This window comes from Carassius gibelio, chromosome A14, assembly GCF_023724105.1.
Source record: "Carassius gibelio isolate Cgi1373 ecotype wild population from Czech Republic chromosome A14, carGib1.2-hapl.c, whole genome shotgun sequence".
Classification (NCBI taxonomy): domain Eukaryota; kingdom Metazoa; phylum Chordata; class Actinopteri; order Cypriniformes; family Cyprinidae; genus Carassius; species Carassius gibelio.
The window spans coordinates 19,190,398-19,334,576 of record NC_068384.1 but is presented as its reverse complement, the minus strand read 5'-3'; the positions used below and the strand labels follow the sequence as shown (position 1 = coordinate 19,334,576).

At 38.4% G+C, this 144,179-nt stretch overlaps 11 protein-coding genes, 3 long non-coding RNA genes and 1 pseudogene across 18 annotated transcripts; 13 read left to right on the top strand and 2 right to left on the bottom strand.

The window, feature by feature from the left end:
- Nucleotides 1-32,454: 32,454 nt before the first annotated feature.
- LOC128026993 (protocadherin beta-15-like) lies at nucleotides 32,455-51,036 on the top strand. Its single transcript, XM_052614316.1, has 4 exons — nucleotides 32,455-35,295; nucleotides 38,836-38,894; nucleotides 39,302-39,420; nucleotides 48,956-51,036. Exons 1-4 carry the CDS (start codon nucleotides 32,785-32,787, stop codon nucleotides 49,285-49,287), a joined length of 3,021 nt encoding a protein of 1,006 aa, XP_052470276.1. The 5' UTR covers nucleotides 32,455-32,784; the 3' UTR covers nucleotides 49,288-51,036.
- Nucleotides 40,851-43,432, top strand: LOC128026994 (uncharacterized). Its single transcript, XR_008186580.1, has 5 exons — nucleotides 40,851-40,949; nucleotides 41,949-42,064; nucleotides 42,214-42,298; nucleotides 42,804-42,931; nucleotides 43,052-43,432. It is a non-coding gene; the product is annotated as an uncharacterized LOC128026994 (long non-coding RNA).
- LOC128026995 (uncharacterized) lies at nucleotides 45,219-48,114 on the bottom strand. Its single transcript, XR_008186581.1, has 3 exons — nucleotides 47,862-48,114; nucleotides 46,913-47,012; nucleotides 45,219-46,199 (listed from the first exon to the last, which is right to left on the bottom strand). It is a non-coding gene; the product is annotated as an uncharacterized LOC128026995 (long non-coding RNA).
- A 10,108-nt stretch (nucleotides 51,037-61,144) lies between the features above and the next one.
- LOC128027764 (uncharacterized) lies at nucleotides 61,145-70,715 on the bottom strand. The gene is made up of 3 exons (XR_008186797.1): nucleotides 70,593-70,715; nucleotides 67,414-67,620; nucleotides 61,145-61,293 (listed from the first exon to the last, which is right to left on the bottom strand). It is a non-coding gene; the product is annotated as an uncharacterized LOC128027764 (long non-coding RNA).
- Nucleotides 63,298-78,329, top strand: LOC128027762 (protocadherin alpha-C2). Of its 3 annotated transcripts, XM_052615618.1 has the most exons (3): nucleotides 69,241-71,611; nucleotides 74,364-74,399; nucleotides 75,731-78,329. In XM_052615618.1, exons 1-2 carry the CDS (start codon nucleotides 69,251-69,253, stop codon nucleotides 74,373-74,375), a joined length of 2,373 nt encoding a protein of 790 aa, XP_052471578.1. In that variant the 5' UTR covers nucleotides 69,241-69,250; the 3' UTR covers nucleotides 74,376-74,399; nucleotides 75,731-78,329. The 3 variants fall into 3 exon arrangements, with proteins under 3 accessions (XP_052471580.1, XP_052471581.1, XP_052471578.1); XM_052615620.1 differs by lacking the exons at nucleotides 69,241-71,611; nucleotides 74,364-74,399 and adding an exon at nucleotides 63,298-65,668; XM_052615621.1 differs by lacking the exons at nucleotides 69,241-71,611; nucleotides 74,364-74,399 and adding an exon at nucleotides 66,272-68,639.
- Nucleotides 78,330-79,952: 1,623 nt separating this feature from the next.
- LOC128027095 (protocadherin gamma-A11-like) lies at nucleotides 79,953-107,697 on the top strand (annotated as a pseudogene).
- Nucleotides 86,253-104,436, top strand: LOC128027757 (protocadherin alpha-7-like). The gene is made up of 2 exons (XM_052615612.1): nucleotides 86,253-88,128; nucleotides 103,782-104,436. Exons 1-2 carry the CDS (start codon nucleotides 86,361-86,363, stop codon nucleotides 104,396-104,398), a joined length of 2,385 nt encoding a protein of 794 aa, XP_052471572.1. The 5' UTR covers nucleotides 86,253-86,360; the 3' UTR covers nucleotides 104,399-104,436.
- Nucleotides 89,663-92,571, top strand: LOC128027763 (protocadherin gamma-C3-like). The gene has a single exon (XM_052615622.1). The coding sequence runs from the start codon at nucleotides 89,937-89,939 to the stop codon at nucleotides 92,274-92,276; it is 2,340 nt and encodes a 779-aa protein (XP_052471582.1). The 5' UTR covers nucleotides 89,663-89,936; the 3' UTR covers nucleotides 92,277-92,571.
- Nucleotides 95,761-98,289, top strand: LOC128027067 (protocadherin alpha-2-like). Its single transcript, XM_052614383.1, has one exon. The coding sequence runs from the start codon at nucleotides 95,920-95,922 to the stop codon at nucleotides 98,287-98,289; it is 2,370 nt and encodes a 789-aa protein (XP_052470343.1). The 5' UTR covers nucleotides 95,761-95,919.
- On the top strand, nucleotides 98,700-101,390 carry LOC128027066 (protocadherin alpha-8-like). Its single transcript, XM_052614382.1, has one exon. The coding sequence runs from the start codon at nucleotides 98,922-98,924 to the stop codon at nucleotides 101,388-101,390; it is 2,469 nt and encodes an 822-aa protein (XP_052470342.1). The 5' UTR covers nucleotides 98,700-98,921.
- A 539-nt stretch (nucleotides 107,698-108,236) lies between the features above and the next one.
- Nucleotides 108,237-110,755, top strand: LOC128027761 (protocadherin alpha-6-like). The gene has a single exon (XM_052615617.1). It carries the CDS (start codon nucleotides 108,380-108,382, stop codon nucleotides 110,753-110,755), a length of 2,376 nt encoding a protein of 791 aa, XP_052471577.1. The 5' UTR covers nucleotides 108,237-108,379.
- Nucleotides 110,756-111,617: 862 nt separating this feature from the next.
- On the top strand, nucleotides 111,618-135,888 carry LOC128027759 (protocadherin gamma-A11-like). 3 transcript variants are annotated; one of them, XM_052615615.1, is made up of 2 exons: nucleotides 111,618-113,618; nucleotides 134,630-135,853. In XM_052615615.1, exons 1-2 carry the CDS (start codon nucleotides 111,854-111,856, stop codon nucleotides 135,232-135,234), a joined length of 2,370 nt encoding a protein of 789 aa, XP_052471575.1. In that variant the 5' UTR covers nucleotides 111,618-111,853; the 3' UTR covers nucleotides 135,235-135,853. The 3 variants fall into 3 exon arrangements, with proteins under 3 accessions (XP_052471575.1, XP_052471576.1, XP_052471574.1); XM_052615616.1 differs by lacking the exon at nucleotides 111,618-113,618 and adding an exon at nucleotides 114,690-116,609 and having other exon boundaries at nucleotides 134,630-135,888; XM_052615614.1 differs by lacking the exon at nucleotides 111,618-113,618 and adding an exon at nucleotides 125,423-127,535 and having other exon boundaries at nucleotides 134,630-135,842.
- LOC128027755 (protocadherin alpha-10-like) lies at nucleotides 117,523-120,238 on the top strand. Its single transcript, XM_052615610.1, has one exon. It carries the CDS (start codon nucleotides 117,702-117,704, stop codon nucleotides 120,171-120,173), a length of 2,472 nt encoding a protein of 823 aa, XP_052471570.1. The 5' UTR covers nucleotides 117,523-117,701; the 3' UTR covers nucleotides 120,174-120,238.
- On the top strand, nucleotides 121,755-124,862 carry LOC128027756 (protocadherin beta-15-like). Its single transcript, XM_052615611.1, has one exon. It carries the CDS (start codon nucleotides 122,111-122,113, stop codon nucleotides 124,514-124,516), a length of 2,406 nt encoding a protein of 801 aa, XP_052471571.1. The 5' UTR covers nucleotides 121,755-122,110; the 3' UTR covers nucleotides 124,517-124,862.
- On the top strand, nucleotides 128,585-131,257 carry LOC128027758 (protocadherin gamma-C3-like). The gene has a single exon (XM_052615613.1). It carries the CDS (start codon nucleotides 128,798-128,800, stop codon nucleotides 131,171-131,173), a length of 2,376 nt encoding a protein of 791 aa, XP_052471573.1. The 5' UTR covers nucleotides 128,585-128,797; the 3' UTR covers nucleotides 131,174-131,257.
- Nucleotides 135,889-144,179: the final 8,291 nt, after the last annotated feature.

The window sequence follows — 144,179 nt, the reverse complement described above, 5'->3', positions numbered from 1 at the left end:
CTGAGTCCGACGCCATGAAGGATTATATCAAGGAGGAGCTCCAGAAGGGATTCATTAGACAATCCACATCTCCTGCTTCATCCGGGTTCTTCTTTGTGAAGAAGAAGGATGGTGGTCTCCGTCCCTGCATCGATTACCGTGGACTAAACGAGATGACGATGAAATTCAGATACCCACTTCCGTTGGTTCCTTCAGCCCTCGAACAACTTCGCACCACCCAATACTACACCAAACTGGACCTGAGGTGCGCCTACAATCTAATTCACATTAGAGAGGGGGATGAATGGAAGACCGCCTTCTCCACCACCACTGGACACTATGAGTATCTTGTGATGCCGTTCGGACTGGTCAATAGTCAATCTGTGTTTCAGTCATTCATTAATGAGGTCTTCCGAGATATGCTGAACATATCTGTGATCGTATACATCGATGATATCCTGATCTACTCCAACACACTTCCTGAACATATACAACACGTCAGAGCAGTTCTTCAACGCCTCATTCAATACCAGTTATATGCCAAGGCTGAGAAGTGCGAATTCCATACGACCTCCACCTCATTCCTAGGATACATAATCAGTCCCGGAGGGGTAGCCATGGACGAGAAGAAGGTCAACGCCGTGCTTAACTGGCCTAAACCCACAACCTTCAAGGAATTGCAACGTTTTCTGGGATTTGCTAACTTCTATAGGAGATTCATTAGGAACTTCAGTACTGTTGTCGCTCCACTTACCTCACTGGTCAAAAAAGGAACTCACCGATTACAAAGGTCAGAATCCACCGACAAAGCATTCCAAACCCTGAAGCAACGATTCAGTAACGCGCCCATCCTCTGTCACCCTGACCCCTCATTACCTTTCATTGTCGAGGTGGATGCCTCTAACACAGGTATCGGCGCTATCTTGTTGCAACGCCCAGAACCTACCGCTAAACACTATACCTGTGCCTTCTATTCCAGGAAACTCAACCCGGCAGAGCACAACTACAGTGTCGGGCATCGGGAACTCCTTGCCATGAAGGCAGCCTTCGAGGAGTGGAGGCACTGGCTAGAGGGAGCCACTCATCCGTTTACCGTACTAAGAGATCACGAGAACCTGGAGTACTCACGCACTGCCAAACGCCTTAATCCCCGTCAAGCTAGATGGTCACTGTTCTTCACCAGATTCGACTTCTCAGTAACTTACCGACCCGGCTCCAAGAACACCAAGGCGGGTGCTCTTTCACGTCAGTTCGAGGAGGAGAACATTCCACCTGATACAGAACCCATCCTACCGTTTCATGTGGTGGTTGCTCCCATTCAGTGGGATATCATGACGCTGCTCCAACAACACAGGGAGCAGAACGAGAACCCAATGGCCTGTCCAGCAGAATCTTCGTCCCTGAACATCTTCCTGACCAGGTCATCAGTCATGTTCACTGCCATCCATCATCCGGTCACCCAGGTCTCACCGCCACCATCAACCAACTGGAGAACCGCTTCTGGTGGGAATCACTGCACAAGGACACAACTAAATACATAAAGCAATACAATAACTGTAGTATTAACAAGGCATCCAAACAAGCTCCCGCTGGTCTCCTGCAACCACTACCCATTCCACAACGACCCTGGTCTCACATTGCCATTGACTTTATTACGGACCAGCTCACAGGGTTATACCACCATGCTCACCATCATAAACTGCTTCTCTAAGGCCTGTAGATTCATTACATTACCCAAACTACCTACCGCTCTCCAAACGGCAGAGCATCTATGCAACTGGGTCTTCCGATTGTATGGCCTACCTGAGGACATTGTGTCAGATCGGGGACCTCAATTCACCTCTCAATTATGGTCAGCCTTCTTCAAAGCCCTGAATGTCAATGTCAGCCTCACCTCTGGATATCATCCCCAAGCTAACGGACAGATAGAGAGACTCAACCAAGAGCTGAACCACTTCCTCAGAGCCTATTGCAACCAGAATCAGGACGATTGGGCTCGATACTTACTATGAGCAGAATACGCACAGAACTCCCTTATTAAACCATCTACTGGTCTGACTCCCTTTAAATGTGTACTGGGGTTCCAACCACCAATGTTCCCCTGGTCAGGGGATCCAACGGACGAACCAGCGGTAAACGACTGGATGGCACGCAGTGAGGAGGTTTGGAATCGGGCCCATGTTCACCTGCAACACGTTGTTAGGAGGCAGAAGGAGCAAGTGGACCGCAGAAGGCGCCCAGGTCACAATTACCAGCCAGGCCAATGGGTGTGGCTATCAACACGGGATCTCCGTCTCCGGCTCCAGTGCCGCAAGTTGAGTCCAAGGTACGTGGATCCATTCCAAATCACTAGACAGATAACTCCAGTTTCATTCCGGTTGGCACTTCCTAACACATATCATATTTCTCCTACCTTTCATGTATCCCTGCTCAAGCCCGCTGTTGGTCCCAGAGACAAGGGAGAGGGGAGGTCCTGTGCACAGGCCCCTCAACCCATCATCATAGAGGGCGAGGAGGCTTACCAAGTCCAGGAATTACTCGATTCCAGACGTCAGGGAAGAATTCTACAGTATCTGGTCGACTGGGAGGGGTACGGTCCAGAGCAACGCTCTTGGGTAAACTCTGAGGATATTCTAGACCCCAATCTCATAGATGAGTTCCATCGCTCTCCTCCTGAAAGACCGGCCCCTCGACCCCGTGGTAGACCCCGACGTTGTGTGCCTCCCCGGGCCAGGAGTCGCTCGCAGGGGGGGAGGGCTCTGTCACGGAGACGAACCCCGTGATTCCCTCTGCTGGCCAGCAGGGCACCCTCATCTGAATACTGACACACACGCATCCATTCATTCACTTATACTGCAACACTACATTTCCCATAACCACCGTCCTTGGACTCTGATCACCTGCACAGGTGCCAATCATCAAGACTGTGCATATAAGCTGGACTTCCACAGTAGTTCAAACGCGAAGTCTTGATTCTCTGTGTCTGTCATTTCTGAGCGTCATTACCCGTGTTTGATTTCCTGTTGCTGATCCTGTTTGATATCCTTTACGTACCTTTGCTGCCTACCTACCAACCCCTTGCTTGTTACTCGATTTTGATTCTCTGTTCTTCCCACGTTGTTGATATTGCTGGTTCTGACCATTGCCTGTACCACTACGAGTCTTTGCAATAAAGCCTGCATTATGGATCCCATGTCGAGTTCTGGTTCGTTACAAAAAAAAAAAAAAAAAAAAAAAAAATATATATATATATATATATAATTTTATTATTATTTTTTATTCATTTATTTTTCTTTTTAGAAAAGAAGGCTTAATATATTGGGCCTTTTGCTGCCCAAGTAAATGTATTTAGATATTTGGAAAAGGCAAAAATATTGAGGAAGATTTTTTTTGTTCAGTGTATAAAATGAATGCAGTAGATGAAGAAAAAATATTTCAGTTCATATTGAGATATGTAACTTTTCATTGGAGAATTTGGCAAATCTGAGCATAGTTTGAGAAATTATTGAAATCTCCTCTAAAACTCTATAGGAGACGCAGGTGAGATTACTGGACTATTTCCTTTGGAGAAACATCTAAGAAGCATGTAAATTCATTGCTGTTTAGGAGCAACTATTGAGGTATTAAAGAGAACCCATTTGTGATCAAATGCATGATGCAGATGTATGTGTGTTGTCAGATGGTTCAGCTCTTTAACAGTCTTTTCATCTCTACACATGTCAGTTTTCAAAGCTGTATATTTTTTATGACCAAAATTTTCCTGCTTGGATGACCAAAAAAGTGGGAAAATCTTTTCACACCCAACACACACATACACATGCACACAAAGTTGATTTTGAGAGGACTCCATGCTGCTGGTTTGGCTGTTCTGTGCTGTGAGAGCAGATGAGACTGATAGAATATCTGATGTCTGATGAAAACTGTGCTCTTTTTCTGTGTGTCAGTGCCAGTATAGTCACAGTAAGTTTAGCTGTACATTGGAGAAAATGCAGATTTGTGTGACTGTGCTGATATTTTGCTGCACATTAAATGCTCTTTAAGTCAACATGACATCAAAAGTCGACTGTGCTTGCTTTCTTAATGGAAAAGTTCACTCAAAAATTTACATTTTCTGAAAATGTACTAACCCTCCAAGATGAAGATGACTTTGTTTCTTCACAGGAGATTTGGAGAAATGAGGCATTGCATCACTTTCTCATCTATAGATCCTCTGCAGTGATTGGGTGCCATCAGATTGAGAGTACAAACAGCTGATTAAAACATCACAATAATCCACAAGTAATCCACACCACTACAGTCCATCAATTACCATCGTGTGAAGTGAAAAACTGACTTTGCTAGAAACAAATCATTAAGACATTTTTAGCCCATTATGCAGCCTGGTCTCATTGTTTATGCATAAGCATTAGTACATAATGTTTACACAAAACGTACATTTTTGCACATTTTGATTGATGCTGAAACATACAATTTGGGCGTATTACAACATTTAAAATGTAAAATTGCTAAATACTTCCAGCTAAAAAATGTAGAATCTAAGACTGAATGCTGCATTACTGATTGAGCAACGTGCACGGCAATCCTCACAATGTCTCATTCCCAGTCTCAGGGAACGAAGGTTAAGACAGTAACCAGAGATGGTCCCTATCTAGTGTTTACTCTAAACTGCGAGAATCGCAGTGGAAATTATATAAAGTCCCCTCTTGAAGACGGTGAAGATCAGGCCAAACCCAGGCTAAGACTACACCAAGCATCGGGTAGAGCAACACACAATTTCCAACCAATATTGATGCCACTAAGGAAGCTCGTAGCTGATAGTCGGAGCTAGACCAAAGAGCGTACTTTGCTCAGGTATGCTGAATTTGCAAATTTAGCTAAAATGAACAAAGCGACTGCACTGAACACAGTGCAGAACAGCAATGTAACGAAATGCACATAGACCTGTACATCGTCAACAGCTATATGCGGTTGTAGGGTGACCATATTTTAGTTTTCCAAAAAGAGGACAGTGACAGTGAGTGGGAGGGGGCTGGGGTGTTGTTGGTTGGTGGTTAAAGTAGTGCCCAAAGTAGCGCAATTACCAAAATATGCCATTTTCATACCTAAAATACAAAATGTAGTGTCTTTTAATGCTTGTTGATCATAAGCACAGATAAAAAGTTTCCTACAAGAGGCCCCTTAAAACATTAATCGGGATGAAGAAAACCATTCCTCGCAGGGATGTAATAGAAAAAAAGCACACAATGAATGGCGAATGAAGAAAGCAAAAGCCGAAACCTGGACATTTTGGGCAATTTAGAAATCCTGGCTGGACATATGCATATACTGTATAAAACGCTGCATAGTTCTGCACAGTGTGAACAGCACCTGAATGTAACAAACTGTGCTCAATTCAAGTAGAGCAATATTACAAAGCACATAATAAATCTAGCAAATTATGTCAAAAGGGTTTTATAAGTAATTATAACTGGTTATAATTATGAATATTTAGATCAGATCTTAGAATAAACTGTAGCAGAATAAATATAACAATGATTGAATCTGTTTGTCCACCGACAGTATAATCATTTATCAATTCTAAGAAAATTTTATTTTCCTGTACTTCATACAGTACTAGCATTAACTTAGCATGTAGCAATATCAACATTCAGTGACTCCGGATTGTGAGCAGCACACAGAGGCAATAAATTGTGAATATAAGGGATTTAATAAATTAAACTACAGCTAACATAAACTTGAAGATAAAAACTGCCGGAAAGTCAGACTCCAGAATGATGAGTCTTGGAGAGTGTGTCTCAAAGGGTTTGAGCCATTATTGGTTTGGGTTTGGGACATTTAAGAGTCTACCAGTCACACCCAACTGGCAGATTGACCAATGTAGAGGTGTGAATTCTGAGCGGGAGTGGTTCCTTTGGCTCATGCAACCCCTTATTTAAATGGTTTATGGTGGTCTGGAGGATTTGTCCAATATTAAGTCAAAGTATGGTAAAAAGAGCATGGTGCAAATTATGGTGACATAATATACACCATTAATCCAGGAATAATTCCTTCCCCCTGGAATCTCTTTGAAGATCTGGTTCAAAGTGATAATGCTCTTTGAACCAGAGGTGGATGTTAGACATTAATCTGTAATTGCATCTGTAATTTAGTTATAATAAGAGATGAGGGAGAGTTTACGGTGCCTAAAACCTGATCGAACATCTTGATTGCATTCAAATGCTACATAAAAATGTACATAGTCCTGCACAGTGTCAGCAGCACACACAGTAACAAACCATGATCAATGCATGACTGCGCCGCTCTGATGGAGAGTAGATGACAAACTGCCTATAAAAGGAGACTCACAGCCTGCTTGAAAAGGGCTCTGGAGCACGCCAACATGGCGATTTGTGTAGAAAACCACAGACATGTTGTTGGTGTGAATCAGCACGTCAACCCAGTAGGGCTAAGGACACCACCTTCAGTTGTCAGTGGTTTATGTTCCACCTGCTCTGAGACTCTAACCACTTGTGTGAAGTCGGCATGCCCTCGCACACTGATCCCCAGCCTGAAGTTGACGCATGTAGCAAATTAGCTCAAAAGAAAAAGTTTATAAATAATTACAATTAATTCTAATTAATGACAATTATTTACCTCAGCTTCCAGTAGTAACTGTACCAGAATTAATATTACAATCAACTGATCTGTTTGTCCAGCGAACATTCAGTATTCATATCAACTTTAAGAAAATATATTTTTGTGGGCACAGAAAATAACTTCTTACAGTAATACATTAGTGCATATAGCTATAGATCGATATACAAGCGGTGACAGAGCCATAAACTCATAAACTCAACACTAACACATAACTAATCTAGGCAAACAAACAAACATACAAATCATTTATTCATGGGGAGGTTGGAAGTGTATGACCATTAGAGATACCAGAGAATGCACTTATGGAAAATGAGTCAGTTAACCACCTGAGTAAAACCATCATTATTCGAAACCTCTGTTTCGTTACGTTAAATGTACAATACTTGCATTGCCTTGGCCTTTAAAGAGTGTCTGGATGCAATCTCAGATTAAAGTCTTGATGGTTTGGAGGTTCGGTGTAGGATTTTGCGATCACATACTTCCAGGTTTTAAGCATGATGAACTCCAAAAAGATGTTATTCAGACTCTGTGGTAGTCAGGAGAGTTTTCTCCCGGATGAAAAGTGAAGAGGAGCTAAGAAAGACATCAGCTGAGATCTGATGACCGTTTGTGAATGTAAAGCCTGGCGCAGACTTAAGGGTTTCAGAAGAGGTCTAGCTCACATCCTCATCTTTTCAGAAGGGGTTTGTGATTGTTTGTTAATCTAATCAATAATTGATTTGTTAAATCTAATGAACAGTTGTGTGTCTGATTGATTCAAATGCTACAGGCATCTGTCATGACCACAGGGCGTGCTGTCACTAGTCCAATGGGAGCCCTCCTGAGCACTGACACAGCTGTGTGTGACCTCGATGTGCATAAGTCCCATGGTCCATGCTCTCCACAGGACATAGCGGCCGGATGTGCAGAAGACACAGGTGGCAAACTGATGATGCCAACACCTTACGTCCCTAGAAGCCTCTGGAATTCCTTCAAGGGAACAGACCAGCATTGAAGTGGCATTGAGCTGAAGAGATGGTCTCCTCGCGCTCACAAAAGAGGCAAGCTCGCATCTCCATCCAGTCGAAATGCGCTAAGATATAATAATAATAATAATAATTCTTTACATTTATATAGCGCTTTTCTAGACACTCAAAGCGCTTACATATGTTATAGACTGACTCGCGGGTGGGGGGCTCATAGAGGATAACACTAGGAAGCCATAACAGGCACAGGCAGCAGCTCTGTACTCCTATGAGGCAGGCCAAATAATGCCATATTAATAGGATGAGAAAGAAACAGCTCTTTTTGTGGGAGCACTTAACTCTATAAACAAGCCTCGATGACTCTGTTCGAATATCACATCCCTAGAGAAAACATAATGCCATTTTATGACAACTGAATACAATATAATAAAATGTTAATGCAGAAACTTCATTATTCATAAGGATTCATTTGTAAGTGTGTAAAGTTGGACTTTATTTTGTGTTTTGGTTTGTGTGTGGCAGTCATCTGTGAGGGGCTGTCACGCTGTTTTAATTTTGTGTTTGTTCATTTTATTTTTTTAGTCTTTAAATGTTCAGCAGTTCCCACCTCCTTCATCCCCTATCTACGAACTGTGTTACATTGGTGCCGAAACCCTGGAGATCCCTGGAGATACCTCGCTGTGGTGCCATCGAGTGTGGCGGCCCAGTCTGCTGTCATGCCCGCTTGAGGCGGTGGGCTGGAGTGAGTTGCCAGGGGGAGGACAAACTCATTGTCATCCGCCTGGGATGTTGAGGGATGACTGCCATCTGGGAGGGAGCTGAGGTGTCACGGCTGTTCACCTGAGGCTGGAGCCTGCTGCCATCCACCATGATGGGAAGGAGCAGGGATCCCAGAGGCCTACTGCCGGCTGCCTGAACCTGGAGGAGTCGTTGCCATCCAGCGGACAGTTGAGGAGTGTTGGGCCATCCACCAAGGGCTATACAGTGCCGCTACCAGGCATCGCGAAAAGGTTTAGCCAGCTGGTGGAGGTCTGAGCGCCAGTGTGTCTGGGAACTGGAACATGATCATTTTTCTTCTGTCCCCTCTCTTGACTCTGTCTCTCATCATCCTTCAGTCTCCTTTTCTCTCACTTTATCTGTCTGTCCTTACACCCAGGGATGCCACAGCCACCATGATTGGCTCCCCCAGAGCGAGGGGACAGTAGAGCGCAGTCTAGGGAGTACCCCCGGCCTGCGAGGGGCAATGTGGGTATTTGACGAGTTGGGCAGGGCTGAGAGCCATGGGAATGGAGTGAAGCCAGTTGAGTAAGTAATAATGTACGACACCTGCAAGACAAGAGGTAGTCACCTGAAATGGTCTTCCAACAGTCTTGAAGGAGTTCCCCGAGAGATGCTTAGCACTTGTTGGCCTTTTTGCCTTCTGTCTGCGGTCCAGCTCACCCCTAAACCATCTGGATTGGGTTCAGGTCCGGTGACTGTGGAGGCCAGGTCATCTGACGCAGCACCCCATCACTCTCCTTCTTGGTCAAATAGCCCTTGATGCCTTCAGTGTGACTCTACAATTTTCATAGTCATGAAAATAAAGAAAACTCTTTGAATGAGAAGGTGTGTCCAAACTTTTGGTCTGTACTGTATATATGCTATTTTTTTTACTTATTTATTTTTTTCAACTAATGTCACTAAAGCCTCCTTAAAAGTGTGCCAGTGGTTTTTTAGAAGGAAGGGAGTCCTTCACGGTCTGCTGCAGATCTGCATTCAGCTTTGACTTCATATTGGTATGAAACACACTTTACACAATCCAAATATTTCCTGGTGCTCAAATTCGAGTCCTGTCCTAAATTTCTTCTGTTTGAAAATTCTGTTTACCTCAGAAATATGTCACATTACAGAAGCAAAATGGACTATGAACAGAGTTTCATGTTGACTTAGAGCCCCAATTACATGTCCAACATGTTCAGGTTTATTCTTTGCCTTTTATTTTTAGTCTTACACACACACACACACACACACACACACTGTGCTTTTTGGGGTGCAGCTGTGATGGTGATGTCATTCCTTACTGCTACTTTGCTGATTGGTTGTCTTTATTGGAAGCAGGTTGCTTTGATTTGCACATATTATACTGACACTTGATGTTATGATTGGACTTGTTAAGGCTTTCTTTCTTTCTTTCTTTCTTTCTTTCTTTCTTTCTTTCTTTCTTTCTTTCTTTCTTTCTTTCTTTCTTTCAGTCCAAAAACCACCTGCTGCTTTCTCTGTCCCTGCTGACCAGTTTGAAGCATGTTCCATAGTTAAACGCGAGCACATACGACTAGTACTCCATTCCATAACCCTTCTCTTTCATGGGTTTGTGTATTCCTTCACTCTTGGCTTGTCATTTGTCTTTCCAGTCTTTGAAGACAGCACAGGCTGCTAATAAAAGACAGGTCTCCACCACAACAAAGGGCTCTGTGCCCAGACTGAATAAACTATTTACCCCTCCCTCTCTTTCTCATTTTTTCTCCCCTTCTTTTTTATTCTCCGCCCTTGGTTTTTTTTTCTTCTTTTTTTTTTCTATCTCGGCTTCAGAAGAAATATGTGCACTTGCTATGTTTTTTCCATGTGATCACAGAATGCTCTGGAATAGATTAGTGGAGGAGAAGAAGGCAGAGAATGAGAGAGAGAGAGAGAGAGAGAGAGAGAATAATGAGGGTGCAGGTAACCCAGGTAACGTCTGTCTCCAGGGGATCAGGTGATGTAGGAGGCGGAGTTATACGTGCAAACAAACATAAACTACAAGTAAGCATGTTAACGGTGATGACTAAGCAAGTTCATAACCAGCTCAGTGTTAAGCTCAGCTAAAACTAAAACTATTTAAAGCTGTTTTTGGTAATTGAAATCAAATAAATATAGATATAAATATTAAAATGATAAATGAATACAGTAAATTTTAACTTAATTAGAACTAGAACAAATTAAATAAATATTAATAAATAATATAGATATAAAAAACTGTTATAAAATACAAAAGCACAACAAAATTACTAAAACTTTAACTACTATTAGAGTTAAAACGAAATAAAATCTCTTTCAAAATATGATAAAAAAAAAAGTTAGTATTTAAATTATACTAAAATAAAACTGCTTAGTGTTAAACAGGCTGTTTTTTTGTTTTTGTTTGTTTTTTCAAGAATTGATACCCTGTGACCACTTATAATTCATTTTCAGTGAGAGCTGGTGATGAAACATCTGGATATTGCAACAGAATATGAGTGTCTATAAATGAACAACAGCACAGCCACTCTGTGACCCCCAACGATTTAATCTATAAGGATTACCTTCAGTACAAGTCAGTTTAGATGATCTGCCAATAAAGGGAAATTTGTCATCGTATGAGTTCTGTAACAATTAAGTCTTCAAAACAAACTCAGATGAAAGATCAACAACAACATGACAAATCATCTTAAGACAAATTAGGTAAACCTGTGTGCTCCTCTGTGCCTCTCTCTCTCTCTCTCTCTCTCTCTCTCTCTCTCTCTCTCTCTCTCTCGCTGGCAGGGTTGATACCACAGACATGCAGCTAAAAGTAAATAAAAGGCTGTTTTTTTTTTGGTTCTTTTTCCTGGAGAAGAATAACAGAGAGAAGTGTGTGTGTGTGTGTGTGTGTGTGTGTGTGTGTGTGTGTGTGTGTAAACCACAGTCTTATTGAAGCTATTAGGCTGCTTAGGAGTGGATCAAAACCAATGCACACATAGACGCACATTTTTTCCCCTTCTAATTCCCTCTTTTCTGTGGTGGTGTGTGTGTCATGGTGACAGGTGTTCCTGTCTGCAGCTTTTTTTGGGGGGGGACCAATCTGTCCATCTCACCTGCAGATGTCTCTGATCTTCCAAATAAAGAAGTAGAGGGAATGCGGTTTGGCTGTACCAGGTGCTCAGATTCAGTTGCAAATACAATCAAGTGCAATGAAGTCCAGTTGAACCTCTTTCAAAGGAATAGATTACCCAAAAATGAAAACAAGTGGATTAATAGCACATGAGGGTGAGAAATAGAGGGATGAGGGATATAATTTTTTTACATGACAGCAAAGGAATCATCTAGCAGAGCGTTCACGCTGCTCTTTTGCACATTCTGAAATTAGTTGGTGACTAAGGCTGTCAAACTTCAAAATAAACTTGTAAAAAACCATAATGAAAATACCAAAACTAGTTAATCAGACTATTGCAGATTTTCCCAAGTGTTCTGAAGTCATATGATAGCTTTGTTTAACAAAAAGTCCAATTTCTTTTTTATTTCATTAATTTTCTTTTAATTGAAATTAATTATTTATATATAAACTAATTGTTTTAAATTATTGTTATTATTATTATTATTATTATTATTATTAAATTTTCCGTAATAAAAAAAAATGTACTTATTGTGTTCATATTGTATTGTAAAACACTTTTGCTGCTATTGAGGTGGGATAGAGGTAAGGTTAGGGAGAGGGTTGGAGGTATGGGTTAGTTTAAGGGTGGGTTAAGGTGTAAAGAATGGGTCAACAGTGTAATTAATTATAAATGTAATTACAGAAATTAAATACAGATGTAATTACATGTAGGTTTTTATTAAATATAAGTACAGTGTAAAAACTTGTATGTACAGAATAAGTACATTGTACTAAATTATTAATTAAAATGTAAGTACATAGTAGTTAAGGCCACTTAATATAAAGTGGGTCCAATTTTCCTTTTTTTAATATGTTGTATTACTTTCAATTTACAGTTTAATTTGTTTGTATTTATTTTTTGCAAGTTTTATGTTTTTTAAATAGTTCTAAATATTTTTCACTTATTCCAGTTTTAGAGTAAAGTTAAAGTAGTAGAGTAAAAACAAATCGTTTCAGTTTTCTAATTTAGTTTAACCTTTTCAATCTACCGTTTGTTTATTAATTCATTTGTTGATTTGTTTAAATGAACAAAAATGTACTAGTTTAATTTTACATTTAACAACACTGAATGGGAAAAGAGCAGCCTGAGCATTCTGCTTACCTCTTTTGTGTTTTATATACTGTAAGTTACACAAGGGTAAGAACATGATTGTAAAATTGAATTGATGAAAAAAATGATACTTAAAGCGTTAAACACTGTGGCGATGTACTGTGCTGATGTGGATGTGGTCTGACAGCGCTGTGTTTTTGGTGTTTCAGTAAAGCAAGCAGTTAATGGCAACATAGGCCGCCACAGCAAAGCATCCCAGCACACACATACTTACCCAGGAAATGCTTCGGTCGGCCACAGAGTAATTGTGACTGTCCTGGCCAATTTCTGCCAAACAGGAGGCAGACACACACACCACAGAGCTGCACTTGTCTCTCTCTGGCTGATGGTTCGCCACCACAGTCTGAGAGAGAGAAATCTAGCAGCCTGAAGTGATTCTTAATGCCATAACTGCCCAAAATTGTAACAGTAAAGCTTAAAAGCATCAATGCAATTTTCTGCCTTCAGCTGAGGCTTATGGAAAAGAAGAAACTACAAGGTGTGTGAGTTTGAGAAAAGCCTAGCTTTCTCTTTTTCCCTGCACACCTGCTCTTTTCTTCTGCATCATGTCTGATGTAATTTTGGAATTTGAGACACACATGCTTAAAGCGGAAAATGATACACACAGAAAGATTCAAAATGAATACACATATTGTTACATTTTGTGTTAAGAACTGTGAGATATAAATCAAACATTTATAAACTCAGAATTGTGAGAAAATGTTTTCATTTTATTTTTGTGGAAATGGGCAATAAATCTACCAACAGATATATATATATATATATATATATATATATATATTTTTTTTTTTTTTTCTCTTTGAATTAAGTTTATTTTCAGACCGCATTGACAGATATTTGTATCTTATTTATTTTATTTTATTTTTTGCATGAACTCACTTAAATTTATTAATATAAATAATTGTCTTTTAATAAAACAAGATAATATAATATTTCAAGTAATTTTGCTACTTAAGTAAATGTATCTTTTTTTAAGAATGTTTATATATTTGTACTGGAAAACAAGACAAAAATACAGATTAAGAAAATCATTTGCCGTGTACAAAGATCGCTGCTAACTGTAGAACTGAATATGTTAAAAAGTTCAAAACATTCTTGAGGTCTTTTAAATCATATGATAAGATTACTGAGTTCTTTTTATTAAGAGAAGCATCTGAGAAGCTTCATATCTCTTCCCTCTAATGTCCTCTTTCTCTCTTTTCGCTCTTTGTCTTCACCTTTCACCTTCTTTTCTCCTTCACATTCCCTCATTGCTACATTCTGCAGTTTCTCATTATTCTTTCTGTTGGTCACTAATATTTATTTGCCTCCCTCGATTTCTCCCTTTTCATTTTCATCACCCTCCTCTCTTTCTGTTGTGTTTATCTCTTTCTTCATCACATCAGCTCTCCACACTTCATCCAACCTGTTCCAAGTAATACACAATATATATCGTTCTCTGAATAACAGGTCATACAGTATTCACAGCTAATGTATTCAAAGTTAATGTGAAAAAAAAAAAACTAGGATTTTCATGAAAACATTATTTTCATTGCATCAAAACTTTGATTGCTTGCTTGCTTGATTGATTGTCCTTCCACTAGATCTAATGATGCCACAAGTGTAACACTAGATCACTCAATCATAAGGCCGGACTGGAAAAATCTGTTTTGTTCTGGTTCTGAGCTGTGTTGATCCAGATACAGTTTCTCAGATTGTCTGAGTTTCTCAAAGCTGAGTCAGCTGCTCATGTGTGTGTAGTTATGTGCATGTTTTGGTAAAAATGATGTTTTCCTGGACTCTGTCGGTCTGTTGCGCAAGTGAGTGTGTGCGCATGTTTGACTGCTGGCTCACTGTGTGTTAAAGGTTTCTGAACTCATTAATGAATTGCTGTAACTAAACAATCCTCTCTCTCTGTCTCGCACTCTTTGTAAAACGCTTATCTGATGGTAAATCAGAACCGGCTCTTCAGTTAAACAGTAGTTTTGTAAATCTGGTCAAGTGGTTGTAAACAAATCTGGTATCTATTTGTATTTGTGTGATTTGTGTGATCTGCCTAACCAGCTTTATTTGCACATAACCAAACAATGGCTCTAGTATTGTGACAGTTGAATTACACGTACACTTGAAGAATATCAAAGCCAAGTGTCCTACAGGATATCTTCTATTCACTAAGTAAAAATTTTGATGTCTTTAAAATCACATATTATTTGTAGTGGTTGCGTGAATAGAATTGCCAACATTTCCAATACATGCATGCAAGATGGAGCGCAACAGAGAAGTAACACCAAAACATTCTGTATTAGTAATAGTTTCTGCCAAAACTTTAGATTGCAAACTTCAGATTGCATCTTTCTGTACCTTTAATGACACTTGATGTGATTTGTTGTTGTGTGATGTAATGATATTTCTATATTCTGAAGTGTGTGTTAGGTATCCAGCTCATTGTTGAGGACATTGTCCATCCATCCATCCTTCATTTCCTCTCTACATCACACCTCTTCTCCCTCTCTCATGTTCTCTTTCTTGTTCTGCTATCACTCTCCATTTAATCTAAGTCCAGACATGCCCAACTGCAGCCTTTTAGAATTTTCTTTTCTTGTTGCTTGTTTTTTCCTCTCTAAATTTTTCTCTGCTTGTTGTGTAAATGAGATGTAGGTCTTTTTTTCTCCCTCTCTGGGTGTAATAGAGGAGTGAATACCGAATAGATTCACATTTTCCTACCATGTGTTTAATACCAGTGAAACGCCTGTGTGCCCATGGCAGAGTGAGTGGCTGTGCCAGCGAACCAGGGTGTGTGCTGCATATTTGTGTGGTGTGCTTTTGATCGTCGCTGCTGGATATGTGTGTTAGATCATGTGTTGATCAGTGCATGTGTGTTTGCTCACTAGTTAACCTGTACCATGTGGTTGTCATGCCTGTATGTCATGTTTTGCATCTTTTGATTCAATACGTCCATGCATGTGTGGGTTGTGTGTGGTTAGTCATGGGAACTTTACCTCTGCTCACGGAGGCCCAGATGTGGTTCGTGGCACTATGAAACCTGATGCCCCCCCCCCCCCCCCTCAAAACACACACACACACACACACACACACACTTTCTCTCCCCCACCCATTGCGCTTACAACTGCATTAAGACACATGTGGAAACAATTCAACCAATGCCCTGAGCCGACTGGCTCACACACACACACACACACACACACACATAGACATATACATCACATATCAATCACATACACATACACTCATTGCATACACATAACAGACGTATGCAGTACCTGCACATGTGCCACACACATACACATAAACATACATCTGACACACGTAAGCCTCCACATTTCATTGCAAATGCGCACATAAATATATGAATACAAGATACACACACACAGTTTAATCATGCTGTTTTGGACACAAACCACTGAATCGCCTTATAAATCAATAAACACGCTTAACCAAATGAGAAAACATCTCTTTCTTTAACTATGGCCGCAGGTAGTGTGCGTGTGTGAATGTTCAGAGGCTTGAGTCATCTCTCAGTAGACTTCTGTAAGTGAGCACCTCGGTGCCCCACAGGGCTCTGTTTTAGGCCCCTTGTTTTTGTTTTTGCACCTGGTTACAGAGAACTCAAAGTGAATTAACAATCTGCTGATTTGGCCGGGCACTAATTTATGGGTAAGCTAATGTCTTTTGTAATGTTTCTGAGCAGCTGGCTTAGAAAATATCTGGACCTTTATGTATTAATCCAGAACAGCCATGCAGCAAAACACACCTACAACCAGAAAGAGGGAGAAACACCGGTTTGGATGAACCATTAGGTATCCGATTTCTTGATCAATTTCAGGTATTGTTGCATTCTGAAATGTGTCAGTTGCATGTTGTGCAATTCGTAGTATGCATTGCATTCTCAGCATCAGACATGCTATTGCTGGCATTAACCTTAAAGGGGTCATATGATGCTAGTTCAAGTTTTGCTTTCTCTTTGGAGTATTACAAGCTCTTGATGCATAAACAATATCTGTAAAGATGCAAAGACTAAAGTCTCAATCCCAACGAGATATTCTTTATTAAAGTTTATAAAAAGACTCGTCCATGTTCTCCTAAAATGCCTCGTTTAAACACTCCCCCACAAGTCTACATCACGATGTGGGAAAATTTGCTTAACTCTAACCAAATGTTCACACAAAGGCAGAACATTTGATTCTCGCTGTTGCTGCCGGCACCATGTTGTGGTGACACTGTTTCATTGTAAAAGGAAAAATACTTTGTTTGGTCTTCCAAAAGAGGACACAACTAGAAATCAGTGGTTAAGTTGTATTTACAACACATCCTTGCTGAATAAAAGTATAAATTGTTAAAAAAAAAGAGAGAGACATCTTTCTGTATGTACAATTGTGATACATTGGCCAAGCATTCATGACCGTGTATGCATACTTGCTTAAGGTATGTTATTCATCTTACAGAGAGACTGCGTTAGGGAAGGGCTGTTTTGATATAGCCAAAAGTGCAGAAACAAGCCAATTTGTAATTTAATATTTCAGTTCTTCAACATCTGGAGCTGCATTTAAAAATGTCAAATGGAGGTATGACGGGGATATGACGGGAGAAAGACAAAAATACCCACTCCTCTCTTCAGAACATATGCTTTAATTTCTGGTCTGAAACACATACCCATCAGTCCTGGAAAATGAGGCAATGCATTATACAAACAAAAATGCTGCACACGCTTATGATGTGTTCATTAGCAGGTGGGTTATTCTAGTCTCATTGCAGTCACACTGCATGCAAACACGTGTGTTGTTAATCCATGAGTGATGTAGGGCATAAACACACAAACACACACACACTTGGCAGTCATGTGTAGGTGATCTGGGTGTCATTACTGTTTGGCATCTCATCAGCACCGATGATGACATTCAGATGGATGTTGTGTGCTTGTGTGCTTGCACTTGTGTTGCTGCATTTGTGTGAACTTGTGGTGTGTGTGCTAGTTTGAATTGTCCAAATGTTCTCTGTAACTGTTGGATCAAGCAGGATTTGCCTCTCTATCACTGGATGGATTATCAAAGCCTCTTTCATATTTTTGTCTTGTTTTCCAGTACAAATATCAAAAAATCCTTAAATCGAGATACATTCAGAAGGAAATGAACTAATACAAATTTGTTGAAAATGTACTCACCTTCAGGCCATCCAAGATATAAATGAGTTTGTTTCTTCATTAGAAAAGATTTGGAGAAATGGATGAATTGGTGCCGTCAGAATAAGAGTCCAAACAGCTGATAAAAACATCTAATCCACAAGTAATCCACATGTCTCCAGTCCATCAGTTAACAACTCGTGAAGCAAAAAACAGAGTGTTCGTAAGAAGCAAATAGTTAAAACATTTTAACCTTTAAACCATCACTTTTGGTCAAAACACCAAATCATAATACGTAATAATGCTTCCTCTACAGTGAAAAAGTCCATCCTCTGTTGTCTACTCACATCTCACCACATATTTGTTTAGATAGTTTGGGTTGTTTTCACTTGTAAATGGTGCTTAATCTGCATATTTCTCTCCTGATTCAGACTGGATTATGGACTTTTTAGCAGAAGCGATAGTTTGAAGTTAAAGATTTCTAAATGATGAATTTGTTTGTTACAAACACTCAGCTTTTCGCTGTTATTGTGTAGATTACTTGTTGATTATTGTGATGTTTTTATTAGCTATACGGTCTCTCATTCTGATGGCACCCATTCACCGCAGACAATCCAAATTTTCAGAAAACAAAACTTAACATCTTAAGTCACTTGTATTCTTCTCAAGTAAATGTATCTCGATTTAAGACTGTTTAGATATTTGTAGTGAAAAACTTTTTGCAGTGCTTAATTTATCCCAGTACTGCCACCTGCACCGTTGCTTGCAAATAGACTCATGCATGCGTGTCAGGTTCTAAGTGTATTGATTCACTCTGTCTTCTGTCACCAACTAAGAGCAGCTGTGTTTGAATTGGTACATGAGAAGACACATGCGTTTACAGTGTGTGTATGTGTGCATGCATTGTGTAAACCTCTCGTCGCTTTGTGTCGGTGCATGTGTGTGTGTCCATATCTTCGATTCCCACTAGATTCTCCTTCTGCCTAGAGCTGGAGAGAAATCAAACCTTTTGTTTGTAATTATAGTGACTTTGAAAAGAAAGAATAAAAAAAGAGCGAACGAAGAGAGGGAAAAAAAGTACTTAAGCAAGTCTGTGACATATTAGCCATTTTTTACCGTAATTGTTTTTCGACCACTCTTCGCCTTTGTTCGCACACACACACACACACACACACACACACACACACACACACACACACACACACACACACACACATATGCGTGCTGACAGGCATGGAGGGAATGTTCTCATGTAGATGAGGTCTTACGGAGTGTCGCAGTGCATCCAGTATGCGATGTGACTACTTATTGATGAGTGTTTGTATTGGAGGAGTTCTGCTCAAGTTTCTGGGAAGGCCTGATTTCTGAGCTTCATCCTCCCTGGGGTAAAAGTGGATCGGTGGGTACTGTGCTTCAAGAAATTTAGCCTTTATTTAGGCATGCTCAAATCACCCATTGAGGTGGATAGGTCAGAGGTCAAGCTAAGGGTTTGGGGTCACTCTTAAGGTTAAGAGAGCAAATGTAGAGGGGGGATGAGTTAAGGGGACATTAAAGGGGTAGTTCAACCAGAAATGCAAATTGGGTCATAATTTAATCACCCTTATGTTGCTTGAAATCTTAGCTGCTCTTTTAGAACTGGGGTTGTTGAGCTTCAAAAAGTTTAAAAAGCATCATAAAAGTATCATAAAGGTGTACATGATTTTCAAGTACACTATTATTCAAAACCTTTTTATTCTGCAAGGATGCATTAACTTGATCATAAGTGACAGATAAGAACTATGTACTATGTTACTAAATATTTATATTTAAAAAAAAATGTGTTCTTTTAATCAAAGAAAATAAAAATAATTTCCCAAACAATATGAAGCAACACAAACTGTTTTTTTCGTCACTGATAATAATAAGAAATGATTCTTGGGCATACAAGAATAATTTCTGAAGGATCACCTGACACTGAAGAGATGATTAATTGATGGAGACATTCACATATTTGCATCACAGGAATAAATAGCATTTTAAAGTATTATTTTAGATTGTAATAATACTTGTAATAAATACTGATTTCGCTGTGTGTGTGTGTGCTCTTGTTTTTGTGACATATCAGGACACAACTCTTTATAATGACATGGGTATGACCCAAGGTCAGGGTGACTTAAGAGGACATAACCCATGTCCCCATTTTTCAAAACGCTTATAAATCATACAAGAATGAGTTTATTTTTTTTTTTTTGAGAAAGTAAAAATGCACAAAGTTTCCTTTGAGGGTTAGGGTTAGGTGTACGGTTGGTGTAGGGCCATAGAATATACAGTTTGTACAATATAAAAACCATTACGCCTATGGGATTAACCCACTTTTCACAAAACAAACATTTTTTAAGCCAGCCTTAGTGAACAGTTTTTAAGCCAGCCTTAGTGAACAGCAAATACTTATTTTAAACTATCCATTTATCTATCTATCTTGTGTATCTTTTGACTTTTTCACAGGCTGTCACTACTTTAATTTTCTTCAGCGGGAAATGTAATTGTATTGCAAGGACCGTGTACAGTTAGCCAAAACTACTGAAGATGACAAAAAGAGACAATAATCATTATGAAGACACTTGAACAGAAATCCAAACAATATGATATTCATGGTTTATTAATGGCTAAAATCAAGGCAGATGGTTCAGTTTATTGAAAGGAAAAACAAACTGTATGATATGGCCTGCTGGACACTGGAAAGTCATTCAATGGTAATTTGTCTGTGTGTGGGTCACTCACCGGCCCTGTATGCGTGTTAGATAAACACACTTCGCCGGAAGCTGCGCTCTTTGTTCAGCATTTTGTTAACATCCATGATGTTGTCAAACTGATTGTCAGATTATGACGTTTTGCACAGCTTTTTTGAAAGTTTCTCTCACTCATCCACTCAAACAGTTTCAAAGTGATCCACTCTGCCAGAGAATGTGACATCATCACATTTTTTTTTAAGGCCGATGACACACTTCATATAAATGTAAGTATTAAAATGTAATCCAGACAATAACACGCATGCATATTTATGTGCATGCTGTCCAGCACACAACAGAGGGAGAGAGAGAGAGAGAGAGTGAAAGAGAGAAAGAGAGAGAGAAAAATAGAATTAAAGAGAGAGCATTGCCCAAGAGGGATTGTTTGTGTGGTTTCCACTGGCAACCAGAAGGGAGTGATGGGTAGAGCATGTACTGGTGATACAGAAATCTAATGTTATATGGCTCTGTGTGTGTGTGTGTGTGTGTGTGTGTGTGTGTGTGTGTGTGTGTGTGTGTGTGTGTGTGTGTGTGCACTGCTTTTTGAAGACTGAAGCCTACTAACATGCACACATTAACTACTGGATTGGAAGTGGAGAATGAACCCTGGTCTCTGCCCCCCCTCTCTCTCTCTCTCTTTCTCTCTCTCTCTCTCGCCCTCTCCCCCTTTGTTTCATTCCTCTCTGATGGTTTTACCAGAGTAGTGACTCATTGGGCATTTAGCCATAACATGCGATTTCGAGAGAGAGGGAAGAGGAAAGGTGAAAAAGAGAAGAGTTGGGAAGAATCGGTGGTGAATGCAGCTATAAGATTTGAGTAGAAGATTTCTACTTTTTCTGAAAAGAATGTGATTTATATTGTTTGTACGAGAGACACCGCAGTGGTGTTTTGGGTTGTTGCCAGGGCGTTGCTAAGGTGGATTCTACTGCATGGTATCTTATTGTCTCATGCAAATCGTGTCTTGTTTTCTAGTCTACAAATATCTAAACATTCTTAAATCAAGATACATTTACTTTAGATGCAAAATGAAGTGGATGTATACTTTATACAAGAACAAATATCTACCAGTGGGGTCATACAAATCAACTTAATTCAAAAGGAAAACAAGATTCATTTTCTGAATCCATTGGCATATTCTTGTTTTAAGTAAAAAAGAAATAAATAACTCATATTACATAAATACATGTTTTTTTGTACAAAACTCACTACAATGATTTTGGGTTGTTGCCAGGGCATTTCTAGGGTGTTCATTAGTTGCTAGGGTGGCTGCCACGTGTTTTTTACAGTCTTGTGAATATCTGTAATATAGATGTCATATCTGCTTCCTTCTTCAATGGGATTTTTTCACCTGTTTTATAGTCCAGCAGGTGAAAATGATGAGTCTGATCCCTTAAGACACATGATTTGAGGATTCATTCATGTCTGGAGCACAAATGATGCAGGATGGCGCACAATTCAACTTTTATGCTCCGTGTTAGAGGTTTGTTTAAAGCAAACACTACATATAATTCTCTCTCTGTCTCAGAGTTGGCCTGTGGTTGTTAGTGAGTTTCAGAGAAAACATGATTACGTGTTGAGTTTACTCAGCAGAAAATGACCAGACTGGTCTTCCCCTGGGTCAGTTTGTTTTTCTTTTTCTTTTTTCGTAATTGTTGTCACTCTCTCCAGTAGAAAGCGTCTGTCATCTCTCTCTTTTCTAGGCTGATCACAGACTGACTGCGTCATTTAGACTCAAGGTCTAGATGGAAACATCCACCAGTAACATCTAAACCAGCATCCATCAGCAGCTTAAAACATGATTACTGAGTGTCTAGGGCCGCTCACATTTACAATATGATCCATATGTTCCAAACATACAGATGTTCCAGATGCCCACATTTACATAGATCAACGAAGACATATTGTACACATCCTTTGTTTTTAAATAAAGCTAATTGTAATGACTACAGACCAAGTACTAATCCTAAAATAAAACATTTATGTTTTTAGAAGGAAAAAACATTTATTTAATTGATGAATCATTTTCCGATCGAGTCCAATTTTTCCAAATGTTCCTAAATGCCTGCACATGGGAGATTTTGTCAGATTTTGTTAAATTCTGGCGACTAATTTCCCCCTAAAGTATAGTTAAGTAAAAACACACACTTTGGCCTCATCCTCATCGAACTCCAGCACTTTCATTCCATGTTCTTTATTAATCACCAGCTTTTACTCTCATTAAATCTCTGTGTGAGTCTACAGGTCTGTTCTGTGTGTTATCATCCAAACACACCAGGGATTACACACACGCGCACACACACACACACACACACACGCACACACACACGCACACACACACACACACACACACACACACACACACACAGGCAAGTCAGATAACTTTCCCATCTCTCCTCATCTCCCTTTCTCCCTTCATCACCCCTTGTGCTCATTTTTCATTGGCAAATGTGCTGTGCTGGTTAGGATGATGAGGACGAAGAGGCTGAGGATGCAAATCAACTTCAAGAGAAGAGATCACCAGAGTATGCTGCCTCCTTCAGGGAAACAGCAGTACTACAGGACGCACGTCCTGATTTTGCTGAGTTAGATGTGTTCCTAGGTCAACATATTTTGTTGACCCTGGAACAACATTTTACTCAAAAAATGTATTCTTGACCATATCCCCACACCTCAACCTAACCTTAACCATGAGTAATTCCTAAAATCAGAGGAAATGATAGATGAATGACACTGATGTACAAGCACCAAACAGTGATTATATGCGTAAACTTCACAAAATCTATAAACTTGTTCTTCAAATCTGATTGGTTAATCACAATGTTGTTCCAGGGTCAACAAAGATGTTGTCCCAGGAACATGTCTCACTTTGTAAAATCAGGTTCTGCCACTCCCCCCACCCACAATTCCTGCCAGCCCAAGACTCAAACTCACAACCCTTTGTTTGGGAGTCCAACTCTCTAACCATTAGGCCACGACTTTCCCGAAGCACCAAACAGTGATTTTAAGCATAAACTTCACAAAATCTATAAACTGGTTCTTCAAATCTGATTGGTTAATCACATTGTTGTTCCAGGGACAACAAAGATGTTGTCCCAGGAACATGTCTCACTTGGTAAAATCAGGTTCTGCACTACAGGACTCTGTCAACAGTTATGCTCAGAATGGGATACTGTTCATTTGATTTATGCATTATATGCGCTGTGCATGTGTTTTCTGTATGCATGGAATGCCAGAAAACCCAGTCAGAATAGGCCAGATATGCAGTATACAATTAGAGCACACTACATATAAAAGAAAATAAATAAATAAAAGACCGAAGTGTGTAATTTTGCAGTTTCTCACTTCAGTGTCACTTTAAGTACAATAGTTTGACTTTCTGTAGAGTTTATCGCTGTATCTCAAAACATTATGTTTAAGTTAAGTTTTAGTTTACACTTTACATACAGCAACTTTATTTTTTTTACACAAATTTGAAGTGCAAACTAACTGTATTTGCTTTCCAGATCATACCTGGAAGCCATGCGATTTAATGTTGCATTGGCCAATAAAGTTTCATAGGATGACCAAACATTTTCTTTTTCCCAGACATGTCCTTGCCAGGATTTCTAAATTGTCTAAAATGTCCATGTTTTCGCTTTGTTTTCCTATTGACGTGCTCTTCTTGTCATATTTACATGTATTTGCATCACTTTGACTATTCTCTGTATATCCCACCTTCTGATGTGTTGATTATGTAAAAATTCCTGCAAAGTACTTTTCAATCATTACCTTCCGCATGCACAAAAAACAAAGCCAGAACCAGGCCAGGATATGTCTGGGGGAGAGGGTGGATGGTCACCCTAATGTAGCATTCTACTCTTTATTATTGCATACTGCATGCTGCATGCAAATATTATTTCAAAACATAAAATGCAGTATACAGCATATAGTGTGCAGTATACAGCAAGCACTATATAGTATTCCCTTCTGCACATTGCCAGCATTTCATTACAACACACAAATTGTGCTATACAAGCCTCACTGATGTGCTGTCATGGTTCTTTCTGTTCATAGGAAATCTGGGAATGTTACAATGGACCTCGTGAACTTTGACTAGTATTCAGTGACACTGTTGGACAGCCCTGTGATCTGGTTATGTAACCAGATCTGTGATTGGTTAAGTATGACCCTGAGGGAAATTACAGATCTGTCATTGATATGAGTGGACCCACCCACCCGTTAAGAATTTACTTTGTTCAATACGTGTGTGTGTGTGTGTGTGTGTGTGTGTGTGTGTGTGTCTGTCTATCTGTTCCAACATGTCTATGCCGTTTTTGCGGGAATTTTATAATCTTGTCCTGGAATACATGCTCACATCTGACACCCTTTTTTCTCCTTGCCCTCTTTGACAGCACTAGTATGTTCAGTAGATCACGTTACACTTTCTCCCTATACATTTCCTCATGCCAAACTTCTCTCTCTGCAACCTTTCTGTTTCTTTCTCTGGCCCTTTTTTCTCTCCAGTGGGACTCTTTCTATCCCTTTCTTTTTCTGTCTCTTATGTATACATATTCTCACATGCATACTTGCGTTTTCTCACGAACTCACATTCACTCCTCTCCAGGCCTCTCAGGTTGCTGCCATTTTCCATTTTTGAGTGCTCAGTAATAATAATATTAACGTGTGTGTAAGAGGTGTCGGGGCTGCCAGTCTCTCTTTTAAATATGAGCCCTTTTCACTGGCAACCCAAGACCCCAGACCCGCCGTACGCCCGTTTACACAGCTGAATAACATGTGTAAGAAACTCTCTTCTTCTTTCTCTCTGTCTTTATTCTTCCATCTTACCCTCTCCCAGACAGAAACACCTCACCACACCCACCATTTCCATTTCCATTCTTTTCTTTGTATGTTTGTCATGAATGAATTTACTCTCTCTATCTGTCTGTGTCTTAACCTTGTCTTACTGTCAAATCCTTACTCTCATAAAGAGTATTTCCCCCACTTTGGTTCGGTTCCAAATCCCTGAGCTCTACCTATACATAGGCAGTATTTTATGACATCATAGGTGCACTGCAACAAATTTTGTCTTGTTTTCAAAATATTCTTAATTACAGATATATGTACATGATATGTAGGAAGCAAAATGATATGAGGTCTTGATTTTTGAGGGAAAGGGGGAAAAAAAAAAGCATTAAGTTAAGGTTATGCTTAAAACTTAATATTATTGTACTTATACCAATGGAGTAAGAAACAAATCATTAAAATGTTAATATAGATTTGTATATATATATATATATATATACATATATATATATATATATATATGTTTTTTTTTTTTTTTTGCAGTGTGAAGAAGCATGAACACACAACCTTTAAAAATACCTTATTTCAGTATATGTCTAACTGATGTATTATTAACAAGGTTTTTAGGAGCATGTTAAGATAATCAATTAATCCAGCACAGGCTCAATCCGATTATATGTAAGGACAAACTTGTGAATTTCAATGCATTGCAATGAGCTCAGTGGCAGAAAAATAGTAGGACCCTTTAGGACCCTGGACCACAAAACCAGTCCCAAGTTGCTGGGGTATATTTTAGGCAATAGCCAACAACAACAACAACAAACAAACAAACAAAAACATTGTATGGATCAAAATTATTGATTTTTCTTTTATGCCAAAAACACATAAGGATATTAAGTAAAGATCATTGTCCATGAAGATATTTTTATAAATATCCTACCATAAATATATCAAAACTTATAATTTTACAGCATGCTAAAACTACCTGTGTAGCAGTAGAGAGCAAGACAACTAGATTTTGGAACAGAGTCTTTCTCTTTCCATCTTTGCAATATTTCACAGTCTGCCTCTCTCTTTCTGTCTCTCCCCATTTTTCGTTCACATCTGGTGCAGTAATTACAGGTTATCACCCCACAGGGGGTGTTCGCGCGCACACACACACACACACAGGCCACTTTCTGGTTCATGTACCCGTAGGAAAGAAAAAAATCACAAATGAGATCTCTTTTATATATCAGATGTTTCTTCTAAGCAGAAATTAGATTTAATGGAGACTTTTTCGGCAATCTTCTGCTAACGTTTCTCTTCAGTAAAACTCAAACTGTGCTCTGATTTAACTAGATTCTAAAGTCAGCAATCAAAAATCAGAGATCTCAATGGAAACTCAGATATGATAAACAAATTCTTACTGTATATCTCTATACTGGTACTTTCAACTATAAACTGTGTTTGTTTCTTTTTAAGATAAATGTCTTCTTTCTTTAAGGAAAGAAAATTATGTTTCAAATGTAACATTTTCTTCTTGGTTGTGAGAGTTTCAGTAACTCAAGATGAAGAGCATAAAGTTTGCAACACCAAGATCAGGTTTGGCTCCCTGAGAATACATGAACATTCTTGAATCTTGAATGTAGTGAGAGTCCTTTTGGATACAAGTGTTTATTAATGTTCTTATACAGAGCTCGGGTCTGTGTGGAAACTGTCTTATTCTCAAAGACCTGCCAACCAACTGAGAAAGTCAAACACATCAGCTGTCTGAATACATTATTTAATATAGGTTTGTGGAAAACCAACTACAAACAGGAAACTGAGCATCTGTAATAGCAACCTCCATGTGTGCAAGTGATATTCCGTGGTCTTTGCTGCCCTCTTTTGGATAGTGATGTATATCATTAACAAGTTAAATATAAACTTTCCTGTCTAGCCTTACAAATACAGTATTAGGTGGTGATGCTGTAGTACTATGATATAAAGTTGCCCAGAAAGAATTTGCATATTTAAATACCACATCAAAATGCATGAATGGCTTTGCATATGATAACAAAATAAAAAAAAGTGTTAAATGCTGCACAAGCTTTTCTCTCTTCGCTAAAAGTCTTTAGTGATTTTTACACTGTAGCTACGATGTTTATGTTGTAACATTTACATTTTACAAAAAAATCTATTTAAAACCAATAATAAGAAAGGATGCTGAAGAATGCTTTAGAATTCTAATAATATTTCAGAATGCCTACACTACTTAGAACTGTCCTTTTGTAAAAAAAAATTAAAAAATAAATAAAATAAAAAAAAATCACACATGTCCCGTAGATGGCGCACTAAGACCGTGTAATTCACATTTTACGCGTCCATCTCATTGAAACAGAAGTTTTATTAAAAACTTGCTAGGTTTATATATAATCATTTTAGTTATTACCATTCGTTTTTATGAGTGTTGTTGTTTTATTGTAATAGGTTGACCGTCACTTTCTGTTCACTAAGTGTTGGACTTCCGTGTTTGTGCTTATAGTTAAAGGACCTGTTTAGCGATGAGTATCTCGCGTTGGTTTAGCTCAGTGGTTACTTCTCGCAACTAAAACATTGCTCGTAGCCGTCGGTTCACCGATGGCTGGAGATCGAACCACGGGCGCAGTCCAGCGTTTTGCTGTTTTTGGTGCCGTTAAAATCTTAATCTTCTGTTAATTGACTTCAAATGTGTTTGACCGCACAATTACATGCAGCATGGACTAAAAACTGCTGGTCAGCTTAAACTGCTCTCTCTCGCTAGCTCTCTCTCTACATCGATGCGTCTAAATTAATAATTATTCATTTGCAAGAAGAGTAAAACTAAGAATATAGTTCTCGCTGTGCAGTGTTAGTGTTCATAGGCTTGGTGTCACAGTAATGACACACTGTTGCTGATGTGCGCTGTCTTCCCATTGCAGCTGAATGACACTCAGTGTGATGTGTTCATTGAGGCGTATGATTACAGATAAACTTTCATGAATAAACTCGAGAACATTTACTCAAAATAGTCACCCCATGTGTCTATCTCCAGTGTTTCGTCTGTGTTGTAGTGAGTTTCACTGTTCACTGTTCTTGCATTTTCTGTTCTAACTTGTCCGGTGTGTGTGTGTGTGTGTGTGTGTTTAAGTGGTTGTCCAAATGTCTGGATGTATGCAGTAACTAGATTTAAAAAATGTTCAAGTATTTTTAAATGTCAGGTCAGGACAAGGTGACGTTAGCTGTCGTTTTTAAATGTTAAATACAAAACTTATTAATTACGAGCCTATCTGTTGGATCGATATTTTATGTTTCTTATACAATAGTTTAATTCATGAAATAGCAAAGGTGTTACTAGCATCAGAAGTATATGACATGTAGGTTAAGATAAACTCGGTTTTCTGTCGTGATGTTCTCGCGTTGGTTTAGCTCAGTGGTTACTTCCGATTGACTCGAAGATCACCATCTCATGGCTGTCGGGAAACCGGCGACCGGAGATCGAACCACGGGCGCTGTCCAGCGTTTTTATGAGATCTTGCTCTGTTGTCAGTCAATACTTTTTTATAACTTTGCAATAAGGTCACGGTAGGATACTTCAGAGGTGGGCACAAATACATCACAAACTATATTGTTACAATGCTGGCTCATGAAATGTAACAAAATAAAATACAAAATACTGATGTGAAAAATGTATTTAAATAAAATACAAGTAATTAGTATTTTCAAAGTACAAAAATACTCTCACAATAATCTTAATATGTCTTTTTTTATTACTGAAAGGTCAATAACACAAATAGTAGCAATAACACAAATATGAGAAATGTGTAAATTCAAAATAAAAATAAAAAAGCAAAATAAAAAAGCATGGGCATTTCTCTAAATCTCAACAGGGCCTGAAATAGCTCCCTCTGACGTAATTGCATGTATAGCTGAGTTCACATTAATGGTGTGGTAGGCTGCCCTTAATAGCAAAACTTTATTGAAAGGTCAATAACAGAAATAATAGCAGTTGCAATTTACACAGCCATAATTCAAATTACTACACACCAAAGAGTAAGCTCTATTAATAAAACATTTAGCCAGAATGAAATCTATTCACTTTAAATCAATTACTTCTTCATAATTACTACAGGAAAATGCACACCATATTGCTTTACTGAATGTACATTAAATTAATGCCTTTAAGCCTACTACAGTAGGCCTATAGCCTGACCTTTAAAATAGGTTTTGAGAGTGGTAGTATATATTATTCTCCCGGGACCCCTACCTCACTAGGTAATCAGCTCATTAGCTCAGATCAGTGGAGAACTAACGTATTACTAAAGAAAATGTTGGGGATAAGCTAGTACTCCGGGGGAAAAAATAACAGACCAAGAATTTTCATCACAAAATCAAAGTTCCATTTTAATCATAGTATATATGATAAATCATATTAATCATAATATGTGTGGGTTTGTTTTACACACGAGACTCTAACTGCCCTGACCGTGTATGCCTTTTCCATAGTAGATTCACGAATTCACATCTATGCTTAATACAGTAAGGTTATGTGTATTTGGCATGCTGTCTGGGTGGAGGGCTCCGAGCTCGGGATGTGGCTGAACCCAGAGTACTCCCCCCGGTTGTGGTAAGAGTAGATGGATCTTTAGTGAGGAGAATGGGGTGGAGGAAGGATGCTCAAAACTGTCAATGAACAGAGGTAGGTTCTGCTGTTATTTATACCTTGTCATGAGTTGATTACTGATTGGTCTCCACTTGTGTTAATCAGGTTAATGAACTGTGACTGCTCCTCCCGAACTTTGTTATAAAACATCATATTGCGAATTAGAATTATTATTGAAAAACAATAGGATTGATGATTATTTTATATAACATCCTACGTAATATCAATATATTTCATATGTATTACATTTAAACAAGTGTAAAAACTGCAGATGGATGTTATATTGTGAACGCTTGCTTAGCATGGAGCATTCAGTGGAGTTACGTCAGTGGCGCTGGCGCTGTTTCATAATAGGTATGATGTACTTTTATTAATGACAACACAGTACATTGATCTCATAAGGCACAATTATTTTCTCTATAATGCCGTTCAGTGTGCAATATGTGTGTGTAGACTGTATAATTTTTCACATCACAAAACACTTTACCTTAATGCCGTTTTTAAGAGCAGCGCCACTTCTTCTCCTGTGTTCAAAACTCATTCTCATCTTGGAGGGAGCCCGGTCTACAGGGTGTCACGTGATTTTCGTGCATCTAACCTGGACATTGCCCTTGCCAAAATCGGACCAACAATATGGCAAAATCATTTACTATGGTGATAAGCATATGGTGATTTTTCTTAAGTATTTAAGTATTGAAATTGAAATACTCTAAATACACTCCCTCAAAATATTTTGTTACAAACTACATTTAAATTTTTCCACACCTGCAAAATACAAATTACAAAATACACTAAAGTAATTAAATACGTATTTAAAATACATTTAATTGAAATACTGCCCATGTCTGGGATACTTATATCTTGCGCTTTTAAAATAAGTCTAAATTTTTACTTTTTGATTTATTAAATGTACATAAAAGCAAGACTAGAGATATGTTAATTTCTTTAATATGATTGCATTGCGGTTTTTACCTTTAGGCCTATTGCCTATGTTTCCAAACAATCGAATGACATAAATATTATGTTAGTGAAAGCTGTCCTATTTTTAATTTTAAAAGCTATCAAATGTATTCAATACAATATATTTATATAATAATGTATCAATTAGGCTAATATTTAATTGTTGCTGAAGAATTTAAAATAGGCTGTTCACTGACTTGTTATGTAAAGTCGATTACTCATTGGTTAGGCTACTTCTGTTTTTTTTTTTTTTTTTCCAAATCTCAGTCTCATGGCCGTCGGGGGACCGTACCTCGGGAACAGTCCAAAGTGTTTTCAATGCAATGAGATATTGCTCTTTTGTCAGTCAATGATTTGTAATCTTTTTTAGGCTGGTTTCGGTATGAATCTTACGACACATCTAATTAATTCCTGGGGTATCCGTAAACGCTGAGTCTCAGTAGGCAATTTATTAACTTTTTGAAAACGTATGCTTATATTTTTAGTTTTTAAGTAAGAAAATCGACTCTTCTATGCCTCTTCGTTGTTGTAATGCCTCAAGATGAACAGCAGGTGGCGCTCAAAGATCATTTATAAAACTCTAAACAACCAAATAGCACAAAGGATGATGATATATTTAATAAAATAGCTTAGCTTGCGTTTAATGATAGTCCCCCCCCCACCCCACACACACCAACGAATGTATTTCTAAAAGTATGTTTTACATATTTTATTGGAGACCTATGCCGCTTTATTTATCAGTAATTTATTTATCATTACACTTGTTATAAAAAGTACACTTTACAAGTACACTTGTCACTCTTTCTGAAGACACGATTCGGATATGTCGCTTCAAAACAATAACTTCCACAATCCATAATCTCAGAAGATCTCTATGTATCTGTTTTGTTGCATATCATAAAGAAAATATGTCAGTAATACCCAGCTGCTGCTTGAACTACAATCTGGTTAAGTATCCTATCCGTGTTCTTTGAGAAATTAAAAAAAGGTCGGGAATCTGTCATCTTAATCAACAAGGATACATTTATTTATTTATTTGCGTAAATAATAAGTAACCCAATCTGCATGACTCCTCTCAAGAGGGTCGCTAGTGTATTAGAATTACATACTTTTCAGAAATGCAAAGTTACATTACCATATCAGAAATAAAGTATTAATTCGTTGATTAACTGTCTCGCTTATGTCAGGATGATTGCGTGCGAATGGTAGTTCGTGAGATAAACGTGACTGTACAGTAATTATGCTCCGTGCTCTCAAGCCGCCGTCCGCCACGCGCGCGCACACACACACACACACACACACACAGAGATGTTTGTTTTTGTGAAAAGTGGGGACATCCCATAGGCGTAATGGTTTTTATACTGTACAAACTGTATATTCTATCGCCATTCACCAACCCTACCCCTAAACCTAACCCTCACAGGAAACTTTGTGCATTTTTACTTTCTCAAAAAAAATCATTCTGTATGATTTATAAGCGTTTTGAAAAATGGGGACATGGCTTATTGTAATACCTGTGTCATTCCCATGTCATTATACAGAGTTGTGTCCTGATATGTCACAAAAACATGCCCACACACACACACACACACATACACACACACCTCCTTCTCTCGTCTCACACACTCCTCAAAGCATCTAACATACTGGAAAATCAAAGCGCTCGCTGCTCCTGCTCACACACTGCCTGCGCTTAGCGCAAAGCGCACAACCCAATAGAGTTTCCCTGTTTTCTGCGAATTTCCACTCTGTTGTAAATCGACACATGCACTTTTTAGATTATTTTTATTCCACTTTGGATAACAATGCAAGCGTGTATTGTGTACCTAAATACTTTCCCAAAAACTGTTTGAATCTTTCACAACTGAACATGAGAATTCTCTGTGAAAGCAGATGAAAATAGCAGATTTTTAGGAAGATGGACCGGAGGCTTCCGAGGAGGCGATGGACGTTGGCAGGGCAGATTGTGTGTCTGCTCCTGTGTGCGTGCGCACTGGACCGGGTTTCGGCGCAGATTCGCTATTCAGTTCCCGAGGAGTTGGAGCACGGGGCTTTCGTTGGAAATATCGCAGAGGACTTGGGCTTGGACGTAGCCAAATTGTCTTCACGGAGATTCCGGATTGTATCCGGGGCTAGAAAACAATATTTAGAAGTGAATTTGGAGAACGGAATTATGTTTGTGAAAGAGAATATCGACCGCGAAGAGCTGTGTGAACAAAGTCCCATTTGTTTCTTACACTTGCAGGTGGTCATTGAGAACCCCTTGGAACTGTACCGGGTAGAAGTGGAGATCTTGGACGTGAATGATAACGCTCCCAGTTTCCCGTGGAGCGAGTTTAATCTGGAGATCACGGAGTCTGCTGCGCCGGGCTCCCGGTTCCCGCTGGAGAGCGCGCAGGATCTGGATGTGGGCTCGAACTCTCTCCGCTCGTACTTACTGAGCGCCAATACACACTTCGTGCTAGACATTCAGACGCGTAACGACGGCAGCAAGTTTGCAGAACTCGTTCTGCAATCGCCGCTGGACCGAGAGCAGCAGAAGACGCACGAGATGGTGCTCACGGCCGTGGACGGTGGCTCCCCGTTGCGCTCGGGCACGGCACAGATCACGGTAACTGTGCTGGACGCGAATGACAACGTGCCGGTGTTCGACCGCTCCGTGTACCGGGTCAGCCTGGTCGAAAACGCGCCTAGAGGCACGCTTGTCCTCAAAATGAACGCCACGGACCTGGATGAAGGCGCAAACGGCGAGATCACCTATTCGTTCAGCGGACATGCGCCTCTGAAGGTGCGCGAGCTTTTCAGCATGGATTCTCACTCGGGTGAGATCCGGGTGAAGGGAATCGTGGACTACGAGAAGGCCAGCGTGTACGAGCTCTACGTGCAGGCGAAAGACAAGGGTCCCTCTGCCATGGCCGTGCATTGTAAAGTGCTGGTCGATATTCTAGACTTGAACGACAATGCGCCCGAGGTCATATTAACCTCTGTGTCAACACCTGTTCAGGAGGACGCGCCACCGGGCACGGTGATAGCTGTGATTAGTGTAATGGACCGGGACTCCGGAGAGAACGGAGCTGTGGATTGCCAGATCCCCGGAAATGTCCCGTTCCAGTTGCACTCCTCCTTTAAAAACTATTACACACTAGTGACCAGCGAGTCTCTCGACAGAGAGTCTGTCTCGGAGTACAACATCACCCTCACGGCGCGAGATCTTGGCTCGCCTCCGCTGTCCACCAGGAAGACGATTCTGGTTCAAGTGTCTGACATTAACGACAACCCGCCGCGCTTCATTCAGCCCTCATACACTCTATATGTGACCGAGAATAACGCCCCGGGGGCTTCCATTTGCTCGGTGACCGCATTCGATGCGGACTCTAATCAGAACGCTTATTTGTCCTACTCCATCCTGGAGGGTCAGATCCAGGGCATGCCGGTGTCCACTTACGTCTCAATCAATTCTGATAACGGCAACATCTACGCGCTGCGGTCTTTTGATTACGAGCAGCTCCGGAACTTTCAGATCCGCGTCCAGGCGCTGGACGCCGGTTTCCCGCCGCTCAGCAGCAACGTGACCGTCAGTGTGTTCGTTTTGGATCAGAATGACAACGCGCCGGTCATCCTGTCCCCACTGTCCAAAAACGGCACTGTTGCTAATGAAATCGTGCCCAGGTTGGTTGACGCTGGGTACCTTGTGGCTAAAATCACGGCGCTTGACGCGGATGCTGGGCAAAACTCTCGCCTGTCATATCAGATGCTGCAGGCGACGGATCCCGGGCTGTTCAGCGTGGCTTTATACACCGGGGAGATCAGAACAGTCCGCCGCTTTGTAGACAAAGATGCCATCAGGCAAAGACTTGTCATACTTGTCAAGGACAACGGGCATCCGCCGCTCTCGGCCACCGTGTCCATAATTCTGTCGGTGGTGGACAGCGTGCCGGAGTCGCTCTCCGACTTCGGTGACCTCTCGTTCAGCCCCCAGCCCCCGTCTAACCTCGCGCTATATTTAATCGTGTCACTAAGCACCATCTCGCTCATCTTCCTCGTGGCCATCATCGTCCTGGCGGCCGTGAAGTGCTACAAAGACCGTGACTCCCTCGGCGGTTACGCGCTCTCCTCGCTCAGTACCGCCTGCTGCAGCTTTGAACCGGAGCCGCCCGCCGAGGTGTTCAAAAAGTCTAATCTCAACCTGCAGATCTCCAAAGTGCCCACGAACTGCGTGGAGGTAAACAGCAATCCTGGAAACCTCTCTCAGACCTACTGCTACAAAGTGTGTTTGACGCCCGAATCTGCAAAGAGCGACGTTATGTTTCTCAAGCCTTGTAGTTCCGGCACACCGAGAAATAACGCACCGAGAGGAGCGGATAACCTGGCGCTGAGCTCACAGAGCCGCTGCTCGTCCGTGAACAACGGAGTGACTACACCGAATGAGGTAAAACTGCATTCATCATCAGTCTTAAATATTAACTTGCTCTTTGAGCTTGATCATTTTATTATATATATATATATATATATATATATATATATATATATATATATATATATATATATATATATATTTATTTATATATATATATATATATATATATATATATATATATATATATATATATATATATATATATATATATATATACATGTTATGTGTGTGCACATAAGTGTGAAATATGTTGGTGAATGAGGTGAATTGGCTATCGAAAACATGCACAAAGAAAAACTGGAGGGCGCTAATTCTTTGACAATAAATATTTAATTCCTCTTGAAGTCAATCAATGACCTTGATTGAGAGTGAACTAGCGTCTCTAGACAGCAGCATCTTCCAGAGAAACCGAGGACAAAGTGCATCTTTTAGCACTCTATCCAGTTCTTCATTTATACTCTCTCTGTCTGTCTATATATTAATCTCTGATAAAATATTTCAAAACCTTAAAGAATATTAAATGTTTTTTTATGCTTCTTTGTTGTTGTGTGTCTATACTTCTTTGTTGTTGGTCAGCTTAAAATATCAACGTGGTCTGTCTCTAACCTTTAACGGGATAAGCTTTTTAGTTCTCCTCTATTGCATTTAGGCACAGCTATTCTTTGTCAACTGTATATCAAGGGCACGCGCACACACATACACAAGCTTATTATCCAGTACACAATGGCGCAGACTGGTTTCTTCCATAATGGGGCTGGGGAAATGAAAGCATTAGGGAGCGAGCTGGAGCCGATGGAGACGTGTCGCGCCTGTAGATTCTGCCACTTTGCCCTCATAGAACGAGAACTGGAGAGAGAGGAAAAACTGTGTGTGTGTGTGTGTGTGTGTGTGTGTGTGTGTCTTGTTAATATCCACTAGGTGGAAACGTCAGGCTGTAAAATGTAAACGTGCTCGCTTCCGTTATTATTGATTTGTCAGGGTGATCTTTTGGAGAGCCAGGTGTGATCTTGCCTTGGGTCAGTGAACTTCTTATAGCTTGTGAAGAATAAACACGTCCATTGAGGGGACTGTAACCTGCAATGTCCATACAATCTGTGGACCTTAGGTCTCATATAGAATATTCATGGAAAAGTCTGTCCTTTTTCATGACACACACACACACGCACACACATATATATAAAACCTAACCAGGCAGGGCCGTGCACAGACCTTTTGAGGGGCATGTGCTGAAACTGAAAAAGGGCACCCCCCCCCCCCCCTTTTTTTATATCAAGATTATTTATTAAGCCTGCATAAAAGGAAGAAATGGTCACATCTTCATGACAAATTCAATAACACAAAATAATAGTCTCAAAAGCTTTAGATTTATTCACGATTAATAACAACCATAATAATAATATTAGATAATTAGATAATATAGATAAACAGGGTTTTAAGGGCTTCTTTAAACCTAATACAACAGCAACCTTCTGTGAGCCATGTATCTGGCAAAAATTTTATACTGTGGTGGACCAGGGATGTTGGTCTCTTGAAGGTCTCTTATTCACTAAACTTTCCCTAAAATAAGCCAGCAATGAAAAAATAAATAAAAATAGTGTGAAAAGTACAGTTGCAGTGAAAAGCATTTCTGAAGGATCACGTGACACTGAAGAGTAGCTACTGATGTAATGATGCTGAAAATTCAGCTTTGATCACAAAAATAAATTACATTTTAAAATATTCAAATAGAAAACAGTTATTTAAAATTGTAAAAATATTACACAATATTACTGATTTTGCTGTATTTTGGATCAAATAAATGAAGACTTGGAATGAATCATGAATTACATTCTGTATGATAAAATATAAAGATTTCATTGATCTTCTCAATTTTTTTTTTTAGTTACTACTACATTACTGTAGTAAAACCATGTTTTACAACATTTTATACAGAGAGTATACAGAGAGTATACCATAACATGATTAGCCTAAATGTTAATAAATTAAGTGTATCAGCAATCATAAATCAAAGAATAAATTTCTTAGAAATATGTTATCTAGGTGCCGAGGATCACTCGTCGCTTTGTGTTAGTTCCAGTATGAAACAGCGGGGGCGCACCTGTTATGATTTTCCGATGGTAAAAACAAATTATATGTTGTTGTATTACTTATCAATATATCATTTTTGACCAGCGAATGTGTGCAAATGTGATTTTTTTTTCTGTCCGTCATTAAAACGGCGACGGCGCCTGCCGCTGCGGGCATCACATTACATTTTCATCTACAGGTTACAAACTAGTTTTTTTAGCTATATAGACGGAGCGCTCAGTTTTTCCTGTGGTAAAATGCATTTGGCCAAATTAGCATTTTATAAAAGATGAAATGCAACTGTATGCACAGGCTGTGTTGGCTATGTATTGGCTATGACTAGATGGCAAATGCTAGCCCTCTCTTTCAGGCGACGTCCCACATGTCTCAGTCAGTGAGTCAGTCAGACATCAAATAAATAAAATATGAGCCTTTATAGACAATGTTTAGTAGTACTTATTCAAACAACAAGATATTTATTTACCCTTCGCAAAACTTTGTTCAGCTCAGCTGGTGTCTACTGTGCGGCTGCTGTGGAACTTCAGTTGATTCAATGAATATAGAGGGGGCGGAGTTATCAGCTTACTGACAGCTTGAGGATCGAATAAGATTTACACAAGCTCGTTTTAAGAACTTTCATTTGGTAAAACAGACAGACAGACGTAAAGGGTGACCAATAGCATTGATAAAAAAAAAAAAAAAAAAAAAAACACCACCAAAAAAAGGGCACTTCGGAGTGTAAGGGCAAAAAGGGCATGTGCTCTGCACAGGTTGAGCCCTACCTGTGCACGTGCCTGTAACCAGGTGTAGAACTCCTGCGTGCTGTCAGAGCTACTTACAGGATTTCTTCTGGGAATATATTAAAGCTGGAAATTATGTATAAATCCACCTGCTGCAGAGGAGAATGCAAACGCACGGGACTTTCCAATATAAAACGAGAAATGAAATGAAATTTGTCGGACAGTTAAATGCGTTTTCAAAATTAGTTTCTTGCCCCCTGCGGTTTTCTTTTGAAGATTAAAATCATATGTCGGTGTTCTAATTTTCTACGCATGGTATTTTGAAGAAAGGTTTAAATAATAAGCTTACATGGCGCTCTCCTTATGAAAGTCTCTAGGCGAATTAATAGAGCGTGGGATTCATGCTTTCTCTCGTTCTTTGTCATGGAATAAATAACACCCCATTCTCCTCCTCCTCCACCCCCGCTGCATCTCTGAGGATGAAAGAGAAGATTGTGACACCAGTCATTGCTCAAGGCACCACTGCTCGGAAAGAAATCACGTGCAATTCACACTTTTGGCCACAAGGAGGCATACAAGATTCCTTTAATGCCTGAGGAATATCTTTCAGATCTGTAGCAATTTTTTATACTTAAGTGTTTCGAACCTACATATGTGTTATAAACAGGTATTTCGTTTAAAATCTGATTTTTAAAAAAAATATATATAATTTTTATAATTATTATTATTGTTCTTTGTGTTGCAGTTGAAACAAGCAAACACTGACTGGGCCCTAAACAAAAATCAAACCTCCTCTCTGAAAAGGTAAAACACAGGTTTACTCGTCTCTGAATGGGAATACACCATCAACTTTGTGTTTTTAGTTAATAGTAACACAATATATTACAAACTGATGTACTACAAAGAAAATCTAAGTGTTTCCATAACTCAAAATATTGCACATGGTGCTAATAGTGCCCTGATCATGTTAAGATTCATATGCATGAATGTAAAAGCTAGAAGTAAAACTCTTACAAAATAACTTTTACATTTTAGAGGGATAAAGTATTAAAACATATGAACTGTATTTTTGAAGATGACGTCAGATGTTCCCAAAATGAAATTTTGTCATTTAGAGCTGGAAGGCAATGATCTCTCATGCATGACATCTGGAGTATCAAAATATCTCATTACATCTCAGATTGGCGTAATGTTTCATAATCTGTTTGCAGTTGTAACTCTATAAACATGGATGGCACACTGATGAGAAAGGCAATGCAGGCTGAACCAGAGAATTATATGGGTCAAATGGCTGCTGGACAATACTGGACCTGGGGAACCCGCTCAAGAGGTACGGCTATACTTGAAATTATGACATATTTATTTCTTATTGTAAGTGAAACATGGTATTCAACAAGGAAAAGGTGTTGGACTTGCTAAAGGCATTGCTTCCCTTAAGGCCTAAAAAAGTAACAACTGGCACATGGCCATATCTCCTTGCCTTATCATGTTGTTAATGTGGTTGTTTTGTGGTTGTCATGTTGAATACATTTTTGAAGCCCAAATGAGTAAAATTTCAGAATTTAAAAAACACAAGTGATATTAAGCCTACAGAAAATTAGCAATTTTCAGTACAAGATGTCAACCCATTCTCACTCCAAAGGCGTCAAAAACCGAAGCATGGTCAAGCGCCCCTAGCGTCACTTTTATGACGCCAAATGTGCCTCTCGGCGTCGACTATCGAAGCACTACGACCTTCATTGCTTTCAGTGGGAAACTTTTGGCGTCAGAATTCGACACGAGGACATGAGATGTTTATCGCTATGAAATCACGTTCAAGAAGTCTCATTCAGCACACATCGCGCGATACTTGCTATCAGTTCCACAGTTTGGGTGAGTAGTCGTATATACGCTCTTTTAATGCCTTTTATCAAATGTATTCTGTCTTCTTTATTAATCAGATTAGTGCCATATGTTTAATCGCTGTATTATATCGGTCATCCGCGGCTGTCTTTGAGTTTCATTGCGTTTAAATAAATGAACACAGCTGCTAATTAGTGTGATTCAACTCTATCTGTCACGTGACGTGCCATAGACCTTCGATTCCGTTTTATATTATTATTAATTTCAGGATCAATGATGTAAGTTGTATTTGTAGTAAAATCATGGTAATCACGACACAATAATAAATGAAATGTGAAGTTAAAACACAGTAAATGGGACATTAGTAACTGTAACTGTAGTTTTACTATGATATATTAATAATCAATACAACAATACAATAATCACCAAACCAGCTATGTTTGTATCACTGTAATGCTAGTGTTTTTATGTGCTTTTATATGACAGATATCACAGTAATCATGTGTTCTGTACCATGCTTTTAATACCTTTTAATGTGAATCCAAAAAAAAAAAAAAATCAAATTAAAAATAAATAATAAAACATGTATTTTTCCATCTTGCAGTTCATTCATATCAGTTTATATATATATATATATATATATATATATATATATATATATATATATATATTTTTTTTTTTTTTTTTAATATATATATATATTTATTTTCATATATATATATATATATATATATTTATTTATTTTCATATATATATATATATATATATATATATATATATATATATATATATATATATATATTTATTTTCATATATATATATATATATATAAATATTTTGCTCACAGATCATTATTAACATTCTGTATATAATTCAATTTTATTTTCTCTCCCCTTTTTTATTATTTATATTTTTAGCTGAAAAGACGTAAAGGCAGTCAGCCCAGTGGTGTTTCTGGAGAGGGATTCCTTCAGAAATGGAGAAGACAGAAAGCTGCGGAGGCAGATATTTGCAGCAGTAAGTCTGTGATAGTTTGTCTCTTTTATCAAAAATTCCTGCTGTTATAATTTGTACAGCATTTGTTGTTTCTTAAACTGTTGCACTGTCCAAATACCCACACTTGCCATCTTTTCACTTGACCACTTGATTACTTATTTGACGTCTTTCCTGTATTTGGCCTAGTGTTCAAGTGAGCATGATAACCACAAGTGTGTGTCAAACTTTTCATGACCTGATGACTGTGTTTCCCAATCCTGATCCTGGAGAACCCCAGCACTGCACGGTTTTGGTGTCTCTCTTATCTGCCTTGGAGTCTTCACTGATGAGCTGATGAGTTGAATCAGGTGTGTTTGATCAGGGAGACATCTCAAATGTGCAGTGTTGGGGTTCTCCAGGACCAGGATTGGGAGCCACTGCCTTATGGGACACTTATGTGTTTAAAGAGATTTTTAATATCTAATTATCAATATTTCACATACTGTACATTGGACAGCTTTCCGTGACCTCTTGTGAGATCTCGGCAAAAAGTCTGACGATTTATTCCAAAACATGATGCATGATGGGATACACTAAGCTTTGTATAGCGCTCCGGAGCAGTATTGGAGAGGTTTAGTGTGTGTTAAGGACGCTGTGCTTTGGCATTATTAAGACCGGGGACAGTCTTGTGCACACACTGTCATGTACACACACTCTCAAGTGGCCAAGACTGCAAGTGTGGGTATCTGGACAGGGTCAAAGTCTTAAAAATGATCCCTAAACACATCACAGTCTTAATAATCCAGTTTAACACTTGTATGATATTGTACAAGCCCCAGGACGGTCTCATCTGACACTATCAAAGAATTCATATGACTATAGCTTGTTATTAATTACTTGCTTTCAATAATGAATTCATTTAACATTTAATTATACAGCATCTTTACAGAGGTGTAATGTACAAGCTGCACGTAATTAATAATATGTCCTTCCTTCTGTCTTACAGGAATTTTTTCAGATAATGCTGTTCTTCTTTTTCAGGTCTAAAATATCGAGCTCAACAGCTATTTTAAGAGCCAACCCTCACAAACCTTCCTAAAACCTAAAAGAGCTATTACTGAGTCTCAGCGAATCTTGCCATGATCAGCTCTTCCCAGGTACATTTGTACATTTGTTTAGAATATTTTTTAATCAACATTTACTCATCAAATGCTCTGGTCTGAATCTTACTTTAAATTAACTTAATTATGTTTAATGAGCAATATTAATTGCACACAGAGTAAGTAGAGATTTTCTTGTTTCACAGAAGAGAAGGAAGACCAAGGAAATGATTTGCTCAGGATGAGAAATGAAAACGGCCATCTTGTGCTCAAACAAACAGAAGTCCACTGGTATGTGTGTGTTGAAGCAATGTTATACAACATTTTATGATGATCTCTCACAGAACTGGTCATGTCAGCCTTGATTTCGTTTTATACTATTACAATTACAGCATGTTAGCAAAGTGTGACTGGACATTTTTAATATTATGTTTTTAAAAACACACCACCTGTTTTAAAAGCAGACAAGTATCATGAAATTGGTTTAGTTGATATAAACACCAATTGACATTATTTCATTGTTTTGTAAATGTTATGTTATAAATTGTGAATTGATAGTGGATTGGTTTGAAGCCAGGCCTTACACTGCACAGACTAAAACACATTTGTGAGAGAAGTCAGGAACTTTGGAGAAAGATTCTAGAGGAAGAAAACACATTTACTGCAACAACAGATGAATTCTAGAGTCTCTGAGAACTGCACATGCTAATGTCTCATGAGCAAGACCTTTGCTTCTGTAACTTTTTCTTAATTCTTGCAGAATGACATATTTATTGCAGTATTTTTATTTGTACAGATGATCTCATCAGCCAAATGAGGGGTTTTGACCAAGTGATGCTCTTGAAAGGAGAGAAAGAAGAGGATGTGGTAAATTCTCTTCAGAGAAAAAGCTTCTCAAAAGGTCTTAAAGCAGCTTGAAGAATGGTAAGTGTACAGTACTACAAGGGTCATAGTTGCTCACCCTGCTAAAACCACACAGAACATAAGCTGCGCTCTCTGTCCATTAAACAACTTCTTCTGCATTGTGTGTTTCACTTTGACCAGGTCTGGGATGTTAGGACTGAGAGATCCTCTGGCTGAGAACAAGCTACACCACATCAGTGCTGGACATCAACCACAAACTGTTTCCAGACACGAGAGAAGAAGAACACGATGGGGAGATGAAACCAGTTTAGATGTGATGATAAGGAATCATTATTTTCTGGAACAGTATCACATGTCTTATATGTATCACATGATCTGTATCACAGTTGACTGAATGGGACTGTGTGACTTTTAAGGACATTTCATCACTCATCTGTGTGAACTGATTTATATATGAGGTTAATGTATTTTTGATGATAATTATTTTCATTGAATCTTATTTGTCTTGATGCTACTTTATCAACTTTATAGTCTATGCTTCAATAAAATGAAAATGGTGAATATTGTGTTCTGAAGATTCTTGGTAAATACATCATTTTACTAGGTAGGCTCATATGTGTTTATTTTAGACTTGGAAAAACGACATATTAATTATTGGGATTATTTTTTTATTTAAGACATGAACATTTTTGATCGGATTAATAACATCTGGGACATCAGTACACCAGAAAGTATTTTTTTATATTTTAGTAACAAATATGCACATTTTTTTGTGAAATACAGGGAGTTACAAGATTAATTATTCTGCATTACAAGATGGTGCCATGGGCTTTATTGTTACAAACACTTAAGGGATAACTGAGAATGTAGCAGGAATGATCAACGTGGATCTTGTACTGCATTAAAACCAAGAGCACACACATTACTGATGTCCAGCACATGAGGAGCAAGAGACAGGGGTGAGAGGACATTTTTACACTGATTTCGGCTAATTAGTTATATATAATGCTAATATATATATATATATATATATATATATATATATATATATATATATATATATATAAATTAATATTCTTAGCACTGCATGAATTTGTCCTTGTGTAATAGTGAAGTATCACAATGTGTATACATTGTCCTTGATTACTGCTTTACAGGTGGGGAATAGATAAAGGCAAGTTGTTGCAGGTTCATCCATTATATTTCTTGCCATTTACTTCAAAAATCAAAGAAATAATCTATTATTTTCATTATTAAATCATTTCTTTCTAATTTTTCCATGTTTCATCAGATGGCCTCACAATGTCCTGTCAAAAGGTATAATAGCCATGATGAATAGAATAGAAAACAGAGGACTGTGAAAACTGTCAGATATAAATGTGACTCAGCTCAGATTGTTGTTCATGATGAGGAGAATACATATATGTAGGTTTTACTGCCCTGCTACCCCCAGGGGCCCAGTAGCACCCCCCGGAAGAGCCCAAAACTGTGCATTTCAAATGGCTGTAAATCAGAGTGCAATTAACATATCAAAGAGAAAATGGGCAGGATTATTACTTATGCTATGCTGATAAAATAATGTTGAGCTCAGTTTTCAGAAATAAGTGGAAAGCTGGCATAAAAGCATTTTAAATATTGCTCACTGTAAAATATCACATTTCAGCCTGCCTCTCAAATATATCACAGATGTTTGCACAATAAACATATTTAGATATCCAGTTTACCTTAAAATAAATAATTTATTTAGTTTCGTTAATAAAAAGTTTTAAACTACATTACCCACAAGCCTCCGTCGTTCTATCTATAGAAAGGCAACACTAGGGGGCTGTTTTTTGTAGTTCATTGAAGTTATGCTTAGGGTTAGGATTAGGATCTCGCTAAAGATGTCATTTTTCTCAAGATAGCAACACTTCATTGTTGACTTAATATATTACTAATGTGATGATAGGAGCAAAACATACTTTTTAACATGATGCGCTGTTTAATATGGGTTAAAAGATAGTCCAACCACAGACTGTCCTGAAAAGTCATAGCCAATGACATCTAAGCTGAGCAGCAGCGTCACACTTCCTTATCCATGTATGACAGATGTCTTTCGTTTTTCGGCTGAAGGGATAGATTCGGTTAACAATAGATTAAGCTTGCTACTTATTAGATTCGGTTTTATTAACGTCTTCACCTTCCTCCATTGTTCAGCTTGACAAAAATTGGGCAATATTGATGTGCACATGCCCAGCAGTCGCAGTTGTATCCAACAGATAGATTCCTCTCATTAAATATAAGACACATTTTTAAGATTTGTATTTTTTATTTTTTTTGACCAAAGACAAATATATTTACTAATCAAATGACGTGCTTCTAAAATTTACATTGTATATTACATTGTGTTTTAAAGTTAAAATTGTTCACATTTGTGTTTCTGTGATTTACCATTCTCTACCATTTGAACCCTAGGAATAAAAACAGAAATTATAAATTAATGAATGAATGAATGAACAAATAAATACATAAAGCATAATAAACATGCATATTTTTGTAAGGATCTTCCATTATTTATTGATATGTCAAACTCATTTAAAGACAACATGCCCAAATTACTACACTGCATCCTCTGTCACCAAGCTCGTTTTTGCCACCATAAAGAATAAAAAGGCAGTTATGTTGTAAACATTAACTATTTTCAGTATGCAAATGAAAATGCTTTTATTAAAAAACAAAACAGTAAATACAGTATGTCTTTCAGAGAACACTGGAAAAAGATCAATTTTATTAAAAAAATTAAATTGACCAAAATGTTATACAACACAATGTAAATGTTTCAAACTCACAAAAAAAACACCATGAAGACATGCATGTCAAGTGTGCAATATCATCTTTAAAACTCTATCAGCACAGCATCAAATAAACACTGATTGTCTGAACAATGGAAGACAGAGAAAGTGTTCAGGAAAACAAACACCTGCTAGCTTTGACATAACATCATGAATTCACTTCATGACTGGAGCTAGGGGATGACTGTGTATGAATATCTCCTTTACTAAAACTTAATTAAAGTCTAAAAAGTTCACTGTATGAAGCTTGAAAAAGAGAACAAAATGCTTTATCAATACGAAAAATACTATTTTTAACTATTGTTTTCATCACTGGTTCTGTAATGTATTCATTATGAGCTTATAAATAAAACAAAGTTACATCTTCTGCAAAAATCTAACCACTGCAAAGTCTAATCACTGATCCAGGGACCATATCTGTGTGTGCGGGGGATAAAGAGTTAACGAGGTGAGTCCTTGTGCGTGATGGAGAACTGCAGTGTTATCCTCAAACAATCCTGTAAAACAGAAATATTACATTACATTCAACTTATACATTACACTGTGTTTTGTTTAGACCATAAAAGCAGCCTCTGTAAAGATGCTGTAAAATTAAATGTTAAATGAATCCATTATTGAAAGCAAGTAATTAATAACAAGCTATAGTCATATGAATTCTTTTGATAGTGTCAGATGAGACCGTCCTGGGGCTTGTACAATATCATACAAGTGTTAAACTGGATTATTAAGACTGTGATGTGTTTAGTACAGTATGTGAAATATTGATAATTAGATATTAAAAATCTCTTTAAACACATAAGTGTCCCATAAGGCAGTGGCTCCCAATCCTGGTCCTGGAGAACCCCAACACTGCACATTTGAGATGTCTCCCTGATCAAACACACCTGATTCAACTCATCAGCTCATCAGTGAAGACTCCAAGGCAGATAAGAGAGACGCCAAAACCGTGCAGTGCTGGGGTTCTCCAGGATCAGGATTGGGAAACACAGTCATCAGGTCATGAAAAGTTTGACACACACTTGTGGTTATCATGCTCACTTGAACACTAGGCCAAATACAGGAAAGACGTCAAATAAGTAATCAAGTGGTCAAGTGAAAAGATGGCAAGTGTGGGTATTTGGACAGTGCAACAGTTTAAGAAACAACAAATGCTGTACAAATTATAACAGCAGGAATTTTTGATAAAAGAGACAAACTATCACAGACTTACTGCTGCAAATATCTGCCTCCGCAGCTTTCTGTCTTCTCCATTTCTGAAGGAATCCCTCTCCAGAAACACCACTGGGCTGACTGCCTTTACGTCTTTTCAGCTAAAAATATAAATAATAAAAAAGGGGAGAGAAAATAAAATTGAATTATATACAGAATGTTAATAATGATCTGTGAGCAATATATATATATATATATATATATATATATATATATATATATATATATATAAATATATATATATAAATAAATATATATATATATATATATAAATAAATATATATATATATATATATATATATATATATATATATATATATATATATATATATATATAAATAAATAAATATATATATATATATATATATATATAAACTGATATGAATGAACTGCAAGATGGAAAAATACATGTTTTATTATTTATTTTTAATTTTTTTGGATTCACATTAAAAGGTATTAAAAGCATGGTACAGAACACATGATTACTGTGATATCTGTCATATAAAAGCACATAAAAACACTAGCATTACAGTGATACAAACATAGCTGGTTTGGTGATTATTGTATTGTTGTATTGATTATTAATATATCATAGTAAAACTACAGTTACAGTTACTAATGTCCCATTTACTGTGTTTTAACTTCACATTTCATTTATTATTGTGTCGTGATTACCATGATTTTACTACAAATACAACTTACATCATTGATCCTGAAATTAATAATAATATAAAACGGAATCGAAGGTCTATGGCACGTCACGTGACAGATAGAGTTGAATCACACTAATTAGCAGCTGTGTTCATTTATTTAAACGCAATGAAACTCAAAGACAGCCGCGGATGACCGATATAATACAGCGATTAAACATATGGCACTAATCTGATTAATAAAGAAGACAGAATACATTTGATAAAAGGCATTAAAAGAGCGTATATACGACTACTCACCCAAACTGTGGAACTGATAGCAAGTATCGCGCGATGTGTGCTGAATGAGACTTCTTGAACGTGATTTCATAGCGATAAACATCTCCTGTCCTCGTGTCGAATTCTGACGCCAAAAGTTTCCCACTGAAAGCAATGAAGGTCGTAGTGCTTCGATAGTCGACGCCGAGAGGCACATTTGGCGTCATAAAAGTGACGCTAGGGGCGCTTGACCATGCTTCGGTTTTTGACGCCTTTGGAGTGAGAATGGGTTGAAGATGTATGTTCAGATTCAAGGTTCAAACTTTGAATGTATTTTATTTCTGTGCAATAGTGAGGAATATTTTACTCTGTCCTCTGTGGGTAAATGAGACATTACTTGAAGAGACTTTCATGATTTGTTTGGCAACATATATTATTCACATTAGTACTTCCAATGTGTAGATGATTAAGATTTGAAAACTGTTTTTCAAAGCAGACCTTTATGCTTACTCAAGCTGAATATATTTGATAAAAAAAATTAAGTAAAAACAGTAATCTTGTGAAATATGATTACAATTTTAAATAACTATTTTCTATTTGAATATATTTGAAAATGTAATTTATTCCAGTGATGATAAAGCTGAATTTTTAGCATCATTACACTTCAGTGTCACATAATCTGTCAGAAATCATTCTAACATGCTGATTTGCTGCTCAAGAAACATTTCAGTGTTGAAAACAGTTGTTCTGGTTCACATGTTTGTGAAAACCATGATACATACCATTCAAAAGTTTCGGGTAAGCATAAAAATAAAAAAAAATCTTAGGCAATTAGGCACATTTGTTTTCAACAGTGATTTAAAATTTCTTGAGCAGCAAATCGGCATATTAGAATAATTTTTGAAGCACCATGTGACACTGATTACTGGAATAATTATGCAAAAAATTCAGCTTTGTGTCACAGGAATAAACAACATTTTGAAATATATTGCAATACAAAATATAGTTATTATAAATTGTAATAACTTTTTATAATATTACTGTTTTTACTGTATTATGATCAAATAAATGCAGCTTTGGTGAGCAGAAAAGACTTATTTTCTCTCTCAAAAGCAAACTTTTTGTAACACTTTCAGAGTATCGGATGCACTCTCCAGCAGGTAGTGTTTCTCAGAGGGCCTGGACTCCTCACTACACACCCCAACACAAACCCACACACCAACCACAGCAGCAGCAGCCCACGGCACAGGTCCGCCCGGACCCTCCGCTCGACTACCAGCACAACGTCTACATCCCTGGCACACCGTCTGGCTTCTGCACCCTGCAGCCTAGATACCGCAGTGAGCTTGACGTTCACAACTCTTTCTCCACCTTCGGAAAGAAACGTAGGTTCATCTCGCCCAGCAGCTATGACCCGTGTGATGACATGGGGACAGAGGTCATCAACAATGACTTATATAATGAATAAAATAAGACAAAAGGACCTATGCTGTGATGATGAACAAAAAAAAGTGACTTATTACCAAAGCATTATTATGTAGTCTCAGCCTCAGATGGACCGACATAGTCCATTCATTGACCATCTGATGCATATTGCACATGCAATGCAACTTCCGTTAATTTATGGAAGAAAATTGTTTTCAAATAATACTAGATATTATTTATTATGATATTATTTTCAATGGTTTTGCCATAGTTTGCCTGGATTGTGCTTCGAATTTTTGAAAGTTATACAGGAGTGGAACTGTATATCCCACTTTGTATTCTGTCTGTGAACTTGTTTACCAGGACAGAAATTGTTCTCACAAAGCCTAAAAACTAACCTCCCCCAATTTCCTGCAACCATTTTGCAGAGATTTTTAGAGTGCAACAGTGCCATTTTCTCAGTGGACTTGTTTCCAGAAATGTTTTTCCCATTCACTTTTTTTCCATAAGGATTAAAAATAAAGAGTCTTCACTAAAATGTTTTAAGCCATAAACCAACCAAGCAGTTATGAATTTTATCACAGCCTTACCGACTTTGATTTTGAAGCCAAAATGTATTTGAAGATTGAACAAAAAGTCAAAGTAACTTGATTGAACTTAATAACTTTAATGAGAATATATAGGGCAATAAGCTCATAAACTGTTTGGAATAAAAATCTAATTAAAAATGATGGAGAAACTATTGATTTAAAGATGTTTAATTTATATTTAAAGATTTGGTAACACTTTCTATGAAGCCCGTATTTATAATACATTATGAGGGTATTCTTTAGGCATTATAATGAATGCATAATGTTTTATAAAAACCTCATAATATGTTGTATCATCTCATGGATATTCATAAGAACAGTTTTAATATATTATAATATTAACTTATTTGTGGTTATAGCTTTTAATGATTTATAACACAATGAACATGTTGCATCAACTTTTACAATGGTAATACTTTTCATAGTTATAATGTATTATAAGTCTCATATCTTGCCATTTTTCTGATGCTACTTTACTTAAAGTGATCAAAGTCCACATATAAGTAGTATTAATAATATTAATAATAAAAAAAAAACTCAAACAGCCATACAATCAGATATCAGATCAGATGAATATGTAAAATGACACATTTGCTTTTGATTATTTGTATTTGTATTGATGGTATCAGTTAGAAAGCTGTTGATAAGTAACTCTGTAACTACATGTCAACTAGTAGTCACTGGAGTATTAGTATATCTGATACTGTAAATATATGATAACACTTTATTTTGGTGGTCAACCAACAGATAAACTGACTATAAGTGTCTTTGCAAGTATGTCAGTTTATTATACCATACTAGATTCGACCATTATTAAGCATATTAATACTCCAATGAGAGTTAGTTGGCATGTAGTGGCACAGTTGTTTATAGTTGATTGATTAAGGGGACCATCAAAATAAAATGTAACCATATAAAACATTGTTTTTTTTTTTTTTGTTGGAGTATGAAACTCACATCAGTTAATTAACATTTGCTCCACAGGAAACACTCAAATACATCTAACCACTCACAAGTTGTAGTAAGATACTGTGCAGATCCTAAATAAACAATGTCAAGATATGGTACAGTCCATTATACTGTAAATGAAGTAGATTTAATATAGTGTTAATTGTGTTATAAATAATCATACTCTTAAACTTATAACCAGAAATATATAAGTATTATGATGTATTATAATTGTTGTTATGATTATTCATGAGTTGATATAACATATTATATATATTTTTTTTTATAATGCATTATGCATTCATTATAATGCCTTAAGAATAACCTTATAATGCATTATAAATTCAGGCTTCATAGAAAGTGTTACCAAAGATTTATCTGCATAATTATGGGTTTTTGATAGTGCTTTCATAATGATTTATTGCGATTAAGCTCATCCAAAATAAGTTTGTTTACATAACGTAAGTGTGTGTACTGTTTATATTTATATGTATATATAAATACACACAAATACATATACATATATATATATATATATATATATATATATATATATATATAAGAATTATTTACACACATACACGCATATACATAATGCATATTTCTTACAGTACATGTATGTGTATATTTATATATACATATCAATATACACAGTACACACATGTATTATGTAAACAATATATGTTTACATACAATAAACTTTTAATCGATTTGACAGATCTAGTTTAACAGTTAAACACAAATACTTTACTTGTCACGTGACCAAAATTTTATGTCACAATGCCGCTATGCTACGTTGGTTCTGTCACCGCTCTGTGCTCACACTCACTCAGACGTGCACTTTTCACTCACATTGAGTGTTTGTGGTACATCATTCAGACCTGCTCGTATTTCATACTGTCTGCTCTGTCATTGAAGCCCATTGTACTTAACTACAGAGGCTCTGTTCCTCAGGAGAGGAGAGTCTGGCTGTTTTCAAAGAACTTGAATTAGTTAAAGGGAGAGGCGAGATCTTATGATCCCATGGAAATTTGCTTGTCCTGTAATATGAGGGACTGAATAAAACTTAATCTGTATTATTATTAGTATTTGTAATTGCATCTGCTTGGTTAGTTTGACCACACCAGGCCTAAATGTCAAAGGTCATTACCACTAGAGCAACAGCGAGAAGCCTGAGATTTAATACAATATTGAATATCATTATTTTTATATTTTCCTACTGTTGTTACGTTGACAATCATTTCAGCCAAAATGTGATTATTACCCCCACCTTTTGCACATGGTGTGAGCATATAAATCAATACAGTGGTCATTATGTGGAAGAATTATGGGTCAGGAGAAGGTGGATACTCACCAAAAGAAAATGATTAATTCAATATGATAACTCATGTAGGAATGACTGGATCCACGTGCATTTAGACACGCATTACTGCCTCATACAAGATAACAGGATGTGAAAATCCATTTGTTCCAAATATGTACATAAAAAAATATGAGAATTAAATTTTTTTTTTTTCTGCAATAAAACGGTGTTGTGATTCATATTTTTATAAGGGATAACTTGAGGGCATGAATCCTACAAGACAATTGCTTACTGGATACTGTGCGATATACACTGTACACTGTTTACTACTTGTAAAAATAGTAAAACTGTATGCAATTTATATCAATAAATGATTCAAATGGTAAGTATTCATTTTCAGCATTATGACATGAACTTTCATGGTAGCGGAATCCAGATATTCTGGAAATATATAGTTTTGCAGTTTAATTCAGTTTTGCAGCTTGAGTAAAATTATAGATGTTAAAAATCACAGGTTACTAAAATAAGCTATTTTCAATATGTCATCTGTGTTCAGTTTCAAGGTCCAAACTTTGAATTTCTTTTATTTCTGTGCAATAGTAGATTAGGAATATATTACTTTTATGTTCAGCCTTTTCGGTTTGTGGGTAAAAGTAGGTCTCTGGTTAACAATACTTGAAGAGACTGTACTGTTTTATTTCTTAAAGCATACAACATAAATTATGCACGGTCAAATCTCAGGTGTGAACACAGGAAATTCCCCATGGTTCAAAAATGACAAATCTCATCCAGGTTTTAGGACTAGAAACGGAACAATTAATTCCCTGGTCTTTACATAGTTGAATTAAAAGGCACAAAGAAAATCACCCAGGCCACTCTCTCATGCACAAGAGTAAACATCGCAAATGCTAACATATGCTAATGAGCTTCATTTTTCCTCCCACCGAGAATAGACTTGGTTCATCAACTAAACAAACACAAAACTCCATCGTCTAAATATCATTTGAATTAAAGATGGGGAAACAGACGAACCCGGAGGGGGATCGGGCTCCCCCTGAAAATGCCACACCTGGACACAATCTCTCTCTCGGGCCTTTCCATTTTAATTTCCCAGAGAAATGAGTTCAGAGTGTCAAAAGATGAGTATCGCCCAGTAGAGAGGGGTAATTAGGTTTGCTGTCTGTCCTTTCAGATTACAAACACTAATGAAGAAACGGTCTCCATGGCGCTAACACACTTCTCTAAATCGAAGTTCATCTCTCTGAGGGCCCGTGGACCGGAGGTGAGGAGATGAGCAATTTAGACATGTGCCTCTCTAGACTACAGATCAGGCATTAGAGGAGCTCCGTTTATGCAGCAAGGAGTCACATTCAAACAATGACATCCTTTTGAGAAGTAGGAATAATCTGTGCCAAGAAAACTTCAAAACTTCACTCATGAATATTAATTAGGTGAGTAGGCAGCAGTCCTAGCTGATTGGCTGAAACATTTACATATATTGTAAATGTTTATTATTATTATTATTATTATTTTTTTTTTTTATTAATGATTATAATTAATTTGTTATGTGTAGTTTAACTTGAATTTTAAATTCCCAGCACTCTGGGAACAGCCTATTCATTCAGAAATTTCTTTCTGTGTCTTACCCTCTCGCTTGAGGGTGTCAATGATGGCCTTCTGGACAGCAGTCAGGTCGGCAGTCTTACCCATGATTGTGGTTTTGAGTAATGAACCAGGCTGGGAGTTTTTAAAAGCCTCAGGAATCTTTTGCAGGTGTTTAGAGTTAATTAGTTGATTCAGATGATTAGGTTAATAGCTCGTTTAGAGAACCTTTTTATGATATGCATGATCTTTTCATGATCTGGTGCGCCAGCTTGTACAAAGGGCGTGAAAGCAGACCTCCTTGGTGGTTGATGTAAAAGACCACCGATGTGTTGTCGGTGCTCACCAACACATGGTGACCCCTTAGGTCTGGGAGGAAGTGCTTCAATGCACGATAAACTGCTAGCATTTCTAGACAATTGATATGCCATGTTAGATGGCAACCACTCCACAGACCACGGGCAGGGTGGCCACTCATGACTGCACCCCAGCCGGTGAGAGATGTGTCCGTCGCTAGTATTACACGGCAACAAGGAGCTCCCAACACTGGGCCCTGTTTCAAGAACCAAGGTTTCTTCCACATGTCTAAGGCACGGAGGCAGCGCCGCGTGACCTTGATAGTGCGAAGTCGATTGCTACTTCGGGGAATTCGGGGAAAATCCCTTGGTCTTGAGCCACCACTGTAGGGGTCTCATGTACAGCAGGCCAAGAGGTATCACATTGGACGCAGCTGCCATCAGACCCAACAATCTCTGAAATAGTTTGACAGCAAGTGACTGGCCTTCTCTGACTCTCTCGACTGAGATGAGGATTGACTCGATACGAGCAGGTGACAATCGTGCCTGCATCGTGGTCGGATCCCATACTACGCCTAGATAGGTGGTTCTCTGAACCGGAGAAAGTACACTCTTCTTGGCGTTCAGTCTCAAACCCAGCTCCCCCATATGTGCGAGAATGACATTTCGATGCCGAGCCGCAGCCTGCTCTGACTGAGCTAAAATCAACCAATCATCGATGTAGTTGAGAATGCGGATGCCCTGCATGCGCAGGGGACCAGTGCCGCGTCTACACATTTTGTGAATGTGCGGAGTGAGAGTGCAAGGCCGAAGGGAAGTACTCGATATTGGTAAGCTTCGCTCCTGAAAGCGAACCTCAGAAACTTCCTGTGTTGTGGAAGGATGGATATGTGGAAGTATGCGTCTTTGAGACCGGCCCCCAGAGGGCGCTGAGGCAAGACGGGCACCGTGAACTGCGGTGTGTACTTCTTAGCTTCAATAACTGCCCTCAGATCTTGTTTGGGCTTAGAAGACCTCGGCCGAGAGTGTCGCTGGGACTCTCGTTCCCGACGCGGAGGAGCACGAGAGGCAACACTCTGTTTTTGGGCCTCGCGATACGAGGAGCTAGGGTGCGGCTGGGGCATCTCCCGCCCAGATGCCCCAAGAGAGCGACGAGGGAGGAACTTATGGAATCGCTTGTTTGCGGGCCTCCTGAAACCTGTCAATGACGGAATTGACTGCGTCACCGAACAGGCCAGTAGGCTGAATCGGGGCGTCCATGAGGCAGACCCTCTTTCATGTCGGACAGGGTCAACCACAAGTGCCTCTCCGCGGCCACCATAGCTGCCATGGACCGCCCAATTGCTCGGGCGGTCTCCTTGGTGGCGCGGAGGGAGAGATCAGCGGTCCTTCTTAGCTCTGAAATATCATGGGACTTGATCTCCTCTCCCTTGTCTAGCTCTTTAAGCAGGTCTGCTTGGTACGCCTGTAACACCGCCATGGTGTGCAGACATGCACCAGCCTGACCTGCAGCCGCATACCCTTTGCTCACCAAAGCCAATGTTGTTCTGAGTTGCTTTGAGGGCAATACCAGGGCCTTCAGAGACGATGCCGCGCAGAGGGACAGATAGCTTGCGAGCGTCTGTTCCACCCTGGGCATCGCGCTATAACCGTGCTCTCCCATCCCCACCACATTTCCATAATAATCAGATGAGGGGATTTAGAGGCGGGCAGAGAATGGCGATCTCTTCATGCAGGTCGGGAAAGAATGGAAGGCCCCGGCTGGGAGGTGGCTGACTCGCGGCGCAGGAAGCGTTCATCGAGTTTGCTTCGCTGCGATTCGGTTGTTTTTTCGGCGGGCCAATCAATGCTCAACTTGGCCACCACGCGAGTGACCACCTCCAAGAACTCCTCATATTGCGGCGAGTGGGGTGGCAAATCCCTGTCGACCGACTCCTAATCAACCTCCTCGGAGGATAGAGGCGGAGCGTCGACCCCTCTCCCTGAGTGAAAGGAACCGCAGAGCGTGCTTCCAACTCTAGGGATTGGGTGCCAGATCTGGTGGAAGTGGAAGGAGATAGGGACTGGCCCGTCTCCATTCCCTCCACCAAATCCACTTCCGAACCCCATGAGTGCAGCCGCCGTTCTGCCTCGGCAGAAGCGGGACTAGCACCACCGGGAACGATGGCGAAGGCCCCCTCCTCGAAGAGGGCCCTCCGGGAACGAAGCATCCGCACCGACATATGCTCACAGTACGGACAGTCGGTCCCCTCGAGAGCCGACTCAGTGTGCTTCGCTCCCAGGCAAACCACGCATAGGCTGTGTGTATCCCCACCAGTTATATATCGCGGGCAGGGAGGAACACACAACCTATAGCGCGATTTGGAATCGCCATCAGAATGCTTTACTTTCGCCTTGCTCTTTGGCATGTCTAGGAACTCTAACTGGACTGACAACAGTAAATAAGACTCACATGACAAACAAGTGACATTCACACACAGAGCGCTTGCTGAAAGACTCGAAGCTGACGCCAGCTGTGCGGCACATGCTTTTATAGCTTCCTGGTCGCTTATTTCACCCCGCCTGTGACGTCACGCTCTTCCATTGGACTGATTACACACAATATTCAGAGTCGCTCACGCTGGGCGCATTCCCCAAAGCGCATTTGACGCAGCTCGAGTTCCGGAAGAGGAACTTGCCGCTGATTTGGGGCTGGATGTTAGTGGACTAGCACAACAAGGGTTAAAACTTGAATTTTCAATAACAACAAATACCTTGATGTTAATAAAATTACTGGCGAGCTATTTATTGTTGAGAAAATGGATAGGGAAAATATGTGTCCTATGAAAACCACGACAACGTGTTTTCTAAAATTAGACTTAATAACTAAAAGCCCATTGCGCATTTTCAACATTGAATTGGGCATCACAGATATTAACCATAATGCTCCTCATTTCCGACGAGATAAAATTGAATTAGATGTCTCATAGTCCGCAACACCTGGAGAAAGATTTTCTTTGCCCAATGATTTTGACCCGGACGTTGGTGCCAATACAGTCAAGATCTATAAATTAAGTGAAAGTGAACATTTTACTGCTGATATACATTCTGGTGGTGATGGTACAAAATATGTCGATTTGGTTCTCATGAAGGCTTTAGACAGGGAAGAGAAGGCTGTTCATAATCTGATACTCACTGCAATTGCGGCGTCCCTGCGTGCTCTGGCACTGCCGATATCATTGTGCGCGTCCAAGATACAAATGACAATGCCCCTCAGTTTGATCAAGCTTTTTATTCTCTGAATATGAGTGAAAATTCTCCAGCGGGCACTGTTGAAGGCCCAAACGCTGATCTTACATACTCATTTACACTTTACACTTCGGAGAAAACGCAAGAGATGTTCTCGTTGAATTCAAAAACTGGCGAAATTGCAATTAAGGGCACCATTGATTATGAAGATATGCAAATATTTGAGATGTTCGTTGAAGCTAAAGACAATGGTCAGGTTCCAAACTCCGGACAATGCAGAGTGACCGTGCATGTTAAGGATATGAACGATAACTATCCCGAGATAAAAATAAAATCTCTTCAGAACACAGTGGATGAAAATGTCCCAGTCGGCTCTGTTATAGCTCTAGTGGGTGTTAGTGACAGAGACACTGGGGATAACGGTAAGATAAATCTGACAATGAACAAGTCCTTACCGTTTCTTTTAAAGAAAACCTCTGACTACCTCTATGAGTTGTTGGTGTCAGAACCGTTAGATCGTGAAATTGTCCCAGAATATGAGATCACGTTGGTTGTGACGGATGAAGGAAGGCCTCCCTTATCTGATAACGAAACTATAAGTGTCCATTTGCTAGATGTCAACGACAATGTCCCTCAGTTCCCACAGACATTCTACACGATACCTGTTATGGAGAATAACGCGCCTGGAGCTTTACTGAGCTCTTTAACAGCTATAGATCCAGATCTCCATGAAAATCAGTATTTAGTCTATTTTATAATAGAGAAGGAAATAGTGAACACCTCCATGTCCATGCTTTTCTCTATTAATCCAGAGAACGGCAATCTTTACGTGCTTAAGACTCTGGTGTTCCTCCGCTCAGCAGTAACGTGACCGTTCACATTATTATCATGGATCAGAACGACAACACGCCGCTTATAGTGTCTCCATGGCAAGCGCATGGCTCGGTGGTGGAGGAAAAATCCCGAGATCCACCGATAAAGGAACTCTGATAGCCAAAGTCATCGCCATAGACTCTGATTCAGTGCACAACTCTCGAATCACGTACCAGTGTGGAAGATTTTTATTGGTCAATATGTAAACTAATCAGGCATAATCAATGTGAATCCAGCAATTTATGTATCAAGTTATTCTACTGTTATAATCATGCATTTGACAGTTTGTAGAGGCCTGCCTGAGAATGGAATGTTCAGAGAGTGCAGGGGTATAGTATATGGTGCATCTGCACACTCTATTTGGACATTAGACAAAATATATGATCAGACCTCGTTGGTGCAGACATTACCAAAATACAGCATATAGTAAAGTTGGACACCCTGTTTTGACATAAGACAAAATATATGATTAGGCCTCCTAGTTTCACTTAAAATAAATTCTACATCCTAAAAGCAAGCTGGAGACAGCCATTAAAGGTAAAAGAGTTAATAAACAGAGCCATATGTATGAAATGTATTGAACATGGGCACGCCTTCAGAAGCACTGTATAAAATAAAGAACCGACACAGAATCGACAGACTGTTCTGCAGAGCTTTCTCGGTTTTATTTTCTCTTGAAAATAAAATCTTTCTTATGGAAACAAAACCATGAGATAGTGTGATTCCTCAGATCCATGGAAGACGAAAATACACTACACCAGTTTCTCCACAACACTGACGCCACATTATTCAGCTTGGATCAATATAACAGAGAGATCCGGACCATGAGAATGTTTAGTTACAGAGACTCGTGCCACCAGCAGCTGGTTGTGTTGTGAACCAAGGACAACGGAGAGCCCGCGCTCTCTGCTACAGTCACCGTCAAACTGTCCACGGTGGAGATCGCCCTTAAAACCTATGCTGACATGACTGAGGTGCCTTTGGGATATGACATCTTCTCTGATTTAAACATGTATCTGGTAATCGGCCTGGGCTCTGTTTCATTTCTTCTACTCATCACTCTATTGGTCACCATCGTGCTGAAGTGTCAGAAAACGAAGCCCAGCAAAGCGGCTCCTCCGTGCAGGAACAGTGTGATCAGCAGCGAGAGGAACTCGACCATCGCGGATTCCACTCTGGTCTCCAACGATGCCTACTGGTACAGTTTATTTCTAGCAGAGACGAGGAAAGGAAAGCTGGTGGTCAGACAGCCTGTGCCAAAGGGAGTGAGATACATCGTGTCCAGTTTACCGAGGAGCACAGAACTGACCGAGACCAGCGACTCAGCTTCATGTACTCTACAGGTAAGATCACATTTTACAGTCTACATCAGGGGTGCCCAAAACTCGGTCCTGGAGGGCTGATGTCCTGCAGAGTTTAGCTCCAACTTGCCTCATCACACCTGACGGGAAGTTGCTAGCAGGCCTAGTAAGAGTTTGATTAGCTGGTTCAGGTGTGTTTGATTATAGGGATGGAGCTGAATTCTGCAGGACACTGGCCCTCCAGGACCGAGGTCGGGCACCCCTGGTCTACATTTTCACATGTATAATAACTTATGAAGCACCAATCTGACGTAAGAATATTTAATTAAAGGTACCATTATTCTTTAGGCTATATGCTAAAATAATAATAATTAAAAAATGTTTAATAATATACATTTTGAGTGTGAGTGCAAATTGTAACCTAACTTGCACAAATTTTAAGGCACCTCAATGTGTGTGCGCCAAGTGGCGCTGTAGTCTCACAAATAGTAGTACATCACTTCTTCCTTTCAACGTCATTATCACAGTTGTCCATTTTTCAATGAACCCTTGTTTTCTGCGTCTCTGGCTTAAGACGAAATATTTCGGTTTACGTCGAGGAAACTTTAAATCTTTTATCGCTTCACTAACAGTTCTTTTTGCATATCATTTTGGAGTCATGTCCAGTGCTTTGTTGCTACACGAACTGCTTTGTCCTTGCACCATAAGCATTTGATCAGACAATGGATTCTGATTTGAAAACCCGGTCATGGAGAAGGTATGTCTCGCTGTTATTACTTGTATCAGTATTTAATCAATCCGCCCTGGCTGTTACTCACTATTCTATTCCAGAGGAGATGGAAGTGGGATCTGTAGTGGCAAATTTAGCCACTGATTTGGGACTTGATGTACAGACTTTGGTTAAACGAAATGTCCGATTAGATGTTATTGCCAACAAGAAATACCTCGCAATAAACAAAGACAGGGGGGAGCTGTACATACTAGAGAAGATTGATCGTGAATATCTGTGTCCTCTTAAAACGACCATGACTTGCTTTCTGAAGCTGGAAGTTACTGTTGAGAATCCTGTGCGAATTTTTTACATAGAACTGGAAATCACAGACATAAACGATAATAATCCTCATTTCAGACGAGACACAATCAATTTAGATATCACTGAATCTACACCTGCGGGTGAGCGATTTTCTGTCAGTAATGCGGTGGATTCAGATGTTGGTTCCAACTCGGTTAAAACGTATTATCTGAGCCAGAAGGAGCACTTTGATATTGAAATTCAGTCTGGGAGGGACGGCTCCAAATTTGCTGATTTAATTTTAAAAAAGCCACTAGATCGTGAAACTCAAGCAGTTCATAATCTGATACTGACAGCAGTGGATGGCGGAGTCCCTCCGCGTTCCGGAACGGCCAGTATCGTCGTTCGTGTGTTGGATGCAAATGACAACGCCCCTAAATTTGATCAGGAGAGCTACACCTTCAGTTTAAATGAAAACTCACCCATAGGCAGCCTGGTTGTTAAATTAAATGCAACAGATCTAGATGAGGGTTCTAATGCCAACCTTGTGTATTCATTTAGTCTGTATACATCGGAGAAGACACAGAAAGCTTTCAGCTTAAATCCTGAAAGTGGTGAAATTAGAGTGAAGGAGATTGTTAATTATGAAGACTTTAAGATTTACAATATGGAGGTTATAGCATCAGATAAAGGAACTAATCCATTATCCGCTCAATGTAAATTATCCATTATAATTACCGACATGAATGACAATCACCCAGAAATTTCAATTAAATCATTTCAGAGTCCAGTTAAAGAGGATGTACCTGTTAATACAGTAATCGCAGTTGTTAGTGTGAGTGATAAAGACTCAGGAGAAAATGGACAGGTAGATGTTCATATTTCTGATGATTTACCTTTTGCGCTCAAAGAATCGTCTGATAATTATTATGAATTATTCGTTTCAGAACCGTTAGACCGTGAAAAGGTTCCTGAATATGACATCACTATTACCGTGACTGACAGGGGCAACCCGCCGTTATCTGATAATGAAACTATAACTTTAGAGCTACTGGACATTAACGACAATGTCCCTCAGTTCCCACAGACATTCTACACGATACCTGTTATGGAGAATAACGCGCCTGGAGCTTTACTGAGCTCTTTAACTGCTTTAGATCCAGATCTCCATGAAAATCAGTATCTAGTCTATTTTATAATAGAGAAGGAAATAGTGAACACCTCCATGTCCATGCTGTTCTCCATTAACCCAGAGAACGGCAATCTTTACGCGCTAAAGACGTTTGACTATGAGATAGAGAAGGAGTTCCTTTTCCACATCGAGGCCAGAGACTCTGGTGTTCCTCCGCTCAGCAGTAACGTGACCGTTCACATTATTATCATGGATCAGAACGACAACACGCCGCTTATAGTGTCTCCATGGCGCGCGCACGGCTCGGTGGTGGAGGAAAAGATCCCGAGATCCACCGATAAAGGAACTCTGATCGCCAAAGTCATCGCCATAGACTCTGATTCAGTGCACAACTCTCGAATCACGTACCAGTTTCTCCACAACACTGACGCCACGTTATTCAGCTTGGATCAATATAACGGAGAGATCCGGACCATGAGAATGTTCAGTTACAGAGACTCGCGCCACCAGCAGCTGGTTGTGATCGCCAAGGACAACGGAGAGCCCGCGCTCTCTGCTACAGTCACCGTCAAACTGTCCACGGTGGAGATCGCCCTTAAAACCTATGCTGACATGACTGAGGTGCCTTTGGGATATGACATCTTCTCCGATTTAAACCTGTATCTGGTGATCGGACTGGGCTCTGTTTCATTTCTTCTACTCATCACTCTATTGGTCACCATCGTGCTGAAGTGTCAGAAAACGAAGCCCAGCAAAGCGGCTCCTCCGTGCAGGAACAGTGTGATCAGCAGCGAGAGGAACTCGACCATCGCGGATTCCACTCTGGTCTCCAACGATGCCTACTGGTACAGTTTATTTCTAGCAGAGACGAGGAAAGGAAAGCTGGTGGTCAGACAGCCTGTGCCAAAGGGAGCGAGATACATCGTGTCCAGTTTACCTAGGAGCACAGGACTGACCGAGACCAGCGACTCAGCTGCATCTACTCTACAGGTAAACACTGTCACAACGTGAAAAATAAATAAAAAAGTTATATATATAATAGTAGTCATATATATTTTTTTTTCAGTGATGTAAAATGCCCATTTAGGTTCAACTTTGCACATGCGTATTTACTTTTATTTTGATAGGACTTGACAATTAATTTTCTGAAAATGTAGATAAGAAGATAATACATATTTTGCATAAGTTTTACGTAATGCAGTGTAGCTACTTATTTTCATAGATAATTCAGCTGCTTTCAAGCTACAAATGTTTCTTAATCAGGGGACTGTTACTGGTATTAATTACCTGTTGCGTAATGCATTTTTATTGGCACACTTTTGAAAATTACCTGACGTGCATTTGCTCTTGTTTGCATATAGTATATGAAAAGCTTCATTATATTTTTTTATATTTTTCCCTCCACTTTTTAGAATTTTTTTGATAAATACCTTATCCAACGTAACACTATTTTAAAATGCTTTTCTAATTATAGTCTTAAGGCTGCACTGCTCGCTCCTGTGCGCACAGAGTCGCTGTCCACCAAGAAAATACGTTTCTAGTCATTCTGCCATCTTCGCATCTTGATCTGTGGGCATTATTGCAGCCTTTCTTTCAAGCAGGACCATTCGCTCTTTCATATAATGGTCCAGTTGTATTTTCTTACATTGCACGAATTATTTTCTTGAACAATATCCACGTTTAGGAACTGTTTGGACCTGCTTTCTGTGTGCACTTTCAGGAAAATCAAAACAATGGAACCGAAAGCACTGCTATGGTTAAGGTACGTCTCGATCTTCGTATTCCTTGCTGCTGTATTTCAGACAGCAGCTGCTGTTACTCACTACACAATTCCCGAAGAAATGGACGAAGGGTCTGTGGTTGCAAATTTGGTGTCTGATTTGGGATTGGATTTGAATAGTCTTAGTAAACGCAAAATAAGGTTGGATGTCGTCGCTAATAAAAAATATCTTGACGTTAACAAAGATACTGGAGAGCTGTACATTTTAGAAAAGATTGACAGAGAATATCTGTGCACATCAAAATCAGCTACAACATGCGTTCTTAAAGTGGATGCCACATTAGAGAATCCTATTCGAATGTTTAATATTGAACTTGAGATAATGGACATAAATGATAATGCGCCACGTTTTCGTCGGGATACGATGCATTTAGATATATCAGAGGCAACGGCAATAGGGGAGAGGTTTTCCCTCACGAATGCTGTAGACCCTGATACAGGTTCAAATTCTGTAAAGACATACTATCTCAGTGAAAACGACCATTTTAGTATTGAGATTCAGACTGGACGAGACGGATCTAAGTTTGCTGACTTAATATTGAAAAAGTCATTAGACAGAGAAAAACAAGCTTTACATGATCTGATACTAACTGCTGTGGATGGCGGAGTCCCCGCGCGCTCTGGCACTGCTAGCATTATTGTGCGCGTTCTGGACACGAATGACAACGCCCCTCAATTCGGCAAAGAAAGTTACACTATAAATCTAACAGAAAACGCACCTATTGGTAGCCTTGTATTGAAATTAAACGCCACAGATACAGATGAAGGAGCTAATTCAGATCTATTTTACTCTTTTAGTCTATATACCTCAGAAAAAACTCAGCAGACATTCAGTCTGAATCCTGACAATGGAGAAATCAGAGTGAAAGAAATTATTAATTACGAGGATTTCAGGATCTACGATATGGAAATTATAGCAACAGACAAAGGGTCTAATAGTCTTTCTGGAAAGTGTAAAGTAAAGATTTTAGTCACAGATATAAATGACAATTATCCAGAAATTTCCATAAAATCATTCTCAAGTCCAGTTAAAGAGGATATACCTGTTAATACAGTAATCGCAGTTGTTAGTGTGAGTGATAAAGACTCAGGAGAAAATGGACAGGTAGATATTCATATTTCTGATGATTTACCTTTTGCGCTCAAAGAATCGTCTGATAATTATTATGAATTATTAGTTTCAGAACCGTTAGACCGTGAAAAGGTTCCAGAATATGACATCACTATTACCGTGACTGACAGGGGCAACCCGCCGTTATCTGATAATGAAACTATAACTTTAGAGCTACTGGACATTAACGACAATGTCCCTCAGTTCCCACAGACATTCTACACGATACCTGTTATGGAGAATAACGCGCCTGGAGCTTTACTGAGCTCTTTAACTGCTTTAGATCCAGATCTCCATGAAAATCAGTATCTAGTCTATTTCATAATAGAGAAGGAAATAGTGAACACCTCCATGTCCATGCTGTTCTCTATTAACCCAGAGAACGGCAATCTTTACGCGCTAAAGACGTTTGACTATGAGATAGAGAAGGAGTTCCTTTTCCACATCGAGGCCAGAGACTCTGGTGTTCCTCCGCTCAGCAGTAACGTGACCGTTCACATTATTATCATGGATCAGAACGACAACACGCCGCTTATAGTGTCTCCATGGCGCGCGCACGGCTCGGTGGTGGAGGAAAAGATCCCGAGATCCACCGATAAAGGAACTCTGATCGCCAAAGTCATCGCCATAGACTCTGATTCAGTGCACAACTCTCGAATCACGTACCAGTTTCTCCACAACACTGACGCCACATTATTCAGCTTGGATCAATATAACGGAGAGATCCGGACCATGAGGATGTTCAGTTACAGAGACTCGCGCCACCAGCAGCTGGTTGTGATCGCCAAGGACAACGGAGAGCCCGCGCTCTCTGCTACAGTCACCGTCAAACTGTCCACGGTGGAGACCGCCCTTAAAACCTATGCTGACATGACTGAGGTGCCTTTGGGATATGACATCTTCTCCGATTTAAACCTGTATCTGGTGATCGGACTGGGCTCTGTTTCATTTCTTCTACTCATCACTCTATTGGTCACCATCGTGCTGAAGTGTCAGAAAACGAAGCCCAGCAAAGCGGCTCCTCCGTGCAGGAACAGTGTGATCAGCAGCGAGAGGAACTCGACCATCGCGGATTCCACTCTGGTCTCCAACGATGCCTACTGGTACAGTTTATTTCTAGCAGAGACGAGGAAAGGAAAGCTGGTGGTCAGACAGCCTGTGCCAAAGGGAGCGAGATACATCGTGTCCAGTTTACCGAGGAGCACAGGACTGACCGAGACCAGCGACTCAGCTGCTTCTACTCTACAGGTAAGAGACGCATTCTTATGACCCTTAATTCAATTTTTGTATCCTTCTTTATTATTATTATTATTATTAGTAGTAGTAGTAGTAGTAGTAATATTAATAATAATATTAATAATATTATTAATAATAATATTTTAAATATTATTATTATTATTATTATTATTTTAGCGTATTTTGGGCATCTGTAATTTCCTTTAACCTTCGTTTGCTGTCTAATAAAAACAACAACAACAACAAAGGAGTTATCTTAAAATAAGCGTTTCTTTGCAGCTAAAAACACAATCATACAGGATATACAAACTTGGCACCACGTGTCGCTGTTCACCAACAAAAACTCATGTTAAGTGGTACATTTTTCAGCCACCATGACGTATGATCAGCAGGAGACGTGCGTTTCATTTCAGTCTCGAGGGAGGTGATCCTGTTGTAGTCAGTGCTGTGTGCAGAATACGATTCAAGTTTGTGTTCAGTTGAGTCTATGACCTGAATAATCAGCCGTTAATTTTTACGACGTCTCGTGATTTAATGGAATTGTAGCTGTCTGTTAAAACAACCAGTCACTATGAAGAGATTCGCTGCTGTGATCGCTGATAATAAGAGGTACGTGTTTCTCTTCCTTCTGTTCCCTGCAATCTTTGGCATTACGTCTGCCGTCACACATTACTCTATTCCTGAAGAAATGGTAGCTGGATCCGTTGTGGCTAATCTAGCCACAGATTTGGGGTTAGATTTAAACACTTTAACCAAACGACGAATACGATTGGATGTCATTAGTAACAGGAAATACTTGGACATAAACAAAGAAACCGGAGATCTTTATATAGCGCAGAAAATAGACCGAGAATATCTGTGCAACATCAAGACATCTTCCTGTTTTTTAAAGATGGATGTGACAGTCGATAACCCAGAGAGAATATTCAATATTGAGCTTGAAATACTGGATATCAATGACAATGCACCGCACTTCAGGAGGGATACAATGCACCTTGATATTTCTGAATCTACCCCAGTTGGCGAACGATTCTCTCTGAATAACGCTGTAGATCCAGACTTTGGCTCAAATTCAATCAAAACATACTATCTAACTGAAAGTGAGCATTTCGATATTGACATACAGTCTGGAAGGGACGGATCCAAATTTACCAATTTAGTCTTAAAAAAGCCACTAGACCGCGAGAAACAGGCAACGCATAATATGATTCTCACTGCTGTAGATGGAGGGGTCCCCGCTCATTCTGGAACTGCAAGCATTATTGTGCGCGTGTTAGATGTGAATGACAACGCCCCAAAATTTTACAAAGACAGTTATACCATTAACCTTACAGAAAACTCCCCGATTGGAAGTCTTGTTTTGAAATTAAACGCATCAGACTTAGACGAGGGTTCAAATTCAGATATAGTTTATGCATTCAGCCTGTATACCTCTGAAAAAACACAACAAACATTTAGTTTAAATCCTGAAAATGGTGAAATTAGAATCAAAGAAATAGTTAGCTATGAGGATTTTAAGATTTATGATATGGAGGTCATTGCTACTGATAAGGGGGCAAATCCCTTATCTGGACATTGTAAATTGACTATATTGATAAATGATATGAACGACAATCATCCTGAAATTTCTATAAAATCGTTCTCAAGTCCAGTTAAAGAGGATATACCTGTTAATACAGTAATCGCAGTTGTTAGTGTGAGTGATAAAGACTCAGGAGAAAATGGACAGGTAGATATTCATATTTCTGATGATTTACCTTTTGCGCTCAAAGAATCGTCTGATAATTATTATGAATTATTAGTTTCAGAACCGTTAGACCGTGAAAAGGTTCCAGAATATGACATCACTATTACCGTGACTGACAGGGGCAACCCGCCGTTATCTGATAATGAAACTATAACTTTAGAGCTACTGGACATTAACGACAATGTCCCTCAGTTCCCACAGACATTCTACACGATACCTGTTATGGAGAATAACGCGCCTGGAGCTTTACTGAGCTCTTTAACTGCTATAGATCCAGATCTCCATGAAAATCAGTATCTAGTCTATTTTATAATAGAGAAGGAAATAGTGAACACCTCCATGTCCATGCTGTTCTCTATTAACCCAGAGAACGGCAATCTTTACGCGCTAAAGACGTTTGACTATGAGATAGAGAAGGAGTTCCTTTTCCACATCGAGGCCAGAGACTCTGGTGTTCCTCCGCTCAGCAGTAACGTGACCGTTCACATTATTATCATGGATCAGAACGACAACACGCCGCTTATAGTGTCTCCATGGCGCGCGCACGGCTCGGTGGTGGAGGAAAAGATCCCGAGATCCACCGATAAAGGAACTCTGATCGCCAAAGTCATCGCCATAGACTCTGATTCAGTGCACAACTCTCGAATCACGTACCAGTTTCTCCACAACACTGACGCCACATTATTCAGCTTGGATCAATATAATGGAGAGATCCGGACCATGAGGATGTTCAGTTACAGAGACTCGCGCCACCAGCAGCTGGTTGTGATCGCCAAGGACAACGGAGAGCCCGCGCTCTCTGCTACAGTCACCGTCAAACTGTCCACGGTGGAGATCGCCCTTAAAACCTATGCTGACATGACTGAGGTGCCTTTGGGATATGACATCTTCTCCGATTTAAACCTGTATCTGGTGATCGGACTGGGCTCTGTTTCATTTCTTTTACTCATCACTCTATTGGTCACCATCGTGCTGAAGTGTCAGAAAACGAAGCCCAGCAAAGCGGCTCCTCCGTGCAGGAACAGTGTGATCAGCAGCGAGAGGAACTCGACCATCGCGGATTCCACTCTGGTCTCCAACGATGCCTACTGGTACAGTTTATTTCTAGCAGAGACGAGGAAAGGAAAGCTGGTGGTCAGACAGCCTGTGCCAAAGGGAGCGAGATACATCGTGTCCAGTTTACCGAGGAGCACAGGACTGACCGAGACCAGCGACTCAGCTGCTTCTACTCTACAGGTGAGACAATCCAAATCAATTATCATACAAAAATGTACATAACGTTTCACCCACAATTTCCTTTCAGATCGTAAGAGAAGAGGTGGCGCGTGCGACCTACCCTAAAAAAGAATACTCAGTTTTTCTCAGGTTGAGAAAATATGAGATTTTTTTCCTCTTATATTTTAATTACTTTCATTTCTTCTCAATTATCTTTTTTTATCATATATTTTTAAACAACTTATGTTTTTGTTCTTTCAACGTTTTTGATGCTCTTCATCTATTAGCACTCGCACATATTTCCATTGCATCGAGCATAAAAAAAAAAAAAACATAAATAGTAAAATAGAAGAAAACCTATTTCAAGCGAGACTTTTCTCTTCTTATTGTTTATGTTCAGACTAAACTCACTGAGCGTCGCTGTTCTCTAAGAAAATGATTTTGGTCACAATCACCATGACATATTTCCTATGGGAGCAAAGCGCACAAAGAAGGCGTCATGACAAGAGCTCCGCTGTTTGCCCCATTCGCTTCTCAACTAATTTCATAATCTCGAGGAACACAGATATCTCAAACATTGCAGGATGGAAGGATACGTGAAGTCACAGTTCTGGAGGTATGTAACAGTCCTCATGTTTATATTCGCTATTTTGGACACGGTGTCCTCTGTTACACATTATTCTATTCCAGAGGAAATGGAGGAAGGCTCTGTTGTTGCTAATCTGGCGTCAGATTTGGGACTGGATGAGAAAACACTGAGCAGACGAAACATGCGTCTCGACATTATATCTAACAAAAAATATCTGGATGTCAATAAAGAGACAGGAGAGCTCTATATATTAGAAAAGATGGATCGAGAATATCTTTGTTCATCTAAAACGGCGACAACATGTTTTATTAAAATGGAAGTGATACTGGAGAACCCTGTGCGCATATTTAACTTTGAAATTGAAATTGAAGACATAAATGATAATGCACCGCAGTTTCGGAGAGATAGCATCCACCTGGATATATCAGAATCTACAGCGGCCGGGGAGAGGTTCTCGCTTAGTAATGCAGTGGATCCTGATATTGGCTCGAATTCGATTAAAACGTATTATTTGAGTGAGAGCGAACATTTTGACATTGAAATCCTGACAGGAAGGGACGGTTCAAAATTTGCTGACTTAATTCTGAAAAAGCCTTTAGACAGAGAAAAACAAGCTTCACATAATCTGATACTAACTGCTGTGGATGGCGGAGTCCCCGCGCGCTCTGGCACTGCTAGCATTATTGTGCGCGTTCTGGACACGAATGACAACGCCCCTCAATTCGATAAAGACAGTTATAATATATATCTAACAGAAAACGCACCTATTGGTAGCCTTGTAATGAAATTAAACGCTACAGATAAAGATGAAGGATCTAATTCAGATATACATTATTCTTACAGTTTGTATACCTCAGAGAAAACACAGCAGACATTCAGTCTGAATCCTGACAATGGAGAAATCCGAATGAAAGAAATGATTAATTATGAGGATTTCAGGATCTACGACATGGAAATTATAGCAACAGATAAAGGAGTTAATAGTCTCTTTGGAAAATGCAAATTAAAAATTTTAATCACAGACATAAATGACAATCATCCCGAAATTTCCATAAAATCATTCTCAAGTCCAGTTAAAGAGGATATACCTGTTAATACAGTAATCGCAGTTGTTAGTGTGAGTGATAAAGACTCAGGTGAAAATGGACAGGTAGATATTCATATTTCTGATGATTTACCTTTTGCGCTCAAAGAATCGTCTGATAATTATTATGAATTATTAGTTTCAGAACCGTTAGACCGTGAAAAGGTTCCAGAATATGACATCACTATAACCGTGACTGACAGGGGCAACCCGCCGTTATCTGATAATGAAACTATAACTTTAGAGCTACTGGACATTAACGACAATGTCCCTCAGTTCCCACAGACATTCTACACGATACCTGTTATGGAGAATAACGCGCCTGGAGCTTTACTGAGCTCTTTAACTGCTTTAGATCCAGATCTCCATGAAAATCAGTATCTAGTCTATTTTATAATAGAGAAGGAAATAGTGAACACCTCCATGTCCATGCTGTTCTCTATTAACCCAGAGAACGGCAATCTTTACGCGCTAAAGACATTTGACTATGAGATAGAGAAGGAGTTCCTTTTCCACATCGAGGCCAGAGACTCTGGTGTTCCTCCGCTCAGCAGTAACGTGACCGTTCACATTATTATCATGGATCAGAACGACAACACGCCGCTTATAGTGTCTCCATGGCGCGCGCACGGCTCGGTGGTGGAGGAAAAGATCCCGAGATCCACCGATAAAGGAACTCTGATCGCCAAAGTCATCGCCATAGACTCTGATTCAGTGCACAACTCTCGAATCACGTACCAGTTTCTCCACAACACTGACGCCACATTATTCAGCTTGGATCAATATAACGGAGAGATCCGGACCATGAGGATGTTCAGTTACAGAGACTCGCGCCACCAGCAGCTGGTTGTGATCGCCAAGGACAACGGAGAGCCCGCGCTCTCTGCTACAGTCACCGTCAAACTGTCCACGGTGGAGATCGCCCTTAAAACCTATGCTGACATGACTGAGGTGCCTTTGGGATATGACATCTTCTCCGATTTAAACCTGTATCTGGTGATCGGACTGGGCTCTGTTTCATTTCTTTTACTCATCACTCTATTGGTCACCATCGTGCTGAAGTGTCAGAAAACGAAGCCCAGCAAAGCGGCTCCTCCGTGCAGGAACAGTGTGATCAGCAGCGAGAGGAACTCGACCATCGCGGATTCCACTCTGGTCTCCAACGATGCCTACTGGTACAGTTTATTTCTAGCAGAGACGAGGAAAGGAAAGCTGGTGGTCAGACAGCCTGTGCCAAAGGGAGCGAGATACATCGTGTCCAGTTTACCGAGGAGCACAGGACTGACCGAGACCAGCGACTCAGCTGCATCTACTCTACAGGTAGGCTTAAACCATCAACAGGTGAACTAATTCTTCAAAGAAGCCAGAAAACAGTATACCGTTTTTGACTTTTCAATCGTAAACTTCTGCGTTTCAAGTTCACATTCTCAGTACATTTTTCAGCTTTTCTGTGAACTTTCTTGTGAAGTTTTGCTGATGTTGAATTGGGAGTGTTTCAGTCATTCTTAGCACATCATCTATTGTACTTTTGGAGTTTGTATATATATACATATTTTCTCTTTGTAAAATTTCTTCTGCACTCAATCCAGTACTTTTCTTTTTATTTACAATCAATTAAAATTCATTGTTTCCTTGCCTTAAAGTTTCACATACACATATTTGTATATTCATATGCATATATTTATGCTTCTATCTGTTCAGACAAAATGACATAAGTAAACATTGCCTTCTTGAAAAAGGTTTTTTTTTTTTTCTGTTTATTCTGATTCTACACTTCTACAGCCCCATATATCTTACCTGTTGTACATACACTCATCTTCCTTCTAACTGAGCTGCTGCGTTGTCATAGACAAAGAGACTGTCTCTGTGTGTGTGCATATGAAATGTACATTTGTGCAAGTGTGTTGTGACATGTTGCTTCTCCCTCAGAGCTGGTTGACATACCTTTCTGACCTGCTATTGCCATTTCAGCTCTAGTTCTGATGTTTACAAATGTTGTGATCAATGTGTGCTTAAATCTCTTTATATTATATGTTCCAAGGTGGTTTTTTTTTTTTTTTTTTTTTTTTTGTTACACACACACACACACACACACAAAAGCAAACTACAGTGGATCCAAGAATATTTGGATCGTTAAATCACACATTAGAAATTGCTACTTCTCTGTAAAATGAATCATGCATCAGTCGTTTAACTAATAAAACCAACCAAGAGATTGTTTTGCTCATATTTTTAAGGAAACTTAAGCATTTTGGAGGCTTGAATTGAAAAACTGATTAAGATTTAAACAAATTAAAATAAAAATAAGGAAAGAAGGCTACCTATTTATTTTAAGAGTATTGGCTCAATTTTGCGGTTTTATTTTGGCAGTGATTGTTAGTTCCTAGCATGCTTTGCATTTGGCTGGACATGGAGAGTAAATATTGAAATTAAGTGCACTCTGTGCGTTTTTCAGTAAAGGGAAACATCCATTAATTAAACATTAATGTTTAATGTTCAGTTATGTTTAAACATCAGTTTTGTTACTATAATTGTTTTACAGTTTTTTTCGATTGCTAAACGACAGTGAGCACATCTGGAGCTACATGTGCAAAACTCTAACTACAGTCTGCACTACCAACAGTCACCTGAGCTAAACAGTTCACATCACCTGCAAAACTCATTCCAAGCAACACAACTCTTAACACATGGCTCAAAACAGGCTCAGTGCAGCCAAACACTACACACAACCCTCACTGAGATAACACACACTGTCACTCAGAACACACTGAGAGGAAAAACACTAGCATCAAACACCAATACAGAAAATACTCACTTTTCATCTGTACGGTTTGAACTATTTCAGTGACTTCATACAAAGTCATATTTTCTTCAAAGAAAAGAGTGACATTCCTTCACATGATTTATTTACATATCAATTCTTTAAGGTAAATTAAAATGAGCAGTTTGCTTCAATAGACTGCAGAAATTTACAGAATTACAGTAATTAGAAAAAAAGGTAGAAACTAAAAGTACATACTGTAATTCGAACAAATAATTTCCTGAAATTGCAATCAGCAATGTTTGAAATCTATTCTGTTTTGAATGTGTGGTTCACAGTTTCGACAGCAGTGTGTTAGCATTTGAACAAAGTGCTGTAAATCCACAGTGTTGTGCAGGTTGTGGTTAAAGTCGTGGGATAAGTGTGTAGAGTTTTGAAAACTGTGTTCAAGCAATGAAAAACAAACTAGAGTTTGGTCCACATGTACTGCTGCTGTGCAGACTGTAGTTAGAGTTTTGCACATGTGAGTCCAGTTGTGCCCACTGTCGTTTAGCAATCGAAAAAAACTGTAAGTGTATCGCTCATACCATTTTTGAGTTTTATTGCATAAATAAACAAAGTATTATTATTTGAAAGTTTTGTTTAAGTATCCAAAAAATTTTGGGTCCACTGTGTTTCTTTGCACTGGCATAAATCACTTGCTGTGACACTTCACAAGCAGCCTATAATTTTTTCTTTTCTTTTTTTTTATTTATTTTCCATAAATGTATTACATATGAATAAATAATGTTTTCTTTACAGAACATTCATATTTGAATTCAAGCACTTGCCATTTTTAAATGTTTTTTCTTTTTTTTTTTTTACTGTGGAATTTCTTTAACTTATGTTTTGTTAGTGAGTGTTACCTGAAGGACAGGTAAGTTATTTGAATGGCAAAATTAGAGAATTTAATTTTTCCTATTATTTTTTTGCAGTCTTTTTTCATCTCTTCTCTCATTCTTAGTGCTTTTGTAGTGAATTGCATTATGTAGTTTGTTTTCCTTCATCTGTTATGCTTTAACATTTCTCACATTGTATCTCAGGTTACCTGGAATCCCCAATAATTCAGACAAGGAGAGGACAACAAAACATTTTCTGGACTTGATTTTTTTAATTCACTTTTACACCATGCTTAGACTGATATAGATAAGTCAAAATTAATGTGGATTGAGTTTTTGTTGACAGAAAAGTGTTCACTGAAATTCATCAAAATTATTGTGCTAAAAGCTACATATTAAAATGTATGTTTCTGTTTTTGTTTCCGTTTTAAAGTACTCAAAATGAACGAGGTCCCTTCTTCCGCTGGAGGTATGCAGCCCTGACTTCACCATTCTCTCGATTTCTGGAGCACCTGATCCCAGGGCCCATTGACCTTTACTGAAATATATATGATTCTGTGTGTTTCTCTTTGTGGTTGGTAATTTTTGTCAGTGGTGTTTGCCTTGTCCTGTTGTAGGAGGAGCCAAGCTTACAATTTATACAAATGAAGTCAAATCAGTTTTCTTCAGTTTAGATGCAGATAAATGCTTCAACAGGTCAACATCATCACTCAGTTTGACATTTCACTTGGTCCTCTGAGCCTTTTAGATGCACAGGCTGCTAGATTGAAACTCTGCAGTATTTCTGAACAAAATGTGTGCATTTTTTCCCCCACTTGTGGAACTCAAAACTGAAACCCACAGTTTTTTTTTTCTTCACTACAAATAATGTTATGCAGCCTCACAAAACCCAACTTTTATAGACGCCTGTGACCAGCAGAAATGCTAATGATAACTCTGATTTTCCATGGTTTGATTGACAGTTGCTGGGGGTGAATATGTTGCTCATATGTTAATGCAAAAAAAGAAATTTCACCCAGAAGTAAAAAATTATAATTTACTCATCCTCATGTCTTTCCAAATTTGGATGATTTTTTTTGTTCTGTGGAAGAATTTTTACGCTCCTTTTTTTCTCTACTGTGAAAGTGACGAGGAATGGAGGATGTTCCCCAAAAAAATATTAAAAACCAACTGATTCTTGTCTTTAAATTTTCTTCACACCATTTGTTTTCATTCACTTTAATATTCTGAAAAAAAGCATCCAGGACATTTTTTTCTTTTTGTGTTCCACTGATGAAAAAGTCTGTTTTGAATTTACAGACGGTTTAGTAAAAGGCAGAATTGCGTTCCTTTAAACACTGATTAGAAAGAGTGTTTTTAGCAAATATGGCTCTAGTGCATGATGTGGGTTTTAATGATATATGTACTGATTGTTCATCTACTAAACTTATGAACTCCTCAGCCTGTTTTTTCGATGGTTTGTCTACTTGTGTGTTTGAATGGAGGGTGAATTGACTGGTGGATTCCAATTTCACATATTGGTTCTGTTGATTTTCTTTTCTTCACAAATGAATCAGAATGATGCAAAACAAATAACAACCACCCAGTTTTCAGCTCACTGCCCTTCCATCACCCCAACCACCCTCACCTGATATCTGAGCATGGTTTTCATTGATCAACCCACCCCTCTGTCACCTGTCAATCAAACCAAGGTTCCGCCTTCTGTTTTGCTTGAAGCCTTTACGTGACAGGCCTTGGTTGCATGAGATGTGTTCAGATTCTGGCCTATCCTTACGTCCAGTTTTTCTTTCTCGTTGACAGGCGTCCACCACCACCAGCAGCAGTTCCAGCTGAGGATCCTCCCAATCGTATTGCCGAAGGAACATCCACCTGTCTCCATCATATTCACCTGCACGATCCTACAGAGATTAAACCAACCCTGGGTGATGCCTACATCTTCATGTCAGCGTTCGGAGAGTTTGCCCTCACTTTGCTTAACAAGCCCATTGTTGATCTGACCAGAGGAATGATGAAGATCTTTTGCCTATGATACTAAGAGACACTCTTACACCTGACCGGTCAGGATTGGACTTGGACTGGAATGGTGAACACACACACACACACACACAAATTAATATCTTCAAACAGCACAGCTCATGTCTTTATTAAATAAACTTTTCTGCAAATCCAGTATGCTTATGTTTGCATGGTTAAATGAGTCAGCCATGTTGAGAGATAGAGTGCAGAGCTTTTGCTAGACTGAATTTGGACACTGAAAGCTTCTCTTTCCACGCAACAGATGTATAAAGCCTTTCTTACATGTTTTCTTGGATCTCAAAGACTTCCATCAGAATAATGCAAATGTTATCCAGTTTATTAAAAAGAGGCATATAGTCTTTGCTCTTCTCTGTAGTGTTGTATTATGTCTATGTTACTGTTTGTGTCTGTATTTTTGAGATTCAGTATGTAAAGTATCGTTAAATCGAAGCACTGATCTGACACAGAAAGAGTGGAGTATTATTGTAGTTCTGTGGTGACTGGTGACATTCGTGAATGCACAAATGCAGACACAGCACAGTAGTTACTAAGAGTTTAGGAGATTCATTAAGTAGCCACTTTCGGGTGCCCAAGATTTCTGTCTCGGATAAAAACCCAGTGACTTCTAGTAAAGACTGTTAAAGAGTGAGTTCCTTCTTTTTGTCCTATATAAAAACTCCACACTATTTCAGAGATAAGGACCATCAGACTTCACTAAATCTTTGAAATAGGGCCAAATGTAAAGAGTACTCAAGGTGGTGGATGACTTTTACTTGCTTGATTTTTACTTTAAAACAAGGAAAGATGAGAACTGCTAATGTTTTCTTATCAACTGCATAATTATCTGATATTATGAAATGTGTTTAATATGAATGGAAATGCTTTAAAAAAAAAGTTAAGCCAAGTGAAAAAAAAAAACTGAAATGAAGTAGCCAAATATATATTTTGTTTCTTCATTTTTTTCTCTGGTGTTGAAACTTTGTATTAATACTAATGCATTAATATAAACTTGCATATTGCTGCTTTTTTTGTTAAAATTTTGTATTTGCTGGCTGTATCAGTTGTGCAATATATGGACATCAATATTTCATTTCAGCGAACAATATGGTATTGTTGTTTTTCTAATAGTTTGCAGGCTTTCTGAAATGTAATTTATTCCTAGCTTCCTGAGTGTATGGCAGTTTTCCAAGGCAGGTCAAGATGTCAGGGTGTCATGGGATCAGTTCAATGACTGGAATTCACAGCATGTGTGTCTTGTCAAAGCAATGCACTATTAAAAAATGCATTTGGCCAATTCTCATTAGATTTTCTGTTGGAGAAACAAATGCTGGATGTTTACGTGTGGTATTTTAAACAGGAAATACTCATTTCAAGGCTCTAAACTAGCTGTCTCAGAGGATTGGCTAATGTTCAGACATGAGCAGTGTTGTAAAATAACATCATTTGAGACAATCAGAAAAAAAAAGAGATACATTGTAGTAGAGAGACAAAATATTAGGGTGTTTTCCTGTGATTGTCAGGTAGGTCGCTCGTCTTTCACTGGCTTAATTCATTTACCCAAGACCCTCATTTTGTGGTATAAAAATGGACTACCTATATACAGCAATGCCCTGTAGACCCATATATTTCTTGTTCATTTCCCCTTCTGTTTGTTAAAATTTAATCCAGTTTTGCAAATTTGTTTTTGTAATTCATTTTCTACCACCATTTGCGCTCTAAAGCAGACAAACTTCCTTCCTAAAGCTGAAAACATCCATGATCTGCCTCGGAGAAACTCACCAGACCCTCTTTGATCATGCTTATCTGCTGATACATTTGTACTGCATATTTACAATAGATAAACCTTTTTTTGAAAATAATGTGCTTTCTGTCATTCTCCGTGTAGAATTACCTAAGATGTGATGGGACAGTGCATTAGTAATATGTTTTTAGCTTTTAAATGACTTCTCAGTATGTGAGTAGCAATCTGTCTGTAGTCCAATTGAACACATGCACTGGAGTGAAAAACTAAAAAACATGTTGTTTGTACAATATACCAGTATGATTAACTTATAATCATGGAAGAAAAAAGACACCATGTTTATAATCATGACTTATCTTACATCTTATCATCAGTGATAGAATCCAAAGTGACCTATTGTGAAAACTTTGCATGTTTTTCATCTGTATGGGGTGGTAGGTGAGTGTCCTTTTGTTTGAGTGGGTAAAGATGAGGTCATCACTGCAGATGATGTAATGCATTGAAGATAGTCAGACAGATCTTTCATTCCAGCCTTTTCATTTAGATGTAACCACACTTGGATTATCATCACAAACTCTTTTTTTTTCCCTGTTAATTCTGACAAATGATAATATAAATAAAATAGAAATAAGAAAGCATTAACTACTGTCTCGGCTTATTGCCTGTGTCTGATTCTGTGATGTGGGTCAGAACAAACAGAAAAAATTAAAATAAAACAACTCTCTCTTTGCTTCTCTTTTCCTCCTGACACAGATTCCTCTCTGCTTGCCTTACAGCACACGCACACACAGAGAGAGTGCAGCACCATTAAAAACTGATGCAGCACACACACAGTTTTCATTTGTCGTACACATTTATCCTCAGCATTTTATCATGATGGTCCACACACACACAAAGTTAGCTGTTGCCAGGCCTTCTCTAAACCACAATTCAGCTAACTGTGTCACCATCAAAACAGCCATGCTTTCTTAAAAAAACTGCAGAGAAAAAGGCCTAGTCTGAGGAATCCAGCTAACTGCTTGTTTCTAGGCAACAAGAGCCTGTCTCTATATCGACCGAGTAAAAGATAGATGTCAGAACGTGGGTTAAAGAGGATAAAATCATTATATATATATATATATATATATATATATATATATATATATATATATATATATATATATATATATATATATATATATATATATAAAAATAATTAATAATAAAAAATACAATGTTGTTACTGAGTTTTCATTCGTGAGTGATTAATTTATTTGGTCTTCCTTATGATCTTCCCAAACCCCTTCCATTCGCCCTTTCCTCAGGAGACCGCGATGTTGAGCACCACAGACAGCGACCCGCCTTTCCAAGGGTCCGTTGCCACGGTAACGGACTGCGGGCAGGGAGGGGGTGCATGATGCTGCAGCCTGCAGCCTGTAATTTGATGCACAGAAGTGAGGCTCAGCTCCTCAGATCCAGGGATCTCGTATAGCTGTGCAGACAAACACACTGTATAATGCAGAAATGTATAATACTTTATGACTGTCTTTTTATGATAGGAGAAATTGTGATGAACATGTGTGATTGATATGTATATTTGATCTCCATTACACAGAGTATGCCCATTACAAAGAGCATGTGATGTGAATCACTTCACTCTGCCCTCTGGTGTCTTTTGTCTGATATGTGGTTTGGGTTTCACAGACCAGTGCAGATATGGGAAAGCTCATACGTAAGCAGCTGAGGTGGGAGGGGGCACAGAACCAAAGAGGCGGGTGGGGCCGAGCTTGTCACGTGATCTGTGTAACTGATCCACAAGGTGTCACTGCTCACCATGCAGTTAGACACTAAAACACTGAATACTTACAAATTCAAGCTCATTTATTATTTTAAAGCATGATAAATCATGATTTAAATGCGGATTTCAATAAAGGAAAAAATTAAAAGTTTTTTTTTTTTATCTAATGAGATGTTTCGTTCTATTTTAGTATTTGGTGTTGTGATGCCTCAATTTTAGAATTGTAAACTTTATAATATTATTTGAAAATAATAATAATAATAATAATAATAACAAATAAAAATAATAATAATAATAATAATCATAATAATAACTATTATTATTATTATTGGTGGTGGTATTTATTAACATCATTAGAAGATGTACTGTGCACTGTGAAGGAAATTATGCAGTTCTGCAAAATCGCTGTGAGTGGCGCTACAATACTAATCATAGCTAACAGTTCTGTTGAGCAGGTTCACTTCGTGCGCTGGCGTGTCAGACATCACTCTGGCTTTGAACAATGAACAACCACGACGATTTTAGATGAGTCTGTTAATGTGTACATTTGGAATAACATACGTGATTTGACCGCATTTGTTTAAAACCATTTCAGTTGTGTTCAGAGGAAACATGGCAAGCAAAAACAAAATAATATGGATGAGCAAGATTAATTATCTGATATGTCTGCTGTTCAATTCCGGAATAAATGCTACCCAGATAAACTATTCCCTTCGTGAAGAATCAAAAACTGGAGTCACTGTGGGGAACATTGCAAAGGACTTAGGGATTGATCCGGCTTTAATGGACAACAGGAATCTACGTATGGTTGCGGGGACAAAGCAAGAGCTCTTTCGGGTAAATCATGAAGACGGCGCTTTGTTTGTGAACCAGAGGATAGACAGAGAAGAGCTGTGCGCTAAAACCAACCCATGTCTTATTCATCTCAAAGCAGTGATAGAAAATCCACTCGAAATGCACCAGATATCAATTGACATTATCGACGTCAATGATAATCCACCTTCTTTTTTGGACGAAAACCATAAATTGGAAATACTTGAATCTGCAATAACAGGGTCACGATTTCAGTTAGAAACTGCTCACGATCCGGATATAGGCTCAAACGACTTGCAATCATATAAACTGAGCCAAAATCTTTATTTTCGTTTAGAAACGGAAGACATGGGAGACGAAGGTAAGATTCCTGTTCTCATTTTACAAAAACCTCTTGATAGAGAGACACTCGCAAGACATTACCTAATATTAACTGCGACGGACGGTGGCAAGCCACAGAAATCTACTTCTGTAAATATTACTATTGTTGTGTCGGACATCAATGATAATGCCCCAGTTTGTGATAAGCAAAAATACACCGTGACAGTAAAAGAAAATGCCCCTGAGGGTACATTTCTGCTGCGCGTTAATGCTTCAGATTCAGATGAAGGACTGAATGGAGAAATCGAATACTCTTTACGGAACAAGTTCAGGAATGGAGCTTCTGAGGTTTTTGATTTGGATAGTTTAACGGGGGAATTAAAGATAAAGGGTGGGCTAAATTTTGAGGAAAGGCAGTTTTATGAATTAAAGATACTGGCCGCGGATAAGGGCACCGTATCTTTGTCTACACAGTGTAATGTGCTTGTAAATGTTGAGGATGTCAACGACAACAGACCTGAGATTGACGTCACTTCATTGTCCAGACACATTTCTGAAGATGCGCCTCCTGGGACTGTCGTAGCTTTGATGGGAGTTACAGACCTGGATTCAGGTATGAACGGAAAGATAGTTTGCTCTCTGTCTAAGGATATTCCCTTTGACCTCAAGCCGTCGCCTGATGGAAACTTTTACTCTTTGGTAACTAAAGAATACATTGACAAAGAATTGAAATCGTCTTATGATATCACTATAACAGCCAATGATTTAGGAACGCCGTCGTTAACATCAACAAGGTCAATTCACGTTGATGTCACTGATGTTAACGACAACAGTCCCACATTTGCTCAAAGACCATATACATTCTATGTGGCTGAAAACAACAAAGCAGGAATTGCCGTTTTCTCATTAAGTGCAATTGATATCGATGAAGGTGAAAACGCTCGTATATCCTATTCAATTGATCGAATGAATTCAGACCAAAGCATGACCTCTTTCCTGAGTATTAATGAGGCGAATGGAACCGTTTATTCACTGAAAAGCTTTGACTTTGAGTCTTTAAAAACATTTCAATTCTATGTTGTGGCCAAAGACTCTGGAGCTCCATCTCTGAGCAGTAACGTGACAGTGAACGTGTTTATTCTGGATCAGAACGACAATGTTCCAGTGATCTTGTATCCAGTCAGCGCTAACGGTTCTGCTGAGGGTGTGGAAGAGATTCCCCGTAATGTGAACGCAGGTCATTTGGTGACTAAAGTCAGAGCATATGACGCAGATATAGGATACAACGGCTGGTTATTATTTTCACTGCAGGAAGTTAGTGACCACAGTCTCTTTAGTTTGGATCGTTATACAGGACAGATAAGGACCCTTCGCTCATTCACAGAAACAGATGAGGCCCAGCATAAACTGATCATTCTGGTCAAAGACAATGGGAACGTTTCACTCTCAGCAACAGTGACTGTGATTGTCAAAGTTGTGGAGCCCAAAGAGGCTTTTGCAGCTTCTGATGTGAAAAACACAGTAAAAGACGGGGAGGAAAACAACATGACATTTTATTTGATCATCACTTTGGGCTCAGTTTCAGTGCTTTTTGTCATCAGCATCATCGTGTTGATTGTAATGCAGTGCTCTAAATCGACAGACTATTCGTCCAAGTATTTACAGGATACAAATTATGACGGGACTCTGTGTCACAGCATCCAGTACAGATCTGGAGACAAACGGTACATGTTAGTTGGACCCAGAATGAGTATCGGCTCTACTATAGTCCCTGGCAGTAATGGAAATACTCTAGTCATACCAGATCGTAGGAGGAGAGATTCTGGAGAGGTAAGATGCATCCTCAATAATATTATTATTTATTTTATTTTATTTTTAAGTTTGCACGAGTGTTTACGCCTTTCAAAGTGCTGTCCTTGGTGCTGAAATTCGAGTCCATGCATTCTCACGAATTGCTTCCCTGGTGATAACGTTTCGTTTCACAGTATAACTTTTTTTTCTTCTCAAGAACATCAACTGCTATTATAACAGTGATGTAAAATTACACAATTTTCATTAGTAAAAGTACGGATACCACACCATATCACTAAATATCACTGAAGTAAAAGTAACCTCTTAAACATTAAAGTAAAAAAGCCTTTAAAAACCTTCTTAACTATCAAAAATAAAACCACATCAGCAGTAAAACCACATTAAGCTGGGTGCAACTACGTTTATCCATTGTTGTGAATATAAAAATAGCTATATTGGACTTTTAGAGTTTTATTTTTTATTTTATTTTTATTGTTTTAAATGTATTTATTTTTATTGAATCTATCAGAATTTTACAACAGTAACTAGATGGTGAAGACAGGGTCCAGAAGGGAAAACATACGTAGCAGAAACCATCCGTCTTTCCCTTCTGGACTGGATCCATTCGTCTCCGGGATCTGGATATCGCAACAGTTGTAAAATGTTAAGAAATTAAATGTAAAACAACAACAACAACAATAAATAACATAAAAATAAAAACGATTGGAAGTGACGTCACTTGTGGAAGCGCAGGTGAATGAAAGTGCAAGTTCATGTATGCAGCCAGACCCTATTGCAAATGTACCAAATAAAAATAGCGAATTTAAATAAAGTGACATTTTAAATTTAGAATCAAACAAATACTAAAGCACTTAATAAAAAATTATCTCAACCAGCCAACCATTAAACATAACGATAATTTTTGCTTTAGTTCAAATCAGAATTTTACATTTACTTGTTACATGTACATTATTTTCCTTCCGTCTACGTTTTTAAATAAAGCGACTCAATCTACAAATGTGAAACGTCACAAGCTTTATGGAGTCAGCTAACTAAAGAAAGTAACATTCACACAGAAGTGTATTTTCTCCAAACCGCAGATTATATAGACAAGTTAAGTCTGTAAAATCTAAAATGTTGCTAACATCTCTTTAACGGTGAAAATCTGGCAACCACAGCTGCCTGTATTTTACCGTAAATGTCACAGATTTTCTTTTTTTATTATTATTATAGTGTAAGTAGATCGTAAAAACGATCGTACGACTGACAAAAGCGTCGTCATTTAAGTAGCACTTAAAAACCGTCGCAGATGCTCTGGAGTAATCTTAAAGCCCAAAATGCATCGTAAGAAGACAAAGTTATGAGGTCACCTGCATGACAAACGACAGATTGCACCTGTAGTTTTATTCAATCGCATACAAGGTTTTGATTGTACTTCTCTTTATTACTCTTTTATTGTTTAAAATAATTTAAAAGGAAATAATTAAAAATAAAAATAAAGAACATTTGTACAAAATTAAAATATACATAAACATATATACAACAGTGCTGATAAAACATGTCTGCAATAAACTGAAATGTATTCACTAGATAAAGTACAAATATTTGTCATCCTTAATCTATACAGTTTATAAATTAACTAAATTTAAACTTACCATATTAACCATAAGTCATTCACTTCAGAAACACTTGGAAAAACTCATAATAATTCTTGTAGTATTTCAGGGTGAGTTAACAAACACATGGCCATCAAAAACTTGTCACAATTAACATGGTTTTATTGTTTTGAGTCAATGAGCTGCTGTTGAAAACTGTTGTTCCTCTTACTGGCCTCTTTAAGAAATTGTCTATTGTCTTTCAAGACATATCTCCAGCTGCACTGACTACAACCACAGACATTCTCAAACTGCTGAGGTGTTGTGGCTGTGGTCTGGACAACTTCAGATGGAGGCTAAGGCCTGAGAGAGTTATTTGGATGACTAGCAGATGGTTGGTGCTGGGAGATGGCAAATCAAACTAATAGCCAGTATTGGGAAAGTTCACTTTCTACATGAACTAGTTCAAAGTTAAATTCACAAATTTTAAAATGAACTAGTTCAGTTCATAGTTCAAACTACAACATTTTGAACTTAGTTCACAGAATGAACTAGTTCATAGTTTTTTTTTTTTTCCATATGTTGCTGCGAGCTATTATTTCCCTAAATTATTGCAACATCCCATATAGAATTACAGACAGCAATTATTTTATCAGTTTTAACAATGAAGCTATGCGTCAGATTTCATCTTCATATCCAATTTTGAATCCTAATCCAAACAGGGTTTACATTAGCATTGAGGGGACAGCATTTCCCCATTGTTGTTTTAATGCTTTGTCTCCCATTCTCACCGACCTTGTCATAAACATCATAAAATTCTTTTAAATGATCATATGCCTTCTTGCTACATGCTTTTTTTTTTTTTTTTTTTTTTGATGACGCGTCACGCATGCGGCGGACGGGGGTGCGACACTGGTGGCTGGTGTTGCCAGATTGGGTGTTTTTCCGCTACATATTAAGACCCGTTTACGGTGTGTTTTAGCAGGGTTTTTGCTCTATAGAAATCTGGCACCCTATTGAACGAAGTTAACCTGAGAGAGCGTGCCGTTCACAGACACCAGAATGAACGACACGAGTAACGTTCATCAGGCATTTATACAGCACGTTCAGTTCACGTTCGCCCAAAATATGAACGAGTTCAGGCACAACACTGCTAATAGCTTCTCTGAGCATTTAATGTTACAATGCTTTGGCCTGAGTTTCTCAAAAGCATCGTAAGCTTAAGTAGATCGTAAAAACTCGTACGACTGATCTTAATATTAAGGTATTTTTTTCCCAAAAAGCATCGTAACACTTGAAAATCTATGAGTGCTGTGGAGTAATAGTAAAGCCAAATGCATCTTAAAGAAGACAGATGTATGCGGTCATCTGCAGGACAATCGGCAGATTACACCTTTAACTGTATTCAAATGCAATGTGACAATAATATAAGGATTTGATCGTACTTTATTGTACACTCTATTTTTTTTATTTATAAATGAAAAACTTAAAAAGGGCAGAAAAAATATAAATACACATCTAAATTAAATGACTGAACAAATAATAATAATAATAATAATAATAATAATAATAACAACAACAACAACAACAACAAATACTGTAGGAAATATTCTTCAAAGACTGGGTTTGCCTGGATTGACTTGCTGAGGTGCAGGAAAACCAGCCATGCATTTGACCCGGAAATAACGTCTCTCTCTCTTTCTCCCCCTGTACATAGAAAGTATATTATGTATTGTTATGTACAGTAATATAATATAATATAATATAATATAATATAATATAATATAATATAATATAATATAATATAATATAATTGTTATTATATTCGAGTTGTCTGGAACGCAGCATTAGGTTAACATTTCATTCTATTAGGTAACAATTCAGCACTTGACAAATGGATAGCGACTCCTAAGTAGCATTTTTTACGAAACGTGCATGAAACAATAACGATCGATCATAAAATGACTCGTAGAGAACGCTCTAAAATCAGTCGTTATGGAGAAACACAGCCCTGGTTAGCTGTATGATGATTTGATTTAAAGCAACTGAAGTCTGGTGCATGCATTGGCAGGTGGATTCTAATGTATCCTAACACTGAATTTCTTGAATTATCGGCTATATTCTCAGTTAGTCTCATGGTGTCAGTATAATACAGGAAAACCTTTTTAAATACTGTCCCTCCTCTTCGAGACGTCACGCTGTTGTTCCTCTCCACAAAAAGGCAATTCTGCTGTTGTTGAAACATAGGATACCTTGTTGTCTGCGTGGATTATGGTGAATTATTAGAAGGAAAAATTTGTATAGCATCTCGGAGATTTTGCTCATGAAGAAATCACAAGAGCAACACTAATTTGTTTTCTGATAAGCGTTTGAATCATGATGGGACACGGAGGACAAAGGAGCAGATGCGAGTGCTGGTGGATTGCTTTGTGTTTCTTTTTTCTGCTGTACTTCGAAGAGCATGTTTCAGCTCAGATAAGATATTCTATTCCGGAGGAGGTGAAAGATGGAACCGTCGTTGGAAATATTGCTAAGGATTTGGGCCTAGATATTGGTGCTTTGGCGGCCAGGCGATTCCGTATTGTATCTGGATCCAATGATGATTTTTTTCAGGTAAATCAAAACGGCGTCTTGCACGTTCATAAGAAAATCGACCGAGAGGCGCTATGTGATAGCCATAGCGCATGCGTCATAAATCTTAAGATTGTTGTAGAAAATCCTCTTGAAATACATTATATTGCAGTGGAGGTGACCGATGTAAATGACAATTCGCCCAGTTTTAGTGAACACGAGAAACGATTGGAGATTTCAGAATCGACTGCTAGAGGGACGCGTTTTCAGCTTAAGGCCGCGCGTGACCCGGATGCCGGGGTAAATTCTGTTCGTTCATACAAATTGACCCAAAATGAACACTTTGATCTAGAAGTCAGAGATCAGGGAGAAGATAAACTGCCATTTTTAGTTTTACAAAAATATCTTGACCGTGAGATCAATGATGAATATAATTTAGTTTTAACAGCTATTGATGGAGGAAATCCACAAAGATCAGGAACTCTAAATGTTACAGTTGTTGTTCTTGATAACAATGACAACAGACCTGTTTTTAGCCAAGATATATATTCAACACATTTAAAAGAAAATATACAAGTTGGAACGCCAGTCGTACAGGTTCAAGCAAGTGATGCAGATCATGGCTCAAATGGAGAGGTTACCTACGCGTTTGGCAGCGACCAGCACCCAAATATATATGAAATATTTAGTTTGGATAAACTTACAGGTGACATTCGTGTGAAAGGCAATGTGGACTTTGAGGAGAAATCCATTTACAAACTTGATGTTCAAGCATCTGATAATGGCCAGCCCCCTATGAAGACAGATTGTAGAGTTGTCATAAAAATTTTAGACACCAACGATAACACACCCGAGATCGATATAACGTCACTGGGGAAAATGGTGTCTGAAGACTCCAAGCCTGGTACTGTAATTTCGCTCATTAGTGTTACCGACAGAGACACTGGTGTTAATGGAAAAGTTGTGTGCGCTCTTTCAGAAAACGTTCCATTTGAATTAAAACCGTCAGTTCAGGAAAACATGTACTCCTTAGTAACTAAAGGGAGCCTGGACCGTGAAACTGTATCACATTATGACATTACAATAACGGCGAGCGACTTGGGTCAGCCTCCACTGTCCTCATATAAAACTCTGAGCGTGCAGGTGTCAGATGTTAATGACAACCCGCCTAAATTTATCCTAAATCCCATCGAATTATATATGATTGAAAACAATTCTGCAGGCGCGCCCATTCTCACTCTGAGTGCTTTTGACAAAGACCTAAATGAAAACTCTGTTATTTCATATCAGATTATTAAAGGGAATGGGACACAAAGTGACATGACATCTTTTCTAAACATTAATTCTGACACAGGCGCAATTTATGCACTTAAAAGTTTTGATTTTGAGACTATCAAAACCTTTCAGTTTTACGCGCTCGCTACAGACTCTGGATCTCCGTCTCTGAGCAGTAACGTGACAGTGAACGTGTTTATTCTGGATCAGAACGACAATGTTCCAGTGATCTTGTATCCAGTCAGCGCTAACGGTTCTGCTGAGGGTGTGGAAGAGATTCCCCGTAATGTGAACGCAGGTCATTTGGTGACTAAAGTCAGAGCCTATGACGCAGATATAGGATACAACGGCTGGTTATTATTTTCACTGCTGGAAGTTAGTGACCACAGTCTCTTTAGTTTGGATCGCTATACAGGACAGATAAGGACCCTTCGCTCATTCACAGAAACAGACGAGGCCCAGCATAAACTGCTCATTCTGGTCAAAGACAATGGGAACGTTTCACTCTCAGCAACAGCGACTGTGATTGTCAAAGTTGTGGAGCCCAAAGAGGCTTTTGCAGCTTCTGATGTGAAAAACACAGTAAAAGAAGAGGAGGAAAACAACATGACATTTTATTTGATCATCACTTTGGGCTCGGTTTCAGTGCTTTTTGTCATCAGCATCATCGTACTGATTTTAATGCAGTGCTCTAAATCGACAGACTATTCGTCCAAGTATTTACAGGAACCAAATTACGACGGGACTCTGTGTCACAGCATCCAGTACAGATCTGGAGACAAACGGTACATGTTAGTTGGACCCAGAATGAGTATCGGCTCTACTATAGTCCCGGGCAGTAATGGAAATACTCTAGTCATACCAGATCGCAGAAGGAGAGATTCTGGAGAGGTAATAACCGTTTTATTTATTTATTTGCACTTGAGATTAACATTTGTCATTTGCATATGACGTTTTTGAAGTGCTCCTCCTTTACCCTTGTTGTCAACTCATGCTTTTTCGGCATTGCTGCTTGCATTGTTTAAAAAATATTGGGCTGATGTCAAGTTAGAGTTGAGAGTCAAAAGCTTTTATTTTGCGGTTTTGCTTGTGGAGCGCGCTTACTACGCTTTCAATCTGATGTCATATAAATGCAATTAGGTGATGTGTTCCTTCATATTCGAGCAAGTCGTTTTTAACCCCCGCCCCCATTTCATTTTAATTGATGTATTTGCCATGTGATCAAATTGTTGATTATTTGATACGACTAAGACCGTTATTTTTTTTTTTTTAAATCATATTAAAAAATAATTTTGTCTGACAAATATCTGCTATTAGAAATATCCGACTCAGCTTTTGGTTGAGACATTAATTAGCAAAACAGAGGGGATGTTGTTTGATTTATAAACTGAGCGAAACCGATTATTTTGAACTTGAGCTTTGCAATGTTTACTGTTAGGCTATATTTTTATTTTAACTCATTGTTATAATTTTATTATGTGTCTGTTTTTGTCTATCGGAAATATGCATATGAGAGGTTCTGTTTTCGGAATAAAAAAAGACAATAGGTGTTTATTTGTTATTCTAACCTGATTTCACGAGAGCGCATTTCAAAGGCAAGATTTTCTGTTTCTATTTGCCGTACTGCAGATAGGTGTGTATTAAATGTACGCAAAAATGAGTATCTATGCACGCTAACACAGTGCGTATCATATACACTCAAACACTGCATATTACATGCACGTCAAAGTCAGTTTCTGCTATAAATAGCACGCAAAACACAAATATTCATTCTATTGATATGCGTTTTCAGGAGACCAGGCTCCTTTTTTCAGCCAGAGCGGTTTTGCTTATCTGTGACATTCTTAACACACCTCATGGTGTCATTGTTGTACAGGGAAAGCAATGCATCTATTCACCCTGACCCCATATCTAGATTGCATTTGGCATTTTGTTCTGCGCAAAGGGAAGATGATTTTTGTTTGAAGACGACTAAAGACAGAACTGCTTAACGGTGAATGCTGCAGCTTTTTTGTGCGTCACCTTTGTTTGTTCGTTCAAGATGAACACATAAGTATAATCTGACCGGGTAGCGGCATTTGCTTCTGGATTTCGCTGTCATTCGCAATGGAAGCTGGAGGACAAAGGCGCAAAGGGGAGTGCTGGAGGACGGTTCTCTGCTTTCTTCTGTGCTTTGGGCAGCAGATTTCAGCTCAGATAAGATACTCTGTTCAAGAGGAGGTAAAAGAGGGATCTGTTGTAGGAAATATCGCCAAAGATTTGGCACTTGATGTCAGTACTTTGATGGACAGACGGTTCCGCATTGTGTCTGGATCGGATGAAGCTCTTTTCGTGGTAAATCAAAACAATGGCGTTTTATATGTACAAAGAAAAATTGACAGAGAGGCGCTGTGTGATAGTATTGGAGCATGCTTGATAAACTTAAAATTAGTGGTGGAAAATCCACTTGAGATCCATTATATTGCCGTTGAGATAATTGATGTAAATGATCATTCCCCAACATTTACAGAAAAAGAAAAGCGATTAGAAATTTCCGAAAACACTCTTCAAGGAACTCGTTTTCAGCTGCAAGCTGCGAGTGACCCTGATAGTGTTGTGAATTCTGTGCGTTTGTACAAATTAAGTCAAAACGAGCATTTTGATATAGAAATAAGGGACAGGGGAGAAGATAAATTGCCTTTTCTGGTTTTACAAAAGCCCCTTGACCGCGAGAAAGACGCTGAGCACAATTTAATTTTAACAGCAATAGATGGCGGCAATCCGCAAAGATCAGGAACATTGAATATAACAATACTTGTTCTCGATGTGAATGACAACCGCCCTGTATTTAGTCAAGATGTTTATTCTACAACACTGCATGAAAATGTGAAAATTGGAACTTTAGTAATGAAAATTCTGGCAAGTGATTTTGATGACGGTCCAAATGGTGAAGTGTCTTACACTTTTGGAGGGGGTAACAACCAGAATATGTTACATATTTTTACCCTGGATAGAATAACAGGAGTAATCCATGTAATAGGAGAGGTCGACTTTGAAAAGACCAATGTTTATAAGTTGGATATACAGGCATCTGATAATGGGCAGCCGCCTCTGACTACAGACTGTAGAGTAATTATAAAAATACAGGACATAAATGATAATGAGCCGACCATAGAGGTGACGTCTCTATCAAAGATCGTGTCTGAAGACTCCAAGCCTGGTACTGTTATCTCGCTCATTAGTGTTACCGACAGAGACACTGGTGTGAACGGGAAAACTGTGTGCGCTCTCTCTGAAAATATTCCATTTGAATTGAAACCATCAGTTCAGGAAAACATGTACTCGTTAGTAACTAAAGGGAACCTGGACCGTGAAACTGTATCACATTATGACATTACAATAACAGCAAGTGACTTGGGTCAGCCTCCACTGTCCTCATATAAAACTCTGAGCGTGCAGGTGTCAGATGTTAATGACAACCCGCCTAAATTTATCCTAAATCCCATCGAATTATATATGATTGAAAACAACTCTGCAGGCGCGCCCATTCTCACTCTGAGTGCTTTTGACAAAGACCTAAATGAAAACTCTGTGATTTCATATCAGATTATTAAAGGGAATGGGACACAAAGTGACATGACATCTTTTCTTAATATTAATTCTGAGACAGGCGTAATACATGCACTTAAAAGTTTTGATTTTGAGACTATCAAAACCTTTCAGTTTTACGCGCTCGCTACAGACTCTGGATCTCCATCTCTGAGCAGTAACGTGACAGTGAACGTGTTTATTCTGGATCAGAACGACAATGTTCCAGTGATCTTGTATCCAGTCAGCGCTAACGGTTCTGCTGAGGGTGTGGAAGAGATTCCCCGTAATGTGAACGCAGGTCATTTGGTGACTAAAGTCAGAGCCTATGACGCAGATATAGGATACAACGGCTGGTTATTATTTTCACTGCAGGAAGTTAGTGACCACAGTCTCTTTAGTTTGGACCGCTATACAGGACAGATAAGGACCCTTCGCTCATTCACAGAAACAGACGAGGCCCAGCATAAACTGATCATTCTGGTCAAAGACAATGGAAACGTTTCACTCTCAGCAACAGCGACTGTGATTGTCAAAGTTGTGGAGCCCAAAGAGGCTTTTGCAGCTTCTGATGTGAAGACCGCGGTAAACGACGAGGATGAATACAACATGGCATTTTATTTGATCATCACTTTGGGCTCAGTTTCAGTGCTTTTTGTCATTAGTATCATCGTGTTGATTGTAATGCAGTGCTCTAAATCGACAGACTATTCGTCGAAGTATTTACAGGATACAAATTACGACGGGACTCTGTGTCACAGCATCCAGTACAGATCTGGAGACAAACGGTACATGTTAGTTGGACCCAGAATGAGTATCGGCTCTACTTCCCAGCAAACATTGGTCCGACGGCGACGTCGTGTGGCCGGCCAAAAATAGTCGCGGTAGGACGGCATAAATCGGTAGAAATATGTAACACAGAACATTTCCTAAAAATGCATTCAGATATGTTTGTACACGTTTATAGTTCTATGGGGTTTCATGTATAATTGTTTCTTTGACTTTTAGATACGTGTAGTTCAAAATTTACCCACGTTGTGAATCGGTTGTGAGAGGACGTCACCTAGTGACGTCATTTACACGTGCGTTACACGTCCATCATGACCCTATGTGAAATCCTTGTGGAATATGTAAAAGCTGTGCTTACACCTTGATTAATACTGCAATATTTAATTAAAGTGCACCAAGTAGTTTTTAAGAGGTTTTAAAGAGGTTGTGAATAGACGTCCGCTGACGTCTTTTACACGTCTCGTCATGGTTTGTGAAAAAATGTCCAAGCAAGACTAGCAGGAAAATATATATATATATATATATATATATATATATATATATATATATATATATATATATATATATACAAAGTAAATATATTCACTTTATCTTGTTTAAAAAAATTATAATCACAAAGAGCCCAGTGTAGTTAAGTGATTGCAAAGCAATGCTGCAATTTAGTCATTATTTCAACCTGTTTTATGTATTTGTTGTTATTATTTTTATTGAATCTATGCATACACATGTAAAACAGATATACCCGGTCACAATTTCGGTCTGAGTTGGATGTAATTGCCAAAACGGTGCTGCCAAGATGTAGACACAAAACATACTGATATATTTCGTGATATTACAAAATCCCGCGATAGATAGATTTATCTCGCGAGATCTCGCTTTCTTCCGGAAGTTCCGGTACATCAAGCAGGCAACCACAGGAGGTGAGGACTCGAAGAGGACTCTTGGAGGGAGATTTGTCGATATAAATTACATAAAATCTACTGTGGGGTAAGTACATTTTGTATTATTTGATTAACGTGCTTGAGTTTTACTTGTTTGACACGAAGGAACCGAGATAAATAATGACCACATTGTCAACTGAAATTCACTGAGTATGGCTAAAATTAGCTAACGTTAGAAGGCTAAAGTTACTTATATTGATGTAATTTTTATTGGTACGCTTTAATTAATTATTCAGGGGACATCACGGCTCTCCTGTCTTATCAGAAATGTCCTGTTCACTTTCTCACAGTTACACTGTGAGTGTTTCTCAAGGGCATCACATTAAATCATAACACCTTTTGTACAATAAAAATAAAATCTAATGCTTGTTGATTACCTTTTTTTCCTAATGTTTCATTCATGATTCATTCATCTTGGTCCAAGGTTTTTTTTTTTTTTTTTTTTTAGCGGTAGACCATAAAGATATTTTGAAATTAAGTGCATGTCATTTATCTCAAATGTTTTATTTTATTTATTTTAAAAAGAAATGTATTCTCTTGCCTCAGATGCTGTGAAGAGGTGGAGACTCTGAATGGGATGCAGCAATGACAGAACACCTGAAGCTTGTTCCGGGAAGAGATGGGGGTGGAGGTTACAAGAAATGAGCCAAACTACTGTAATGTGTTTAAGGGATAGTTCATACAAAAATGAAAATAGTCATAATTTTCTCACCCTCATGTTACGATCATAATAATTTTTCCTACAGTGGCAGTTAATGGATTGTGAGACCTGCTTGGTTACAAACATTTTTCCAAATATCTTTGTGTTTATAAGACAACTGTGTAAGTCAATGACAAGATTAATGAAGAATTGATAAAAAGAAACCATCTTTTAACATTCTAGTAGAAAACATTCTCAGAAATGAAATTTTAATTAATGTTGGTTCTATACCGTTAAAAATCATTTACACCACTTTGATTTCATAAATAGCAATGATTTCAAACATATTTTATGAAGAGGGTCTTATGTTTTATGATTTTCTTGTCACATGACAACAATGACTCCTGCAAGGTGTTTATGCCACATGTTCAAATATTAATAATATTCTTAATATTATATGATTAAAGTATTTAAAAATAAATACAATTAATATTGATTTATATTATATATTAAAAACATTAATAAACCAACACTGCAAATATAAATTTTTAACAATAATAATGCACTTTAAGATTGAGTATTTCAGCACTTTTTATTCAGTGATGGCCCTCATTAAATCATATTTCTGATGAAAAAAATGGTAGGCCTGTAAACTTATTTCAGAAATCCAAAATGGATACAAAGATAACATTGAAAAAAATTTTTTAAATATATTATCATCTTTAAGATTCTTATTTGTCATTGTCCCAGTAAAGCAAACATGAAAACAATAGAACACAGAAAGGTATACAGGTTTGAAACATGAGGGTGAGTAAATGAAAGAATTTTCCCTTTATGTAATTCAGTATTTTGTCATTAGTATTTTAGTTTGGTTAACAGATGCTAAACTGTTCAAAAACAATAAAGTGTGCTAAATCAGAACATGCTTCTTTTTTGCATATGTCCACAAATAATGTGTTATTGTTAGTGATGTACACGTGATTAAGATGTTTTATGAACGTTCATGTCTGACTGGACCAATCTTGAACTTTTGTCAAGATGTTTTAAACCTCAAGACATAATTGATTGCCTTTAACGATGTGACACAGTGGGTGTGTGATTATTTTATATGCAGGCTTATATATACATACACTTAAACTATGCAGCAACGCATTTAAAAATCCAGAAGACAACGACGTCCAGAAATCGACGCATTTAGACGTCCAGGGACGTGCGGAAAAGACGTGCAGTTCACGTCTAGAAGACGTCAAAGACGTCGGTTCAACTTTCATTTTGGAACTATTTTTCAACCATGACGGGACGTCTCGGATGGACGTCTTTTCAACGGTCAAAAGACGTCCAAATGTTTGCTGGGTTTAGTCGCGGGCAGTAATGGAAATACTCTAGTGATACCAGATCGCAGAAGGAGAGATTCTGGAGAGGTAAGAATCATTTATTAAATCTAATTGCAGTCTTGGATTTGGATATATCTGAATGTATTTTATTTTACTGGTTTGCTGCTTCTTTTTTTAGCTTTTGTTGTCTTTTCATTCTTCCATAGCATGGCTGTTTATTGTTATAATGTCTACAGACTTAAAAAAATTTTTTTTTTTTTTTTTTTGCTCATATCATGGAGGATTTCAGAGTTAAATTGAACAAATACAACAAAAGTTTATATATATATATATATATATATATATATATATATATATATATATATATATATATATATTATTCATTGTTAGATTAGAATGTAAAATCTTAAAATTAGATTATTCTCTGAAACTTTTGTGAATAGAGATGGCTTCGTTTCCAAAACAATCCTTTCTACTTTAACTGCCTTGCTGTGACCACTGAGGAAATAATATATTTTGTTGATGTATATGTTTTTGTCAAAAACAAATCCACTCCACATGGTGTCAGTGTTACTCTAGGGTACTGTCCTGTTGAAAGCCCTACCCCATCGTGTGTCATCTTTAATGAGAAACAAAGCACCGTTTTGTGCAGAGAAGCAGAGCAGTGTAGCCGTGCGTTTGAAGAAGTGGCGGCTGATGATTCCATCGTATTTCCTTTTACAATCATGTACCTGAAATCAGAAATACCAAAAGGAAAAGGCAGTGTTTCACGAGGAGAACATCTATAATCTGAAGTTATTTAATTATCTTTATTTGCGATGGATGTCGGAGGACAATGGAGCAGACTGCCATGGCGGTGGATTACTCTTTCTTTGCTGTTGTGCGTCGTGAATCTGGTTAGTGCACAAGTAAAATACAATGTCCCAGAGGAAGTAAAAGAAGGATATGTTGTTGGAAATATTGCAAAGGAATTAAGCCTTGATGTCCGTAATTTGGCACACCGTCGGTTTCGTATTGTTTCTGGACCTGATGACGCGCTTTTCAAGGTAAATCACAACAATGGGGAACTGTATGTCAATAAGAGAATCGACAGGGAGAAGCTGTGCGATGGAAACGCAGTTTGTTCGATAAGTCTGAAATGCGTTATGGAAGACCCTTTAGAGGTGCATTACGTAGAAATTGAAATTACAGATGTAAACGATAATCCACCAATTTTCCCGAGATCTGAGCAGCAATTTGAAATAGCCGAGCATACGCTTCTAGGAACACGTTTCCAGGTACAAACTGCCAGAGATCCTGATCTGGGAATGAATACGGTTCGACACTATAAATTAAGTCAGAATGAGCTGTTTGATATCGACATTCGGGAAAGGCATGACACAAAAATACCATTTTTAGTTTTAAAGAAAGCGCTGGACAGAGAAAGGCAAGGCAAACATGGACTAATTCTGACAGCCATTGATGGTGGAAACCCACCAAAATCGGGGACTCTTATCATCACTGTTATTGTTCTGGATACAAATGACAATCGGCCCGTCTTCAGCCGCGATTCATATACTGCAACAATTCTGGAAAATGTAGCCCCGGGTACTGTCGTAATTAAAATAAACGCAACTGATTTGGATGATGGAATGAACGGTGAAATCGAGTTCTCATTAGGCGAAAATTTAGAAGGAAAAATACACGACCTGTTTACGCTTGACAAGAGCACAGGTGAATTACAAGTTAAAGGGAAAATAGACTTTGAGGAAACTGATGTAATTAAATTAGATGTGCGGGCATCTGATAAAGGCCAGCCTCCTCTGATTGCTGAAGCAGAACTTAGCATTAAAGTCACAGATATTAATGATAACTCCCCTGAAATTGAGATAACGTCCCTTTCTAACGTTGTATCTGAAAATGCGAATCCTGGAACGGCCATAGCCTTAATCAGCGTATCAGACAAGGACTCGGGTGTCAATGGCAGAGTAATCTGTGCATTGCCTGAAAATATGCCATTTGAGCTGAAATCATCATTTAAAGAGAATATTTATTCATTAGTGACAAAGGGGCGTTTAGATAGAGAAGTTACGTCAAGGTATGAAATAACTGTAACAGCCACTGACTTAGGAAAGCCACCTTTGTCGTCTTTTAAAATATTAAATATACAGGTGTCTGATGTAAATGATAACCCACCAGAGTTTGCCCAGAATTCATATGAACTTTATTTATCTGAAAACAATGTCCCTGGTGATTCTATATTCTCTGTTACTGCCTTTGACAGAGATTTAAACGAAAATGCTGCGATAGCATATAACCTAAATCAAGGTGATTTGACATCTTTTCTAAACATCAATTCAGAAACGGGGATTATTTATGCGCTGAAAAGTTTTGATTTCGAAGCAGCTAAAACGTTCCAGTTCCACGTTGTTGCTTCAGACTCTGGATCTCCGTCTCTGAGCAGTAACGTGACAGTGAACGTGTTTATTCTGGATCAGAACGACAATGTTCCAGTGATCTTGTATCCAGTCAGCGCTAACGGTTCTGCTGAGGGTGTGGAAGAGATTCCCCGTAATGTGAACGCAGGTCATTTGGTGACTAAAGTCAGAGCCTATGACGCAGATATAGGATACAACGGCTGGTTATTATTTTCACTGCTGGAAGTTAGTGACCACAGTCTCTTTAGTTTGGATCGTTATACAGGACAGATAAGGACCCTTCGCTCATTCACAGAAACAGACGAGGCCCAGCATAAACTGATCATTCTGGTCAAAGACAATGGAAACGTTTCACTCTCAGCAACAGCGACTGTGATTGTCGAAGTTGTGGAGCCCAAAGAGGCTTTTGCAGCTTCTGATGTGAAAAACACAGTAAAAGAAGAGGAGGAAAACAATGTGACATTTTATTTGATCATCACTTTGGGCTCGGTTTCAGTGCTTTTTGTCATCAGCATCATCGTGTTGATTGTAATGCAGTGCTCTAAATCGACAGACTATTCGTCCAAGTATTTACAGGAACCAAATTACGACGGGACTCTGTGTCACAGCATCCAGTACAGATCTGGAGACAAACGGTACATGTTAGTTGGACCCAGAATGAGTATCGGCTCTACTATAGTCCCGGGCAGTAATGGAAATACTCTAGTGATACCAGATCGAAGGAGGAGAGATTCTGGAGAGGTAAGAATAATTGTTAATTTCCTTTCGTAGGTATTTTAGTGGATTAGATTTGGTATTTATAAATATAAATGTCAATAATTAGTATGACGGTTTGCGCAGTTTTTCACAAAACGGTCTTTATGTTGTTGTTTTTTATATATGATTTATATTTCATTGTATTTTAATCAAGTCCTGGTGTAACACTCTATGTGTTGCATAGTCTATGTGTGCATTTTTTTATATATATTTTTATGTTATTTATTGTTGAGACAAGAGCTGTCTGTTGCAACATGAAACGTGCAAATAATATTTTTGCCGAATTATAAAACGGTCTTCCACCTATTCGAACAATAACACATATTTTAATAAATTTTAAAACTTTTGCAGATTGAAAGATACTGTAAACGGTAACGCTGTAGGTGATTGAAAGGTGCAATGGTCCACTCGGTGTCAGTGTTGCTTTAATTTTTGTTTTCAAGTTCTAAGTCCAGCCCAGGATGATGACGCGTAGGCTTGTATTGTCCTCCTTATCCTGGATACGATCAGAAACGGGAGTTTAAGAATTAGATCTGTTCTCCGTGTGTTTTCAGTTAAATTGTATTGTATTAAGCAGATAAAGTGGACATTGTTGTTTGTAATCGCCGAGGATATATTTCTGGCAGTCTCACAGTAATCGTTCTGTCATGGAAGCCGGAGGACAAAGGCGCAAAGGGGCGTACTGGTGGATTGCTTTGTGCTTCTCCTCGCTTCTGTGTTGTGGACAGCAAGTTTCAGCGCAGATAAGATATTCTATTCCAGAAGAACTGAAAGAAGGATCCGTTGTAGGACATATTGCTAAGGATCTTGGCCTTGATGTCAGCACTTTAATAAACAGGAGATTGCGTATTGTGTCTGGATCAAAGGACGCTCTTTTTGAGGTAAATCAAAACAATGGCGTCTTATATGTTCATAAGAAAATTGACAGAGAGGAGCTGTGTGATGGAAATGGCGCATGCTTTATTAATCTGAAAATGGTGGTCGAAGATCCTTTGGAAGTTCACTATGTTGGAGTGGAGGTAACTGATGTTAATGATAATTCACCCACATTTACAGAAGAGGAGCAGCATTTTGAGATTGCGGAACACACCCCAATAGGGACGCGTTTCCAGATACAGGCAGCACGAGATGCTGATACGACTGTGAATAATGTCCGGTCGTATAAACTGAGTCATAATGAGCATTTCGAAGTTGAGACTAAGGACAGACACGACGAAAAAATACCGCTGTTGGTTTTAAAGAAAGCACTTGACCGTGAAAACGCCGCAGAACATAGATTAATACTAACTGCAATCGATGGTGGAAATCCACCACGGTCAGGAAATCTTAACATAATTGTTACTGTTCTTGATGTTAATGATAACCGTCCTGTGTTCAGTCAAGACTCCTATTCTGTAATGGTAAAAGAAAATGCTGCCATCGGTACGGTTTTGGTAAAACTTAATGCAACTGACTTGGACGAAGGTTTAAATGGTGTTGTTGAATACGCCTTTGGAAGAAACCTGAAGCGTAAAGTGCAAAATCTGTTTAAACTCGATAGTGCAACAGGAGAAATTCAGATTAAAGGTGTGCTGGACTTTGAGGACACAGAAGTTTACAAGTTAGACGTACAGGCATCTGATAAAGGCCAGCCACCCTTAGCAGCAGAATCCGTCGTTATTATTAAAGTGGCAGATATAAATGATAACGCTCCTGAAATAGACATCACGTCTCTTTCCAATATAGTTTCCGAGGATTCTAAACCTGGGACTGTAATTTCATTAATAAGCATCAGTGACAAAGACTCCGGTATAAATGGAAATATTATTCTATCTGTTTCTGATAATATTCCATTTGAGCTGAAACCATCAGTTCAAGAGAATATTTATTCCCTTGTAACTAAAGGAAAATTAGATCGAGAACTTGTGTCTCATTATGACATAACAATAACAGTCGCTGATTTAGGACAACCTCCATTATCTTCTTTTAAATCTTTGAGCGTTCAGGTATCAGATGTTAATGATAACAGTCCTGAATTTTCTCAAGATCCGCTTGAATTGTACTTAGTAGAAAATAACGCACCTGGTGCCTCAGTAATGTCTGTGAGCGCATTCGATAACGATTTAAATGAAAATGCAATGATTACGTATCATATTATTAGAGGGGGCGCTGCACAAAATGATATGGCCTCTTTCTTGAACATTAACTCTGAAACGGGAGTTGTTTACGCCTTAAACCGGTTTGATTTTGAAGTAATAAGAAAGTTTCAGTTCCAAGTTGTTGCAAAGGATTCGGGAACTCCGTCTCTGAGCAGTAATGTGACAGTGAACGTGTTTATTCTGGATCAGAACGACAATGTTCCAGTGATCTTGTATCCAGTCAGCGCTAACGGTTCTGCTGAGGGTGTGGAAGAGATTCCCCGTAATGTGAACGCAGGTCATTTGGTGACTAAAGTCAGAGCCTATGACGCAGATATAGGATACAACGGCTGGTTATTATTTTCACTGCAGGAAGTTAGTGACCACAGTCTCTTTAGTTTGGACCGCTATACAGGACAGATAAGGACCCTTCGCTCATTCACAGAAACAGACGAAGCCCAGCATAAACTGATCATTCTGGTCAAAGACAATGGAAACGTTTCACTCTCAGCAACAGCGACTGTGATTGTCAAAGTTGTGGAGCCCAAAGAGGCTTTTGCAGCTTCTGAAGTGAAGAATGCAGTAAAGGACGAGGAGGAAAACAACATGACATTTTATTTGATCATCACTTTGGGCTCGGTTTCAGTGCTGTTTGTCATCAGCATCATCGTATTGATTGTAATGCAGTGCTCTAAATCGACAGATTATTCGTCCAAGTATTTACAGGAACCAAATTACGACGGGACTCTGTGTCACAGCATCCAGTACAGATCTGGAGACAAACGGTACATGTTAGTTGGACCCAGAATGAGTATCGGCTCTACTATAGTCCCGGGCAGTAATGGAAATACTCTAGTGATACCAGATCGAAGGAGGAGAGATTCTGGAGAGGTAAGAATGACGATATTTTTTTTTTTTTTTTTTTTGTATGGAATTAATAACCCGTACAGCTTCACAGACAGCCGACGACATATGTTTATCGTAAAACTGATGAGCTAACTGCAAGTTAAGAATTTCTGACAATTCTTTTGCTTTACAAAAAAAAATAAAAATAAATAAATACATTGTGCATGCTTTATCAGGTTTGCTGTTGTTCCAAGTAGTGACAGCGTACAAGGAGCTGTCCGCTGCGCTGGTTCTGAAATTAGTTGCGGATTTTTTGTAAATTGTGCGTAGTTTGTTTGTGCTCTCACACACGTCAGCACGAGTTGTTTTGGGTGATATCTATATTCACTTTATAAAATTATGTAGCACTTAGGTAAGTGGGACACTGAATTCTGATTAATAATTCATTTTAATAATTTAATGTGGTTTTTATTGATTTGTATATGTGCTTAATGAAAAACTTTTGATGATTTGTTTTCCTGAAGACCACTCGATGTCACTGTTGCTCCAGTATTCGTGTAGCAGATTAAGTCCTGCCCTTGATGATGATGCGAAACGGGCTTTATTGTTCTTCACATTCGCGAACTGATGAACAGTATGACGGTAACAGACTATGCGAACTGTAATAACAGTGGATTAATTTTATTTCGCACGATGTATCAAGCATTACATTGTGGCATCTAATCATCCAGAATATACGGATCATTGGACTAACGTTGCGGTGAACAGTCGCAATGGAAGCCAAAGGACAAAGGCTTGGATATGAGCGCTGGCGGATTTTTCTGTGTTTCTCTTTGCTTGTGTGCTTTGGACTGCAGGTTTCAGCGCAGATTAGATATTCTCTTCCAGAAGAGATGAAAGTGGGATCTGTCGTCGGAAATTGTGCTAAGGATTTGGGTCTTGATGTCACTACATTGGCGGACAGAAGGTTTCGTATTGTGTCTGGATCTAATGACGGTCTTTTCCAGGTAAATCAGAACAATGGCATCTTGTATGTGGATAAGCACATTGATAGAGAAGAGGTGTGTGATGGAAATAGCGCCTGCTTGATTAATTTGAAAATAGTTGTCGAAAAACCTCTCGAAGTCCGTTATATTGAGGTTGAAATCACAGATGTAAATGATCACTCGCCTTCTTTTCACGATAAAGACTTCTATCTAGAGATTTGGGAAAACACTGTAACTGGAACACGATTCGAACTTCAAACTGCTCGGGATCTGGATGTGGGAGTTAATTCAGTCCGCCATTACCAACTGAGTAAAAATGCGCATTTTGACTTGGAAATTAAAGATAGTGTTTATGGAGATAAAACACCTTTCTTAATATTACAGAAACCATTAGACAGGGAATTCACTGAAATACACAGGTTGCTACTAACTGCAGTAGATGGCGGAAATCCACCTAAATCGGGCACTCTTAATATCACGGTCATTGTTCTCGACGTAAATGATAACCGACCTATATGCAATAGCGATACCTTGACGATAACATTGCGTGAAAATGCAATTGTTGACACTGTAGTGATAATTATGAATGCAAGTGATGCGGATAGTGGTTTAAATGGTGAAGTAGAATATGCATACGGTAGAAACATGAAACCAAAAATACATGAAATATTTCAATTAGATCGCACGACTGGTGAAATACGAGTTAGAGGCTTAATTGACTTTGAAGAAAATGAAATCTACAGTTTGATGATAAGAGCCTCAGACAAGGGTCTTCCTCCTCTGAACACCGATTGTCAGCTCATCATTAAAGTTGAAGATGTAAATGACAATAAACCAGAAATACAAGTAACATCTCTTTCAAATGTAGTTTCGGAGGACGCCAAAATTGGAACTGTTATTTCTCTCATAAGTGTAAGTGACAAAGATTCTGGGATCAATGGAAAAGTTGTGTGTAGTCTATCTGACAGTGTGCCATTTGAGTTAAAACCGTCTGTTCAAGATAACATGTATTCCCTTGAAACAAAAGAACGTTTAGACCGAGAGTTAGTGTCCGAATACAATATAAAAATAACAGCAACAGATTTAGGTGAACCTTCTTTGTCAGCATATAAAACAATGTTTGTACAGGTGTCAGATGTTAATGATAATGTCCCACAATTTTCGTCAAATCCTCTAGAGCTTTATTTAACTGAAAATAACCCTTTAGGTGCTTCTATATTTTCTGTCAGTGCATCAGACAGAGATATTAATGAAAATGCTGCCATAACTTATCATATAATTAGAGATGGTGGTATACAGAACGATATGGCAACTGCTATGAATATAAATTCGGAGACGGGTGTTATTCACGCACTAAAGAGCTTTGACTTTGAAACTGTTAAAAGGTTCCAGTTTCACATACTTGCAACAGACTCTGGAGCTCCATCTCTGAGCAGTAACGTGACAGTGAAGGTGTTTATTCTGGATCAGAACGACAATATTCCAGTGATCTTGTATCCAGTCAGCTCTAACGGTTCTGCTGAGGGTGTGGAAGAGATTTCCCGTAATGTGAACGCAGGTCATTTGGTGACTAAAGTCAGAGCCTATGACGCAGATATAGGATACAACGGCTGGTTATTATTTTCACTGCAGGAAGTTAGTGACCACAGTCTCTTTAGTTTGGACCGCTATACAGGACAGATAAGGACCCTTCGCTCATTCACAGAAACAGACGAAGCCCAGCATAAACTGATCATTCTGGTCAAAGACAATGGAAACGTTTCACTCTCAGCAACAGCGACTGTGATTGTCAAAGTTGTGGAGCCCAAAGAGGCTTTTGCAGCTTCTGATGTGGAAAACGCAGTAAAAGACGAGGAGGAAAACAACGTGACATTTTATTTGATCATCACTTTGGGCTCAGTTTCAGTGCTTTTTGTCATCAGCATCATCGTGTTGATTGTAATGCAGTGCTCTAAATCGACAGACTATTCGTCGAAGTATGTGCAGGAACCAAATTACGACGGGACTCTGTGTCACAGCATCCAGTACAGATCTGGAGACAAACGGTACATGTTAGTTGGACCCAGAATGAGTATCGGCTCTACTTTAGTCCCGGGCAGTAATGGAAATACTCTAGTCATACCAGATCGTAGGAGGAGAGATTCTGGAGAGGTAAGAATGGCAGGTTCATACTAATTACAGCTACTGTTTTGCTGTGCTTTTGTTATACATTATAGTTTTAATTTAGGCAATATGTTATACCTTTACCTAGTCATGATTTCACAGCACTCAATCTTGTTCAGTAAGCAACTTTATTTGACAGCTTTTATTTTCTGTTCGTGACCGCAGATTAAAGGGAGCTGTCCATTTAGTTGGTGCTGAATGTCCTTTTTTTAATTTTATAAAGTCCTAAAAAATGTCAATTGTTGCAAAAAACTGTTGATATACATGTTTTTTTGTTTCAGATGTGTATGTGTTTATTTTATCCTATTTCATTGGCATTCTTTCGAAATCACGCATTTTTGTCTTTGCTATATATGAATACCTTAATTGTATTTATGTCCGTGATCCGTTTAATTTGCTACATTTTTAGTTATAGTGAAAATTTATAATGGTATTTTCGCTTAAGTGACTTTTGTAATGGGTTAGACAGGAGATGTAACACCTTACTGTGCACGATACAGAGTTGTTCAATCCTTTAGAATTATTCATCATTTTTAAGGGATTATTGTTATATAATATATATATATATATATATATATATATATATATATATATATATATATATATATATATATATATATATATATATATATATTAAATTAACTGTATACCGCTCGGTGTCAGTATTGCTCTATGTTATGATGAAGAAATGCCCTGCCTAGATGGTGACATGCGCAGTGCTGCATTGTTCAGGAGCCATTATGAGCCGAAGAAAATTATAGTGCTTAGGGTGGGCTGACGATGGGACCTAAGACATAATTTCCTGATTTCTGGTACTACACGGTTTATCCTGTTGATAACCACGGATAATAGATGTCTAGTTCTTGAATATTTTTTGTTTTAATTGCTCGCCATGGGTAAGGATGGACAAAGGCGCAGATGGGGATACAGCTGTATTGCTTTGTGTTTGTTGATGCATTGTGAACAGCATGTTTCGGCACAGATCAGATATTCTATTCCGGAGGAGGTGAAAGAGGGATCACACGTGGGAAATATTGCTAAAGATCTCGGTCTTGATATCAGTTCGTTAGAGCACAGACGATTCCGTATTGTTTCTGGATCTAAGGACAGCTTTTTCCAGGTAAATCAGAACAATGGCATCTTATACGTTCACAAGAAAATCGACCGAGAGGAGATTTGTGATGGCAATGGCGCATGTTTGCTAAACTTAAAGATTGCAGTTGAAAATCCACTCGAAGTCCACTACGTCGAGGTTGAAATAACAGATGTGAATGATCACTTCCCATCTTTCCCAGAAAAAGACGTTCACGTAGAAGTTGCAGAAAATACTGTAAAAGGCGCTCGCTTTGATCTTCCAACCGCACGAGATTTGGATGTTGGCGTTAATTCTGTTCGGTCCTATCGCCTCGGACAAAATGATAATTTTGAGATAGAGGTAAGAGACAGTGAATACGGAGATAAAAGTCCTTTTCTACTTTTACAAAAACCGTTAGACAGGGAAAGTCAAGAGAAACACATATTAACATTTATTGCCATCGATGGTGGAAATCCACCTAAATCAGGCTCTTTAAATATAACTGTGTCGGTCCTCGATGTTAACGACAACCGCCCAGTATGCAACAGAGACACATACACTATTTCTTTAAAAGAAAACGCCTCTCCCGGTTTTACTGTAACATTTGTTAATGCAACTGACCCTGATGAGGGCGTTAATGGAGAAGTTGAATATACTTACAGTAGAAACGTGCAGCGAAAAGTACATGATATTTTTGATCTGGACAAGGTAACAGGTGAAATACGTGTAAAAGGCAAAATTGATTTTGAAGAGAACGAAATTTATAGCTTAAACATTAAAGCATCAGATAAGGGACGCCCTCCTATGAACACTGACTGCAGAGTTATCGTTAAGATTATTGATGTCAATGATAATGAACCTGAGATTGAAATAACGTCTTTGTCTAATATTGTTTCTGAAGACTCAAAGCCAGGCACAGTCATTTCTCTTATTAGCATAACAGACAAAGATTCAGGAATTAATGGTAAAGTTGTTTGCAGCTTGTCAAAGAATGTACCGTTTGAGCTGAAACCATATGTTCAGCAGAATATGTATTCTCTAGTGACCAAAGAGAGTTTGGATAGGGAGGTTGCATCCCATTATGACATCACAGTAACAGCTACTGATTTAGGCAACCCAGCTCTTTCAGCTTCAAAATCTCTGAGTATAGAGGTGTCCGACGTCAACGATAATACACCACAATTCCCCCACAGCCTTCTTGAGATGTACCTGTTTGAAAATAACCCACCTGGACAGTCCATATTTTCTGTTAGCGCCACTGACGAAGACAAAAATGAAAATGCTCATATTACGCATCATATTGTAAGAGGCGACCAGACACAAAACGACATGACTTCATTCCTTAATATCAATTCTGAAACAGGCGTGATTAGTGCTCTCAGAAGTTTTGACTTTGAATTATTAAAAAAGTTTCAGTTCCACATACTTGCAACAGACTCTGGAACTCCGTCTCTGAGCAGTAACGTGACAGTGAACGTGTTTATTATGGATCAGAACGACAATGTTCCAGTGATTTTGTATCCAGTCAGCTCTAACGGTTCTGCTGAGGGTGTGGAAGAGATTCCTCGTAATGTGAACGCAGGTCATTTGGTGACTAAAGTCAGAGCCTATGACGCAGATATAGGATACAACGGCTGGTTATTATTTTCACTGCTGGAAGTTAGTGACCACAGTCTCTTTAGTTTGGACCGCTATACAGGACAGATAAGGACCCTTCGCTCATTCACAGAAACAGACGAGGCCCAGCATAAACTGATCATTCTGGTCAAAGACAATGGGAACGTTTCACTCTCAGCAACAGCGACTGTGATTGTCAAAGTTGTGGAGCCCAAAGAGGCTTTTGCAGCTTCTGATGTGAAAAACACAGTAAAAGAAGAGGAGGAAAACAACGTGACATTTTATTTAATCATCACTTTGGGCTCGGTTTCAGTGCTTTTTGTCATCAGCATCATCGTGTTGATTGAAATGCAGTGCTCTAAATCGACAGACTATTCGTCCAAGTATTTGCAGGAACCAAATTATGACGGGACTCTGTGTCACAGCATCCAGTACAGATCTGGAGACAAACGGTACATGTTAGTTGGACCCAGAATGAGTATCGGCTCTACTTTAGTCCCGGGCAGTAATGGAAATACTCTAGTGATACCAGATCGAAGGAGGAGAGATTCTGGAGAGGTAAGAATGGCTGATTGATTCTAATTCATCGTCTTGGTTTGTTTTTATTTTTATAAGGTAAAATTATGATTTCTGCACTCAGTTATGTTTTCATAGGGCAAAACCTGTTCAGTAATTTATTCGACCGCTTTGATCGTCTGATCGTATTGTTAGCAACCACAGATCACAGGGAGCTGTTCACTGTTTTGGTGCTGAAATTATATTCCGTTCCTTTGAGGATATGCTTAATTATTTATTAAGGCGCATTTGTTTGTGACGCTTAAAATACTTAAATGACTTATTTTGGATGTCATGAAACATTTTTAAAACAATGTCAGTCCTCAGGATTAATAAAGGTTGTGAAAAAAATCTTTTTTTTTTTTTTTTTTTTTTTTTTAAATCTGAACATATTGTAGGGTTTATACCTTCAGTATTTTTAAAACTTAGTTATGCTTTTAAAAAGTTAAGTATTTTAATCCACTTGGTGGCGTTGTAGCTCCAGTATTTGTCCAGAATATTGAGTCCTGCCCCTGATGATGACGCAAATAGGGCTTTTTTTTTTTTTTTTTTTTTTTTTTTTTTACACACACCGGAAAGGCTCAGGATACATATGCCGTACTGCCGGTACTTAAAGACCGATTTCATATTTGCTCATTTTCTCATGGTTGTGCTTGCCATAAACATCCAACTACGACCTTTAATACTCGAGGATATTTACAACTGATCCTAGAGAAACTGTTTGCTAAATCGTCTAATCGCACGTGATGGATGCCGGAGGACAAAGACGCAGATGGGAGTACTTCTGGATTGCTTTTTTTATTTCTTTTATTCTTGCATTTGGACAGCGAGTTTCAGCTCAGATAAGATATTCAATTCCAGAAGAAGTGAAAGAAGGAACAGCTTTGGGAAATATTGCTAAGGATTTGGGTCTTGAAGTAAGTAGCTTGGTGGACAGGCAGTTTCGAATCGTTTCTGGATCTAAGGAGGAGCTGTTTCAGATAAATCAGGAAAATGGCGTTTTGTACGTCCATAAGAAAATCGACAGAGAGTCTTTGTGTGCTGGCAGCGGTGTTTGCATGGTAAATTTAAAAACCGTTATTGAAAATCCTCTCGAGATACATTATGTGGAGGTAGAAATATCAGATATAAACGATCATTCTCCTAGTTTTCCTGAAAAAGAGCAGCGCCTGAGAATTTATGAAAATACACTGCCTGGTGCTACTTATCAGTTACAGGCAGCCGTTGATCCAGATTCTGGAACGAATTCGGTCCGGACCTATAAGTTAAGTCCTAATGATCATTTTGAAATTCGATTGAGAGAGAGTGATGAGGATAAGGTACCGTTTTTAGTCCTGAAGAAGGCTGTTGATAGGGAGATTACAACTACATACAAGTTACTTTTAACAGCAGTTGACGGAGGGAATCCTCCGAAATCTGGCATTCTTAACATTACTATTACTATTCTAGATATAAATGATAATCATCCTGTTTTTAGCCGAGATACATATTCTGTTACATTAAAGGAGAACTGTATTACTGGCACTGTGGTTATCCGTGTAAATGCAACTGATATGGATGAGGGCACAAACAGCGATATTGAATACAGTTTTGCAACGTTAAATAGCTACGTGAATGAATTTTTTGAACTCGATCAGGTCACAGGTGAAATACGTGTAAAGGGAAAAGTTGATTTTGAAGCTGCAGAAGTTTATAAACTCAATATTCAGGCATCGGATAAGGGATATCCACCTATGTCTGCAAACTGTAGAGTTGTTATTAAGATTATCGATGTGAATGACAACCGGCCAGAAATTGAGATTACGTCACTTTATAAGAACATCCCTGAAGATTCTAAACCTGGAACGGTCATTTCTCTCATCAGTGTGACCGATAAAGACGCAGGGATCAATGGTAAAGTGATTTGTCAGTTAATCAGAAATATTCCCTTTGAACTTAAGCCTTCTTTCAAAGACAATATGTACTCTTTGGTGACAAAAGATCGGTTAGATAGAGAAACGAGTTCACAGTACGACATTACAATAACAGCCTCAGATTTAGGACAGCCGTCTTTGACTGCATCGACCACTATAACCGTTCAGATTTCTGATGTTAATGATAACGCTCCGGAATTTGTAATAAATCCTTTAGACCTCTATATAATGGAAAATAATGCAGCCGGGTCGTCTATCATTTCTGTAAGCGCCTTTGATAGAGACACTGCTGAAAATGCTATGATATCGTATCATATAATTAGAGGTGATGGAACACCGAATGATTTGTCATCTTTTTTAAATATAAATTCCGCCACTGGTGTTGTTTATTCGCTGAAAAGCTTTGACTTTGAAACACTAAAGACTTCCCACTTCCATGTTCTCGCTACGGATTCTGGAACTCCATCTCTGAGCAGTAACGTGACAGTGAACGTGTTTATTCTGGATCAGAACGACAATGTTCCAGTGATCTTGTATCCAGTCAGCTCTAACGGTTCTGCTGAGGGTGTGGAAGAGATTCCCCGTAATGTGAACGCAGGTCATTTGGTGACTAAAGTCAGAGCCTATGATGCAGATATAGGATACAACGGCTGGTTATTATTTTCACTGCTGGAAGTTAGTGACCACAGTCTCTTTAGTTTGGATCGTTATACAGGACAGATAAGGACCCTTCGCTCATTCACAGAAACAGACGAGGCCCAGCATAAACTGCTCATTCTGGTCAAAGACAATGGGAACATTTCACTCTCAGCAACAGCGACTGTGATTGTCAAAGTTGTGGAGCCCAAAGAGGCTTTTGCAGCTTCTGATGTGAAAAACGTAGTAAAAGAGGAGGAGGAAAACAGCGTTACATTTTATTTGATCATCACTTTGGGCTCAGTTTCAGTGCTTTTTGTCATCAGCATCATCGTGTTGATTGTAATGCAGTGCTCTAAATCGACAGACTATTCGTCCAAGTATTTACAGGAACCAAATTACGACGGGACTCTGTGTCACAGCATCCAGTACAGATCTGGAGACAAACGGTACATGTTAGTTGGACCCAGAATGAGTATCGGCTCTACTTTAGTCCCGGGCAGTAATGGAAATACTCTAGTGATACCAGATCGAAGGAGGAGAGATTCTGGAGAGGTAAGAGTAACGGATTAATTGCAATTACAGCTATTGTTTTGCTTTAATATTTGTATACGTTATATGCGTTATGCCTCTATAGTAATGATCTATAGCACAAAAACTTTTTAAATACTTTGTTTGACAGATTTTATCGTCTGATCGTGCATATCCTAAGCGTGCAGGCAGTTGTTCACTGCCTCGGACATTTTTATTCATTTGTTTAATTATTGTTATAATAATAATAATAATAATAATAATATCATTGCTTCTTCTTCTTCTTCTTCTTCTTCTTCTTCTTCTTCTTCTTCTTCTTATTATTATTATTATTATTATTATTATTATTATTATTATTATTATTAAACTGTTTGCTAATCGCACGTGATGGAAGCCGGAGGACAAAGGAGTAGATGGGGGTACTGGATTGCTTTTTTTTTATTTATTTTTTTTTAATTCTTGGATTTGGACAGGAAATTTCAGCTCAGATAAGATATATATATATATATATATATATATATATATATATATCTTGCATTTCTTAATTAAGAAAAAAAATAACACTCTCAATGGTAAAAAAAAAAAATGACTGAAAATATGCAATCATAAAACACATAATTTCTTGATGTTTTTTTTTATTTTTTAGATGCAATCATGCATTTTTGTCTTTGCTTTATAAATATTGTAAATGTATTTATGTCCATGATTCGACTGAACTGCTATTTTCTTTTTCAGCTATGTTGCCATTTAATTGTATAATGGGATTTTCACATTAAGTGACTTTTGTTATAGGTTCGACAGAAGATGGTACAGAGTTGCTAAATCCTCCAGAATTATTAATATTATTTAAGATATTAGTTGTTTGAAATTAACAGCATACCGCTCGGTGTCAGTATTGCTCTATGATGTAATGGAGAGATTACGTCCTGCCTAGATGGTGACATGCGCAGTGCTGCACTGTTCTGTACATTTCAGGAGCCAGTGTGAGCCGAGGAAAATTATAGTGCTTATACGGTGGGCTGACGATGCGATTTAAGACATAATTTCCTGATTTCTTTTACTACACGGTTTATCCTGTTGATAATAACCACGGATAATAGATGTCTAGTTCTTGAATATTTTTTGTTTTAATTGCTCGCCATGGGTAAGGATGGACAAAGGCGCACATGGGGATACAGCTGGATTGCTTTTTGTTTGATGATGCATTGTGAACAGCATGTTTCGGCACAGATCAGATATTCTATTCCGGAGGAGGTGAAAGAGGGATCACACGTGGGAAATATTGCTAAAGACCTCGGTCTTGATATCAGTTCGTTAGAGCACAGACGATTCCGTATTGTTTCTGGATCTAAGGACAGCTTTTTCCAGGTAAATCAGAACAATGGCATCTTATACGTTCACAAGAAAATCGACCGAGAGGAGATTTGTGATGGCAATGGCGCATGTTTGCTAAACTTAAAGATTGCAGTTGAAAATCCACTCGAAGTCCACTACGTCGAGGTTGAAATAACAGATGTGAATGATCACTTCCCATCTTTCCCAGAAAAAGACTTACAGATCAAAATAGCGGAAAACACTTTAAAGGGCACTCGCTTTGGTCTTCCAACCGCAAGAGATTTGGATGTTGGCGTTAATTCTGTTCGGTCCTATCGCCTCGGACAAAATGATCATTTTGAGATAGAGGTGAGAGAGAGTGAAGACGGAGATAAAAGTCCTTTTCTACTTTTACAAAAACCGTTAGACAGGGAAAGTCAAGAGAAACACATATTAACATTTACTGCCATCGATGGTGGAAATCCACCTAAATCAGGCTCTTTAAATATAACTGTGTCGGTCCTCGATGTTAACGACAACCGCCCAGTATGCAACAGAGACACATACACTATTTCTTTAAAAGAAAACGCCTCTCCCGGTTTTACTGTAACATTTGTTAATGCAACTGACCCTGATGAGGGCGTTAATGGAGAAGTTGAATATACTTACAGTAGAAACGTGCAGCGAAAAGTACATGATATTTTTGATCTGGACAAGGTAACAGGTGAAATACGTGTCAAAGGCAAAATCGATTATGAACAAAATGAAATTTTTAGACTGAACATCATGGCATCTGATAAGGGACGCCCTCCAATGGATACAGACTGCAGAGTTGTTATTAAGATTATTGATGTCAATGATAATGAACCTGAGATTGAAATAACGTCGCTATCTAATATTGTTTCTGAAGACTCAAAGCCAGGCACAGTCATTTCTCTTATTAGCATAACAGACAAAGATTCAGGAATTAATGGTAAAGTTGTTTGCAGCTTGTCAAAGAATGTACCGTTTGAGCTGAAACCATATGTTCAGCAGAATATGTATTCTCTAGTGACCAAAGAGAGTTTGGACCGGGAGGTTGCATCCCATTATGACATCACAGTAACAGCTACTGATTTAGGCAACCCAGCTCTTTCAGCTTCAAAATCTCTGAGTATAGAGGTGTCCGACGTCAACGATAATACACCACAATTCCCCCACAGCCTTCTTGAGATGTACCTGTTTGAAAATAACCCACCTGGACAGTCCATATTTTCTGTTAGCGCCACTGACGAAGACAAAAATGAAAATGCTCATATTACGTATCATATTATAAGAGGCGACCAGACACAAAACGACATGACTTCATTCCTTAATATCAATTCTGAAACAGGCGTGATTAGTGCTCTCAGAAGTTTTGACTTTGAATTATTAAAAAAGTTTCAGTTCCACATACTTGCAACAGACTCTGGAACTCCGTCTCTGAGCAGTAACGTGACAGTGAACGTGTTTATTCTGGATCAGAACGACAATGTTCCAGTGATCTTGTATCCAGTCAGCGCTAACGGTTCTGCTGAGGGTGTGGAAGAGATTCCCCGTAATGTGAACGCAGGTCATTTGGTGACTAAAGTCAGAGCCTATGATGCAGATATAGGATACAACGGCTGGTTATTATTTACACTGCTGGAAGTTAGTGACCACAGTCTCTTTAGTTTGGATCGTTATACAGGACAGATAAGGACCCTTCGCTCATTCACAGAAACAGACGAAGCCCAGCATAAACTGCTCATTCTGGTCAAAGACAATGGGAACGTTTCACTCTCAGCAACAGCGACTGTGATTGTCAAAGTTGTGGAGCCCAAAGAGGCTTTTGCAGTTTCTGATGTGAAAAACACAGTAAAAGAAGAGGAGGAAAACAACGTGACATTTTATTTAATCATCACTTTGGGCTCGGTTTCAGTGCTTTTTGTCATCAGCATCATCGTGTTGATTGTAATGCAGTGCTCTAAATCGACAGACTATTCGTCCAAGTATTTACAGGAACCAAATTATGACGGGACTCTGTGTCACAGCATCCAGTACAGATCTGGAGACAAACGGTACATGTTAGTTGGACCCAGAATGAGTATCGGCTCTACTATAGTCCCGGGCAGTAATGGAAATACTCTAGTCATACCAGATCGCAGAAGGAGAGATTCTGGAGAGGTAAGAATGCCCGATTAATTCGAATTACAATCAGCGTGTTGTTTTGGAAATGTAGTACGTTATAGTTGCAAAATAGTATTCTTTTACATTTTGATTCTCGCAGGGAGCTGTCCGTTGCGTTGGTGCTGAAATGATATGCAAATCCTTCAGAATATGCTTCATTGTGCTTACATTTTTTATTTAATTTTTTGTCTTGAAAACATTTTAAAACACCAATGTAAGTTGACAAAAATACTGAATGGATCTAAACTTAAATATACTTCATTTATGATTACGTTTATTGTTTGTGTGTGTGTGTGTGTGTGTGTGTTAAATACTCATGGTGGTGAATTTTAAGCGGTTTTCAAGTGTTTTAAACCACTTGGTGTCGGTGTTGCTCCAGCATTTGTCCAGAATATTGAGTGCTGCCCCTGATGATGACGTAAATAGAGCTGTATTTACATTTTTTTTTCACACACACTGGAAAGGCTCGGCATGCATGAACAATACGCTGCGCTGACGGTACCTAAAAAGACCGAGTTCATTTAGTTATTTTCTCATGTATTTGCTAAGAATATTCTTCTGCGGCCTCTAATATTCGAAGATATATACAATTGATCCTAGAGAAACTGTTTGCTAATCGTCTAATCGCACGTGATGGAAGCCGGAGGACAAAGGAGCAGATGGGGGTACTGGATTGCTTTTTGTATTTTTTCAATTGTTGGATTTGGCCAGCAAATTTCAGCTCAGATAAGATATTCAATTCCAGAAGAAGTGAAAGAAGGAACAGCTTTGGGAAATATTGCTAAGGATTTGGGTCTTGAAGTAAGTAGCTTGGTGGACAGGCAGTTTCGAATCGTTTCTGGATCTAAGGAGGAGCTGTTTCAGATAAATCAGGAACATGGCGTTTTGTACGTCCATAAGAAAATCGACAGAGAGTCTTTGTGTGCTGGCAGCGGTGTTTGCATGGTAAATTTAAAAACCGTTATTGAAAATCCTCTCGAGATACATTATGTGGAGGTAGAAATATCAGATATAAACGATCATTCTCCTAGTTTTCCTGAAAAAGAACAGCGCCTAAGAATTTCTGAAAATACACTGCCTGGTGCCGATTATCAGTTACAGGCAGCCGTTGATCCAGATTCTGGAACGAATTCGGTCCGGACCTATAAGTTAAGTCCTAATGATCATTTTGAAATTCGAGTTAGAGAGAGTGATGAGGATAAGGTACCGTTTTTAGTCCTGAAGAAGGCTGTTGATAGGGAGATTACAACTACATACAAGTTACTTTTAACAGCAGTTGACGGAGGAAATCCTCCGAAATCTGGCATTCTTAACATTACTATTACGATTCTTGATACAAATGATAATCGCCCTGTATTTAGTCGAGATACATATTCTGTAACATTACAAGAGAATTCTGCTGTTGGCACGGTGGTAATTCGAGTAAATGCAACTGATATGGATGAGGGACCAAACAGTGAAATTGAATACAGTTTTGCAGCATTAAATAGCAAAGTGCATGAAGTTTTTGAGCTCGATCAGGTCACAGGTGAAATACGTGTAAAGGGAAAAGTTGATTTTGAAGATGCAGAAGTTTATAAACTAGATATTCAGGCATCGGATAAGGGACATCCATCGATGTCTGCAAACTGTAGAGTTGTTATTAAGATTATCGATGTGAATGACAACTGGCCCGATATTGAGATTACGTCACTTTATAAGAACATCCCTGAAGATTCTAAACCTGGAACGGTCATTTCTCTCATCAGTGTGACTGATAAAGATGCAGGGATCAATGGTAAAGTAATTTGTCAGTTAAACAAAAATATTCCCTTTGAGCTTAAACCTTCTTTAAAAGACAATATGTACTCTTTAGTGACAAAAGATCGGTTAGATAGAGAAACGAGTTCACAGTACGAAATTACAATGACAGCCTCAGATTTAGGACAGCCGTCGTTGACTGCATCGACCACTATAACCGTTCAGATTTCTGATGTGAATGATAATTCGCCAGAATTTGTAATAAATCCTTTAGACCTCTATATAATGGAAAATAATGCAGCCGGGTCGTCTATCATTTCTGTAAGCGCCTTTGATAGAGACACTGCTGAAAATGCCATGATATCGTATCATATAATTAGAGGTGATGGAACACCGAATGATTTGTCATCTTTTTTAAATATAAATTCCGCCACTGGTGTTGTTTATTCGCTGAAAAGCTTTGACTTTGAAACACTAAAGACTTCCCACTTCCATGTTCTCGCTACGGATTCTGGAACTCCATCTCTGAGCAGTAACGTGACAGTGAACGTGTTTATTCTGGATCAGAACGACAATATTCCAGTGATTTTGTATCCAGTCAGCTCTAACGGTTCTGCTGAGGGTGTGGAAGAGATTCCCCGTAATGTGAACGCAGGTCATTTGGTGACTAAAGTCAGAGCCTATGATGCAGATATAGGATACAACGGCTGGTTATTATTTTCACTGCAGGAAGTTAGTGACCACAGTCTCTTTAGTTTGGACCGCTATACAGGACAGATAAGGACCCTTCGCTCATTCACAGAAACAGACGAGGCCCAGCATAAACTGATCATTCTGGTCAAAGACAATGGGAACGTTTCACTCTCAGCAACAGCGACTGTGATTGTCAAAGTTGTGGAACCCAAAGAGGCTTTTGCAGCTTCTGATGTGAAGAACGCAGTAAAAGAGGAGGAGGAAAACAACGTGACATTTTATTTGATCATCACTTTGGGCTCGGTTTCTGTGCTTTTTGTCATCAGCATCATCGTGTTGATTGTAATGCAATGCTATAAATCGACAGAACATGCTTCCAAATATTTACAGGATACAAATTACGACGGGACTCTGTGTCACAGCATCCAGTACAGATCTGGAGACAAACGGTACATGTTAGTTGGACCCAGAATGAGTATCGGCTCTACTATAGTCCCTGGCAGTAATGGAAATACTCTAGTGATACCAGATCACAGGAGGAGAGATTCTGGAGAGGTAGGAGTATGCAAATTATATTAAACAACATTTTCTCAGGTTTAGTGTCTTCAATGATGTTTTATGTTTTCATATTTTATGTTTGATATTTGTGCTTGGGAATTAAGCTTTGAACGCTGTAATGAATTTTCGCTGTCCATGGTTCTGAAATGTTTCACTCTTCCGGGGTAACAATACATTCGTTTCCTAGGTTTTTTATATTTTTATTTATTTATTTATTTTATTTTTTTTACACGTGAGAATTTAGACTTACTACTCCTTTTGTACCATGTGGTGTCAGTGTTACATAAGGATATGGCGTAGAGCTTTGGCCCTGCCTATCTACATGTGGTGCGCATGGCTGTTCCGTTCAGTAAAACTGTGACAGCAGCTGTCGAGTACATCGTGAGAAGCGGAAATATAAATATTCTATATTTTTATCGACGCTGTTTAATCAAGATTGTTGCATCTGGGAAAAGACCATTTCAACTGAACACCAATTTTAAAGGAATTATTAACGATGGACGAACAGAGACGCAGATGGGAGAACTGGTGGATGGCTTTGTGTTTCTCTTTTTTTCTCTGCATCGGGCCGCAGGTTTCAGCTCAGATAAGATACACTGTTCCAGAGGAAATGAAAGAGGGATCTGTTGTGGGTAATATTGCTAAGGATCTGGGACTCGACGTGAGTACTTTGGTGGACAGACGGTTCCGTATCGTCTCTGGTTCTAAAAACGCGTTTTTTCAAGTAAATCAAAACAATGGCGAATTGTATATTCAGAAAAGCATAGACAGAGAAGAGCTTTGTGACGGAAACGGTGCATGTGTATTAAATCTAAAAACTGCGGTCGAAAATCCTTTAGAAATTCACTATGTTGCAGTTGAAGTGACAGACATAAATGACAACCATCCTAGTTTTACTGAACATCAACAACATTTCGAGATTGCAGAGCAGACCCCTATAGGAACGAGCTTCCAGTTGCACGCAGCACGAGACCAGGATGCCTCACCTTATTCGGTCCGTTTGTATAAATTGAGTCAGGATGAAAATTTCGAGATTGACATCAGAAACAGCGATGAGGAAAAAATCCCCTTTTTAGTGTTGAAAAAACCACTCGATCGCGAACGTAAGGCAGAACACTTGCTAATTTTGAAAGCCCTCGATGGTGGAAACCCTCCAAATTCAGGTACCCTTAACATTACCGTTACAGTATTGGACAGTAATGATAATCGTCCCGTGTTCAGTCAAAACACATACTATGTCAGTTTACAGGAAAATTCCCCAACTGGAACGACTGTGATTACAATAAAGGCATCTGATAGCGACGAGGGCACAAACAGTGAAATTGAGTATTCGCTTGGTAAAACTTTAAAGCGCAAAGTTTATGACATATTTCAGTTGGATCACATTACAGGCGAAATTAAGGTTAAAGGTGAGATAGACTTTGAGGACACAGATGTATATAAACTGGATGTTCAGGCTTCAGATAAAGGTCAGCCTCCTTTGTCTGCCCAAGGTCTAGTTATTATAAAAATACAAGATATAAACGATAATCAGCCTGAAATTGAGCTGACTTCATTATCTAATGTTGTTGCTGAAGACTGTAAACCTGGAACAGTTATTGCGTTGATTAGTGTCTCAGATAAAGACTCTGGTGTAAATGGTAAAGTTATATGTAGTCTCTCAGAGAATGCTACTTTCGAGTTGAAAGCATCTTTTCAAGATAATATGTATTCGCTGGTGACAAAAGGACATTTGGATCGTGAACTTGTGCCCCATTATGACATTACAATTAGAGCAGCTGATCTAGGTCAGCCGCCCTTATCATCCATCAAAACTTTAAGCATTCATGTAGCAGATGTGAATGACAACCCGCCTGAATTTTCGAATAGTATCCTTGAGCTTTACATATATGAAAATAATGCTCCTGGAGCCTCAATATTCTCTGTGAGAGCATTTGATAAAGATGTAAATGAAAATGCATTGATATCATATCAGATAAATAGAAGTGGAGGGACACAGAATGACATAAGGCCATTCTTGAACATAAATTCAGAAACAGGAGTTATTCATTCGCTTAAAAGTTTTGATTTCGAAGCAGTTAAAACATTTCAGTTCCACGTTGTTGCTTCAGACTCTGGAACTCCGTCTCTGAGCAGTAACGTGACAGTGAACGTGTTTATTCTGGATCAGAACGACAATGTTCCAGTGATCTTGTATCCAGTCAGCGCTAACGGTTCTGCTGAGGGTGTGGAAGAGATTCCTCGTAATGTGAACGCAGGTCATTTGGTGACTAAAGTCAGAGCCTATGATGCAGATATAGGATACAACGGCTGGTTATTATTTTCACTGCAGGAAGTTAGTGACCACAGTCTCTTTAGTTTGGACCGCTATACAGGACAGATAAGGACCCTTCGCTCATTCACAGAAACAGACGAGGCCCAGCATAAACTGCTCATTCTGGTCAAAGACAATGGGAACGTTTCACTCTCAGCAACAGCGACTGTGATTGTCAAAGTTGTGGAGCCCAAAGAGGCTTTTGCAGTTTCTGATTTTAAAAACAAAGTTAAAGACGAGGAGGAAAACAATGTGACATTTTATTTGATCATCACTTTGGGCTCGGTTTCAGTTCTTTTTGTCATCAGCATCATCGTGTTGATTGTAATGCAGTGCTCTAAATCGACAGACTATTCGTCCAAGTATTTACAGGATACAAATTACGACGGGACTCTGTGTCACAGCATCCAGTACAGATCTGGAGACAAACGGTACATGTTAGTTGGACCCAGAATGAGTATCGGCTCTAATTTAGTCCCAGGCAGTAATGGAAATACTCTAGTGATACCAGATCACAGGAGGAGAGATTCTGGAGAGGTAAGCAAATTATTTATGCATCTGTGTATTCATTGTAGGGAACAATCAATGCAGAAGTCACCTGCTCTCTGTGGTACTGAACCTGTTCAGGCTGTTTTTCCAGTGGAACACTATTAGTGTCTGTCTTTCTTAGATTCAGACTTTATTAATTGTTTAGGCTTAGGATTTACATTACAAAAGCACATGGATATTAATAAACATATAGCCAATTTATGAGTAAATGAAAAAAAAATAAAGTACTAATAAAATAAGTAGGAATAGAGAATTTTGTTATTCTGTTTCCTTTTATGAATTTTGCACAATTGTTGTACTGTTGTTCTTTGTCATAACAGGCCTTTCATAACTTGCAGCTAGGTTTGAGCATCTCTGATGAAACTGGTATCTTTTCTTGGGTCTGATGAAATTTATTGTGGTGGGCTGTGAAGTAATGAAATTTTTTTACTAATATGTATAATTTAGTCATGTTAATAAAGTGCAATTATGTTTCCATTTCATTTAGTGTGCAGTGCAGTCTTTCATTTGCCAGTTCTGTCTGTGCCTGTTCATCTATATGGCGAGATTGTATTCACTTGGTCTGTATATGCTTGGGACTTGTTTTAGTCTAGGGTTGGTCCTGTAGTCAGGTACTCCGATAATTTTATATTCTCTGTTTAGGGACAGAAAAATTTTCAGTTTACATTAAGCTGCTTCTGTCCAATGCGGATTGAAATAAATACAGGTATATGCATGTTAGTATTATTTATTTATTTATTTATTTATTTTAATTTTGTTGGTTTGGTCATGTTTTTCATTGTGAAGTCAACTGTAAAACAAAAGGACCTTACTCTGGGATCAGCTGTTTGTATCTCTGGGCTTTGTGATGGAGGTTCTGTACATCATTACTGTCTGGGGGGATTGTGATTTCTTTTTTAATTATTAGTTAGTATCCTACTTTTTCAGGTCTGCCGCCATTATTTAGAGTTTTGAATTGCAATACACTTTCATTTTGGCTGAATTTGATGCCTGCAGTGTTTGTCCTATATAGCAAACTGTTGGATTATGAATGGACCCCAAAGCCTAACCTGATTTTACCAAGTGAGACATGTTCCTGGGACAACATCGTTGTTGACCCTGGAACAACATTGTGATTAACCAATCAGATTTGAAGAACCAGTTTATAGATTTTGTGAAGTTTATGCTTAAAATCAGTGTTTGGTGCTTGTACATCAGTGTCATTCATCTATCATTCCCTCTGATTTTAGGGATTACTCATGGTTAAGGTTAGGTTTAGGTGTAGGGATATGGTTAAGAATATATTTTTGGAGTAAAATGTTGTTCCAGGGTCAACAAAATATGTTGACCTAGGAACACATCGGACTTGGCAAAATCAGGACGTGCGACCCCAAATCACACGTCAACAGAGTGTAATGATTCTTGTAATGGGTTGACATATTTTTAGCCAGAATCTGTTTGACATATAAATTAAGATTATTTTTAATAATAAAAATCTTTTTTACAGCCTTGCATAAGTTTGTTGCTGATGTTTATTCAAACGTATGTATGTATATTTATGATCTTGTTCCAAGCGTTATCTTTTTTGATTCCCTCTCTCTTTCACTTTAATTCAAGCACTCACCCACTCACTTGTTTTAATAAAAACATTCATAAGTTCTGTCTTATGGGAGAATGTTGAGTATTTAAACATAGCTTAATCACAATTTGTGTTGATGGTTTTTAAGTCCACTGATAAAACTATATGCATTTGACAGAAATAAAATATTTTTGGACGTTGCAATGCAACTAACGCTTTAGGTCGCGAGATGTCAGTGTAAACCTAGAGAAAGACTCGTGACGTCAAATGGCTGCTCATGGGTTTTTGTTCCGCCTTCTCAGTTTATTCGTGTGTTTTCTCATTTTCAGCACCGGTTCTGTAAGATTTGTCAGGATTGAGTACAGCGTCTTTCTATTGTCTGAATTGTTTTCAGCGTAACGTGAACAACGATGGAGCTATACAACAAATATTTATAGATTGATCTTGAAATTGCGTTGGAAGGGATTTCTGTAAAATAGGAAAAATGGAACAAAGAAGATGCTCTCATCAGCTGGAGCTGAATGCAAAACTCGCTTTCATTGCTGTATCGCTGTTGTTTGGGAGAGCAGTTTGGGGACAAACACGGTACACGATCTTGGAGGAGCAGAAGGACGGAGCTGCTGTAGGAAATATCGCCAAGGATTTAGGTATTGATCCCAGAACACTAAAGGAGAGGGGATTTCGCATCGTTTCGACCTCAGGCGAGTCAATGTTCAGTTTAAATCAGAATGATGGCGTCTTGTATGTGAACGGTAAAATAGATAGAGAGGAGGTGTGTGAGAGAAGCACCCCGTGTTTAATCAATCTGAAAATCGCTTTAGAAAGCCCATTAGAAATCCACTATGTCATTGTAGAGATATTAGATGTAAACGATCACAGTCCACAGTTTCCCGAGAATGAAAAGCGTCTGGAAATTTGGGAATCTGCTTTGCCAGGCGCGCGATATCCGCTACAGGCAGCGCGAGATCCAGACAGTGGAAGCAATTCGGTTCAGACCTACAAACTCAGTCACAACGACCACTTCCGACTTGAAATTAAAGATCGAGAAGATGGTAAAATTCCTATTCTGATTTTACACAAGCCACTTGACAGAGAAGAAACGAAAAACATAAAATTAGTATTAACTGTTTTTGATGGGGGGAGACCTCCTAAGTCTGGCTCAATAAAAATATTGATTGATGTGCTTGATATAAACGATAATGCGCCTGTTTTTACGAAAGAGGCTTACACTGTTGTTTTGAATGAAAACGCACCTGTGGGCACAACAATTGTACAGGTTAATGCCACTGATTTGGACGAGGGTCAAAATGGAGAGGTAGTTTATGCTTTAGGAAATAATGTTAATCATAACTTGCGTGAACTTTTTCAACTTAATCCATTCACCGGAGAAATCATTGTGAAAGGTGTTTTAGATTTTGAGGTCAAAGATATATATGAAATTGACATTCAGGCATCTGACAAAGGAACAGTTCCTCTTGCTACGGATAAAAGTGTAATCATAAAAGTCGTCGATGTAAATGATAATGCACCGGAAATAGAGGTCACATCATTTTCAAGTTCCATTCCAGAGGATTCCAGACCTGGTACCACAGTGGCTTTGATCAGCGTCACCGATTTAGACTCTGGGCTCAATGGAAAAATCTCTTGTTCAATATCTGATGATATACCTTTTAAACTAATGCCGTCATCACACGATAATATTTATTCTTTAGTTACCTCTGGATTACTTGACAGAGAATCGACATTTCAATATGACATAACATTAGTTGCAAAAGATGCGGGACAACCATCGCTGTCTACTATTAAAACTATAACAACTCTGATATCAGATGTAAATGACAATATTCCAGAATTCTCATTTTCCCCATATGCGTTTTATGTGATGGAAAATAATGTTCCAGGCAAATTTTTATTTTCTGTGTCTGCTACTGACAAAGACTCTAATGAAAATGCTATAGTTAGCTATCAAATATGGAGAGAAAGTAACGAGGAAAATAAATATACGTCTTTCATTAATGTTAATTCTGAGAATGGGGAGATTTATGCCCTTAAGAGCTTTGATTTTGAAACTGTTAAAACCTTCCAGTTCCACGTTATTGCTACAGACTCTGGATCTCCGTCTCTGAGCAGTAATGTGACAGTGAATGTGTTTATTCTGGATCAGAACGACAATGTTCCAGTGATCTTGTATCCAGTCAGCTCTAACGGTTCTGCTGAGGGTGTGGAAGAGATTCCCCGTAATGTGAACGCAGGTCATTTGGTGACTAAAGTCAGAGCCTATGACGCAGATATAGGATACAACGGCTGGTTATTATTTTCACTGCAGGAAGTTAGTGACCACAGTCTCTTTAGTTTGGACCGCTATACAGGACAGATAAGGACCCTTCGCTCATTCACAGAAACAGACGAGGCCCAGCATAAACTGATCATTCTGGTCAAAGACAATGGGAACGTTTCACTCTCAGCAACAGCGACTGTGATTGTCAAAGTTGTGGAGCCCAAAGAGGCTTTTGCAGCTTCTGATGTGAAAAACGTAGTAAAAGACGAGGAGGAAAACAACATGACATTTTATTTGATCATCACTTTGGGCTCGGTTTCAGTGCTTTTTGTCATCAGCATCATCGTGTTGATTGTAATGCAGTGCTCTAAATCGACAGACTATTCGTCCAAGTATGTGCAGGAACCAAATTACGACGGGACTCTGTGTCACAGCATCCAGTACAGATCTGGAGACAAACGGTACATGTTAGTTGGACCCAGAATGAGTATCGGCTCTACTTTAGTCCCGGGCAGTAATGGAAATACTCTAGTGATACCAGATCGAAGGAGGCGAGATTCTGGAGAGGTAAGAAAATGGCTTATGCATCTTTCTTTTAGGAAACAATTTTAACATAGAAACTGGCTGCTGTCCGTGGTACTGAACTTGTTCAGGCTGTATTTAAAAGAAACATTCTTAGTGTCAACCTTTTTCTCAGGTCCAGATTTATTAGATTTAGGATTCACATTACGAAAGCACATCAATATTAAATAAAGAAACATACAGCCAATGAAGAAAGATGCTTAATATATATGTGAGATTGGGGCCTGTTGATACAGTGCAATTCTGTTTCCACTTCATTGTTAGTGTGCAGTGCAGTCTTTAGTTTGTCAGGTCTGTCCGTGCCTGTCCATCTCTATGGCGATGTTGTACTCACTTTTTCTGTAAATGGTCAGGACTTGATTGAGTTTAGGTTTAATCCTGTGGTCAAGTATTCCAGCATTTTTATATTCTCTGTTTAGTGACGGAAATACTTTTCAGTTGCTTTAAGCTGATGCTTCTATCCAATGTTGCTGTTTTCTTTTTTTCTCCCCTTTTTTCTTTTCTTTTTTCATCTGGTTTTCTCCTGTGGTTCAGCTGGACATGTTTTTCATTGTAAAGTCAATTGCAAAACAAAATGACTTCTCTATTGAATCAACTATCGGTAGTTCTGGCCTTTGTGATGGAGGCTCTGTGTTTGGGTGGACTGTAGTTTCAATGCTTTTTTATTTAATTGTTTTTTGGTATCCTCCAAATTCAGCTGGACATGATTTAATTAGAGTTTTGCATTGTAACAGAAGGGTTTTTTTTTTCTTTTTGCTGAATTTGATGCCCGCACCCTCTGAGTGTTGTCCTATTTAGTTAAATGTTGGTTTGTGAACGGTCCACAAATAGTACGTCCAGACATGTTTTTTTTTTGTATTAATATTTAATATAATTTAAAACAATGTAAAAGCTTGTCTTTTAAAAGTCTTAAATCACAATGTGTGTGGATTTTTTTTTAAGTCCACTGATAAAACTACATGCATTTGACAGCCGGAAAATATTTTTGGACGTTGCAATGCAACTAACGCTTTAGGTCGCAAGATGTCAGTGTAAACCTAGAGAAAGACTCGTGACGTCAAATGGCTGCTCATGGGTTTTTGTTCCGCCTTCTCAGTTTATTCGTGTGTTTTCTCATTTTCAGCACCGGTTCTGTAAGATTTGTCAGGATTGAGAACAGCGTCTTTCTATTGTCTGAATTGTTTTCAGCATAACGTGAGCAACGATGGAGCTATACAACAAATATTTATAGATTGATCTTGAAATTGCGTTGGAAGAGATTTCTGTAAAATAGGAAAAATGGAACAAAGAAGATGCTCTCATCAGCTGGAGCTGAATGCAAAACTCGCTTTCATTGCTGTATCGCTGTTGTTTGGGAGAGCAGTTTGGGGACAAACACGGTACACGATCTTGGAGGAGCAGAAGGACGGAGCTGCTGTAGGAAATATCGCGAAGGATTTAGGTATTGATCCCAGAACACTAAAGGAGAGGGGATTTCGCATCGTTTCGACCACAGGCGAGTCAATGTTCAGTTTAAATCAGAATGATGGCGTCTTGTATGTGAACGGTAAAATAGATAGAGAGGAGGTGTGTGAGGGAAGCACCCCGTGTTTAATCAATCTGAAAATCGCTTTAGAAAGCCCATTAGAAATCCACTATGTCACTGTAGAGATATTAGATGTAAACGATCACAGTCCACAGTTTCCCGAGAATGAAAAGCGTCTGGAAATTGGGGAATCTGCTTTGCCAGGCGCGCGATATCCGCTACAGGCAGCGCGAGATCCAGACAGTGGAAGCAATTCGGTTCAGACCTACAAACTCAGTCACAACGACCACTTCCGACTTGAAATTAAAGATCGAGAAGAAGATGGTAAAATTCCTATTCTGATTTTACACAAGCCACTTGACAGAGAAGAAACGAAAAACATAAAATTAGTATTAACTGTTTTTGATGGGGGGAGACCTCCTAAGTCTGGCTCAATAGAAATATTTGTTGATGTACAGGATATAAACGATAATGTACCTGTTTTTACGAAAGAGGCTTACACTGTTGTTTTGAATGAAAACGCACCTGTGGGCACAACAATTGTACAGGTTAATGCCACTGATTTGGACGAGGGTCAAAATGGAGAGGTCGTTTATGCATTGGGAAATAATGTCAATAATAATTTACGCAGATTTTTTAAAGTAAATTCAATCACTGGGGAAATAATTTTGACCGATCGTTTGGATTTTGAGATGAAGGATAAATACGAGATTGACATACAAGCATCTGACAAAGGAATTGTTCCTCATGCGACGGATAAAAGTGTAATCATAAAAGTCGTCGATGTAAATGATAATGCACCGGAAATAGAGGTCACATCATTTTCAAGCTCCATTCCAGAAGATTCCAGACCTGGTACCACAGTGGCTTCGATCAGCGTCACCGATTTAGACTCAGGGCTCAATGGAAAAATCTCTTGTTCAATATCTGATGATATACCTTTTAAACTAATGCCGTCATCACACGAAAATATTTATTCTTTAGTTACCTCTGGATTACTTGACAGAGAATCGACATTTCAATATGACATAACATTAGTTGCAAAAGATGCGGGACAACCATCGCTGTCTACTATTAAAACTATAACAACTCTGATATCAGATGTAAATGACAATATTCCAGAATTCTCATTTTCCCCATATGCGTTTTATGTGATGGAAAATAATGTTCCAGGCAAATTTTTATTTTCTGTGTCTGCTACTGACAAAGACTCTAATGAAAATGCTATAGTTAGCTATCAAATATGGAGAGAAAGTAGCGAGGAAAATAAATATACGTCTTTCATTAATATTAATTCTGAAAATGGGGAGATTTATGCGCTTAAGAGTTTTGATTTTGAAACTGTTAAGACATTCCAGTTCCATGTTATCGCTACAGACTCTGGATCTCCGTCTCTGAGCAGTAATGTGACAGTGAATGTGTTTATTCTGGATCAGAACGACAATGTTCCAGTGATCTTGTATCCAGTCAGCTCTAACGGTTCTGCTGAGGGTGTGGAAGAGATTCCCCGTAATGTGAACGCAGGTCATTTGGTGACTAAAGTCAGAGCCTATGACGCAGATATAGGATACAACGGCTGGTTATTATTTTCACTGCTGGAAGTTAGTGACCACAGTGTCTTTAGTTTGGACCGCTATACAGGACATATAAGGACCCTTCGCTCATTCACAGAAACAGACGAGGCCCAGCATAAACTGATCATTCTGGTCAAAGACAATGGGAACGTTTCACTCTCAGCAACAGCGACTGTGATTGTCAAAGTTGTGGAGCCCAAAGAGGCTTTTGCAGTTTCTGATGTGAAGACCGCAGTAAAAGACGAGGAGGAAAACAACGTGACATTTTATTTGATCATCACTTTGGGCTCGGTTTCAGTGCTTTTTGTCATCAGCATCATCGTATTGGTTGTAATGCAATGCTCTAAATCGACAGACTATTCGTCCAAGTATTTGCAGGAACCAAATTATGACGGGACCCTGTGTCACAGCATCCAGTACAGATCTGGAGACAAACGGTACATGTTAGTCGGACCCAGAATGAGTATCGGCTCTACTATAGTCCCGGGCAGTAATGGAAATACTCTAGTCATACCAGATCGAAGGAGGAGAGATTCTGGAGAGGTAAGAAAAGGACTAGAGGTGTATTGCCAGCTTTGTACTTTTATTATATATATATATATATATATATATATATATATATATATATATATATATATATATATATATATATATATATATATATATAATAAAAGTACAAAGCTATATGTTTATTTTTATAACTACACATGCATGTGAATTCTGTATTATTCTTAGATTGTTTGTTTTGCTGTTTCCTAATGGCTGAACCGCTGAACGAGCTAGTCGCTGTCCTTGGTGCTGAATAAATGATGCAGATTTCTGCCCTGCAAAATTCTCTCTTTTTTCTATTTCTGTGTGTATTTAAGATCTATTAGACGAGCTTTAAAAACTTAAAAATTATTAATTAATTTCATTATGAATTCGCAGTTAAATTAATAGCAATGTAAGGAAATACCGCGAGGTGTCAGTGTGAACGTATAGTGAGGCACCCAAGTGAGATTCAGAACGTCAGAGTACCTCCCTGTTTTGTTTTCGTCGACATTTAGATTTGTATATGTTCTCTATTTCATCTGCGGCGTGGCTTACTCGGTGCCTTTGTCCTTTGTTTTTCTTAGTAAAATCTTTCGAGGATTAGGGAATCTGTCATGCGATCTTTGCAATGATATTTGGATAATTGATGTGAAACTGCTGTGGAACCGATACGTTGCAAAAATGGGACAAAGACATGATCAGTGCCTTGGGCGGCAGGTGAAAATCATCATGGTTGTATCGCTTATTTTTGGCAGAGTGGTTTTGGCACAAATACGCTACTCGATTTCTGAAGAGCAAAATGACGGAGCTGCTGTGGGAAATGTTGCAAAGGATTTGGGTATTGATCGCAGAACGCTAAAGGAGAGGGGATTTCGTATCGTCTCGACTTCAGGCGAGTCAATGTTCAGTGTAAATCAGAATGATGGCGTCTTGTATGTGAACGGTAAATTAGATAGAGAGGAGGTGTGCGAAAGAAGCACCCCGTGTTTAATAAATCTAAAAATCGCATTAGAAAATCCTCTAGAGATTCATTACGTCACTGTTGATGTAATAGACGTGAATGACCACGGTCCGAGATTCCCAGAGCAGGAAAAACATTTAGAAATAAGTGAAACGGTGTTTCCCGGTGCGCGATTCCAGCTTCAAGCAGCTCGGGATCCAGACAGTGGCAGTAATTCAGTTCAAATGTATAAACTGAGCCACACCGATTATTTTCGTATTGAAATTATAGATCGTGATGAAGACGGTAAAGCTCCCGTGTTGATCTTACAAAAACCGCTCGACCGAGAGATTACAAAAAGTATGAAACTGCAGTTGACTGCTTTAGATGGAGGCAGACCCCCAAAGTCTGGAACTATGGATATTGGGATAGATGTGCTAGATATAAACGACAATGCTCCTGTGTTCACTAAAGATGCTTACACTGTTATGCTGAATGAAAACGCACCTGTAGGCACAGTTGTTTTAAGAGTGAATGCAACTGATTTGGACGAAGGTCAGAACGGGGAAGTAGTTTATTCATTAGGGCACAATGTTAATTACAAGTTACGTAAACTTTTTGATGTCAATCCAATCACTGGAGAAATGATTGTGACAGGTCTTTTGGATTTTGAGATAAAAGATAAATATCAAATTGACATTCAAGCATCAGACAAAGGAAGTGTTCCTCAAACCACAGATAAAATTATAACTATAAAAATTTCTGATATAAATGATAATCCCCCTCAGATAGAAGTGACATCATTCTCAAGTGCCATTCCTGAAGACTCTAAACCTGGCACAACGGTGGCTTTAATAAGTGTCTCTGATTTAGATTCTGGAATAAATGGGAGAGTCACCTGTTCAATACCCGAGGATATGCCTTTCAAACTAATGCTGTCATCACAAGAAAATACATACTCATTAGTGACAACTTCATCTCTTGACAGAGAGACAACTTCTCGCTATGACATAACATTAGAAGCCAAAGATGCTGGTCAGCCACCACTGTCTTCTGTTAAATCTATAACTGTCCAGGTATCAGATGTTAATGACAATAGTCCACAGTTCTCTTTTTCCCCTTATGCATTTTATGTGATCGAGAATAATGCTCCAGGCAAATCTTTATTTTCTGTGTCTGCCTCTGACAAAGACACAAGTGAAAATGGCGTAGTCAGTTATCAAATATGGAGAGATGGTGTAGAAAACAAATATACATCTTTCATTAATATTAACCCTGAAAATGGAGACATTTATGCACTTAAGAGCTTTGATTTTGAAACTGTTAAAACTTTCCAGTTCCAAATTGTTGCAACAGACTCTGGAACTCCGTCTCTGAGCAGTAACGTGACAGTGAACGTGTTTATTCTGGATCAGAACGACAATGTTCCAGTGATCTTGTATCCAGTCAGCGCTAACGGTTCTGCTGAGGGTGTGGAAGAGATTCCCCGTAATGTGAACGCAGGTCATTTGGTGACTAAAGTCAGAGCCTATGACGCAGATATAGGATACAACGGCTGGTTATTATTTTCACTGCTGGAAGTTAGTGACCACAGTCTCTTTAGTTTGGACCGCTATACAGGACAGATTAGGACCCTTCGCTCATTCACAGAAACAGACGAGGCCCAGCATAAACTGATCATTCTGGTCAAAGACAATGGGAACGTTTCTCTCTCAGCAACAGCGACTGTGATTGTCAAAGTTGTGGAGCCAAAAGAGGCTTTTGCAGCTTCTGATGTTAAAAATGCAGTAAAAGACGAGGAGGAAAACAACGTGACATTTTATTTGATCATCACTTTGGGCTCGGTTTCAGTGCTTTTTGTCATCAGCATCATCGTGTTGATTGTAATGCAGTGCTCTAAATCGACAGACTATTCGTCCAAGTATTTACAGGAACCAAATTATGACGGAACATTGTGTCACAGCATCCAGTACCGATCTGGAGACAAACGGTACATGTTAGTTGGACCCAGAATGAGTATCGGCTCTACTATAGCACCAGGCAGTAATAGGAACACTCTGGTGATACCAGATCGCAGGAGGAGAGATTCTGGAGAGGTAAGAAATGTTAAGGTTTGATATATATTTTAATTTGTTTAAGTATTTTTATGACCATTACTATTTAGATATAGATTGTGGTGAAAGAGTTGCATCAAATACATAGACATGCATTACTGGAGCTGGACAGTGGATTTATGGATCTCAACATATACATTGAATGGTATTGGAAAAGTTTATGTTGAAATGTTACTAAGTGAAGGACATACTTGCTAATGTTAAATGTTCATATTTAGAAGAGTTTCTTTTGTTTGCATTTTGTGGTTACTATTGTGGTGAAGAGTAGATCTCCTTCTTAGATTGTGGGAGTTACATGAAAACCATTGTGTTGCTTTACTAAACATGCAGTAGCTAGTTGTGCAAATGCCAGTGTAGTATGTCTTTTCTTGCATACTCTTGTAATGCATTACATTTGCTAAAATTATATTTAGCATGTGAGAATAATGACCAATGCTTTTTGGGTAACAATTCGCAATAAGGTTAATTAGTTAACAGTAATTAACTGTATCAGTTAACATGAACTAAGCATGAACAATACTTCTACATCATTTATTGATCTTAGTTCATGTTAATTTCAATATTTACAACTACATTATTCAAATCAAAAGTTGTATTTATTAACATTAGTTTATGCACTGTGAACTAACATGAAATATCAATGAATAACTGTATTGTCATTAACAGTAGCAACGATTAATAAATACTGTTACAAATGTATTGAACATTGTTAGTTAATGTTCCTTTATACATTAACTAATGTTAACAAATGACACCTTATTTTAAGATTAATGAGATATTTTGAGGTGAATTTTGATCTATCTATCTGTCTGTCTGTATGTCTGTCTCATTTTATGTATACATTTTTATATGTGGTCGTCTTTTTTCCCCACATATCAATGTTAAGTCTTACATTTATTAAAAAAAGACATCATTTTTTATACAATCTTAGAACTATAACCTTTAGTAAAAGAAGGGTGTCAAACAGTAGTCCTTGCTGAGAATTACGCATCAAGTTTTGACAACATACTTTGATGGCTTTAGAATGTGAATTAGAAATAGAATTTAGAATGTTTGATAATACGATTTTAGTTCACATGATTGAGTGACAGATGATCCAGCTACTACCTGTTATTGTATTATTATTATTATTATTATTATTATTATTATTATTATTATTAAGTGAACTAGTTTCTAATGCCATTGATGGCTTCTTTAAAAGATCACAAGTTAACTTTTATGATTGTAGGTCTATGGCGGCTACATAAAAGTGGACTGTTTTGGTTGGCATGAAATATAAAAATAAACAGTTCTAATAACTTCTGTGCGTCATTTGGACATACATCTCGTCTTAATTATTCCTTTTTATGTTTTTATTTTTAATCATTATTATTATTATTTTATTTAGCATAACTGTCTGTTGTTTTAATTTCTCAGTTATGTTCGTTTGCAGTTAAAAATAAATTCGCCTGGTGTCAGTACACACCAAAAATACTGGCCTGACGTGGCGTCGTCTGTTGCAGTTTCAATTTCATTGGCTCTCGTCAGTTCGTAATGAACGCCGTGGACATTGCCTTCACTTTTGCCAAGAGCAACCTGCTTCGTATCGGAAATATTTTCTAACATAAATCATGATTTTTATGGTCAGCGCTTAACTTTGTTATGGGTCAAATTTTTAGTGTGAAACATCTCTAAACTACGTTTTAATTTCCTGCAAAATGCAACGAAGGGCGCGTTCATCATGGCGCCTCAGACTTACACTGATGGCGTTGGGAATGCTGCTTTGGAGAGAGGTACGCGCACAAATACGATATTCTCTTTCTGAGGAACAGAAAGAAGGATCTGCTGTCGGAAACCTTGCGAAGGATTTAGGTCTCGATACCAGAACGTTAAAGGAGAGAGGATTTCGGATCGTTTCAACTTCAGGTGACTCGCTGTTCACGGTGAATCAGAATGACGGGATTTTAAGTGTAAATGGAAAGATAGATCGCGAGGAGGTGTGCGAGAGAAGCAGCTCGTGTGTCATCAATCTAAAAATCGCGCTAGAAAACCCTTTGGAAATTCACTACGTTTCGATTGAAATCTTGGACGTCAATGATCATGCTCCGACATTCCCAGAAAAAGAAAAGCGGTTGGAAATATGGGAATCTGCCCTACCAGGAGGGCGATATCAGTTACAGGCGGCGCGGGATCCCGATGGCGGCACGAACTCTGTTCAACAATATAAACTCAGTCATAATGATAATTTCCGCATAGAGGTTAAAGATCGCGGAGAAGATCGCAAAATGCCCTTTTTGATTCTCCAAAAACCTTTGGATAGAGAAACAAGCCGTAGACACAAGCTAGTCCTCACTGCGCTCGATGGAGGGCGACCCCCAAAGTCTGGAACAATGGATATAGTAGTTGACGTTTTAGATGTTAATGACAACATGCCAGTTTTCACACAAGAACTTTACTCTGTGATGCTTCAAGAAAATGTTCCTGTAGGCACAACTGTTATACAGGTTAATGCTACTGACATGGATGAAGGTCCAAATGGAGAAATTTATTATTCGTTTGGAAAGGATATAGACAATAGGCTAATACAACTTTTCGATTTAAACTCCAGTACTGGATTAATGACTGTGATTGGACCTATTGATTTTGAAGAGATGGATAACTTTGAAATAGATATCCAAGCATCAGACAAAGGACCTGTTCCTCTCATGTCAGATAAGAGTATAAGCATTAAAATCGTTGATGTAAATGACAATGTGCCCGAGATCGAAGTGACATCATTTTCAAATGCAGTGCCTGAAGACACTAAAATTGGAACCACTGTGGCTTTAATCGGCGTCAGTGATTTGGACTCTGGTGTAAATGGGAAAGTGTTATGCTACATAACTGAAGAAATACCTTTCAGACTAATGGCATCATCCCACGATAACATTTACGCACTGGTTACCGCCTCATCTCTTGATAGAGAAACTGTACCTCGCTATGACATCACATTAGTAGCCAAAGATGCTGGTCAGCCACCTCTGTCTTCAGTTAAAACTATAACTGTGCAGATATTAGATGTAAATGACAATAGTCCAAAATTTTCTCTTTCACCCTATGCTTTTTATGTGATGGAAAACAATATTCCAGGCAAATCTTTGTTTTCTGTATCTGCTTCTGATCGTGATTTAGATGAAAATGCTGTTGTACACTATAACATTTGGAGAGACTCTGGAGATGAACACAAATACGTATCTTTCATTAATATTAACTCTGAAAATGGGGAGATTTATGCCCTTAAGAGCCTTGACTTTGAAACTGATAAGACCTTCCAGTTCCATGTTATTGCTACAGACTCTGGATCTCCGTCTCTGAGCAGTAACGTGACAGTGAACGTGTTTATTCTGGATCAGAACGACAATGTTCCAGTGATCTTGTATCCAGTCAGCTCTAACGGTTCTGCTGAGGGTGTGGAAGAGATTCCCCGTAATGTGAACACAGGTCATTTGGTGACTAAAGTCAGAGCCTATGACGCAGATATAGGATACAACGGCTGGTTATTATTTTCACTGCTGGAAGTTAGTGACCACAGTCTCTTTAGTTTGGACCGCTATACAGGACAGATAAGGACCCTTCGCTCATTCACAGAAACAGACGAGGCCCAGCATAAACTGCTCATTCTGGTCAAAGACAATGGGAACGTTTCTCTCTCAGCAACAGTGACTGTGATTGTCAAAGTTGTGGAGCCCAAAGAGGCTTTTGCAGCTTCTGATTTTAAAAACACAGTAAAAGACGAGGAAGAAAACAACGTGACATTTTATTTAATCATCACTTTGGGCTCGGTTTCAGTGCTTTTTGTCATCAGCATCATCGTGTTGATTGTAATGCAGTGCTCTAAATCGACAGACTATTCGTCCAAGTATTTGCAGGAACCAAATTACGACGGGACTCTGTGTCACAGCATCCAGTACAGATCTGGAGACAAACGGTACATGTTAGTTGGACCCAGAATGAGTATCGGCTCTACTTTAGTCCCGGGCAGTAATGGAAATACTCTAGTCATACCAGATCGAAGGAGGAGAGATTCTGGAGAGGTAAAATTGTGATCTGTGATGGCTTTTGTGTATATTTTGTTTGGCCGAACTGTCCTCTCATCACCCTCAAATACATTCAAAATAAACAAATGCAGTAGTTTTTTAATGTGAGCACATGAAAAAGACAAGCTGATCTCTGATGTAAAATGGTTCAACAGGCTAAAGGCCCCTGAATCTGAATGATGAGATAATGATAGTTTCAGAACTCAAGGAATGAACATATGTATGTGTTTACATACAATCTGTATATATGTCTGGAGTGAGAGCAAATCTCTTCATTATCTCACTAACTCCAATGCAGATTTTGCTACAAAAGATGCAAGGCTGAATGTGATCCTTTTTGGATAATGTTTTTTTTTCATCTATACGTATTTCATCTTACATTTATAAATGTATGAAAGTAATGGAGAAAATCTCTCTCTCTCTCTCTCTCTCTCTCTCTCTCTCTCTCTCACTCACTCATTTGTTTGTAGCATTTATTTCCCCTGACATTATCTGTATTTGTGAATTTAAAACGTTGTATTTCTTGATTGCATATGCTTCCAGATGTGATGAAATCATGTCATCATTAACATTCCATCACGCTGCACATTCTGATTCCCATTCATTCTCTGTCTGGTATCCATAGTAACACACCCTTTACCCTGAGAAAAGGAAACATGAGCAGTAAATTGAGACAAACAGAGAGAAATTAACAGAATGCATTGGTTGGTCAGTTTGCTTGGTTTTAAACAACTTGGTTTATGACATTAAATGGATTTAGATGTAGAGTTGAAACTGTAATCTAGTTACCAGATGGTGTCAACAGATTCAGCCCCCTGTGAAGAGGACACACAGAGTCATGTGTTTGATTGTGGGAGGCAGTTTCAGATGCGTGTTCTCTCGGTGTGTGTGTGTAGTGGGATGTGCTGTCATGCTTGTCTTTGCTTTACCAGATTATTTCTGTGTATCTAAAAATCATATTAATGATGTTGCTCGTTATAATGTAGCGCTCAGATGACAGCAGTTTTTTCTAAATCAGTTTGAGAGTTTTTATATATGTGCTGAACACCTCAGGCTGTTACTCGAGCATGTTTTAGTCCATCGAGCAGACAGGATTGGCCTAATTCTATGTTGTTGAACACACATTTCATCTCTCTTCACTTTAAATATTTCTGTCCTCACTGTCACAGACAAATTGTTACGGTTAGAGTATATAACAATTTGTCTAAATTAAACATTTATTTTAAATAGAATGTTGGGATGAGTTAGGTTTTTAATTGCTGTGTGTGTGGATGATAAAATCCACTGTCCTTCTGTGCTGAGTTCAGAGTACTGAACTGCAGGTCTAATCAGGTTCTGCAGAGATCAGCAGGATACTGAATCTGGTCCAACAAAAACACACACATGCACTGACCATAGACCGGTTCAGCTACGGTGCTACTCGGCATCTCATTTAGTTGCTGCTGCATCTGCTATTTGAAGTCTTTGTTCAGTGTCTAAATAGAAACCTGTGATTTTATAACAGTGGCAGTCTATTCATCTGGACTCTGTTTCAATCGCTCATCTTAGGTTCAGATTTCAAGATAGATTATATTGACTGTTTAATTACTTAGCAGTGCATTTGATTTATCAGTACTGCTGGGTCCAAGCTGTACAAAATAACTGAAAATGTAATTCTACTATTTAAATATAATAAATAATTGTATGAATATTTGTAATTTTATAAAAAGAATCAGTTGCAGACACATCTTTTTTTTTGGCCCACCCCAGTTGCCATGGTAACAGCAGAGGAAGAGCACTCTCTTTGTTTACTGATTCCAGTTGCTCTGGTAGCAGAAGGCATTTTTAAAATAATCGAGAGTGATTTGTTAATTTTTTTACAGCTACATTTGAAGCTACTAATGTTTTTTTTTGTTTTTTTTCTGTTAGCTGGACAATCTGTTAAGTGTGGTTTTGTTGTTTTGATTTTTGATTTGGATCGTATTGTTGATGCGTGCTATTTTAAGGAAGAACGGTTACTTTCTGTAATCTTTCTTATGTAAAAACTTTCTTCACCCTCTAGATCTGTAAATGTTTTTAAGTGTATGTTGTATAGCCTTAGATACAATTTGTCTTTTTTTTTTTTTTTTTTTTTTGCTTTGTCAGACACTTAATTGTGTGTTGCCATAATCATATTTTTGAACCTATTTAATATTTTGTTACCTTTTTGTTAACATGTATGCTAATTGAAAAGGACTGTGTTGGACTAGTTATTCAGGATACAGTTTATTTACTAATGCACCAGCATTAGCTGTTAGAGTCACTATTAGATAGCTGTATATTTTTGAGCTTTTAATCTTGAATGATCTTTATTTCAGAACCACATTACTTTTTAAAGATCATCCAAGATCCAAATCAGCCGACATCCTAGTCTCAGTACAGAACAGAATTGCCTGAGCCTTAAGCACACAGGAGATCATTTTAATGTCTGTTTAGTGGGTCAGGTCCATGCTCTGACGTTTGTTGTTATTGCTCTGGCAGGTGAATGCAGAACTGTGCAAATGTATAAAAGGCATGAGCAGGAAAACAAATCCTGTGACAATAATGGCATAGCATTATGTGCAGACCAGAGAGTTCTGTGAATATATGTGCATGAGAGCAGGTCAGGTCCATTCGGCGGCGGCTCAGTACTTTAGTAGGTCACATCAGTTCTGCTTTTGGTTCATGTGGTTATAAGTAACTCTGTCCTCTGTATCTCTTTCTGCAGCTGGTCTCAAGTGATTTCATCTCTCTCTCCTTTATATAATCTTTGACTTTAAGTCTTCATTTATCTTCTGAACTCTCTTTCCCAATGATAATAGAAACAGTCATGATGGCTTTAGAAGTGTGTTTAATCTAAATTATGAATATTATTATTAGATGCATTGGTCTTTAAGTAATGTATAATGCCTTTGTCTGTCTTTGTTCATTCAATGTAGAATTAGCAGCATACTTATACACACACACACACACACACACACTTCAGCATAATCTTGTTTCTTTCTGCAAGTGTGTCAGATGCTTTACATTGCAAACAGTACAGTAGTATGATATATTGTCACACTACCTCATCAAATTAAATGTTTAAGTCTTCCAGTGTTACTGTACATCTAGGAAAGCTGTTTTCCATTTGAATACACATTTGTATAAAAATGTTAGGGTCTTTAGAGTGTGATCAAATAAACAGTTTATATCACTTCAGTTGTAGGATACATTTTTCCATGTATTGTACTCTGATTGCATTGAAAAATGCTGTAGGTCATCCTGGTATTGCATACATATATAAGCAAAATGACATCCTGTGTACAGTATACATACTGCAGAAAGAGTAGTATGTTAGCATGCTATTCCTAACACATAACTTGATGATTGTAACGTAGATGATTGACACAGTTTCAAAGCTACAGTTTGTGATGCCAGAACACTATAAAGCCCACAAGAGATCTCTTAGGCTGAAAGCAGAGCTTTGTGCTGGATGTGGGTGGAGTCAGGCATATGAGTACTATTTTTAGAAGGCCTGTGCCTGTTTTATATGTGAGAGTTTTATTTGTAAGCATTAAGATGTGTAAATCCCAAATTAATTTGGGTTAAATCCATGCTTCGGGGAACATGTGTCTCTCTTATAGTATCCATGTTTCTAGGCGTATTTATAGATGGTCTCTGGAGTCCTGAGCTGTTAGGTCATATGTCCCCTGTGGTCTCTGTATACTGCTTGGCATTCTGGGTAATATTAAATCATGTGAAAAATTTTATGTTTTGCAAGTCAGCATTTTGCTAGAGTTCTTGCTTCTCCTGAAAACAGTTTTAGAGATCTGTTCTATGTCATTTAAACTTGACAGCAACAAAGCATGGAGTAATGTGAAAATACAGAGCAGAATGTGCAGATTTCATGAATTAGATGTACATTTCGGACACAGTTTTAACATTAAAGTTTTTAAATATATTTTCATATTGCAATAATTTTACATTTAATACTTTTACAGAACTAATTAATATTAATAAATATGTATATATATATATATATATATATATATATATCAAAAGTAATTTATACATTCTGTAAAATGTTTACATTGCCCCAGTAGTGAATCATTCGTAAGATGACAACGTGTTTCTATTCATTTCCATAATTACACATTGGCTGATGCATCAGCATCTTGCACTAAATAGACTTCTAAATCCAAATCTGTTTCAAATAAAAGTATTTTGTTTCCTTTTCTTTGGCATGATGAAATAGTTACATTTTTAATGCTATCTTTAAAAGCTCAGTTTATATTTAGTTCCCTTCAGGATGATAACAAGAGAGAGACTTGACGTAAAAGCATGGAGGAGGAGGAGGAACAACAGTGACTCATATCCACTTGTATGTGTGTGTGTGTGTGTGTGTGTGTGTGTGTGTGCATGTGTGGTAAGAGCAGGTTCATATATGTGTGTGTTCTGCAGAGACAGCAGCCATTTTGAAAGTACTCATAGATCAGGAAAATGCTTTTATTAAAGGAGATGGTAATCTCAGCGTCTGTATCATGGTCTATTTTTCTGTAGTAAACACGTCATGCCAAACATTTGGAAGATTAGCAAACAGTCAATTTGTTATATGGCAAGCTGTTTTCACAAAAAAAGCAGTTTATTCAGCATGCTAAAGCATATTTTACATTCAAACAGGATCCTGTTGTGCTCTTTTCTTCTTCTTCTTTTCTTTATTTTGTGCTTGTGAACATGTACATGCATGAGCGAACACACCTAGATTTAGACTCCTGTACTGTAAATTCTTATTGCACAAAAAAAAAAAAAAAAAAAACGAAAGTGAGAGTGACCGTGTTTATGTCTAATGTTTATTATTCTTCCTGATAAAGTAACTGGCCAACTGTCCTGCAATAATGTACTTGTCAAAGCTATTTTACTCTCATTTGGTGCTTACCCAATGTGTTTAGCTTATAAGCTTTGTGCAAATGAAGAAATAAAAAAATGGCAGCCATTGCATTTTGTGATCTTGGTATGCTGCAGTGTGCATATGAATGTTTTGTGAATGACGAAGACATTTGGACAGTGACTCACACTTGCATGTCAAATACAGGCCGTATTTGTGTGGATGTGTGTGTGTCTCATCCATGTTCCATGCACACGTGAGTCATTGTGCATCTCATGCCTTTGTGTTGATGTAAGAGAATGTGATGTGTACATTATGTACAAACTGGGCATATGCTAAATCTTATACTATCTTTATAACATTAACTTTGCACAGGCTCTGGTGTATGTATTTTTTATAGAATTGTTTTCATGTGTGGTTGTTTGAAAACCAAATGTTGCCAAATCTTGTGGGAAGACATACTTTCAAGGTGAATTCTATGCATAGGTTTATGCACCGTAGTGGTTGTTTGTGTTTTCCCCATAAATGCTATACAATACAGAGAAATCTGACAGTCTGCTCTGTAGTTTTCCAACCAGTATTTCTGTTATCACAGTTTTCATTGTCTAGCAGAGTGACTTCTTTAGTGAGAGTCGTTATTTTGGGTATCGTCCCAGCAGAGTTCACTAAAGCTTTTAATGTCGCTGTGAATTAAAAGCATGTTTGAGTCCAAACAGCATCCTTGCATCCCTCACACATGAACACACACACACACACAGAGACATTTGCCTGGAAGATGTAGGCCAGCATGATGTGTGAATAATTTAGTCTGTTCACTGACTACAGTGAATATGGCTGTATTCTATCTCTCTGTTATTTTTATAAAAAACACTTTTGTGTGGATAACCTTGCAAACTGCATCTCTTTATTTATTTAGTAGCATTTATTTTAGTTTAATTGTTCTGTTTGTTTTTGCAATAATAGGTTTGTTCTTGTTTTTACTGTCTAGAATTAAGAGGTTGCATTATTAAATTTGATTATAATGCATTTATGATGTAGCTATATTTATTTTTAGTATGTTTATTAACTGGTTGTATTTTTGTATCAAATACATTTTATTTTTGTTAATATAGCGTTTAATATTGAATTTAAATGGCTTTAACCCCAACATAATTTGTTGACTGATTTTAGTGGAAAATCTGTGGAATTCTACTGTATGAATTTAACAAAAAGGGTTAAACACAGCTGACAGTACTAAACTCTTACTGGTCCCTGAAACTATCAAAATGATACAATGTTTTATTAATGAACATGAATTCCTGTGTTGTGTTGATTCTGCTTAAATCTGCAGAGCTGCGGTTTTATGTCCATACTGGGCTGGTTATATAAAAAATCTCTCTCACTCTTTACAGCAGTCGTGCTTGCTGGTTGTTTTTAGTTTAAGAATGATAGCGGATGGCATGCAGGTGCAGGGAATTAGCATGCATTTTCTGTGTGTCTGCCACTCTTTAGACGTGTGTGTTCATTAGACCCAAGAGTGTTTCTAGCCACATCCTTCTGCAGCTGCTCCCTCTGAAAGAAAGCAGTGTGTGTGTGTCAGCTGTGAAAGACATTTAGATTAGCTCAGGTTCTGAGTAAGTGTCAGATTTGCTTTTTGTCCATTATCTTTTCCTTCATCTTTTTAATGAATTTCATTCTCCTTTTAATTGTATCACTCTGCTATTCCTTTTTTTTTTTACTGTGATCAGTTACAGTTCAGTTAAAGATCAGTTAAAATTTGGTTTCTCATCCTTCTCATTTTTCTCATTGTAATATTAATCGTGTAGCTCTAAACTCTTCACTTGTGTGTGTGTGTGTGTGTGTGGGTGTATGAGGCACACTCCTGTAACTGCATATCTGTTGAATTCTGTATACCCCAATTTTTGTTCATAGAATGTTTGATTGTCATCTTATGTGGAATCATTTTTTATGATATCATCATTATTTAGAGGTATTGTCTCTATTTGTGCTCCAAATGGAAATTATGCCTCAAACTCATTCTCTCTCACTTTCTCTGTCCTCCCTAATAATTGGAATATGAATACAAATGATATTTATATCTCTGTGTAATTACTGATAACCTTCCGCAAAGGTCACTGACCATTAAACTCACTGGCAATGATTATGCTGTAATCTCTATGTGTGATGGTTCTTGGTGTCAGTGAGTTTGATGGTCAGTGACCTTACTGAAGTTAATCAGTGTGTCGGCTGTAATGTGGGCTTGTAGCTGAGGTTGACAGTAAGGTTAAGTCACCATTCTGCCTTTGGGTTCATCAGGACATCATGATGTTTTTTTTTTTTTTTTTTTCGGTATGATTAGGGGTAAATTCCAAGTGGAAGAGCATCCCTATGCTCTACTCTCTACGAAGGGGAGAGCCCTTGTAATGTCTTCTTTCAAGGGTGCAAGGCATTACTGTCTCATATAAGCATGAAAACTTTATTACACCATTGTCTTAAATCATATTTCTATCACTGATGGAAAATGTGGTCTTACATTGAAATAGACAAATTTAATGAGCCTATTCTATTTACGTTTTTATGTGTACTTTACCCCAACTTTGCTTTAAAACGCATGGCAAGATCTCCTTACCAAAGGTCAAATGATCACAAATAGAAATCACTTCCATGAAGTGACCATCACATGTCCCCTTAGCTAACGGACTTCTGGAACACCCGTCCCCTTCCTGAAGTGTCCTTAAGGGCGCAAAAATTAAAAAAAGAAAATATTTTGGAATCTGACCCTAGTTTTGTGTGCAAAGATTTGAAAGCACTTACCAGGTCTGCAGACCCTTGTGGATCTGTGAAAATTATTGTGAGGACATTTCCGGTTATTATAAACGAACATTCACTGATGATATCTGGGTCTTTAAAGTCTGTGAATGTCTGAACTAAACATCTCATACTTATTGTAGTTTTTGTGTTTTCTGTTAAACGTGAATAAACTGCATTTAATTCTTTAGCAATGCTATTTTAAGCATCATCAAGGAGACAGAAAAGCATTTAATCCTTTCTGTCAGTTAGTAACGAACACTGCTGTGACAAATTGTGTTTAGCGTGCTTGAACTGTCATTAGGGAATATGCAAGTTAGCCGTGACCTTGCACTCTTCAAAACCACTCTATCACACTGCAAGTGTCAATATTTTCATAATCGCTTTAAAGGGAATCTGATTCATGCATTGTGTAGCCCAGGTGTTTTGAGGTTAATCTGGTCCAACATGCTTGCCGTGGTGTTGATGTGTGCTGTTGGATTAGTCCTGTCAGCATTTATCAGTGAGACAGTTATCCAACTAAGATCTTTCTAATGGGATTACAGAGAAAAGTCATCAGCTTTACAGTAGTGTGAAGAGGCAGAGAACTTTACCCAGCATGTAAAATACCTGCTATTCACACATGCAATATACACACATTTGCAGAGTCCATTGGGAGCCACTAAAAACTTTGACAATTAATGCTAGTTCATTTACTGTCTAATATTGTTCTCACACACTTCTTTTATCTTGATTCCTTCTCATTCTTTCTCCGCGTTTTAATCCCTGTTTAATTTCCCTTTATCTTTCTTCAATTCACTCCCCCACTAACCCCATTTTTCATGCTGCTTTTCCTTTTTTTTCTCCTTTTAACTAGTCCACTCACTCTATATTTCTCTTCTCCTTTTGCTGTTTTTGCTCCATTTCCATTGTTTCCTTTCATCGTGCTGATAATCATGTCTCTAATCATGTCTCTCTCTCCCTGGCTTTGGATATTCTGTTCTTTTTACACACATAGTTTAACTCTGAGAGACAGATATTACTATTGATGATGCATTTGCTCTTTGCCTTTAAAGTTTTTTTTTTTTTTTTCACTTTCAAGGATTATTGTTAATGCAATAAGTTTTTGGACTTAAAACTGCACCAAATGGGTTGTCAAGTTTGCAAACTTTTCAAAACGGCTGTATGCATGCAAAAATATTTGCTTTGATTTTTGTAGGAAGCATTTCCAGTAGGCTAGGAGGCTGAATGTATGTTTATCTCAGAGTTTGGTGTATTTAGAGCCCCTACATATCGATGCTTTGACCTTTATAAATACCTTTCC

Bases quoted from the DNA above. Each gene is read 5' to 3' on its own strand.
- LOC128026993 (XM_052614316.1), top strand. From the start codon at position 32,785: ATGGACCGGAGGCTTCCGAGGAGGCGATGGACGTTGGCAGGGCAGATT. The intron at 38,895-39,301 runs GTAAAACACAGG...ATCTGTTTGCAG, and splicing joins CAAACCTCCTCTCTGAAAAG to TTGTAACTCTATAAACATGG. The intron at 39,421-48,955 runs GTACGGCTATAC...TAACACTTTCAG, and splicing joins CTGGGGAACCCGCTCAAGAG to AGTATCGGATGCACTCTCCA.
- LOC128027762 (XM_052615618.1), top strand. From the start codon at position 69,251: ATGTTTATATTCGCTATTTTGGACACGGTGTCCTCTGTTACACATTAT.
- LOC128027757 (XM_052615612.1), top strand. From the start codon at position 86,361: ATGATGGGACACGGAGGACAAAGGAGCAGATGCGAGTGCTGGTGGATT. The intron at 88,129-103,781 runs GTCATTTGGTGA...ATGTGAACGCAG, and splicing joins TCCCCGTAATGTGAACGCAG to GTCATTTGGTGACTAAAGTC.
- LOC128027763 (XM_052615622.1), top strand. From the start codon at position 89,937: ATGGAAGCTGGAGGACAAAGGCGCAAAGGGGAGTGCTGGAGGACGGTT.
- LOC128027067 (XM_052614383.1), top strand. From the start codon at position 95,920: ATGGATGTCGGAGGACAATGGAGCAGACTGCCATGGCGGTGGATTACT.
- LOC128027066 (XM_052614382.1), top strand. From the start codon at position 98,922: ATGGAAGCCGGAGGACAAAGGCGCAAAGGGGCGTACTGGTGGATTGCT.
- LOC128027761 (XM_052615617.1), top strand. From the start codon at position 108,380: ATGGATGCCGGAGGACAAAGACGCAGATGGGAGTACTTCTGGATTGCT.
- LOC128027755 (XM_052615610.1), top strand. From the start codon at position 117,702: ATGGACGAACAGAGACGCAGATGGGAGAACTGGTGGATGGCTTTGTGT.
- LOC128027756 (XM_052615611.1), top strand. From the start codon at position 122,111: ATGGAACAAAGAAGATGCTCTCATCAGCTGGAGCTGAATGCAAAACTC.
- LOC128027759 (XM_052615614.1), top strand. From the start codon at position 125,765: ATGGAACAAAGAAGATGCTCTCATCAGCTGGAGCTGAATGCAAAACTC. The intron at 127,536-134,629 runs GTCATTTGGTGA...ATGTGAACACAG, and splicing joins TCCCCGTAATGTGAACGCAG to GTCATTTGGTGACTAAAGTC.
- LOC128027758 (XM_052615613.1), top strand. From the start codon at position 128,798: ATGGGACAAAGACATGATCAGTGCCTTGGGCGGCAGGTGAAAATCATC.